General features: G+C 46.2%; 1 pseudogene; it reads left to right on the top strand.

Annotated features, from left to right (window-relative positions):
• Positions 1-44,597: 44,597 nt before the first annotated feature.
• LOC143925467 (large ribosomal subunit protein eL21 pseudogene) lies at positions 44,598-44,960 on the top strand (annotated as a pseudogene).
• The last annotated feature ends 99,219 nt before the right edge of the window (positions 44,961-144,179 follow it).

Here is a 144,179-nt window from a genome sequence, read left to right as displayed (position 1 = left end):
GGGACCCCCCACTTCTTGGTGAAACTTTCCTCCAGAGGATAATGCATAGAAAACCTTTTAGGAGGAGCAAACAGTTTATCGGGATGTCCCCAATCCTCATACAACAATTCACCCATTAAGGGATGGATTGGAAAGGAATAGGCAGTCTGTGGGGCTTTCCTGACTCCCAGGGAAGAAACAGAGGATGTAGCGACTTCAGCAGCAGGCATTCTGAATGTGGTACGCACCAATTCAGTATAATACTGCACCTGTTTCCTGAGCGCCTGGGAGGAGGGGACTCTCTCCTCTGAATCATCCGACTGCTCCTGATCCCTGTCCCAAGACAGGGATCTCTCCTCATTTTCAGAAGAATCATCTGAGAGAGGAATTTCAGCAGAGGGAGGGGATCTACCCCTTTTCCTGCTATCTTTCAGGGAAGCAGAAATAAAATTCATTATTCTCCCTTCAAAACCCTCCAATGTAGCCCTAAGGGAGTCCTCAGTGACATAAACCAGGACTGGGACATTAGGAGAGGCTGCAAAACCTGACAGGGGCACTGACTCATCTTGAGAGGCTGGCTCCAGTCTTGCAGGGGGGGATGGTAACTTAAAGGCACCTTTAGAACCCCTGGACCTAGGCGGTGATTTACCAGTGCCTTTGCTACCTCCCCCTGAGACCCTCTTATGAGGAGACATAGTCCTAAGCTACAAAGCAGAGGTACTAGTACAAGTGCAATCACTGTTGTGCTTAAAGTCTCACAATAAATATATATGCTTAAACTGCACAACCTGATGCTGAGTAGGTGTCTAAGGTTTGCCTGGATCCAATCCCCTGGGATGCTTACTGCCCACAGCTCCTGTGTCTCACTCTTACAGCCCCCTGACGCTCTGGGCTTTTTAAATCTGCCGCCTTGTGCCTGCGCAGTACAGCGCCGTGCACACTGACGTGCACGGCTCACAACCAAACTCCCCCCTCCTCCATTAGGCCGAGAATGCGCCCGGCGTGCGCGCGCGCACGAGGGCCGCGGGATCCAGGGGGGAAAGGAGAACTCCACCGGAGCTGCGTGGGACTCCCAGACTACGTGGGACCCCTGTGTTACCTTGTTGTGGCAGGGACTGCAGTGGAGACGTGAGACAGCTGGAGAACCAGGCTTCACTGAGCGTGTGTACTGAAAGGCATGTAAGTATGCATCAGGCTGCTCTTACTCCCTCTAGTGGTGGAAACCAGGTAAGACATACAACTACTCACAATGAAGAAATCCATCATATAATTACATATATAGGATTAACTTCCCTTACCTGTCCTCGCCGCAGGAATTGCTGAAACAGACAAATTCCAGCCTTCACCCATCACGGCGGGCAGTGTTAGCCAACCTTCAAGTTTATCTGGGGCTCTTTCTCGGAAGAGCCTCCTACCTGGACCATGTAAAAGACTCTGCCAGAAACTTCCGTGCGCTCTGTATAAACAGTACACCAAGTCTGGTTTTCCCAGAGCCCAGTCTTCCAATAGGAGAGGACTTACAGGCCAAACCTCGCTTCTTCGGCTGACGAGGCCGGGTACCATACCATCTTGGGAGTCAAATATCGGCCCGAGGTATGGATCCGGTTTGTTGTAGCCCTTAGGGACCTGCACAGAGCTAAAGTATTACGTGACCAACCACCATAGACATTGGCGAAAAAACTGAGGTGCCTCCCATATGGGAGGGGTTATAGGGGAGGAATTCTCCTTAATTGGGGTTAATCAGTGTCCAATCACCAGAGGTGCCTATATAACCCACTATGTAATGAAGCTCCTGTGTCCCGTGATGTATGATCAAGAAAGGTGTATTAATGTAACGTGCTATGATGGTGCACCTTCTTTTTGTTGTTTTCCAAGCATGTAAATAAGTCCGAACCTACCTAAGCTATCCCACCAGGAAACTATCAAAGGGAACAGCCAATCATAGACGAGGGAAGCATTCCCTGCCCAGCAACCATGCATATGCAAGTGGTATGTATACATGCAGCTGAGGAGAGGAGAATGCCTCCACTGCCTATGTTCGCTTTGAGAGCTTTCCGGTGGGAAAGCACAGGCAGGTCTGGACTTGTATCCAAACATGCCTGAACTCATCGCTACTCCCCAGCAGAGACACAGACAGGAAGACAAACCTGACAGGGGTTATACAGCCCAGGGCAGTCAACTACACACAGTGTAAATCCCGATTGTGTGTAAAGGAATGGGATATCAGCTGTGTGTAGTGTGGGGAAGAGAAGCTGTGTCCTGTGCTGGGATGGGAAAGGAGTGCTGCCAGTGGTGATTCCCTGTCCTCTGCCTCTGTAGCAGTGATCACTGTTCTCCATCCTGCCAGTGGTGATCACTGTTCTCCGCCTCTGTAGCAGTGATCCCTGTCCTCTGAACTGTCAGTGGTGATCTCTGTCCTCTGCCTCTCCAGTGGTGATCCCTGTCCTCTGCCTCTGCAATGGTGATCTCTGTCCTCTGTCTCTTCAGTGCTGAGCCCTGTACTCTGCCTCTTCAGCAGTGATCCCTCTCCTCTGCTACTCCAGCAGTGATCCCTCTCCTCTGCTACTCCAGCAGTGATCCCCATCCTCTGTCTCTCCAGCAGTGATCCCTGTCTTCTGCCCTGCCACTGTCAAAAGGCAGGGATCACTGCTGGAGAGGCAGAGGACAGCGATCACTACGGCAGGGAAGAGGACAGGGATCACTGCTTGAGAGGCAGAGACAGGCTTCACCGGTGGCAGGGCAGAGGACAGGGATCACTGCTACAGAGGCAAAGGACAGGGATCACCACTGGCAGGGCAATCAGCAGCACTCCTTTCCCATCCACGCAGCTGAGATCCCATTCCTTTATACACAATCATGATCTGTACCGTGTGTAGTTAGCTTCTTTATTGCAATTCTGACCTGTGAAATTCCCTGATCACAGTGGCAGTGTAGCTGCAGCAGTTAGCTATACACTATGCAGATCGTAGCTGGTGTAGTGTGGGAAAGAGGAGCTGTGTGCTGTGGTGGAATGGGAAAGGAGCTCAGCAGTCGGGCAGGGTGGGTGTTGGTCAGACTCAGAGGGCTTTGGGAGGGCTTAACTGAAATCTGGAGAAAGGGGGCATGCCCACCCAGCATCCCCCTAGATCCATATATATTACAGCCTCCCTACATTATCCAAAATAAAAGGCTTTGTCTATACATACTCTTTAGGGCCACTGCAAATTTTTGTATGTTCTGTACCATGTGTTTACCATTTATAGTACAAAGCAGCTACAAAGCACATGTAAAAGTGGAAAGACAATAGCATGCTGCATATTCATGTTGTGATGTATTGCCGTGCATTGCCAATCATTTTCAATAAAATGCAAACCCATGTATATAGGCACAACTAATGCACCTTGTGTAGGTACAATATGCATGCAAAAGTGTCAAAGAGCTGTTACAGGACCTCCAGGAATATAAAAATAATTTTTTTAAGCTGTAGTTGAACCGCATTTGAAGATTAAAAAAAAATCCCCTGCAAGTCATTGTCATAATGTGCTACATTAGCTAGCTAGCACATTATGAGAGACTTACTTTAAAATTAAGCCCTCCAGCACCACGCTGTGACTGCTAAGAGGGCTTCCATCTTCCCCCGGTCTAACTTCTGGCTTCTGTCTACATGAGTGGCCGGGGGTGTGATGATGTCATTCCCACGCATGCGTGCGGGAGCCGCCGTTTACGGCACAGCTCTGAAGGTCCGGACCTTCAGAGCGCATGAGCTGGTAACGTTATCAGTTGGATGCACTCTGAACATCTCCTAAACAGTGCAAATTTAGGAGATATTCACAGTACCTACAGTACAGGTAAGACTTATTATAGGCTTACCTGTAAGTGTAAGTGGTAGAACAGAGTTTACTACCACTTTAAATAGAAAAGTATTTCTGTAAGAACAATAATAAGTAACATATCAATATATAGAACCGGTGTAAATGTACAGTTTCCAAGCATTACTTTACTTCTGCTTTTCCTAAACGAGTGCTTGTGTTTTTTAAACCATCCAGTACAGACATACCCCACTTTTAAGTACACAATGCGATTTATTTACTAAAGCTGGAAAGTGCAAAATCAGGCTCCCTTCTGCATAGAAACCAATGAGCTTCTAACCCCAGCTTGTTCAATTAAGCTTTGGTAGTAAAACCTGGAAGCTCATTGGTTTCTATGCAATAGTGAGCCTGATTTTGCACTTTCCAGCTTAAGTAAATAAACCCCATTGTGTACTTAAAAGTGGGGTATGCCTGTATTTCATCCAGCTCCCAACTGTCCCTGATTTTGAGGGACAGTCCCTCATTCAGAACAAAGTCCCTCTGTCCCTCTTCCCTCCTCATTGTCCCTCATTTTGGTCTGCTCTATATAGTTGTATATAAAATGCACTACTTATCTATCAAAAGTGTTTCCCAGTGCTAAACCTTTCATCCAATTTCTAAAACTGCTGCATTTGTGAATTCCAAAATATTTTTTTTTGTACAATTCTCCTTGAAAGGGGGTGTGGCAGGGGTTTGTCCTATGTATACATACTATTGCTAATAGGTGTCCGTTATTCCCATCTCAAAATGTTGGGAGGTATGGTATTCAGCTACAAATCAAACATTCCTGAGACTCAAACATCTGAAACTTAGAACTGGGTGAGGACCCCCCTAACCCCAAAGATCAAAATCTAAAATAATGATACCTTAGATCATAACCACAAGCTTCATAACATTAGGCATATATAGCTATTATTTTGCAACAGTGGCAATTACTTTATTACTTGTAAGTCACTAGAAGGATTCATAGACCTGTTGGTAAATGCTATACGGGGTAACAATTTTGTTAACGTGCTTTACGCTCTTCACGAGATAAGAAATATATTACACCAACACTGTAACCTTTTCCTGACTTCTGCATTCCAGAACACATGGGCTACATTTGGCCAGTATCATGCACAGCTTCAGCTAACTCTCGTGTATCAGGTTAGTTCACTTGTGAACAACACAGTGCTGAGTTTTACAAATGCTATAGTCTTTCTACACAGCAAACTAACATTTCAGCTAGCATATTCTTGGTGTTTTATTGTTTCTACTTTTTAAAATAGCTAAAGCAGTACCTGGTTAGATAATTATCTGTATTTTTAGATATATTTTGTTTTTGCTTTTCAATGGTTTTTAAGATTTTATTGCATGGAGAGAAAATATAAAGCTTCGTGGCCTTATGCCCTGCAGTAAATGGTACAATTTAACATTCGTAAAATAATTTACAAAATGAAACAAGGTAAATTGACAAATAGAAGAAAAAAGGCAACGTTTGAACAAAAGTTTGCTTTTACTGTCCCCAAATTTTCTTGTCTGGCCTTTTTAGGTATTGGGATTATGCACACCAGACACACATACAGTGAGGGAAAACAGTATTTGATCCCTTTCTGATTTTGTACGTTTGTCCACTGACAAAGAAATGATCTGTCTATAATTTTAATGGTAAGTTTATTTTTACAGGGTTGAGACAAATTAACCACAAAAGAAAATCAAGAAAAACGCATTTCAAAAAAGTTATAAATTGATTTGCATTTTAATGAGTGAAATAATTATTTGACCCCTTTGCAAAACATTACTTAGTACTTGGTGGCAAAACCCTTGTTGGTAATCACAGAGGTCAGATATTTCTTGTAGTTGGTCAGGTCACCAGGTTTTCAAACATCTCAGGAGGAGTTTTGTCCCACTCCTCTTTGCAGATCCTCTCCAAGTCATTAAAGTGGTTGTAAACCCTTACAACACACTTTGACCTACAGGTAAGCCTAGATTAAGGCTTACCTGTAGGTCCAATAAATATCTCCTAAACCTACGCGGTTTAGGAGATATTTGCCGAAAGACAGGCACCGCTGTCTACAGCGCATGCGCCGTAGACAGCGGCACGCAGGCGCACTGAGCACGGCACCGTCATCTTCTCGGTGGGGTCTCGCTGCTCCGCCGCTGTCATTCGGCGAAGCCACGATGACGTCACTCCCGCGCATTCGCACGGGAGCCGCCACGCGCGGGCGTGGCGGCTCCCGTGCGAATGCGCGGGAGTGACGTCATCGTGGCTTCGCCGAATGACAGCGGCGGAGCAGCGAGACCCCACCGAGAAGATGGATGCTCCGGACTACAGGGGACAGCGGTGACTTCGCTGGCTCCTGAGTCAGGTAAGTGACACATAATGGACTATTATGCAATGCATAGTAGTCCATTATGCTTTACCTTTGTAGGGAATGAAAGAGGAAGTAAACTCATCAGGGTTTACTTCCTCTTTAAGGTTTTGAGGCTGACATTTGGAAACTCAATGCTTCAGCTCCCTCCCCATATTTTCTATAGGATTAAGGTCTGGAGATGGCTAGGCCACTACAGGACCTTAATGTTATTCTTCTTGGGCAACTGCTTTGTTGCCTTGGCTGTGTGTTTTGGGTCATTATCATTCTGGAATACCCATCCATGACCCATTTTCAATGCCCCGGCTGAGGGAAGGAGGTTCTCACCCAAGATTTGATAGTACATGGCCCCGTCCATCATCGTTTTAATGCAATGAAGTTGTCCTGTCCCCTTAGCAGAAAAACACCCCCTAAGCATAAAGTTTCCACCTCCATGTTTGATGGTGGGGATGGTGTTCTTGGGGTCATAGGCAGCATTCCTCCTCCTCCAAACATGGCGAGTTGAGTTGATGCCAAAGAGCTCGATTTTGGTCTCATGTGACCACAACACTTTTACCCAGTTCTCCTCTGAATCATTCATTAGCAAATTTTAGACGAGCCTTTACATGTGCTTTCTTGAACAGGGGGACCTTACGGGAGGATTTCAGACCTTCACAGTGGCATAGAGGTTAGCTCTTTTTCCTGGCAGCACTAGGGTCCTGGGTTCAGATCCCAACCAGGATGTTACCTGCATGGGTTTTGCATGTTCTCCCTGTACATGTTTGGGTTTTCTCCCAAACTCCAAAGACATAGCCATTGGTTTCTTTCTGAATTGGCCATAGTAAGTATATGTCCAAATGTGAATTAGGGACCTTAGATTGTAAGCACCTTGGAGGCAGGGACTGATTTAAATGCACAACTATATATGTAAAGCACTGTGTAAGCTGTCAGCACTATATAAATATCAAAAATAATAATATTATTTGCTAGGATACTGGCAGCTGCCTGCATCCTAGCAAAAAAGCTGGCCTTCAATGCCATCACTGGTTGCTAGAACACAGATGACCCCAAGGTGCCCTTGGTTGTCGTGGTGCACTATAATAACCATATATGCTGCATTCTGGCAACCATTAATGCTGTGAAAAAAGCATGGGGTTCCCTCTTAAAATTCATAGCAAGGTCTTAACCTCTTAACCTAGATGAGGTCCTGGAATATATTTTAGGGAACCCCCACACAAAAAATTGATGTGGGGTTCCCCCAAAACTCACACCAGACTCATATCCAAGAATGCAGCCTGACTGGGCAGGAATGGGGTGCAGCAAGTGTGCAGTCATTTTCTTATTATACAGGATTTATATCCTCTTTGATAAAGTATTTTATTAACAAAAAAAACCATGTTAATATAATATGAATCTAGTCAATTATGTTGGCCAATAATGTACATCCATTGTCAGTCACTATGAACGACACACAATGATCAAAACAAAATAGGACCACTGCCTGAATGAATGACAGGGGCCAGGGATGCTGGATTACATCATTGACCAAATATGGTCATGCAAACCAGTCCCTCAAAACATACAAAGTACATGTACACGTTCTATGACAGAGAAGTAAAGAAATATGTCTCATGGTCTAAATCCATTGTCCAGCAATTAAGATCCATAGTCGGTCACATTGAATAACGACTAAAACAAAAACAGTATGACTGCCAAGACTATCTTCTCCCAACAGACTCTCACCACAAATGACAGTTTCTGGGCCAGCAGTTAAATGTAAACCAAAGGGTCCAAATATTATAGTAATTACAGTATTTAAACACTTTGATTAGGCAGTTTTGAACAGGACTCACACCAGGCATTTTTTAATTAACCACTTAAGGACCGCCGTATTGCCAATGTACGTCATCACAATGGCACAGGCAGGCACAAGCACGTACATGTACGTGCCTGCCTTCCAGCGGGTGGGGGGTCCGATCGGACCCCCTCCCGCTGGATATGGCGGTCCGGTTCGCTGCAGGAGCGATCCGTGATGAGGGGATGTCCGTTGGTTTCTGGCCACCCCCTCTCGATCGCTCCTGGCCAATGAGAAGCTTCCTCCCACTGTGTATTGTATACACAGGAAGGAGGAAGTGATGTCATTCTCCTCGGGGCAGTCTTTTTGACCGGACTACGAGGAGAAGACAGAAAGTAAGTGCACCAAAACACTACACTAACACATAGGTACACATAGGTACACAAACCGTGTCACTAAGCGATCGTTTTTCTGATCGCTGCATTAGTGTCACTAGTGCCGCTAGGTAGCTAGTTATTTTTTTAGGTTCACCGCCAGGTTTTTATAGCGCTAGGTACCCCGATATACTACCCAATAATGGTTTTAACCCCCTGATTGCCCCTAGTTAACCTTTTCACCCCCTTTTGCCAGTGTCACTAAGCGATCATTTTTCTGATCGCTGCATTAGTGTCGCTAGGTAGCTAGTTATTTTTTTAGGTTCACCGCCAGGTTTTTATAGCGCTAGGTACCCCCATATACTACCCAATAATGGTTTTAACCCCCTGATTGCCCCTAGTTAACCCTTTCACCAGCGATCACAGTATAAGTGTCACTGGTGACGCTGGTTAGCTAGTTAGTTATTTAGGTTCCCCATCAGGTTTTTATATAGCGCCAGGGACCCCCATATACTACCTAATAAAAATTTGAACCCCCTGATTGCCCCTAGTTAACCCTTTCACCAGTGATCACCGTATAAATGTTACGGGTGACTCTGGTTAGTTTGCTTTTTATAGCATCAGGGCACCCACCATTTATTACCCAATAAAGGTTTAACCCCCTGATCACCCGGCGGGTGATATCAATTAGGTTTTAGGGTCAGGGTCTGCGTCGCCCCAGGCAGCGCAAGGTTAGTGCCAGTACCGCTAACACCCACACGCAAAGCATAAACCTCCCGTAGTGCTATAGAATCTGAACAAATCAATATCTGATCTGATCAGATCTATACTAGCGTCCCCAGCAGTTTAGGGTTCCAAAAAAACGCATTGTTAGCGGGATCAGCCCAGATACCTGCTGGCACCTGCGTTTTGCCCCTCTGCCCAGCCCACCCAAGTGCAGTATCGATCGATCACTGTCACTTACAAAACACTAAACACATAACTGCAGCGATCGCAGAGTCAGGCCTGATCCCTGCGATCGCTAACAGTTTTTTTTGGTAGCATTTTATATTTAAATCCGGAAGGCAGTGCTTGGTTTTCAGGGTCCCGTATGTGGCTAGGCTCCCAAAAAGTCCCCCACATGTGGTATCCCCGTACTCGGGAGAAGCAGCAGAATTTATTTTGGGGTGTAATTTGACTTATGCCCATAGCATGTGTGAGCAATATATCATTTAGTGACAACTTTGTGCAAAAAAAAAAATTGTAAAATTCCTGCAACTTGTGGCAAAATATAAAATATTTCATGGACTCAACATGCCTCTCAGTAAATAGCTTGGGGTGTCTACTTTCCAAAATGGGGTCATTTGGGGGGGGGGTTTTGTGCTATTTTGGCATTTTATGGGCTTCGAAACTGTGATAGGTAGTGAGGAGTGAAATCAAAAATTTGCACCCTTAGGCCGCGTACACACGGGCGGATTGTCTGCCCAACTAAGTTCGTCAGACAATCCGACAGACAGTCCGTCCAACATTTGAATGAACGGACTTGACCACACACGATGAACAGACAGTCCGCTGAAAGCTTGCGCGATGACGTGTACAGCACGTATAACGGGACTAGAAAAACGACGTCCAATACACTGCAATGCAACCTTCGGCCGTGTAAATCCTTTCTGAGCATGCGCCATACTTAGTCCGTCCAACTTGCCTACACACGAGCGGACTGTCCGCTGAAACCAAGTTTGGACGGACAAAACCAAGTTTGGACGGACAAAATTACGGAAATTCCGAAAGACTTAGTCCGTCAGACTGTCTGCTGAAAAAGTCCGCTGAAGCCCACACACGAGCGGATTGTCCGCTGAAACACGGTTCAGCGGACTAAGTTGGGCAGACAATCCGCCCATGTGTACGCGGCCTTAGAAATCCTGAAGGCAGTGATTGGATTTCGGGGTGCCGTACGCAGCTAGACTCCCAAAAAGTCCCACATATGTGGTATCCCTGTACTCAGGAGAAGCAGCAGAATATATTTTGCGGTGCAATTCCACATATAACTATGGCATGTGTGAGCAATATATCATTTAGTGACAACTTTTTGTAAACTTTTTTTTTTTTTGTGTCATTATTCAATCACTTGGGATAAAAAAAAAAAAATATTCAATGGGCTCAACATGCCTCTCCACAACTTTCTTGGGGTGTCTACTTTCCAAAATTGGGTCATTTGGGGGGGTTTTGTGTTATTTTGGCATTTTATGGCCTTCGAAACTGTGATAGGTAGTGAGGAGTGAAATCAAAAATTTGCACCCTTAGAAATCCTGAAGGCAGTGATTGGATTTCGGGGTGCCGTACGCAGCTAGACTCCCAAAAAGTCCCACATATGTGGTATCCCCGTACTCAGGAGAAGCAGCAGAATATATTTTGGGGTGCAATTCCACATATAACTATGGCATGTGTGAGCAATATATCATTTAGTGACAACTTTTTGTAAACTTTTTTTTTTTGTGTCATTATTCAATCACTTGGGACAAAAAAAAATATTCAATGGGCTCAACATGCCTCTCCACAACTTTCTTGGGGTGTCTACTTTCCAAAATGGGGTCATTTGGGGGGGTTTTGTGTTATTTTGGCATTTTATGGCCTTCGAAACTGTGATAGGTAGTGAGGAGTGAAATCAAAAATTTGCACCCTTAGAAATCCTGAAGGCAGTGATTGGTTTTCGGGGTGCCGTACGCAACTAGATTCCCAAAAAGTCCCACATATGTGGTATCCCCGTACTCAGGAGAAGCAGCAGAATATATTTTGGGGTGCAATTCCACATATAACTATGGCATGTGTGAGCAATATATCATTTAGTGACAACTTTTTGTAAACTTTTTTTTTTTTTGTGTCATTATTCAATCACTTGGGACAAAAAAAAAAAATATTCAATGGGCTCAACATGCCTCTCCACAACTTCCTTGGGGTGTCTACTTTCCAAAATGGGGTCATTTGGGGGGGGGTTGGCCGCTGCTCTGGAGCTAGGCCGAAGCCGCGGCCTTTCCTAAGGCCGAGGCCATGGAGCGCTCCGGATCGGTGATGATCCATTGCATCCCTACTATGTACTCTCCCAGCGCCCACGGGGGGTTTTGAATCATGTCCCCGCTCTCCTGCCTCTCTTCCGGTGATGGCTGTGGGAGGCGATGTGAGCGGTGGCAGGGGGGCAGTGCTAGCATCGGCGGGGCGGTGCCAGCGGTGGCGGGGGGGCGGTGCTTATCGTATATTCACACCATAAGACGCAGGAACATTTTCCAGTTAGTGGTAACGTAATTTTAGCTGTGCTTTTCGGCTCCTAGCAGGGTGCTTTTAACCCCCTCTAGCAACTGAAGAAGGGGTTAATAGCGCCTGTGTTGTGGCGCTTCCGAAGCACTGCTCATTCATTCCATTAGGTGGGGGGGGGCTTAGGAGCGCTGTATGCAGCACTCCCACACCGCCCCAAAGATGCTGCTTGCCTTTTTCCTGTCCCACAAGCACACCATCCCAGTGTGAAAGCACTCTGGCTTTCACACTGGGGAGGCATGAGAGGCAGTTTTCAGGCACTTTACATGTGCTATTTTTAGCTCTAAAATGAATGAAAACTGCCTCAGTGTGAAAGTAGCCTTAACCAAGTTCACTATATGGACCACATTCACGTATTTATACATGATGATCATATTTCCCCCCTATTTTCAAGAGTGAATAAATTCACTTCAGCTAATCTATTCTCATAGCTGAGTTCTTCCATTTCTCTTATCAGTTTAGTTACCCTTCTCTGCACTTTCTTCAGGTAAACAATATCCTTTTTGTGAACTGAACTGCATTTTACAGATAAGGTCTTACTCATTCATGATTTATGCAGGGGCAAAATTATATCTCTCTCTCTCTCTGCAGCATATACCTGTTTTAATACAAGAGAGGATTTGCTTGCATTTCAAACTGCTGCTTGGCAATGCATGCTATTATTAAGCTTATGATGTACCAGCAATGGCGGCCCATCCATAAGGGGCACAGGTGTGCCGCCCCCCTAATCCATGCGCCCCCGCCCCCTAATCTATATGAAAGACGCATGGATTTCAATGGAGTTTTTATTTAAGCACATGATTAGATCCTGAGGCTCTAATTGGCTTTAAAAAAGAGTGGGCTCAGGGCGCAGATAATGTAGACAAAAACTCACCCAAGCTCTACCGCATGATTATAGAATGATGAGCTGAATAACGGCGCTTGTTGTGTCCCATAAACATCAAAATAGCAAGAAATGCCGGCAACTTGATTGCTTCTTCTTAAATCTTTATTGCCACTGCTAGCAAAAGAGCTGGAAGAAGATAGCGGAGGAGCCAGCAGAAGAGGCCGTAGAGTGTAGAGAAGAGGCCGTAGAGTGCGGAGAAGAACCTGAGAGCGTAAAGGAGTCGGAAGACGGAAGACGGAAGAAGATCCCCGGAGCTGCTTAATAAATTACTTTAAAAACCTGTCTAGTGTGTTTTTTTTATTGACACTTTTTTCCCCAGATGAACGGGTAGGGGCATGATGTACCCCCATACTCATTCACATAGGGTGGGGGGCCGGGATCTGGGAGCTCCCTTATTAAAGGGGGCTCCTGGATTCTGATAAGTGCCCCGCCTGCAGACCCCGACAACCAAAGGTCAGGGTTGTCGGGAAGAGGCCCGTGTCCTCATCAACATGGGGACAAGGTGCTTTGGAGGGGCCCACGGGGCTCACTCGTCCCCACCCCCTTTCCTGACCAGCCAGGCTGCGTGCTCGGATAAGGGTCTGGTATGGATTTTGGGGGACCCCCATGCTGTTTTTCCGGCGTAGGGGGTTCCCCTTAAAATCCATACCAGACCTAAGGGCCTGGTATGCCCCTGGAGGGGAACCCATGCCGGTTTTATTAGAGAGGCGACATTGATGCATCTTTCTCGCGCGTGCTGCAATAGGAAAATGGGACATTTTCCTATTGCAGCCAGCACGAGATGTACAGTGATCTGTCACCGAGAACTAGCGCAATGGGATCATGGTGGAAACACATTCTCGCGGTCAGTTACTGTATCTCTAATTCTCTAAATGACAATGGTCCCAAAAATGTGTCAAAAATGTCCGATGTGTCCGCCATAATGTCGCAGTCATGATAAAAATCGCTGATCGCCATCATTTCTAGTAAAAAAATATATATTAATAAAAATGCCATAAAATTATCCCCTATTTTGTAAACGCTATAACTTCTGCACAAACCAATCAATAAACGCTTATTGCTATTTACCAAAAATATGTAGAAGAATACGTATTGGCCTAAACTGAGGGAAATTTTTTTTTATATATATATTTTTGGAAGATATTTATTATAGCAAAATGTAAAAAGTTATGCGCTTTTTTCGCAATTGTTGCTCTTTTTTTGATTATAGCGCAAAAAAGAAAAACCGCAGAGATGATCAAATACCACCAAAAGAAAGCTCTATTTGTGGGAAAAAAAGGATGTCAATTTTGTTTGGGAGCCATGTCGCACGACCGTGCAATTGTCAGGTAAAGCGACACAGTGCCGAATCACAAAAAGTGCTCTGGTCAGGAAGGGGGTAAATTCTTCAGGGGCTGAAGCGGTTAACCAAGACCTAGGGGACTGTACCATAGTAGGTACTTCTTATGTTCTGGAAGATAGCCTACACAGACCCCTCAACCCTTAAGGGGTTGTACAGATTCAGATCTTTTTTTTTTCTTTTTCACCTACTGTTGGTTTCCATGTTCAGTTTGATGACACTCAGTTCTTTATAGTTTACAGGTTTGGAGTACGCCATACTTATGTCGTGCTCGTCCCTAAGTTAAAACAGTTTGAACTGTGCTGTTTTGTTATGGAAAAATTAACTGTAGTTCATGATAATGAACGTTCTATGTACTCCTCAACTCACCCACTTACCCTCCCCTCTTCCCCTTTTCTTTCCTTGCTTCCTTCCTTGCCCCCTCCCTAATATCCTTTAAAAAATTTGCTGACACTTTAGCCCCTCTCTTCTCTAACACTTTTAATGCTCTACTCAAACAACATTCCTTTGGCATAGACACGTTGACAGCTATCATTTCCATGATACCTTAACCTAACACAGACAACTCCCTCTAGTCCAAGTACAGGCCCATATCCCTGCTCAACTTGGATATTAAAATCCTGGCCAAAATAATGACATTGCCCCTCAATCCGATTATAGGGGGACTAATCCATAAAAACGAAGTGGGCTTTATACTGCGACGACAGGCTAGCAACAACATCCGACACGCAATTTTACTTCAGCCCTTAGCTCAGTTTCGTAAACTACCCGTGCACCTTCTGTCTCTCGATATAAGGAAGACGTTTGGTACAGTATCCTGGCCCTACTTACACTTCCTACTACAACGCCGGGGCTTTGCCCAGAACTTCCTACAATGGATAAACTCCCTATACATCCAGCCGCAAGCTTACGTTAAATATTTTTGCTCAGGGTTTTGCTCAGATTGCTTCCAAATTCAACGAGGAACAAGGCAGGGTTTGCCCCCCTCTTCTCCCTTGCGATTGAACCCCTAGCTGGCCTGCTCAGGGCAAACCCAAATATTAAAGGTTTGGAAGTTGCTTCCATGACCCATAAAGTATGCTTATTTGCTGATGATGCACTATTATTCATAACCTCACCCGCACAACACTCTTAAGCCTCATCCAAATTATAGACAAATTTGCTACAATAACAGGCCTAGAGGTCAATCAAATCAAATCTAGGGCCCTCAACGTATCTCTCTCACAAAAGGAACTCAAACACATACAAGAAAACTTTCTCTTTACCTTGTCCACATCGTCGATACTGTACCTTGGGATAAAACTGACTAGTAACCCAACCCATCTCTTTCAAACAAACTATCTCTCTATGATGACTCATTTGTCCTCCTTGCTGGACACCCGGCAACTGCTGTGCATCTCATGGCTTGAGCGAGTTGCAGCTGTGAAGATGTCACTACTTCCTAAACTTTTATATCTCTATAGAGTCCTCCCGGTCGCAAATCCCCCTTACTTCCATAGAGTCATACAAACCTGAGTGTTTGAATACATATGGGGCCCCACAAAGCCTAGTATATCAATATCTATACTACTTCATAGCAAGCTTAGTGGGGGTCTAGGACTGCCTAATTTCGCTTGCTATTATCACGCAGCACAGCTGGCCCAGATCACTCTTTTACATGCAAAATCTGAAACACCACTGTGGGTCATAACCAACCCCATAACGCAACACTCCCTCAGAATATGGGACAAATTACAAGGCCAATTTAAATTATGTCCCCACACTCTCCATTGCTTTCGTAGGTCATACGCCTTTCTAACCAGCCTTTACCCAACCAGCTTCTTTCCAGACATGGTCCCAAGTTGGACTGAACCATATATATGACCTTGACACTAACACCTCCCTGAAGCCATTCCCTGCCCTAAAAACACAAACACAACTCCCCTCTAAAGAGTGTTTTCGATATCTCCAGATCGCCCATTTTGCCCAAACAATCATAGGCTGATGCTCGTCAATAGACAGCTTATCTGTATTTGAGAGTAGGTTCGGTCCGAGCCAGAACCTGCGAACTGACCGAAAATTTGTGCAAACTTTAGAACTCCATAAAAGTCTATGGGACTCAAACGTTCAAAATCAAAAGTGCTAAATTTAAAGGCTGATATGCAAGTTATTGTCCTAAAAAGGGTTTGGGGACCCGGCTCCTGCCCCAGGGGACATGTATCAATGCAAAAAAAGTTTTAAAAATGGCAGTTTTTTTTGGGAGCACTGATTTTAATGACGCTTAAAGTGAAAAAAAAGGGAAATATTCCTTTAAATATCGTGCCTGGGGGGGTGTCTATAGTATGCCTGTGAAGTGGCATGTGTTTCCCGTGTTTAGAACAGTCCCTGCACAAAATGAAATTTCTAATGGAAAAAAAATCATTTAAAACTGCTTGCGGTTTTAATGTAATGTCTGGTTCCGGCAATATGGATGAAAATCATTGAGAAAAATTACATGGGTAGCCCCCCCCCCCCGTCCATTGCCAGCCCCTTTGGGTCTTGTATGGATATTAAGGGGAACCCCATACCATGGGCATCCGCAGAATTTTTTCCAGGGGTGGGCATCATTTTAAGGCCACTCATGCCCCGCCCCTTTTGACAATCTCATGAAAATCTTTCCACTGGTAATACATATGTGTTATATAACAGATAATTCATCTTCACTTTGTATTGGAAGTTACGCTGGCGGCTGTGTTCCATGCCCATATAGCCTAGAGAATGTACATCTTTTTACATTGCAATACATCTGTTGTGGCCATATTTTTATCTCATACTGTCACTGTATAGGCTGTTTTCATCAAGATAAAAATATGGCAACAACAGATGTATTGCAATGTAAAAAGATGTACATTCTCTAGGCTATATGGGCATGGTACGCAGCCACCTGAGTAACCTTGTGGACGCCCATACTTTCAAAAACCAGCCCTGGAAAAAATTTCATACCAGCCTCACAGCATTATTATACCAGCCCAACAGCATAGCGTCATTATTTTCTTGTTCATGAAAGGGAAAACCACACATTTTAAAGCATATTTGATGAAGAGAGTATTAGATATAGATATGAAATCACATAGGGCTTGCTTATATATATATATATATATATATATATATATATATATATATATATATATATATATATACATATTCAAATTCCAGTTAATAGTGGTAAGTGATCAATCATCAAGGGGGACCCCAGAAACTCAGCACGTGGGGGAGAAAGAAAGAATACTCTAAGGTAAGGGGGGTGGGTTACTAATATAAGGAGGAAACCCTTTATATCAGTGTCACATTATCGTATTCACTCCCCCCTTACATCAGTGACCCCCGACTGGCCTGGCGGTGCTTTCACTGACCTCCTCTCAGGTGCACTGTGCAGGGCTCAGTCAGTTGGCTCCAGCTTGGTGGCTCTGGTTTTATCGTATAGTCTCCTGTCCACAGTCCACACAAGTCTGACTTCTCCCATGACCCCCATTCCAGCGGTGCTCCCACTCTTGACTCCTCTCCAGACTCCCTCAGAGACTGCAGACATGCTACAGGAGATGGTCAGAGACTGGAGACTTGATGCAAGAGCTCAATGTAGCCTCACCAGTGCCCATCAAATGCAGCCTCACCAGTGCCCATCAAATGCAGCCTCACTGTGCCCATCAAATGCAGCCTCACTGTCCCATCAAATGCATCCTCACTGTGTCCATCAAATGCAGCCTTACTGTGTCCATCAAATGCAGCTTTACTGTGCCGTGAATGCAGTCTCACTGTGCCCATCATTGCAACCCTTCCTGTGCCCCATGTCCCAGTCTGCAGTCCCTGTCTGTGGGAAGGTGTGTTGTTGATGCTTGGTACGGTACCTTGCACGCCAGCAGGATATCCATGACAGCCAGCAGCAGGCAGGGTCTGTTCTCGTTTTGGATGGGGATGGTGTTCCTTCCAGAGGATCTGTCTGCTGTGAGATGGAGTGGTCCCTGGCCACCTGCACCTTCAGCCTTCCTCATTTTCCAGCCCCAGTCAGCCTGCCCTCTGGTCCTGGGGAAGTGGAGAGCACAGAGTGGGAGTTGGATAGAAGGGGGTTGGAGAACACATGGGTGGGGTCAAAGAGCGAGGGGGAGTGGAGATCACAGGGGTGGGGTGCAGAGAGCGCTGGAGGGGGACTTGGGAGCACTGGGGGGGCCAATAAGAACAGGGGTAGAGAGCACGGTAGGCTGAGAGCACGGGGGGGGGCTAAGAGTGTGGGGTGGTGAAGAGCACTGGGGGGCAGAAAAACAGGGGTGGAGAGCATGAAGGCTGGAGAATACTGGGGGGTACAAAGAGCAGGGGGGAGTGGAGAGCAATGGGGGGGAACTTGAGAGCACCAGTGGGGGCCAGAAAGAACAGGGGTGGAAAGCACGGGGGACTGGAGAGCACTATGGGGGTGGAGAGCACATGGGTGGGGGCAAAATGCAGGGGGAGTGGAGAGTACAGGGGTGGGGAGTGGAGAGTGCTGGAGGGAGCCAAAAAGAACAAGGGTGGAGAACACGGAGGGTAGGGAGCACTGGGGGGGGGGGGGGGCTGGAGAGCACCAGGGGGGCAGAAAGAACAGGGGTGGGGAGAATGGGGGGCTGGAGAGCACTGGGGTGGGGGCTGGAGAGTGATGGGGAGAGCTGAAGAGCACTGGGGGGGAGAAAGAACAGGGGGGAGATCACTGGGGGGGAGGAGAGCACTGGGGGGAGAAAGAACAGGGTGGAGAGCGCTAGAGGGAGTGGAGAGCACTGGGGGGGAGAACAGGGGGGAGAGCACTGGGGGAGAACAGGGGGGAGGGGACCGGGAGGAGAACGAGGGGGGAGCGCACTGGGGAGGACAACGGGGGAAGAGGACTGGGGGGAGTGGAGAGCACTGTGGGGGGAGAACAGGGGGGAGCACTGGGCGGAGTGGAGAGCACTGGGGGGAACGGGGGGGAGAACACTGGGGTGGGGGAACAGGGGGGAAGAGCACTGGGATGGTGGCTAGAGGAGGATAAGGAGAGCTGGAGAGCAGGGGGGACAGCAAGAACAGGGGAGGAGAGAACTGTGGGGGGGAAGAGAGTGTGGTGGTGGACGAGAGCACTGGGGGGGGGGGGGGCAGGGGAGTGCGGTGGTGGATGAGAGCACTGGGGGGGGCAGGAGAGTGTGGTAGTGGAGGAGAGCACTGGGGGGCAGGAGAGTGTGGTGGTGGAGGAGAGCACGGGGGGGCAGGAGAGTGTGGGGGTGGAGGAGAGCACAGGGGGGGCAGGGGAGTGCGGAGGTGGATGAGAGCACTGGGGGGGCAGTAGAGTGTGGTGGTGGAGGAGAGCACGGGGGGGGGGCAGGAGAGTGTGGTGGTGGCATATGGGGGTAATTTTTACGGAACCTCTGGACCATCAAGTTCATCACATGCGCCAGGCAAGGGATATGCATCAAACCGGAGAGGCCCAGAGTTGCTACGAGATATCAACTATTATCGCACACTAGGGATGAGCTTCGTGTTCGAGTCGAACATACGTTCGACTCGAACACCGGCTGTTCGCCCGTTCTGCGAATACCGAACGTTATGGGCCGCTCGCGCCAAATTCGTGTGGTGCTCACGGCCCACAATGCACTGCACCATCGCAGTGCATTGCTGGCTCATGATTGGCCAAGCATGCACTGTGACCCCGCATGCTTGGCCAATCACAGCGCCGGCAGCGAGAACCATGATTGGCCACAGGCAGGATGCCTGTGGCCAATCATAGCTCAGGCTGTGTAGTACATGCCCCACCCTATATAAGGCCGCCAGTGCGGCGGCCTTGTGTAGTGTGTTGGCGTCTGTAGGAGTTAGTGGGTGTTCTGTGTACCTTCAACACAGTATACACCGTTCGTTATCGGCCGATTTTGCATTCTTGCTCTTCTGTAGTTGTCTGCGTGCCCTGACCGCAGTATACACCATTATATCCACCTATATAGCTAGCTATATTGCTCTTTTTTTAATAGCGTTTGCAGTCAGTTGTAGTTGTGCGTGCTGTCTGCGTGCCCTGAATGCAGTGTACACCAGGAGAGCAGACGTGTGTGGAGGAGCTCTGTAGAGAACTGCGGCTGTTTTTGGACAGCCGGCCTTATGGCGTCGGCTAGCCCAGGCTCGGGGCCCTCTTCCCGGCCTGGGTCTCAGACAACCCCCCCTGGGGTGAGAGACCTCTCCAGGGAGGAGAAGCTATTCCTGCTCACGCAGTCTGAGCTGATGGACTGGACCCGGGCCCAGCCAGGAGAGGGCCCAAGCAAGCTCCAGAAGAGGAGGGAAAGGGTAAAGGCACTGATACAGAAGGCCGCGGCGGCCTATGTGCAGCGTTCAGAGCGGCTGGCCGACCTACAAAATCGCAGGGACCGCTCAGCCAGCAGCAAACGTGGTGAATATAGAGAGACCATAGATGGCCTAAAGCGAGAATGCAGGGACCTCTGGCAGCTGCTGGGCGGTCTCTGCGAGCGAGGGAAAGGTGAGAGAAGTTTTTTGGTGGAAATAAAGAGGGAACTTCTGAAGGCCAGCCAAGAAGGATCCCAGGCGGTGAGGCGAGGAAGTGTCCCCCTGAAGTCCCCCCTGAAGCCCTCACCTGAAGTAGCAGTGCAACAGACTCCGGAGGAGGTAACAACTTCTGGAGAAGACCAGTCCATGGCCTGTCGGGAGAGTATGCCCCCCGGAGCCGTCAGTGCGGAGGGTCCCCGGATCCCTGTGTTAACATCTGCCATGCCTGAGGCTGCAGTCCAGGTGGATCCGGGTAGGGTACCCGATGAGGCACGTGAAGGCTCCGGTGGAGATGCAAGTCGCAGCCAACGAAGCAGGAAGTTGATGGTGGTCCTCACCAGAGAACGGTCGGAAGGGCCAGTGAAGGCCAGTGGTCAGAGGTCCCCGGCGGACAGTACAGCTCGACCCCCCTCCGGGACCCCCCCAGTGACCTCGGCCGCTCCCGCCAGGTCCGTAGAGGCGCGGGGAGAACCGGCCATAATGGCAGCCCCCGCCGCGGCCGCATGGAGAGAGGGGGAGGTGCTGACGGGAACGGACACAAGTGCAGTTTTGGGTGGACAGTGCGGAAAAATGTCCTTTGCTGACACTGGGAGGAGTGGCGGGATGAGAGCGGGTGCGTCACTTCCGGTGCCGGGAAACGCGGCCGGAAGTGACCTAGGTGATCTCATCGACTTCCGGGAACTGGAAGTGACGTCCGCGGCGGCCCCGGAAGTCCCAGGAGGGCCCGAAGCGGAAGTGGGGACACCTGAGGTTCAGTTGGAAGGGCCTTTGGTGTCGCTTGTTGGGGGAGGGGGGCGGTAATGTCGGAAGCCTCCCTGGAGGTGGCAACTCTAGCGTCCTCCGGGGGATCTCTTCTGGCAGGACAGGTGTGCTGGGGTGAGTCCCGATGGGGGAATTGAGGAATGAATGCTCGGCCCTGGAATTTATATGGGAGTTGGAGGGGTCACAGGAGCGGGGACCTGAGGAAATGGAGGTAACTCCCCCTCAGGATCATGTAGCTGTAGGGGATGCTACTCCTTCCCCCGCGGTAAGGAGTAAGATGCCTGTTGGTGGGGATACGGTGGGTAGAGGTGCTGAGCCAGAAAGTCCGGTTCGTCAGGGGTCTGGCCCTTCCCCCACAGGCCCAGTTCCCATCTTGGGCACACAGGAGGAGGCAAACCTCTTAGGTGCCCTGAAGGCTGGAAGCTCGTTTGCACAGGTGGCAGGTTCCTCTGTCCCCCTGGGTTCCCTGTACGGCCAGTTTGGTGCCCAGAATTTCCAGGCCCCCCCTGGGGATCAGCCCCAGGGTGCGCAGGCCTGGACGAGGGGTACGGGGGGCCCTGAGAGGTGCAGACGGAATGTGGTGCAGCTCAGGTGGGATGGGACGTCTGCATGTCCCAGCAGGGGTCAGGTCATCGACTATCTGCTGGGGCTGCGCCTTAAAGTTTCTGACTTATTTGCAGTCATACATCCCACAAACTCGAAGGAGTTTGATGTAAGTTTTGTCTCCTTGGTCTCCATGGAGCTTTTCCTGACACTGTACGAGCTCGTCAGGAAGTCAGATCCATGGAAAAGTTTCCGGGTGATACCTCTTTCGAGGCAGGAGGAGGTAAAAAATGTGACTGTACTGGTCAGGAATGAGTCCCTCCCACCTGAGGACATCGTGACCTGGCTGGCGCGGTACGGGCAGCTCCAGACAGGGCTGAGGAAAAGTTTGGACGAGCGCGGGGTTTGGACAGGTGCGTGGTTGGTCAGGATCCGGCTCAAGCGCCACAATAACACCGTGGCGCATGTACATGGCAGTGCCTTTATAGGTAGAGACTGGATCCTGGTCTTCTACCCTGGACAGCCCCGTCGCTGTTTCAAATGCGTCAGTCCCGCGCACCTCAGAGCGGACTGCACAATGCCCCGCGGTGTGAGGTGCAATGGCTTCGGCCATGCACCTGAGGGTTGCAGGCTTATTGTCTGCAACCTCTGTTGGGAAATGGGACACCACTTTAGTCGGTGCCCCAAGGCGTTCAGGGGGTGCCAGGCTGAAGGGGGTGCCCCAGGCCCGGAGGGTGAGGGGGTCCCTAGACAGAGTGGGGATCTCAGCCCCTCAGGGTCACAGAGGGAGGATTCCCCCCTCCCTCAAAGAGTCAGACCCCCCAGGCGCAGATCAAGGGCAGGAACTGGCATAGTGAAGGAGCCGGCAAGTTCTCCGGCCCCGTCTGATCCTGTGTCAGATGGGGCAACGACAACAAAACTACCTGGGAAGCCGGCCAGGGCGAAAAAGCCCTCGTCCAAAGATCACCCCCCCTGTTTCCCCCCCGTCCTCCTCCCTTTCCCCTGCCCCCCCCTTGTCTCCCCCTCCCAGTTTCCCCTTCTTCTCCTTTACCCCCTTCCCCCTCTATCCCTTCCCCCTCCCCCCCTCCCTTCAGTAATTAAATCTACGGGTAAGCTGCACCCACCCCTGGATCAGGCAGCTCTACTAATGCCCCCTCCAGCCTCTTCGGTGGTTGTGAGTGGTCGGCGAGCTGGTACAGGGGAGGTGGCCCCGATGGACATCTCAGGGGCAGGTAAAGGGGTTAATAAAAAGCTTAAGGAGATCTCCAGTGGGAGGTCCGACGAGGAGAGTGGGAGGGAACCTCCCAAAGTGGGATGGGAGAAAAAAAACAAAAAAAAGAGGAAGAGGAAGAGTTCGGGGAAGGAGGGTGGTGAGGACCCCCAGCCAAGTACTAGTTCATAGGCAGGGAGGGGTTCCTCACTGACCCCATGGAACAGGTTCGGAATCCTTTCCTCCTCGGACTCCGAGGAGGATTGATTCTTTTTAGAAATGTAATATAGAGAGGAATGTAAACTTCAATCACTAAGGATGACGGTACCCGCTCCAATACGCCTTGCGACCATTTATGTCGCAAGTGTGCGTTCTGCGGCGGCTAGATTTTCAGCCTTTGATTTTCTCGGCCGGGTTGAAGCCGACATTTTGTTTTTGCAAGAGACCTGGCTGGCATCTGTGACAGAGATGCACCTAGCAAAGAGGGAGTGGAGACATGGGCCCTCCCTCTGGTCTCTTGCGGCTGAGCCCTGCAGTGGTGTTGCGGTCCTTTTTAAGAATGGTTCGGTGGCTTGTCGACGAGTGATTGAATTAGAAATCGGTAGGTGTTTGATTGTGGACGCAGTCGTGAGGGGGGAATCCCTCCGCCTCATCAATTTTTATGGACCTCAGTCCAGGAGGGGGAGGAAGGACCTTCTTACACTGCTGAAACCATACCTGTTTACATCCCAGCAGGTGGTCTTTGGTGGTGACTTTAACATGGTCACCAGGTCAAAGGACCGGGCAGGCACCTCAGGCCCTCTGGGATATGATAGTATCTTTTTGAATAGAATAGTGAGGGAAGCTGGGTTGGTGGATGTGCACGTTCGCCACTTCCCCAACCTCACTGGTTTCACATATTCCAGAAGTAATTGTAGGAGTAGGTTAGATAGGTTTTTTTTGAAGGGGGACTCGTCCTTTGCAGCTCCTGCGCTGCATACGGCTGAGTTCTCTGATCACTGTATGGTGTCGGTCACTCTGAATGTGGTGGACACCCCTCAGAAAGGGAGGGGCCTGTGGCGACTAAACGGGTCGCTACTTGAGGACCCTGAAGTCAGATTGGCCTATGAGGACTTCTTTCTGGAACAAGCCTCGCTTGAGCTCGACCCCTGGAGGTCGGAGGGCTTCTTCCGGGAAGTCTCAGGCCGTCGGGCAGCATCCCAGTATCAGGCCTAACAGAAGTTTAAGCAGGCAGCTAGATCGCTTGGTTTCTGATGGTGGCCCTCAGGACCAGATCTCGGATCTGAAGCTCCAGATGAAGGAGTGTCAGTATGAGTTTTGTACAGAGGGGCCGAGAGCTTCCCTCTGGTTAATGGTTGGGTGGGTCCTACCTTTCCGGTGGACTCTGGTGTTAGGCAGGGCTGTCCGCTGAGTCCCCTGCTCTATGTCTTTGCAGTCGACCCCTTCGTAAGAAGGCTAGACTGTGGGTAGCTGAGGGGGGTCCTGATAGAGCCCGGCAGTGGCCCGGATAAAGCGGTGAAGGTGGTGGCCTACGCGGACGACGTCTCGGTGGTAGTGGCTAGCCGAGAGGAGGCCCAGTTTGTGGAAACACAGATTGGAGGCTACTCCGGGGCGTCTGGTTCGTTGGTCAACTGGGACAAGAGTGAAGCTCTCTGGTTGGGAAGGGAGGGTGAGCAGTTCGCCCTCCCAGACGTTTTTCCCCCGCCCCGACCAGAGGTTAAAATCTTAGGCATTTATTTTGGCCAGGGTGATTATCCCAAGCTAAATTGGGAGCGCAGGCTGGTAAGTGCCACCCAGAAAGTTAATGCTTGGAAAGGCTGGAAGCTATCATTGAGGGAAAGGGTGAGCCCGGTTAAAACCTATTTGCTTCCCGAGTTCCTCTATGTCAGCTATGCATGTCTGTTGCCAGAATCACTCTATGCGCGGGTCTGCGGTCTGTTTTTCCTGCTTCTGTGGGGAAACAGACTGAACCTGATAAAAAGGGAGGTCACATATCGACGGAGAGGGGAGGGCGGGTTGGACATGATCAACCCCATGGTTTTCTTTACTGTGGTGTTCCTGAAGTTCAATCTGCAATCCATTTTTGTGGACGAACCCTCTCTGTGGGAACGTTCCTGCAAGAATTGGTTCCTGGTGTTCCTGAGTAGGTGGGCGGGGGGCGGTCGCCCGGGTGACCTTCGGAGGTCCCATGGGTACCTCCCCGCCTATGTCCCAACCGCCCTGAAGGTACTAAGGCGGTGGAGGATAATGGCCTTAGAGGTAGGCTCCCTGGGCCGGCGTGAGCTGTACCAGAGGGTCATGGCCTTGGACGTTTTGAGACCACTGGCCTTAAGGGACTGTCCAGACAGGGTTCTCAGGGAGGGACTAGCCCTCCTGAATTCCAAAAGAATTCCTGCCAAGTTCTGGGATCTCGCATGGAGGGCGTTCCATGGACGACTCTATGTGAGATCGAACTTGTACTGGAGCCTAGAGGACAGAGGCTGTCCTCACCCTGAGTGTGGTGGGGTGCTAGAGACCATGGACCACTTTTTGGTCGAGTGCCCCTTCAACTTGGGGGTTCTGGGGGAGGTTGGAGATGCCATCGGCTATCCCCGTCTCCAGGCCCTTGCCTATTCTGAGAGGGTGTACGGTGACTTCAGAGCCCGGAGGGGTTTTGTTTTATCATCACTGTATTTAGTTAGTGTCATATGCCTTTACTACACTTGGCACGCTTGGTGTTTAGTGTCCACTAGGGGCAAGTTCCTGCCCATGCATGAGGTGACGGGTGATATTGTTCGGGAATTGGGTAAGGTGAGGTTTCTTGAGGGGGAAAGAATGGGTAGGGAAAGGTGTGCTAGGTTGTGGAGAGGGTTCTCTTTCCGGCCACCTTGATGATCTCCCCCTTCTTTTCCTTAGGTGGAGGTCTGTCTGTCCTTTCACCCCTTTTTTTAGCTTTTGGGCAACTTAATTTTAAAAACATGGTATGCACCGTCAGTTTCGTTACGTTCCTGCCTATAGGGGATATGTAATAAAATGTACATAGTTAGAATAATGTTGGAAATTGTTTGGATAAGCTTCTGTTTTTCTTATAAGTAGTCCAGATGATCATGGGGCTAGGGGTCGTCCGATATGGGCCCTCTTTTTTCCCCCTTTTTTTTGAGATGGACTTTACCTTCACTAGGAGGGGGCAGTTTGGATAGATTCTGTCTGTCTAAAAACATTTGTACGAGTTGTTTTCTTGTTCTTTTAAGTTCTTGATTATGTAAATCGGTAGCAGTTTTATTTTAATAAAAATCTCCACCTATATAGCTAGCTATATTGCTCTTTTTTAATAGAGCTTGCAGTCAGTTGTAGGAGATTGTGCGTGCTGTCTGCGTGCCCTGACCGCAGTATACACCGTTATATCCACCTATATAGCTAGCTATATTGCTCTTTTTTAATAGAGCTTGCAGTCAGTTGTAGGAGATTGTGCGTGCTGTCTACGTGCCCTGACCGCAGTATACATCGTTATATACACATATATAGCTAGCTATATTGCTCTTTTTTAATAGATCTTGCAGTCAGTTGTAGGAGATTGTGCGTGCTGTCTACGTGCCCAGACCGCAGTATACACCGTTATATCCACCTATATAGCTAGCTATATTGCTCTTTTTTAATAGAGCTTGCAGTCAGTTGTAGGAGATTGTGCGTGCTGTCTGCATGCCCTGACCGCAGTATACACCGTTATATCCACCTATATAGCTAGCTATCTTGCTCTTTTTTAATAGAGCTTGCAGTCAGTTGTAGGAGATTGTGCGTGCTGTCTGCGTGCCCTGACCGAAGTATACACCGTTATATCCACCTATATAGCTAGCTATCTTGCTCTTTTTTAATAGAGCTTGCAGTCAGTTGTAGGAGATTGTGCGTGCTGTCTGCGTGCCCTGACCACAGTATACACCGTTATATCCACCTATATAGCTAGCTATCTTGCTCTTTTTTAATAGAGCTTGCAGTCATTTGTAGGAGATTGTGCATGCTGTCTGCGTGCCCTGACCGCAGTATACACCGTTATATCCACCTATATATAGCTAGCTATATTGCTCTTTTCTAATAGAGCTTGCAGTAAATTGTAGGAGATTGTGCGTGCTGTCTGCGTGCCCTGACCGCAGTATACACAGTTATATCCACCTATATATAGCTAGCTATATTGCTCTTTTCTAATAGAGCTTGCAGTCAGTTGTAGGAGATTGTGCGTGCTGGCTGCATGCTCTCACCTGTCCTGTGATTGTGAGAGCTTCCAGAGAGGTGGAGGAGGAGAGGGAGCTGATGGCGTCAGCCAGCCCAGGTCCGGGGCCCTCTTCCCGGCCTGGAACCGTGGTTCATCCCCCTGGAGCGAAAGACCTCTCCAGGGAGGAAAGACTGTTCCTGCAAACGCATTTTGAGCTGCTGGACTGGACCCGGGCCCAGCCGGGAGAGGACCCCGGGAGGATGCAGAAGCGCCGGACAAGGATCAAAGTCCTTGTACAGAAGGCCACGGTGGCCTATGTACTGAAGTCGGAGAGGCTAGCGGATCTGCGGAATCGCAGAGACCGCTCAGCCAGTAGCAGAAAGGGAGAGTACCGGGAGGCCATTGAAGGCCTGAAACATGAGTGCAGAGACCTGTGGCGGCTGCTGGGCGGTCTCTGCGAACGCGGAGTTGGTGAGAGGGGCTTCCTCTCTGAAGTGAAAAAAGAGCTCCTGAGAGCAAGCCAGGAGGGATCCCAGGCAGCCAGGAGAAAAGGCTCTTACCAGAAAATGGAGGAGAAGCTGCGAACCCCGGTGGAGGAAGTAGTCTCGATGGGTGAGGAAGATCAGCGCCCCGAGGTGGAGACCAGCCGGGTGACGGTGGCCCCTGGAGCCATAGGTGCGGAGGGTCCCCAGATCCCTGTTGTTTCACCTACTCTGCCAGAAGCTGTGAAGCAGGTAGATCCGGGTAGGGCACCCCATGATGCGCAGGGAAGCTCCAGGGGAGAGGCAAGTCAGACGGAACAGCATGGGAGGAAGCTGGTGGTGGTCCTCACTAGAGGCCACCCGGAGGGACCTGTGAAGGCTGGTGGCCGGAGGTTGGTGGACGACGTTGCTTTCCGCCCCCCCCAGTGGCCCCGATCGAGCCCGCAGCATCCGAGACAGTGCGAGGGGTGCCGACCGTAATGGCGGCCCTAGCCGCGGCCGCATGTAGTGAGGGGGAGGTGCCAGCAAGCTCGGAATATGTTCAGAAGGAACATTGTGGACAGACATCCATTGCAGACACTAGAGAAGGTGGGGGCGGGGAGTTGGATGTGTCACTTCCTGTTTCCGGGAGTGTGGCCGGAAGTGACCTCCGTGACCCGGAAGTGCCGCTCGTGGTGGCCCCGGAGGTCACAGAAATGTGTGCTGAGGAAGTGGGGACACCCCGGGCCTTGGCAGCCAAGTCTCCTGCTCCCTTAGGCCAGGTGAGAGCTCTGGGAGTCTCGGGGACTCCTCTGGTGGCTGCTGCCTTGGGTGCCCCAGAATCTTCCGGTGAAGCTTTACCCGGTAAGCAAACAAGTTGGGGGGAGTCCCCTATGGGGGAGCTAGGGGAGAATGCCCGGCCCTAAGCTTTATCAGGGAGCTGGAGGGGTCTTAGCGGCAGGAGCAGGATATGGCTCAGGAGATGGAGGTGGCTTCCTCTCAAGCCTCCGCTGCTGTGGGGGGTGTGACTACGTCTCCATCTATGGAGGTGGTTAGGAGCAAGGTGCCTATTGGGAAGAGGGTAGAGGGTGGGAGTGGGGGGGCGTGTACTGCTCCGTCAGAGCCCATGGGCTCATCTCAGCGGGGGTCTGGCCCTTCCCCCACGGTCCCGAATACCATCTTGGGCACGCAGGAAGAGGCAAACCTCTTAGGTGCCCTGAAAGCTGGGCGCTCATTTGCCCAGGTGGCAGGTTCCTCTGTCCCTCTGGGCCCCTTGTATGGCCAGTTTGGTGCCCAGAACTTCAGGGCCTCCCCTGAGGAGCAGCTCCAGGGGGCGCAGGCTTGGTCAAGGGGTACAGGGGGTCCGGAAAGGCGCAGGTGGAATGTGGTGCAGCTCAGGTGGGAGGGGACGTCCACGTGTCCCAGTAGGGGTCAAGTAATTGACCACCTGCTGGGATTGCGCTTTAAAGTTTCTGACTTGTTCGCGGTCATACATCCCGCGAACAGCAAGGAGTTCGATGTGAGCTTCGTCTCCGTGGTCTCTATGGAGCTTTTCCTGACCCTGTACGAGATCGTCAGGAAGTCAGATCCATGGAATGGTTTCCGTGTAGTGCCTCTTTCGAGGCAAGAGGAGATAAAAAACATGACCGTCTTGGTTAGAAACGAGTCCCTTCCTCCTGAGGACATCGCAACCTGGCTGGCGCGGTATGGGCAGCTCCAGACAGGGTTGAGGAAGAATTTGGACGAGCGCGGGGTCTGGACGGGTGCTTGGTTGGTCAGGATCTGGCTCAAGCGCCACAACAATACCGTGGCGCATGTACCCGGGAGCGCATTCATAGGGAGAGACCGGATCCTGGTCTTCTACCCTGGCCAGCCCCGTCTGTGTTTCAAATGTGGCAGTCCCGCGCACCTTAGTGCGGACTGCACTATGCCTCGCTGCGTGAGGTGTAATGGCTTTGGCCACTCACCTGAGGGTTGCAGACTCATAGTTTGTAACCTCTGTGGGGAAATGGGGCACCCTTTCAGCCGTTGTCCCAAGGCTTTTAGGGGGTGCCAGGCTGAGGGGAGTGCTCCAGGCCCGGAGGGTGGGCGGGTCCCTAGACAAAGTGGGAATCCCAATCCTTCTGGGCCACAGAATGAGGGTGCCCCCCTCCCTCAAAGGTTCAGACCCCCCAGGCGTGAGCAGGGGGCGGGCACTGCATCGGCAGGTATGTCAGTAAGTTCGGCCCTGTGCCCGACGGGGCGACGGTAAGAAAGCCAGCTGAGAAACAGGCTAAACCTAAAAAGCCCTCTGTTAAAAAACATCCTCCCCCCTCCCCCGGTTCCCCCCTCCCCCTTCCCCTCCCCCTCTTGTTTCCCCCCTCCCTGCCTCCCCTTCCCATCCCCTACCACCTTCCCCTTCTCCCCCTTCTTCCCCTCCCCCACCCGTTTCTTCCCCCCCAGATGTACCGTGTCCGCCTCCGGATCCGGCAGCCCTCCTTATGCCTCCTCCCGCCTCTACGGAGATAGTGGGTGGTCGGCGGATCGGCCTGGCGGGGGGGGCCCCAATGGACACCTCTGAGGTGGGTAAGGGGGTGAATAAGCGTCCCAAAGACGTATCTAGTGGGAGGTCAGACGGAGAGAGCGGGAGGGAGCCCCCCAAGTCAGATTGGGTGAAGAAAAAAACTAAAAAGCGGAAGAGGAGGGGCATGGGGAAGGAGGGTGGCGAGGACCCCCAGCCCAGCACCAGTCTGGGGGTGGGTGGGGGTCCCTCGCTCGCCCTCTGGAACCGTTTCGGGGTCTTGTCCTCTGACCCTGAGGAGGATTGACCTAGGTATGTAATATAGAGAGGAACGTAAACTTTAATCACTAAGGATGATGATACCCGCTCCAATACGCCTTGCGACGATTAATGTTGCAAGTGTGCGTTCTGTGGCGGCTAGGTTTTCAGCCTTTGATTTTCTCGGCCGCGTTGAAGCCGACATTTTGTTTTTGCAAGAGACCTGGCTGACATCTGTGGCAGAGATGCATCTAGCAAAGAGGGAGTGGAGACATGGGCCCTCCCTCTGGTCTCTTGCGGCTGAGCCCTGCAGTGGTGTTGCGGCCCTTTTTAAGACCGGTTCGGTGGCTTGTCGACGAGTGATTGAATTAGAAATCGGTAGGTGTTTGATTGTAGATGCAGTCGTGAGAGGGGAATTTCTCCGCCTCATAAATTTCTATGGTCCCCAGTCAAGGAGAGGGAGGAAGGACCTTCTTGCGCTGCTGAAACCATACCTGTTTACATCCCAGCAGTTGGTCTTTGGTGGTGACTTTAACCTAGTCACCAGGTCAAAGGACCGGGCAGGCACCTCAGGCCCTCTGGGATATGATAGTATCTTTTTGAATCGCATAGTGAGGGAGGCCGGGTTGGTGGATGTGCACGTTCACCACTTCCCCAACCTCACTAGTTTCACATACTCCAGAGGTAGTAGTAAGAGTAGACTAGGTTTTTTTTGAAGGGGGACTCGTCCTTTGCGGCTCCTGTGCTGCATGCGGTCGAGTTTTCCGATCACTGTATGGTGTCGGTCACTCTGAATGTGGCGGACACCCCTCAGAAGGGTAGGGGCCTGTGGCGACTAAATGGGTCGCTACTTGAGGACCCTGAAGTCAGGTCGGCCTATGAAGACTTCTTTATGGAACAAGCTTCGCTCCTTGAGAGCGGCTGCTCTCGCCAGGAATGGTGGGAAGTAGTGAAGAAGAGGTCGGAAGGCTTCTTCCGTGAAGTCTCTGGTCGTCGGGCAGCTTCCCGGTACCAGGCCTACCAGAAGTTGCGCAGGCGGCTTGACCGCTTGGTTTCTGATGGTGGCCATCAGGACCAGATTTCAGGTCTGAAGCTTCAGATGAAGGAGTGTCAGTATGACCGTCTCGCCTCCCTGGTTCTTGAGAGGGATTACGGGAAGTTCACCAACCCGGACCCCTACAAGAGCTGTGGTGACGCGGTGAGTGGGAAGGTCATACACGGACTGAGGGATCCCTCTGGTTCTTTGGCGAGGTCCAGGCCGGGAATCCTGGGGATCGTCAGAGCCCATTTTTCGGACCTCCTGAAGAAGAAGCCTTTGGACCTGGGAAAAGCCAAGAAATTTCTTGATGAGACTCCACTTGAGGTGGGGTCTGACCCCCTTGGCTCTTTGACAGAGGAAATCTCTGTGGCCGAAGTTGAACAGGCCATAGACTCTTTGTCTCTAAAGAAGTCGCCGGGACCCGATGGGTTCACGGCGGAGTTCTACAGGACCTTTAAGGGCCTCTTGGCTCCTTGTCTGAGGGAGGTGTTCAGTGAGTGTTTGGCATCTGGCCTGCTTCCTCCCTCGATGAGAAGGTCGGCCTTGATCCTTCTGTCAAAGGGGAAAGATCCGTCCCTGGTGGAGAATTGGCGCCCTATCGCCCTTCTCTCCACGGATAGAAAGATCCTGGCAAAGATACTGTTTGTGCGTATGTCTGCAGTCACGGGCAAGCTACTGTCTGTTTCCCAGCACTGCACGGTTCCTGGCCGCAGCACCTTTAGTGCTGTCCTCAACGTCCGAGAGGCTGTGGAAAGGTGCAGGGCAACGGGTGACGTGCGGTATCTGTTGGCATTAGACCAGGCGAAAGCTTTTGACCGGGTGAACCATGACTATCTCTGGCTTCTCTTGGGGAGATACGGTCTGCCTGATCAATTCATCGATTGGCTCAGAGTTTTGTACAGGGGGGGCTGAAAGCTTCCCTCTTGTCAATGGTTGGGTGGGTCCTACCTTTCCGGTGGACTCTGGTGTTAGGCAGGGCTGCCCGCTGAGTCCCTGGCTCTACGTCTTTGTGGTTGACCCCTTCGTAAGGAGGCTAGACTGCGGACGCCTGAGGGGGGTCCAGGCGGAGCCCTGCAGTGGCACGGATAAGGCGGTAAGGGTGGTGGCCTATGCGGACGACGTCTCGGTAGTAGTGGCTAGCTGAAAGGAGGCCCAGTTTGTGGAAACACAGATTGGAGATTACTCCGAGGCGTCCGGTTCGCTGGTCAACTGGACTAAGGCCGCGTACACACGGGCGGATTGTCTGGCCAACTAAGTTCGTCAGACAATCTGACAGACAGTCCGTCCTACTTTTGAATGAACGGACTTGACCACACGATGAACAGACAGTCCGCTGAAAGCTTGCGCGATGACGTGTACAGCACGTACGACGGGACTAGAAATACGACGTCCAATACACTGCAATGCAACCTTCGGCCGTGTAAATCCTTTCTGAGCATGCGCCATACTTAGTCCGTCCAACTTGCCTACTCACGAGCGGACTGTCCGCTGAAACCAAGTTTGGACGGACTGTATTACGGAAATTCCGAAAGACTTAGTCCGCCAGATTGTCCGCTGAAAAAGTCCGCTGAAGCCCACACACGAGCGGATTGTCCGCTGAAACACGTTTCAGCGGACTAAGTTGGCCAGACAATCCGCCCGTGTGTACGCGGCCTAAGAGTGAAGTTCTCTGGTTGGGGAGGGAGGGTGAGCAGTTTGCCCTCCCGGACGTGTTCCCCACGCCCCGGCCAGAAATTAGAATTCTGGGCATCCTTTTTGGCCAGGGTGACTATCCCAAACTAAATTGGGAGCGCAGGCTGGTGAGTGCCACCCAAAAGGTTAATCCCTGGAAAGGCTGGAAGCTGTCACTGAGGGAAAGGGTGAGTCTGGTCAAAACCTATTTGCTTCCCGAATTCCTCTTTGTCAGCTACGTTTGTCTTCTGCCAAGATCGCTCTATGCGCGGATCTGCGGTCTGTTCTTTCTGCTTTTGTGGGGAAACAGGCTGAATCTGATAAAGAGGGAGGTCACGTACCGACAGAGGAGGCAGGGTGGGTTGGACATGATTAATCCCACGGTTTTCTTTACCATGGTGTTTCTTAAGTTCAACCTACAATCCATTTTTCAGGACGAACCCTCCCTGTGGGAACGCTCATGTAAGAACTGGTTTCTGGTTTTCCTGAGTGGGTGGGAGGGGGGTGGGCGCCCCGGTGATCTACGGAGATCCCATGGGTACCTCCCCACCTATGTTCCAACTGCCCTAAGGGTACTGAGGCAGTGGAGGATAATGGCCCTGGAGGTGGGCTCGTTGGGTCGGCAGGAGCTGTACAAGCGGGTCATGACCTCTGACTTTTTGAGACCACTAGCCTTAAGGGATTGTCCGGACAGGGTTCTCAGGGAGGGATTAGCCCTTCTGAATTCTAAGAGAATTCCGGCCAAGTTCTGGGATCTTGCATGGAGGGCGTTCCATGGACGGCTCTATGTGAGGTCGAACTTAAAGTACCGGAGTCTTGAGGACAGGGGCTGTCCTCGTCCCGAGTGTGGAGGGGCACTGGAGACCATGGACCACTTTTTGGTTGAGTGCCCTTTCAGCTTGGAGGTTCTGGGGGAGGTTGGGGATGCCATTGGCTATCCCCATCTCCGGGTCCTTACCTATTCTGAGAGGGTTACGGCGACTTCAGGGTCCGGAGGGGTCATGAGTTATCGTCACTGTTTTTAGTTAGTACAGTTTGCCTTTATTACACCTGGCATGCGCGGTGCTTATTGTCCACTAGGGGCAAGTTCCTGCCCGTGCATGATGTGGCGGGTGATATCTTTCGGGAATTGGTGAAGGTGAGGTATCTTGAGGGAGAAAGAATGGGCAGGGAAAGGTGTGCCAGATTGTGGAGAGGCTTTTCTTTCCGGCCACCTTGATGATCCTCCCCCTTCTTTTTCCCTAGGTGGTGGGTCTGTCTGTCCTGTCCCTCACGTTTAGTTTTTTGGGCAATCTAATTTTAAAAGCATGGTAGGCACTGATGGTTTCGTTACGTTCCTGTCTATAAAGGGTGTGTAGTGTATATAGATAGGTTGTTATTGTAGATAAACTGTTTTAATCCGAGTGACTTTTCTTTAAAGCTGGTGAAGAAAGCATGTTTTCTTTTCTATTTTATTAAGTCTGTTTAAGTTGGTTTTCCTTTCTTCTTTTCAAGAATGAGTATTTATGTCTTTGTTTTGTAAATACAACTGGCAGCAGTTTTTTTTTAAATAAAAACCTCCACATATATAGCTAGCTATATTGCTCTTTTTTAATAGAGCTTGCAGTCAGTTGTAGGAGATTGTGCGTGCTGTCTGCGTGCCCTGACCGCAGTATACACCGTTATATCCACCTATATAGCTAGCTATATTGCTCTTTTTTAATAGAGCTTGCAGTCAGTTGTAGGAGATTGTGCGTGCTGTCTGGGTGCCCTGACCGCAGTATACACCGTTATATCCACCTATATAGCTCTTCTCTAATTGAGCCATCTGCCATCTGCAGGAGTTAGTGGGTGTTGTGTGCCTCCAGCACAATATACACTACCCAATTGCTGGTTTTCCCATCTCCCTTCAGGCCATTACCATGTCTGGAAGGCCAACAAGGAGTCGCAGACAGGTGCGAGCCGATAAAAGAGGGCAAGCAGGCTCTGTGTCTAGAGACAACAGTGCTGGTTGTGGACGCGGTGCATCGTCATCATCAGCACGTGGCCATGGGACACGCTTGTCCTTCTTTTCGCCAGCTGGACATGTTGAGCCGCAACATGCCGAAGACTTGGTAGAGTGGATGACCAAGCCCTCTTCATCCTCCTCATCATCTCTCACCCAGGCTCATGGTACTAGCAAAGCAGCTGCCAACGCATCATCTTCCCTCCTCTCAATGTCATCATCAGTGACTCCTTCCCTAGACCCACCACGTCCTCCTGAGGAGTCTCCTGAACTCTTTGAGCACAGTGTTGGGTACATGCTCCATGATGATGCCCAGTGTTTTGTAGGCTCTGATGATGATACTCAGCTAGAGGAAGGCAGTAGCGTAGAGAGGGGATGCTCAAGAAGGACAGCAATCTGGCAGTCATGTTCCACAAGCTGCAGCATACTGCCAGGTTTGCTCCAGTGATGAAGAGGGAGGGGATGATGAGGGCACTGATTCCATGTGGGTGCCTGGTAGGAGAGAGGAGGAGGAGGAGGAGGCACATGTCCAACGAGGCAGGATGCCTTCCGGGGGCCAGATTAGGGACAGCACACCGACTGAATCACACCGCAGAGCTCCGCCTGTGCAGGGCGCTGGCTCTGTGCGTTATTCTAAAAGTTCTTTGGTGTGGGCCTTTTTTGAGACGAGTGCATCAGATCGCACCGCTGCTATTTGCAACATATGTCTCAAGCGTATCTCGCGTGGCCAAAACATCAGCCGCGTGGGCACCACATGCTTGACCAGACATATGTTGACCTGCCATGCAGCTCATTGGCAAGCGTACCTCAAAGACCCACACCAAAGAACAAAGCGGACCTCCCCTTGCTCCTCATCAGCTGGGATCTCCAACCCCACTAGACCTTCAGTCCTCTCTGAAACCTGCTCTGAGAGGAATGAAGGTGTAGAATTAGGTGTGTCACAGCCAAGTGCTTCCGGGCACTCTGCTAGCAGTACACCCACGTCCGATTATAGCAGGCAAATGTCCCTGCCCCAGCTGCTGGACCGTCGAAAGAAGTTCACTCCCAGCCATCCACATGCCCAGCGGTTGAATGCTAGCTTGGCTAAATTGCTAGCACTTCAACTGCTGCCTTTTCAGTTGGTAGACTCGACCCCCTTCTGTGAGTTTGTACAATGTGCGGTTCCTCAGTGGCAGGTCCCCAAACGCCACTTTTTTTCATGGAAGTTGATTCCGGCTCTCTACTGGCATGTGGAAGGCAATGTCCTTGCCTCGCTGGACAGGGCGGTAAGCGGTAAGGTGCATATTACCGCTGTCCAGCAGGCATGGACAGGGACGTTACCTGTCTTTCACAGCCCATTGGGTCACTCTTCTGGCAGCTGGGAAGGATGCAGGACAAGGTGCAGTAGTGTTGGAGGTTGTTCCGCCATCACGCCTCCAAAATGCTACTATTGGTTGTGACACACCTCTCTCCTCCACCCCCTCCTCTTCTTCTTCCTCCAATGCCTCTTCCAGTGCTCTGTCCTCAGAACCAGTGGTGCTCCGTAGGCGTTCCAGGGGCTACGCAAGTACACAGGCAAAATGATGCCATGCCGTGCTTGCGCTGGTTTGTTTGGGTGACACCCAAACAAGGAGCCACACTGGGGCAGATATTTTGTCAGCTCTGCAAGGGCAAGCCGAGAGGTGGTTGACACCACGCCAGCTTAAGCCAGGAATGGTGGTTTGCAACAATGGCACCAACCTCCTCTCCGCCCTACGACAGGGACAACTGACCCATGTGCCCTGTGGGGCTCACGTCCTTAACCTGGTGGTGCAGCAGTTCTTGGGCAGGTACCCGGGCTTACAGGATGTCCTGAAGCAGGCCAGGAAAGTCTGTGTGCATTTACGCCAATCATTTAATGCCTGTGCTCGGCTGGCTGAGCTCCAAAAGGAGTTGAACCTGCCCAAGAACCGCCTCATATGTGACATACCCACCAGGTGGAACTCAGCGTTGGCCATGCTGCAGCGGCTGCACACGCAGCAGAGGGCCATCAATGAGTACCTGTGCGACTATGGCACCAGGACAGGGTCAGGGGAGCTTGGTTTTTTTCTCACCACGCCAGTGGGGCATGATCAGGGATGCATGCACTGTCCTGTCACTGTTTGAGGAGACCACAAGGATGGTGAGCAGTGACAGTGCATGCATCAGTGACACTGTACCTCTTGTCCACCTGTTGGAGCATACGCTGCGTGGAATAATGGACAGGGCACTTGAGGCAGAACAGAGGCAGGAAGAGGAGGACTTCCTTGCCTCTCAAGGCCCCCTTTATCCAGACAGTGTTCCTGCTGTGCCACCCATCACACAGGAGGAGGATGATTGTGTCAGCATGGATCTGGAGGCTGGCACTCAGCAGCAGCAGCAGTCTTGTAGGGGGGATTTACAGTCCCAAGAAACCCGTGGACTTGTACGTGGCTGGGAGGAGTAGCTGCGGATCATGTTGTCCTTAGTGACCCAGAGGACTCCGGACCGAATGCCTCAGCTAACCTACGCTGCATGGCCTCCCTGATCCTGCAAAGCTTGCAGAAGGATCCTCGTATTCTTCGGATCAAGGGGAGGGACCATTACTGGCTGGCCACTCTCCTTGATCCACGGTACAAGGGTAAGGTTGCCGACCTTATCTTGCCATCGCAGAGGGAGCAGAGGATGAGACATCTCCGGGAGGCTTTGCAGAAAGGTCTGTGCAACACGTTCCCAGAGACTGGGAGGTTACAAACTCCTGGTCCTGGACAACGTGTTGCTGAGGCATCGGTCAGAAGGAGCGGTGGAGAAGGTGGCCGTCTGACCGATGCGTTCAGACAATTTTTTAGTCCGCAGCCCCAAAGTATGATCGGTTCCAGCAACCATCGCCAGCGTTTGATTTACATGGTGCAGGAATACCTAGGGGCAAGGTCAGACTTGGACACCTTTCCCACCGAAAATCCTCTGGCTTACTAGGTCTTGAGGATGGATCACTGGCTAGAGCTTGCATAGTATGCAATTGAGCTACTGGCCTGTCCTGCATCCAGTGTTCTTTCGGAACACACCTTCAGTGCTGCTGGTGGATTTGTTACCGATCACAGGGTGTGCCTGTCCACCGACTCAGTTGATCGACTGACCTTCATGAAGATGAATCAGTCTTGGATCACCCACAGCTACCAAGCACCTGAAGCTGATGTAACCGAATAATTTTTTTTGAAATATCACATCCCTTCAAGACTGCCTATGCTGATGCTGAGTGACTGTCCTGTTATGTTGATTGTCTATCCTCTTCCTCCTCCGCTGATATGTTGGAAGAACACTTTTGGTTCTGGGTGATGCCACCAGCCCAATTTTTCAGCCCCTGTTTAACAGGGGCGTTTAATTAAAATTTTTGATGCAATCCTTTGCAGCAGGGCTCATTCCTGCACCACAACTAGAGTATATGGGAGAGGTTGCAGTGTCGTGGCACCATCACCAGTGCCTAAGGCCCAATTTTTCTGCCCCTGTTTAACAGGGGCGTTTAATTACAATTTTTGATGCAATGCTTTGCAGCAGGGCTCATTCCTACACCACAACTAGAGTATATGGGAGAGGTTGCAGTGTCGTGGCACCAGCACCAGTGCCTAAGGCCCAATTTTTCTGCCCCTGTTTAACAGGGGTGTTTAATTACAATTTTTGATGCAATGCTTTGCAGCAGGGCTCATTCCTGCAGCACAACTAGAGTATATGGGAGAGGTTGCAGTGTCGTGGCACCAGCACCAATGCCTAAGGCCCAATTTTTCTGCCCCTGTTTAACAGGGGAGTTTAATTACAATTTTTGATGCAATGCTTTGCAGCAGGGCTCATTCCTGCACCACAACTAGAGTATATGGGAGAGGTTGCAGTGTCGTGGCACCAGCACCAGTGCCTAAGGCCGCGTACACACGCGCGGACTGTTCGCCCAACCTTGTCCGCTGAACAGTGTTTGGGCGGACAGTCCGCTCGTGTGTGGGGCTTCAGCGGACAGTTTCAGCGGACAGTTGGCCGAACAAGGTCTTACGGAAATTCCGAAAAACTGTCCGCTGAAACAAGGTTTCAGCGGACTGTTCGCTCGTGTGTAGGCTTGTTCGGCCAACTAAGTCTCGCGCATGCTCAGAAAGGATTTCCACGTCGGAAGGTTGCATTGCAGTGTATAGGACGTCGTATTTTTCGTCCCGTCGTACGTGCCGTTCACGTCATCGCGCACGGTTTCAGCAAACTGTTCGTCCGTCGTGTGTGGCCATGTCCGTCCATGCTAAGTTTGAGCGGACTGTTCGCTCAAACTGTTGGACGGACAAAGTTGGGCCAACAGTCCGCGTGTGTGTACGCGGCCTTAGGCCCAATTTTTCTGCCCCTGTTTAACAGGGGCGTTTAATTACAATTTTTGATGCAATGCTTTGTAGCAGAGCTCATTCCTGCACCACAACTAGAGTATATGGGAGAGGTTGCAGTGTCGTGGCACCAGCACCAGTGCCCAAGGCCCAATTTTTCAGCCCCTGTTTAAAAGGGGCATGTAATTACAATTCTTGATATAATATTTCACAGGAGGGCCCGTTCCTTTGCCCACCCAGAGTAACTGTGAGGACTTATAGTGTTGTGGCACCAGCACCACAACCACCAAAGGTCAATTTTTCTACCACTGTTCAACAATGGCATGCAATTACAATTCTTGATATAATCATTCACAGCAGGGCACTCCAGCGCCCACCAAGAGTCACTTTGAGGGCTTACAATGTTGTGGTAACACCAACACCTTGTTCTGCCATTTCTGCAGAGCATATAGGGCAGGCCCCTACTTTCAAACATTCAACTTACAAACGTCTCCTACTTGCAAACGGAAGGAGACAACAGGAAGTGAGATGAAAAAAGACGGATGGCAAAACAAATTATACAGGGGTGATAACCCTTCCCTATGTTTTCCAAAAATCTTAAAAATAGATTTTTTGACTGGAGCTACACTTTAAAAATGTACCAGTTCAAAATTACACACAGATTCTACTTAACACAACAAATCTACACAGTTCCTGTCTTGTTTGCACCGCCTGTATACTGCTGTTCTGAGTATATAGGGCCTGGGGGCCCCACATCTTTCCTTTCTTTAATATGGTTACGGGGTTCCCCTTAATATCCGTACAAGACCCAAAGGGGCTGGTAATGGGCAGGGGTGGCTACCCATGCCATTTTTCTCAATGATTTTCATCCATATTGCCGGAACCAGGTATTACATTAAAAAGGCAAGCAGTTTGAAATGGCTTTTTTTCGGTTAAATGTAATTTTGTGCAGGGACTGTTCTAAACACGGGAAACACGTGGCACTTCACAGGCATACTATAGACACCCCCCAGGCATGATATTTAAAGGAATATTTCACTTTTTTTTTTTCACTTTAATCGTCATTAAAATCAGTGCTCCTGCCAAAACGGCCATTTTTAAAAACATTTTAGGCATTGACCCATGTCCTCTGGGGCAGGAGCCAAGTCCCCAAGCCCTTTGTAGGACAGTATATTGCATATTAGCCATTAAAATTAGCACTTTTAATTTTGAACGTTCGAGTCCCATAGACTTCAATGGGGTTCTAAAGTTAGTACAAATTTTCGGTCCGTTCGAAAGTTCTTGTGCAAACCGAACCGGGGGGTGTTCGGCTCATCCCTATCGCACACCACCAGGCTGGGCTTGAGGCTCACTGCCACCAACCACTCAACGGTCTGTTGTTCCATGTCCCTCCACAACTCCTGCACGGTGTGGGTTTTTTCCCCCAAACAGGAAAGTTTTAAAACTGCCTGGTGTCGTTTACCCCTGGCTGTGCTGAAGTTGGTGGTGAAGGTGTTACGCTGACCGGATGAGGAGGAGGTAGAGAAGGAGGAAGCAGAATAGGAGGAGTTAGCAACAGGAGGCAAATTGAAGTGCCCTGCAATCCTCGGTGGTGGAAGGACATGCGCCAAACTGCTATCTGCCTCAGGCCCAGCTGCCACTGCATTTACCCAGTGTGCTGTTAGGGAAATATAACGTTCCTGACCGTGTGTACTGGTCCACGTATCCATAGTTAGGTGGACCTTGCCACAGATGGCGTTGCGCAGTGCACACCTGATTTTGTCCCCCACTTGATTGTGCAGGGAAGGGATGGCTCGCCTGGAAAAGTAGTGGTGGCTGGGCACGACGTACTGTGGGACAGCCAATGCCATCAGGCTTTTAAAACTCTGCCTCTCCACCAGACGGAATGACAGCATTTCAAAGGCCAGGAATTTTGAAATACTGGCATTCAGGGCCGGGGATCACGGGTGGGTAGGGGGGTACTTCCTCTTCCACTCCAGTGTTTGGGAGATAGAGAGCTGAACGCTTCCATGGGACATTGTGTAGATGGTTGGTGACCCAGGTGGTAGTGTTGCTGGCAGATCCTCCGTTTGCGGGTTGGCAGGTGCCACTGTCACTACAGAGGTGGATAAAGAGGCAGAGACTGCAGCAGAAGAGGAAGCAGGAGGAGCCAGAGACCTTTCTTGGTTTTTGAGGTGTCTACTCTACTGCAGCTTGTGCTTTGCACTTAGATGCCTGGTAATGCAGGTTGTGCTCAGGTTGAGAACGTTTATGCCTCACATCAGACTCTGATTGCACAGTGTGCAAACCACTCGTGTCTTGTCATCAGCACATTGTCTGAAGGACTGCCATGCTAGGGAACTCCTTGGACCTGGCTTTGGTGTGCTTGGTCCCTTGCTGCATTGGACAATAGCAGGCGTACTGTCTAGGGGATGGACGCTCCGCTTTTGCACCCTGCTCCCTCTTCTGCTGTGCTGGTGGCTCTGTGCGACCACCGCCTCTTCCTCCGAACTACACAGGTCACCTGCATGATGTTGATTCCATGTGGGGTCAAGGACCTCATCGTCCTCCACATCATCTTCTACCCAGTCTTCACCCCTGCCCTCTTTGTCGGGCCGCACAATTGCGAAAGCAGCAGCAGTTGGCACCTGTGTTTCATCATCATCCGAGATGTGCTGCGATGGTCCTCCCATGTACTCATTTTCAAACATAAGTGGTTGGGCATCGGTGCACTCAATCTCTTCCACTTCTGGGGCAGGGCTAGGTGGATGGCCCTGGGAAACCCTGCTAACAGAGTCATCAAAAAGCAGAAGAGACTGCTGCATGATTTGGGCTCAGACTGATTGGCTGATTTGCAAAGGGGTGAGGTGAAAGACTGATGGACATCGGCTGCAGGTGCCAACTCTGATCTTTCAGCAGTAGACTGGGTGGGAAACAATTTGAAGCAACTGGAGGCACTGCCAGCAACCCAATCTACTACCGGCTGTACTTGTCCTGGCCTCAAGATTCGTAGAGCCGCATTAGGCCCGACCAAATACCGCTGCAGGCTCTGTCGCCTACTCGCACCTGAGGAAGGTGTTTTACTTGTGCGTGTAGCTGGCACAGATCGACCACGTCCTCTCCCTGCAACAGGAGCTCCACCAGCAGCACCACGACCGGGGGCCACATCCCTTATTTGACGTTCTCTTCATATTTCTCAAATTTAGGATCTTGTCCTAAATGGGTGTTTTTTGAATAGCAGAATAGAAGAACAGTATCTAAAGGGTGTATTTCACACGTACAGATTTGAAGAAAATGCTATTCAAAAAATAAAAATAAAAATGTTGCCCTAAATTATTTTTTTTGGAATAGCAGAATAGAAGAACAGTATCTAAAGTGTGTATCTCACACATACAGATATGTAGGAAACACTGTAAAATATATTTTTTTGCCCTAAATGGGTGTTTTTAGAATAGCAGAATATAGCAACAGTATCTAAAAGGTGTATCTCACAGTAACATATGTAGTACTGGTGCACTCAGCTTGCATAAAATGCCTGCCAACGCCAACCTAACTAACAGATGGATAAAAGTTATATTTTCTCTGGCACTGGGCTCAGGGCAGTATAAAAATATTGTGCACTGCACCCACACAAGTAAATCAAGGTAGATCATTGAGTAATTTGATTTCTGAAGCAGGACTCCTATCTAATTCTCTCCCTCAAAACAGCAGCAGCCACCTTTCCCTACACTATCTATCTTTTCTCTGGCACTGGGCTCAGGGCAGTGTAAAAAGATTGTACACTGCACCCACACAAGAAAATCAAGGTAGATCGCTGAGTAATTCGATTTCTGAAGCAGGACTCCTATCTAATTCTCTCCCTCAAAGCAGCAGCAGAAACCTTTCCCTACACTATCTAAAGCAGAGTGACGTGGTGTGCTGTGTGCCTCTAGCTTATATAGAAGCTGGGTCACATGCTGCACTGGCCAATCACAGCCATGCCATTAGCAGCCCTGCAGCTATTAAAAAAGTGCCATTACATTACCAAACACCGAACCCGAGCATACAGTAAATTGTTCAGGTTCGGGTCAGCTTCTAGGTTTTATTACCAAAGTTTAACTGAAGAAGCATTGCTTATTATGTACAGCTGCACCAGATTCCGTGTGCACCAGTTTTAGTAAACCCCCCCCCATTGCATCTCTTATTACAAAGACATATGTGTTTTCTGTGCTCCTCAGCTTTATCTAGTGTCCATAATGCAATAATGAAGAAGATGCAAATGGCTATGTATTTTTTTTTAAACCAATGAACTTCAATTTCGACTGTAAATAAATATTGTTAAATGTGAGGTTTTAAACCTTTCTATCATTGACTATGTATGTACATATTTGATACATACAGTATACAGTTCAAGTTCTGTACAAATAAAAAAACTGCTACAGGTTCAAGTAAGGTAGCAAAGATAAAAATAAAAATAAACAAGATTTCAATTCAATTTTCAAGCTTTAAGTGTTATAACAAAAAATAGTTATAGACCCAAGTCTTATATGATCAGGACAATATCTTTATTTCTTTAAAACATATATCTTACCTATTAGGATTAAACAAACCAAGTAAAAGTAAAAATGTAAATAATTTTACAGAGCTGTGCCAATTTTTTTCCTACATCAAGAAAAACAGGACACAATATTATACATATCGGTTTAACTAGCTCAGATTGACAATAACCATTAGCAAAGATATTTTGATGAGTGTTTTGCTGATGCTTCACTATATTTATTGAAAATGTGAAACTTGCAAATATATTGTTCAGTTAGCCAGGTGGTTTCCTCATGAATCTCATAGCTTACAAAGAGTCCAGACAGCAGTTTGAGCCTTATATCCCATAAAGCCTCATTGTTCAAACATGCATAGTTTTGCCACCACACCCTTGACTCTAAGGTCATGCAATTCAATGTCCATATGTTTTTGTTATTAGAGAAGCATTAAATCATTTAAATTAGCAAGTATGCCTTTTATTTAAAGTTATGCTCTGTATTTCAAAGAGCCTTTATTTTGATAGAACATGCTTATCTAGAATTGATAATTCCAACTAGGAACATGAAATGTATTGTATGTACATATCCATTTTTAAGTTGGCATATATTTAGTCGAGACATCTTGTATTGTGTATTGTATTGTGTTGTACAGAATCACATTTCTAAAGTCCAACATCTTGTCAAATATCCCACCATAGTACAATCATTCAACTTATCCTGCTTAGACACTCCCACCATAAGATTCTCAGAATTTCCTTTTCCACTGGACCCACCATCCTGCAGTAGAGGGCAATTGTTAGTGAAAAATTATGAACCCAAGAGGCAAAAAGGCGAGGGACCCATTATATGTTCTCTAGACCCTTCTGCGAGCATGGTCCGGTGCCACTGTCAACCTATATGCACATTTACAAAAAGGGTAATATTGTGGACATCAAAGGTACATGCACAATCCAGAAAGGTATGCCACACAAATGCTACCATGATCTGCAATGTCACATTGGAAATATTGTGAACAAACAAGTCAAAGGTAAGATTCTTGTCAAAAGAATCAATGTCCATGTAGAGCACATTCGCCACTCAAAGAGCAGAGACAGTTTCCTGCAATGTGTTAAAGAAAACAAAAAGAAGAAAAAGGAAGCCAATGAGAAGGGCACCTGGGTGGAGCTAAAATGTCAGCCAGCCCAGCAAAGTGAAGACCACTTTGTCTGAACATTTGCAAAGGAACCTGAGCTCCTTAAACCAATTCCATATGAGTACATGGCATAAAGTACTGCTATTAAAACACCCTTTTCTCAGAAAAAAAAAAATAAGATTCTCAGGATTCCATCACTGTAGACTGAGGTTGCCAAGTAGACTGCTATACCAGCTGCATTTTATTTTAAAAGTCTATCACGCAAAATAACCACGCTGCTCTTTTGCAGATGTACAGGGCTGCCATTCATTCTTAATGGAACCCCCATTAGACATGTGCAAAAGGAAACAATTTGTTTTAGTTTCGTTTCGTTTTAATTCGTTAATTAATTAATTTCGTTTAGTTATATTCATTAAATTAATTTTCGGATTTTGGTTAGTTTTCTATGGAATTCGAAAAATCGGTCGCATACGAAAATATTTCAACCAAATTCAAAATATTTCTACCGGATTCGAAATGATTTCAACATGATTCTAAATTATTTCAACCACATTCGAAACTATTTCAACCGGATTTGAAAATATTTTGTGACCAGACTTTAGGGCCATGTATCTCAGGGTCACTTGGTGCTAGAAATCCCACATTTGGAGACCTTGTAGTGCTAGTTCTATTGTGTTTGCATACCAAGTTTGGTGTTTCTAGCTATAAGTGACCCCGAGATATGTGGCCCCAAATTCAGGTCGCAAAATGTAATTCTCTGCTGCAGAAAAGTGCTTGACATTTTGTGACCCGAATTTGGGGCCACGTATCTCAGGGTCACTTGGTGCTAGAAACCCCGAATTTTGAGATGTTGTAGTGCTAGGTCTACTGTGTTTGCATACCTAATTTGGGGTTTCTAGCTATAAGTGGTGCTGAGATACATGGCCCCAAAGTCGGGTCGCAAAATGTCATTCTCTGCTGCAGAAAAGTACTTGGCATATTGCCCATATCTGTGGTCGCTTGGCGGCAGGTGACGTGGCAAGTGGACAATCCATAACTTGGTCACGTTGCAGTGGAGGAGTAGCTTTATGGGACTGGTTGTACATAAGGGGGAAAGATTGCAGGAGGGAGGAATATGGTAAGTATTGCTGCCTGTTCCATATCCCCTAGACCAGCCATTCTCAACCAGGGTTCAGTGGAACCCTGGGGTTCCTCTAGAGGTTGCTAGGGGTCCCTTGAGCTGTGGCTGATGAACCACCTTTTTGATGATGCCTACAGATTTCAAGATTCAGCATCACTTATGCCATGTACACATGTAGTAGACAACCTGGAGGACTTAGTCTGGCGGACTTTCCGCCGGGCTGTCCGCCGGACTTTCCGAACGAGCTACTTGCCCACACAAGGTACTTTTGCAGCGGACTAATACGGTGTACTAAGTCCGCCGGACTATCAGCCATACTTTTGAAATGAACGGACTTGCCCACACACAAGGAGGAAAGTCCGCTCATTTTGAGCGCGTCTCTGGGTAGCCGGGGCCAGCGAAGGAGGCGTCTCTGGCCCCGTCACCTGGTATGGACTTAAAGGGGATTCCCTATGCCGAAAAATCGGCATGGGGGTCCCCCCTAGGCCCATATCAGACCCTTATTCGAGCACGCTACCTGGCCGGCCAGGAAAGGGGGTGGGGACGAGCGAGCGTCCCCCATCCTGAGACGTACCAGGCCGCGTGCCCTCAACATGGGGGGTGCCTTTGGGAAGGGGGGCCGCGCGCCCCCCCCCACCCCAAAGCACCTTGTCCCCATGGTGATGAGGACAAGGGCCTCTTCCCGACAACCCTGGCCGTTGGTTGTTGGGGTCTGCAGGCGGGGGGCTTATCGGAATCCGTGAGCCCCCTTTAATAAGGGGGCCCCTGGATCCCGGCCCCCCACCTTATGTGAATGAGTATGGGGTACAATGTACCCCTACCCATTCACCTGTAAAAAAAAGTAAAAAAAAAAACACAACACACAAGGGTTAAAATAGTTTATTGCACAGCTCCGGGGGTCTTCTTCCGTCTTCGGGGGTCTTCTCGCCTCCTCTATCTTCTGCTAACTCTTTTACTAGCGGAGGAGCCCGGCTTTCCTCTTCGCCGCTGCCACCCTCTTCTTCCGACTTCGGGGGTCTTGTCCCCCTCTTCGGTTCTTCTTGCCGGGCCACCGCGCCTTCTTCTAGCTCTTTTACAAGCGGTGGCCCGGGCCTTCTGTCGCTGCTGTCTTCTGGCCTTCTGTTCTTCTGTTCTTCTCTTCTGGAGATGTTGCCTCGTCGCTGTCTGCGGTCACAATGACAGGGACGCGGCGTACAGCGACTTATATAGGGACATCCCGGATGATGTCACAGTCCCATCTTCCTATTGGCTACCAGTATAAGGGGCATTGTTCTATTGACCCCTGATGAATTGGATTAAGGGTTCCTCGAGACTTGAAAATTATTTTTGGGGTTCCTCTAGGGTTAAAAGGTTGAGAAAGCCTGCCTTAGACACAAAATGTGCAGTGAACTTTTGCAGTGTGGAGGGGGGGTTGAATAGCTGCCTAATTTTGGAGTTAAAGATTTAATCTTTAAAATGAAAATGTGAAAATGAAAGGATAGTTTAACATACACCTGATGGCATGCAAAAAGTGAAGAAAATTGCTTATCTTATTCACCAGATTGATTACGTTTCTTGTCTTAAAGAGGGCTAGCATCAGGATTGTCTTGGACATGAAATACAGCAACAAATTCCTTTGGAAGGAATTGGAGAATTTCATAAGGTGGTGTCTTGACCTGATACAATTTTACCTTCAGGCTAAAAGAATGTAGGAAATGCCTTACCCGGTAATCTCCAAAGTAGGGATGGCCTTGCGGTTCGCCCGGCGGTCGGTTTGCGGCAAATTTTGCTCGTTCGCGATTCACCAAACCAGCGGACTTCTGTCGCTGTTCACGCGGCAGACATATGCGTTTACATTGTGAAGAACTTTGACCCATGATGACACATCCATCATGGGGTACAGGACAGCCAATTGAGAAATGTCAGCACATGGACAATTGGACATACCCCCTACCTTATAAATAGACCTGATCTGGCGGCCATTTTACATTCTGTCTTTTGTCAGTGTAGGTACAGGACGCTGTGTGGAGCAAGGACAGTCAGTTTAATCACTAGCTATTACTATTAGGTCCACAAAAGTCCTTTTAAGGACTGGTAAAGGTGTACAGTATATAGGGTTGTAATACACTTAGAATATACTTTCTTTCAAATATTCAAAGTATATTCTGGTGCACTGCTGACTAATTCTGCAGCTGTCTTTTGCCAGTGTAGGGAAAGGACACTGTGTGGAGCAGGGACAGTCAGTTTAATCACTAGCTATTACTATTAGGTCCACAAAGGTCCTTTTAAGGACTGGTATAGGTGTACAGTATATAGGGTTGTACACGTATAATATACTTTCTTTCAAATATACAAAGTATATTATGCTGCACTGCTGACTGCTGTGCTGCTGAGTGCTGACCGATTCTGCAGCTGCCTTTTATCAGTGTAGGGAATAAGGGACAGTTTGGTGTTTAGAGCAGGGACAGTCTGCAAATCCCTAGCTACTAGGTCCACAAAGGTCCTTTTAAGGACTGGTATAGGTGTACAGTATATAGGGTTGTACACGTATAATATACTTTCTTTCAAATATAGAAAGCATACAGTGGTGTGAAAAAGTGTTTGCCCCCTTCCTCATTTCCTGTTCCTTTGCATGTTTGTCACACTTAAGTGTTTCGGAACATCAAACCAATTTAAACAATAGTCAAGGAGAACACAAGTAAACACAAAATGCAATTTGTAAATGAAGGTGTTTATTATTAAAGGTGAAAAAAAATCCAAACCATCATGGCCCTGTGTAAAAAAGTGATTGCCCCCTAAACCTAATAACTGGTTGGGCCATCCTTAGCAGCAACAACTGCAACCAAGCGTTTGCGGTAACGTGCAATGAGGCTTTTACAGCGTCCTGGAGGAATTTTGGCCCACTCATCTTTGCAGAATTGTCCTAATTCAGTTACATTAGAGGGTTTTCGAGCATGAACGGCCTTTTTAAGGTCATACCACAACATCTCAATAGGATTCAGGTCAGGACTTTGGCTAGGCCACTCCAAAGTCTTCATTTTGTTTTTCTTCAGCCATTCGGTGGTGGACTTGCTGTAATATAATAATAAAAATAATAATAAAGTAAATTAATTTCTATATCTTTGGACACAACTGTTTTGATGTCATCCTCTGATGTTCTTGAAAATCTCACTCGGGTATCCATCTGTAAAACCTTCAAACTGATGACACCCCTCTCTTAACAGCTCAAATTCCAGACCTTTGAAAGAATACTTGTCTATGCCTAATCAGCTTTTCTCTTGCGAATATTTGCACCAAAGGTATCTCTAAAAATAATTGTGAAAAAGTAAAGTATCCCCACTACATATGACATATGTTCTAACAAGGGATGAGACCATAGTGACATGCATGTACACTGTATTATGTTCGGAGTAAGGATGAGCCGAACACCCCCCTGTTTGGTTTGCACCAGAACCTGCAAACACACCTAAACTTCGTATGAACTTTAGAACCCTATTAAAGTCTATGGGACTCGAACGTTCAAAATCTAAAGTGCTAATTTTAAAGGCTAATATGCAAGTTACTGTCCTAAAAAGTGTTTGGGGACCTGGGTCCTGCCCCAGGGGACATGGATCAATGCAAAAAAAAGTTTTAAAAACGGCCGTTGTTTTCAGGCGCAGTGATTTTAATAATAATTAAAGTGAAACAATAAAAGTGTAATATTCCTTTAAATTTCATACCTGGGGGGTGTCTACAGTATGCCTGTTAAGGGGCGCATGTTTCCTGTGCTTAGAACTGTCCCTGCACAAAGTGTAATTTCTGCAGGAAAAAAAGTATTTTAAAATCACTTGTGGTGTAATACAGAGAACACTCTGTTCTCTGTATTACGGGAGCCGACAATTCATTCATTGATAAAAAAAAAAAAAAAAAAGTGTGGGGTTCCCCTAAATTCAATTACCAGGCCCTTCAGGTCTGGTATGGATATTAAGGGGAACCCTGCGTAAATTTTTTTTTTTTAAATTGACGTGGGGTCAACCTAAATATCCATACCAGACCCTTTATCCGAGCACGCAACCTGGCAGACCGCAGGAAAAGAGGGGGGGATGAGAGAGCGCCCCCCCTCCTGAACCGTACCAGGCAACATGCCCTCAACATTGGGAGGATGCTTTGGGGGTCTGTGACCCCTCAAAGCACCATGTCCCCATGTTGATGGGAACAAGGGCCTCATCCCCACAACCCTGGCCGGTGGTTGAGGGGGTCTGCGAGTGGGGGGCTTATCAGAATCTGGAAGTCCCCTTTAACAAGGGGTCCCCAGATCCCGGCCCCCTCCTGTTTGAAATGGTAAGGTGGTACAAAAGTACCCCTACCATTTCACAAAGAAAGTGTAAAAAATGGTTAAATAAGACAAACACACGTTTGAAAAATTCCTTTATTAAAAAAAATTAAAAAAATTAAAAAAAGATTCCAGCGGTGGTAATCCACTCTTGCTATCCAGCGATGGATGATCATCTCTCCAGGGTCCAGCGGTGGCTGATCTGATCCAGCGTCGGGTGATTTTCAGTCCAGCGCAGTCCATCCATGCATCCATCTTCTGTCTCCACTGAGGAGACACTGTGGGGAGCCCAGCGCTGACGTTTCTTATATTAGGAGGGTGGGGCCACCCGCCACCTGACCCCGCCCCCTCTGACACTAGCGAGGGAAGCCAGGGGTTCCCCAATGACGAACGGGTGACCCCACCCCCCTTTGATGTAACGGAAACCTGCATTACATCAGAGGCGGGCAGGGTCACCCATACGTCATTGGGGAACCCCTGGCTTCCCTCGCTAGCGTCAGAGGGGGCGGGGTCAGGTGACGGGTGGCCCCGCCCTCCTAATATAAGAACCGTCAGCGCTGGGATCCCCGCAGTGCCTCCTCAGTGGAGACAGTAGATGGATGCATGGATGGACTGCGCTGGACTGAAAATCACCCGTCGCTGGATCAGATCAGCCATCGCTAGACCCCAGAGAGATGATCATCCGTCGCTGGATAGCAAGAGTGGATTACCACTGCTGGAATCTTTTTTTTTTTTTTTTTTTTTTTTTTAATAAAGAATTTTTTCAAAAGTGTGTTTGTCTTATTTAACAATTTTTTACACTTTCTTTGTGAAATGGTAGGGGTACTTTTGTACCCCCTTACCATTTCAAACAAGGGTGGCCGGGATCCTGGGGTCCCCTTGTTAAAGGGGGCTTCCAGATTCTGATAAGCCCCCCGCCCGCAGACCCCCACAACCACCGGCCAGGGTTGTGTGGATAAGGCCCTTGTCCCCATCAACATGGGGACATGGTGCTTTGAGGGGTCACGGACCCCCAAAGCATCTTCCCAATGTTGAGGGCATGGGGCCTGGTACAGTTCAGGGGGGGGCGCTCTCTCGTCCCCCCTCTTTTCCTGCGGCCTGCCAGGTTGTGTGCTCGGATAAAGGGTCTGGTATGGATTTTTAGGGGGACCCCACGTCAATTATTTTTTTATTTGACGCGGGGTTCCCCTTAATATCCATACCAATTCAGGTCTGGTATGCATATTTAGGGGGACCCCACGTCAATTTAAAAAAAAAAAAATTGATGAGGGGTTCCCCTTAATATCCATACCAGACCTGAAGGGCCTGGTAATTGAATTTAGGAGAACCCCACGCTTTTTTTTTTTTTTATCAATGAATGAATTGTCAGCTTCTGTAATACAGAGAGCACTCATTGAGTGTTCTCTGTATTACGCCGCAAGTGCTTTTAAAATACTTCTTTTCCTTGAGAAATGACACTTTGTGCAGGGACAGTTCTAAGCACGGGAAACATGCGCTCCTTCACATGCATACTATAGAAACCCCCCAGGTACGAAATTTAAAGGAATATTACACTTTTATCGTTTCACTTTAATCATTATTAAAATCACTGCTCCTGAAAAAACGTCAGTTTTTAAAACTTTTTTTTGCATTGATCCAAGTGGCACATAATTGCGAAGTGGAAGGAACATTATGCATGGTTTTCAATATTTTTTATAAATAAATATGTGAAAAGTGTGGATGGCATTTATATTTAGCCCTCCTGAGTCAATACTTTGTAGAACCACATTTCACTGCAATTACAGTTGCAAGCCTTTTTGGGGATGTCTACCAGCTTTGCACATCTAGAGAGTGCCATTTTTGCCCATTCTTATTTGCAAGCTAGCTCAAGCTCTGTCAGATAGGATAGAGAGCATCTGTGAACAGCAATTTTCAAGTCTTGCCACAGATTCTCAATTGGATTTAGGTCTGGACTTTTTTTTTTGCATTGATCCATGTCCCCTGGGGCAGGACCCAGGTCCCCAAACACTTTTTAGGACAGTAACTTGCATATTAGCCTTTAAAATTAGCACTTTATATTTCTCCCATAGACTTGTACAGGGTGTTCCGGCTTTTCGAATTTGCCGCGAACAGCCCAAATTGTTCACTGTTCGCTAAACAGGTGAACAGGCAATGTTCGAGTCGAACATGAGTTCGACTTGAACTCGAAGCTCATCCCTAGTTTGGAGTGACTCGGAGGTTTATGCAGTAATTGATGTATATGCTTGTATATACAGTGCCTTGAAAAAGTATTCATACCCTTTGAAGTTTTCCACATTTTGTCATGTTTCAATCAAAAATGTAAATTTATTTTATTGGGATTTCATGTGATAGACCAAAACAAAGTGGCACATAATTGCAAAGTGGAAGGAACATTATGCATGGTTTTCAATATTTTTTATAAATAAATATATGAAAAGTGTGGATGGCATTTATATTTAGCCCTCCTGAGTCAATACTTTGTAGAACCACATTTCACTGCAATTACAGATGCAAGCCTTTTTGGGGATGTCTACCAGCTTTGCACATCTAGAGAGTGCCATTTTTGCCCATTCTTATTTGCTAACTAGCTCAAGCTCTGTCAGATAGGATAGGGAGCATCTGTGAACAGCAATTTTCAAGTCTTGCCACATATTCTCAATTGGATTTTGGTCTGGACTTTGACTGGGAAATTCTAATACATGAATATGCTTTTATCTAAAGCATTCCATTGTAGCTCTGGCTGTATGTTTAAGGTTGTTGCCCTGCTGAAAGATGAACCTCCGCCCCAGTCTCAAGTCTTTTACAGACTCTAACAGGTTTTCTTCTATGATTTCCCTGTATTTGGCTCTATGCATCTTCCCATCAGCTCTGACCAGCTTCCCCGTCCCTGCTACAGAAAAGCATCCCCACAACATGATGCTACTACCACAATGTTTCACTCTGAGGATGGTATGTTCAGGGTGATGTGCAGGGTTCATTTTCTGCCACACATGGCGATTTGCTTTTAAGCCATAAAGTTCACTTTTGGTCTTATCTGACCAGAGTACCTTCTTCCACATGTTTTCTGTGTCCCCCACATGCCTTGTCACAAACTGCAAACAGGACTTCTTATGGCTATCTTTCAACAATGGCTTTCTTCTTGCTACTCTTCCATAAAGAGTCAGACGCCAGATTTGTGGAGTGCATGGCTAACAGTTGTCCTGTGGACAGATTCTCCCACCTGAGCTGTGGATCTCTGCAGCTCTTTCAGAGTTACCATGGGCCTCTTGGCTGCTTCTCTGATTAATGCTCTCCTTGCCCAGCCTGTCAGTTTAGGTGAATGGCCATGTCTTGGTAAGTTTGCAGTTATGCCATACTCTTTCCATTTTCGGATGATGGATTTAACAGTGCTCCGTGAGATGTTCAAAGCCCGGGATAATTTTTTATAACCTAATCCTGCTTTTTTACAAATTTTTACTAACTTCTAAAGGCAATTGGTTCCACTAAATTTTAGATAGGGATATCAGAGTAAAGGGGACTGAATACAAATGCATGCCACACTTTTCAGATATTTATTTATAAAATATTTTGAAAACCGTTTATCATTTTCCTTCTATTTCACAATTATGTGCCACTTTGTCTTGGTTTATCACATAAAATCCCAATAAAATACATTTACGTTTTTGGTTGTAACATGACAAAATGTGGAAAATGTAATGTCAAGGGGTATATAATACTTTTTCAAGGCACTGTACACAAAAAAAAGGTCTCTGGAATCTGGTGAGATGACAGGAGAAAATAAATATATTTCACTACATGGAATGGGGTTGATTTTAAAGGTAAATAGACTGTACACTTTACAAGTGCATTTGCTCCGGAGCTTAGTAAATACCGGGAAGCTCTGTTGACCTCCATCATCCAATCATGTACAAGCAAACATGCAGTTGTTTTATCTTCCTTGCATATGATTGGGTATTCTTTGTAAAGTAAAGTTTTACCTTGTCTAAGCTCTGCAGCAACTTACAAAGTGCACAGTCTATTTGCTTTTAGTAAATCCACCCCAATGTTTCTGTGTTTTTCCATATTTAGGTTTCTATGCATTACTGTTGAGAGAGTGTGATCCAAAAAGGCAGAGACTACTCCAAATTGGCTATTATATGTAGCACTGACCCCCGAAGGAGCGGCTGGTTTTGTTGGGCTTACAGTTTACCTTCTGCACCTCTTTCTTGTCTAGGGGTTCCCGAGGTTGATGGCCCAATAACTTCAGAGACCGACACTTGAATCCCTTTTTAGGAATTTTTATTTACATAAAACATTGAACAGAACACAGTCTCTTAGTTGGGAATAAAGGGTATGGGTAGTAAAGCTCAAGTACTTTTGGAAACTGCTGGCACTTGAAAGGTCTCTCTCTAGATACTCCAGGAAATAGCCATTCGCAACTGGATATTTCAACTACCAGATAAATCCCTGTTTGTGGATTTAGCAGCCGACAGGTGTTTTAAGCTTAGCAAAGTCTCTGCCACAGACTTGATTGTAGAACTTTAAGTTAGTACAGAAACTTAAGTGTAATCGAAGGATGAAATTAGGAACTTTTTTACAGTACCAGTATCTTGCAGCCAGTCCGGCGAAACCGTAAGAATGTGGATTTACTTGGTGTCCTTTCAGCTCAGCTTCCAGGCTACCGAGCAGCCAGTCTCGTGCGTGGCCCTTTTCTGAAGAGTCCTCCCCTGGTTGCGTTTTGAGTTGCTGGGCCTCTCCAAACCCAAGAGCGCACCGAACCACCTTGAAATCCTCCTTCCAGTTACTGTGCCTCGGACTAGCCAGTCCCGAGACTCGAAAATGGATGTATCCACACCATGAGGGCCTCTGGGGGCTGGTCAGGGGGACCAGGACCTTGGAGTCAGAACATACTTCTGGACCAGAACCCAGAACCATGTGACCTCAGCACCTTAAGTACCCTCTCCCAGAATACACAGCGAGACAGTGCACCGACTGATTGACTCAGAGAGAGAGATTGGTACCCAATGCGTCCAACCAGACTGCGTTCCAATGCCTGTATGACCAGGCAGAACACAATACAGTCCAGCCAAACTGATGCCAAAATCACAATTTACATAATTTAACCCTAAGACCCAACTATGGTCTTAGAAAGACTAAATTTACAAAACATAGCTTGTGCTCTTCAGGAGTACCGGCGCTACACACTCCCCCAGGTTATTTAGACAATGTCCTCATCGTCTAGCTAAACCTCTTAACACTACAAAAAATTTGAGTACCTGAGCTTTTGGTGTTTTGGAAAAGGAAAGGGAAGGAAATAGCAAACACATGTAAGATTTGTCACATGAAAATTTTACATTAACAATCTACACATATACCAACCAATTCCTGTCTATCTACACCATCCACTCTCCACGGGCTTGACAGACGATCTTGGTGAATCCTGAAAAGAAACACACAACAGCCATACAAAATATACTACACTTCTTAGAAGGCAGAACGCTATCCCAATCTCAATAGAGTTCTCTCCTCTAAACCTAAAACTTATTTTTTCTTAAAACGATTGCTTTCCCTTTTTTTTTTTCTAAAACAATAAAACCAACTTTGTTTTGTGCCGACCCATGCCACCTAGTGGTCAGAGTTACTGTAACTACAAGTCCTTTGCCTGAAAGTAAGTACTGCGACCCATATGATAATCTTGACACGCAGCTCTCTAGTAGCTAACCTGTCTATCTACCCACAGTCCTTGTACTTTCAAAAAGGCACAAAAAAAGAAAAAAACTCTCCTTGTATTCAACAAAAACTCAGTCCAAGTAACGGTTCACCAGTAGAATCGTGGATCGGGCAAGATCAAGTCTTTTCCATTCTCATCCACAGTTTTGCCGGCCATAGGTCCAGTTCTGTAGACACTCCAGACAGAATGCCTTCTTACGAAGTGGCTTTGGAACTTTTAGGTAGTCCCAGACGTCTATTGCACACCACCTCTCACGACCCTCCTCAATAATGTCCATTATCTTCCTGGGCACATACGGAAACTCTAGTCCATACTCTGTTGCCATCCGTCTGTTCAAGAGTCTCTGAGACCTTGCAAGTCTCGGCAGGTTTCGGGCAGTCCCATACCCAGGGGGTATACATGAATTTGGGGATTTGTGCACCTAAGCAGTAGCATTCCTTTTAAGCGTTGGAAAGTTCACGGGTTTTGGCAATATCACATTTACAGTGGCTGGGGTTTCCGCCTGTGGCATTTTGCCCCCTGAAGTAAGGGCTAGCCAGCCCGAAATGTCAGTACAGGTAGCGGCCACATCATCCCCACAGGTCCATAACAGTTCTTGGGACATTGTGTCAAACAACTCATCAACATCCCCAATGTCAGAAAAAGAAGAGTCTGAATCTGTGTCCCGCACTTCTTCCGCTAACACATAACTTTTTACAGTCCCTTTCCCCACAGTTTCCCCAGATTTCTCACTGGTGGATTGTGTTGGCTTTTCCAGGGTGATCGCCTTCTTCCAATGAAATTCAACCGGACTGGGGGGTGGTCCTTTTCTGCGATCACGGGAAGTCTTTGCATACTCCACTTTCTCCAAAGCATAGTAGTAGCAATAGTAGTAGACAAAGCCGTGTCCATAACTTCAGGAGTAGATTCCTTGATCTGGGAGGAAACAATGTCCTTTCCAAGGTACCAGCAACAGTGGATGAAGCCGAAACTGTAGGCCTCACAGCTGGAGCGTAAATGATAGACTCCTCGGTAGCCACGCCCATGGCCCAGTCCATATGGTAGGCTCGAGGCGATTCTGTGGGCTGCTCCACCTTGAAAATGTAATCTCCACATCTCCAACACTGGGCAAATGGCCAGGGACATGGGATCAGTCCCTCACATCCAACGCATAGCATGCCGAGGGCCTCAATGTCCCCAGTGGTGTAGAGGATAAAGCGCACCTGCGGCAGCAGGCGGATCCCCGTGTCAGTCAATACGGCACCAGACATGTGCACACTCGTGGGACCCCTCACCGATGGCATCCTGGGTCCTAAAACGGATGATGTACCCGGAACACGGAACATTTTCCTTCCGAAAACGTTTTCTCTCTCCACACAGCAAACACAACTGGCTTCACTCTCCTCCTATGACACACTCACGTGGTGCCTCATGCAGGAAGACGAAACAGGTGCAGACTCCTCCCACTGGTTCCTCTGGTTACGCAACTTCACAGGCTTTTTCCAGGGCTCCTCCCATGCTTATGCACCAACAGTGAATGTCTTTTGCCTTTCTCAAAATGGCGCAGTCCAAAAAACTTCCACCCTCTATTCCATAAACTCACATGTACAGTTCTCTCCACTGTGAGAGGTAACGATAAATCCCGGACAAGCCCCCACATGTAACACTGACCCCCGAAGGAGCCACTGGTTTTGTTGGGCTTACCGTTTACCTTCTGCACCTCGTTCTTGTCTAGGGGTTCCCAAGGTTGATGGCCCAATAACTGCAGAGACTGACACTTGAATACCTTTTTAGGAATCTTTATTTCCATAAAACGTTGAACAGCATGCAGTCTTAGTTGGGAATAGAGGGTATGGGTAGTAAAGCTCAGGTACCTTTGGAAACTGCTGGCACTAGAAAGGTCTCTCTCTAGATACTCCAGGTAATAGCCATTCACATATGGATACTACAACTACCGGATAAATCCCTGTTTCTGGATTTATCAGCCGACAGGTGATTTAAGCTTAGTAAAGTCTCTGCCACAGACTTGATTGTAGAACTTTAAGTTAGTACAGAAACTTAAGTGTAACCGAAGGATGAAATTAGGAACTTTCTTACAGTACCAGTATCTTGCAGCGATACCGTAAGAATGCAGATTTACTTGGTGTCCTTTCAGCTCAGCTTCCAGGCTCTTACCGAGCAACCAGCCTTGTGCGTGGCCCTCTTCTGAAGAGTCCTCCCCTGGTTGCGTTTTGAGTTGCTGGGCCTCTCCAAACCCGAGACGGCACCGGACCACCTTGAAATCCTCCTTCCAGTTACTGTGCCTCGGACTACCCAGTCCCGAGACTCGAAAATGGATGGATCCACACCCCAGGCCAATAATAACTTTATTTTATATAGCACCTTTAAAGGTAGCCTTTCCAAGTGTTTTACAAAGACAAGAGAAACAAAAAAGACAATAAATACACATGGTAAATCCACTGACTGCCTGCTCTTCAATCACAAGAGCAGTTGACACAACTGGAAACTAGTGTCTCAGCTTCCTCATAAGGCTCCACCCATCCAGCCAAAAAATTCCTTCACCACTGCCTAGGCCAGGGATATGCAATTAGTGGACCTCCAGCTGTTGCAGAACTACAAGCCCCATGAGGCATTGCAAGACTGACAGCCACAAGCATGACACCCAGAGGCAGAAGCATGATGGGACTTGTAGTTTTGCAACAGCTGGAGGTCCGCAAAATTGCATACCCCTGGTCTAGGCCATAGGTCTTAGCTATAGTAAAAGAAGAAGTTAAAACACACAATGTTTGTAAATAATTCAAATATGTTCTGGGGAGCTCATGAAGAGTGCCTATGATATTCTTTAGAATGCCATTGTGCCTCCACTCAACAAATGTCTGAGCAGCCAAATACCACAAGCAGTGGAGCGCTGAGACGGATAAGTCCTTTCTGACACTCCATCCCGAATCCATGCCTACTGCTACATCTGTCTCTAAGAGTGCTGCAGTGGTGGAGGAATGCGGCTGGGTAGGTGGAGCTGAGATACTAGTTTCCAGATGGGTCAGCAACACTTGTGATTGACAGCAGGCTGTCAATGAATCCATAACCAACAGACAGTCTGCTATTGGTTATAGAATCTGTACAGTGCCTGCTATCATAAGGAGAGAGCAGACCTAATAGGAAACGAATGTCTCATTTTCTCCATCAGGCTTTGCCCACTGGCAGCGTCACTGTTTGCTGGGAGGCTGTCAGCTGTGAAGTCATCCTTAACAACCAGCTGCAGGTGGAGAAGGGAGGGAGTAGAGGCTACAAATATGCCGCCTGATGCACAGTGTACAGAGACAGGTACTCTGTATGCCAATTTACAGTTTGTCTTTATTACCTCCAGTTTTAGTCATTCTTTTTGAATTTCTTGCAGTAATAATGTAATTTTTTTAAAGCAGCACTATTAACAACTACCTGAATTGGCCACACATATCACTAAAGCAACTGAAATGGGTGGCATAGGTTATTGAATGTGGCACACAACATTTTACAGGCAATATTGCCAGAAAAGTTTTGCTAGGGCTTTATTGAATTTCCCTGATTGTGTTATTAACCACTTGCCGACCGGCTCACACCGATATACGTTGGCAGAAGGGCACATACAGGCAGATTAACGTATCTGTACATTGCCCTTTAAGAAGCAGTTTGCAGGTGTGCTCGCACGCCCACCGCGACCTCTGTGAGTGCGATCGCTGGTCCCACGGACTCGATTTCCGTGGGGATATCTGCGATCGTCTCACGGAGAGGAGGAATGGGGAAATTCTGACCATTCTGCCTAGTGAAAAGACACTGATCACAGCTCCCTGTAATCGGGAGCAGTGAACATTGTCATGTTACACATAGCCCCTCCCCCCACAGTTAGAATCATTCCCTAGGACACTCTTAACAGCGCCACCTAGTGGTTAACCCCTTCACTGCCATTCCTTTATTAAAAAACAAAAATAAAAAAAAGTCCCCTGGTGTAGATCTATCGTCAATCACGATGCTTGCCACTACTGCCAACCCCCAAAAAAAGAGCTCTTCATCTAACGAAGGCTCCTGTCAAATGACAGCTTAGCTGTCTGATAGTTCTTAAATAACTAAGGGGCGAGGCCACCTCATGATGTCACCCTACCCCCTTGTGAAGTCATGGCTTAAAGAATGCTGGGTCGATGACATCACCCGATGAAATGAACAGGCCCTTGTCGTCATTATTATGGGAACAAGGTACTTTGGAGGGATCCCCTACCCCAAATCACCCCCCCCATCTTGAGGGCATGTGACCTGATATAGTTCAGGAGGGGGGTGCACTCACTTGTCCCCCACTTTCCTGGCCTGCTGGGTTGCATGCTCGGATAAGGTTCTGGTATGGATTTTGGGGGGATCCTATGCCGTTTAAAAAAAAAATTGGCATGGGGTTTCCCTTAAAATCCATACAGGATGCGAAGGGCCTGGTATGAATGGGAGGGAACCCCCATGCTGTTGTTTTTTCAAGTAATTGCCGCCAATTTTTTAGGAAACGGTTAAAAATAAAGTAAAAAATGTCTCAAACTCACGCTGATATGGACACATGCGTGATTTCAGTGCAATTTACATTAGAGTCTATGAGCGATAAATCGCACTGAAGTTGGGAAAAAGTACGGGCTTGTTCACACCAAACGTGCATGAAAACTGAGGGGAAAACCGTGCAGATTTCACTTGCAGAGACATCAGTTTACATGAATTTCACATCAGTTTACAGGTGTGTTTCAGTGAGTTTTTATGCACATTGACATCAATTTTCATGCGTGTCAGTTATGTGACCTGTTCACACTACAATGTTAATGTCACGCCAGTTCGGCGCACAAAAATGCATACACGTTTCAGATTCCTGTGCAGAAAAAATCTGTACATGATACCAGTGTTGTGGTGTTAACAGGGCACATAGAGAGCAAAAAAAAAAAATACATCTCTGCACATGGTGTAAACGAGGCCTAATATATGAACTACTTTTAAAAGCGCACCACTTCAAGTCGCAGCTGTTAAGACAGAGCCATAGAAATACAATAAATGCGACTTTGGGTGTGATTTGGAAAAACACATGTCACAACTAAAATCGCACTGTGTGAACATGGGCTAAACGTCAACCTACATAGATGTATTCGATTTTTGAATTAGGGGAGTGGAATTCACTTCACCTGTGCAATTGACAGGAGGCAGAGGGGATGTTGGAGATTGTGCAGAGCCTCACCACTGTGATAACAATAGTTCATGTGCTTAAAAAAAAAAAGTCACTAAAATGAGATGACTTATCTGGGAATCTTTTTGCGAAAGGAACAAGCTGGATTTACTGTGAATTTTCTTGTAGGAAATATCAAATTCATCCTTATACCTAAATACCATAGGTGTGAACCAATTAAAATAATGTTACTAAGGCTGCTTTCACACTGCAGCGGGAGCGGCGTCGGCGGTAAAGTGCCGCTATTTTTAGCGGCGCTTTACCGTCGTTTTAGCAGCGGTGTGCGGGCGCTAGCGGGGTGGTTTTAACCCCCGCTAGCGGCCGAAAAGGGGTTAAACCCGCCCGCAAAGCGCCGCTGCAGCGGCGCTTTGCCGGCGGTATTGCCGCGGTGTCCCATTGATTTCAATGGGTAGGAGCGGTATAGGAGCGGTGAATACACCGCTCCTTCACCGCTGCAAAGATGCGGCTGGCAGGACTTTTTTCACCGTCCTGCCAGCGCATCGCTCCAGTGTGAAAGCCCTCCGGCTTTCACACTGGAGTTAAAGGGGCCGTTTTTTTTCAGGCGTTACACAGGCGCTATTTTTAGCGCTGTAACGCCTGAATACCGCCCCAGTGTGAAAGCAGCCTTACTGCTATAGGCTGCACTGTCAGTGTATAGATGTGGTCAGGATCATTTTGTTCATGGGGGGCTACTAATCTGCACATTAATCCCCCTCCATTGTCAGGAAAGAAGGTAAATATGTTAAATGCTTATATGAATTAAATGCAACAATATTTTATTTTAAAAACTGTATCCTGCTGTTTAATTACTTGGACTCCGTTGTGCAAGTTCTTGGCTGTGCAAAATTCCAGCCTCGAGTTATTTCCTATTAAAAGGACAAAGGTTTTAAATGACAGCCAAAACACAATGCAGAGAAGATTCATTTACACTACCCAACAATATACAGCAGCAAGGTTATATCTCGTTCTTTGATTTCTCATGCTGTTTTTGTTAATCAAAAGATGACTATCAGCTTTGTTTTATGTTACTCTTCAGGAAGCCATCTAAGCTAATATCCATGTGTTTCCTTAAAGGAAATTACAATGACTTCAATCAAAGATCACTTACTATTAAACATTTTAACACATTATCCTTTGGAAACAATTTTTTACAAATGTTCAGATGTTTTCAGAATGATTTTTTATATCACTGTTGTTGTACACAGAGCTGAACAAAGCATTTGATAATACTAGCATTTAATGCTATAGTTGGGTGATTACTAATCCTTTCTTTAAGGAGGAACTGCAGTCTGCTCACATAATTTGTAATAAAAACATCTTTGCCATTCTGAAGGTTCCTTTCACGCACTTTGCATATTATTTTATATATCCTGTGATTCTGTACTTGCCAAATAGGCTGCAGAAATCTCCCTCCACTGAGTTTGGCTGCATCCATTTTAATTGTGGGCAGCTGAAGCTGCTGCCTGTTTACTTTATGGATTTACACAGACACACACCCACAGCTCTGCAGCTCTTATTGGCCCTCCTTTGACTCATCCCCCCTACCTTCATGGCAAACTCTCACAAGAGAGAAAGAGAGAGAGCTGTACATGATGTTATAAGCCTAGGCTTTTTACCAGACAAGGAAAACAAAGTGGGCTGTATAAGGTATTTACTGGCAGAAAAACAATGTTTTACTATCCAACGTTAAAACAACAAGGGTAGTAGATTTAATAGATAGGAAGATGAAAAAATGACTGACGTTTAAGACCCACCAGCAGTGCAGGTTTTGTGACTAAACACGGCTGATATTACAATCCCAGAATTGCAGATGGATCATTTGTGTGGTGTAGAATATGTATGTGTGAGGACTTGGGGGTGGGAACAGGAAGTAGGAACTGAAACTAGGAAAAGGTTTACATGCTGTTTACTGCTGGCTGGGAATACACAATTCATCTGCCTATTCATCATTTCTTCCATAAAATCTACATGGTGACAGAAGTGAGATCACTGAAACATCATGGCTCAGAATCTACGTGGCATACATCCCCTAATCTTTGATAATGACATTGCTAACAACTGGCTGAAATTCAAAAGAGAATGGGACGTGTATAGCAAAGCAGGACTCTCAGACAAGTCAAAAAAGGTACAAGTGTACACTCTTCCCAGTTTTGCTGGTTCAGATGCACTAGATAAATATGAGCCATTTCATTTCCATGACAATGAGGACAGAGAGGATCCTGATGTCTTAATCAAGAAATTTGATGAGATATGCTTACCACAACATAATGTGATAATAGACAGACATGCATTTAACATGATGAATCAGAAACCTGATGAAGAAATACAATCCTATTCAGCCACACTGAGGCTTCTGGCTAAAAAAAATTATTTTGGTGCACTAAGACCGCTTTCACACCACGCCGCCCATAGTGTCAGCAGTAAAATGCCGCTATTTTTAGCGGCGTTTTACCGCCGGATTTGCGGTAAATTTGCGGCGGATTTGCGGCGCAAGGGTTAAAACCACCGGCAATATGCCGCAATAGCGGTGTTTTGCCAGCGGTATTACAGCGCTGCCCCATTGATTTCAACGGGGAGCAGCGGTGGTGGAGCGGTAAACACACCGCTCCTTCACCGCTCCAAAGAAGCTGCTGGCAGGACTTTCACACTACAGACAATGGTGCAGCTTTTTTAGGGCGGCTTGCAGGCACTATTTCTAATGCTATAGCACCTGCAAAACGCCCCTTGGTGTGAAAGGGGACTTACAGATGAACTGATATGTGACAGGATTGCATGTGGTATCTACAATAACGCAGTTTGTGCTCAGTTCTTCAGAGAGAAAGATTTGACACTGGAATCAGCCATCAGAATATGTATGTTGTTTGAACATTCTGAAAGGGCCACTAAGGAACTAAAAAGAGAGGCAGAAGTGTTCGTGGTGCAACAGAACAAAAGGCAATGAAGAAACTGTGGTAGTGAACATGCTACTAAGCAGAGATGAGACGAACACCCCCCGGTTCGGTTCGCACCAGAACCTGTGAACGGAACGAAAATTTGCACGAACTTTAGAACCCCGTTAAAATCAATGGGACTCGAACATTCAAAATCCTAAGTGCTACTTTTAAAGGCTAATATGCAAGTTATTGTCCTATAAAGGGTTTGGGGACCCGGGTCCTGCCGCAGGGGACATGTATCAATGAAAAAAAAGTTTTCAGGAGCACCGATTTTAATGACGCTTAAAGTGAAAAAAAAAATCCTACCTGGGGGGTGTCTATAGTATGCATGCGAAGTGGTGCATGTTTCCCATATTTAGGAAAGTCCCTGCACAAAATGACATTTCTAACAGAAAAAAACTGCTTGCGGTTTTAATGTAATGTCTGGTCCCGGCAATATGGATGAAAATCATTGAGAAAAATGTCATGGGTAACCCGCCCCCCCCACCCGCCCATTACCAGCCTCTTTGGGTCTTGTATGGATATTAAGTGGAAACCCTGTACTTAAGTTTCCTAGGTTTGTTGTTAAGTAGAATCTGTTTGTAATTTTGAACTGGTACATTTTTAAAGTGTAGCTCCAGTCAAAAAATATATTTTTAAGCTTTTTGGAAAACATAGGGAAGGGTTATCACCCCTGTAACATTTGTTTTGCTGTCTGTGCACCTCTTCAGAAGATTTCACTTCATTCACTTTCTGTCCCAATCACAAATGTTTTTTGAAAATTATGATTTTTTAGTAAAACAAGGATTGGGATAAAGCATCAGTGGAGAGGAGACACGTTTTGCTCATATCAACTCTTACAGGAGATCATTTCCGTTCCTAAGGGTAGATTTCAACTCACTTCCTGTTGTCTCCTTCCATTTGCAAGTGGGAGACGTTTGTAAGTTGGATGTTTGAAAATTGGGGCCTGCCCTATATGCTCTGCAGAAATTTGAGCCTAAGGTGTTGGTGTTGCCACAACACTGTAAGCCCTCAAAGTGACTCTTGGTGGGCGGTGGAACGCCCTGCTGTGAACTATTATATAAAGAATTGTAACTACATGCCATTGTTGAACAGTGGTAGAAAAATTGGGCCTTTAGTGGTAGTGCTGGTGCCATAACACTGTAAGTCCTCACAGTTACTCTTGGTGGGCACTGGAACAGGCCCTGCGGTGAAATATTATATAAAGAATTGTAATTACATGCACCTGTTGAACAGGGGCACAAAAATTGGGCCTTATGCACTGGTGCCACAACACTGCAACACCTCACAGAAACTCTAGTTGGAGAGCAGGAATGAGCCCTGCTGCAAAGTATTGGATCAAAAATTGTAATTACACTCCCCTGTTAAACAGGGGCTGAAAAATTGGGCCTTAGGCACTGGTGCTGGTGCCAAAACATTGCAACCCCTCACAGATACTGTAGTTGGAGGGCAGTAATGAGCCCTGCTGCAAAGTATTCCATCAAAAATTTTAATTACACGCCCCTGAAAAATTGGGCCTTAGGCACTGGTGCTGGTGCCACAACACTGCAACCACTCACAAATATTGTAGTTGAGTGCAGCAACGAACCCTCCTGCAAAGTATTGCATTAAAAATTGTAATTACACGCCCCTGTTAAACAGGGGCTGAAAAATTGGGCCTTAGCCACTGGTGGCAGCGCCCAGAAAGAAAAATATTCTTACAAGCTATCAACATGATCATTGAGGAGGAACAGGATAGTCACTCAGCATCAGCATAGGCAGTCTTGAAGGGATCTGACATTTAAAAAAAAAATGATTTGGTTACATCAGCATCAGGTGCTTGGTAGCTGGTGGTGACCCAAGACTGATTCATTTTTATGAAGGTCAGTCGATCAACTGATTCGGTGGACAGGCGCACCCTGTGATCGGTAACAAAGCCACCAGCAGCACTGAATGTGCGTTCCGAAAGAACGCTGGATGCAGGGCAGGCCAGTAGCTCAATTGCATACTGTGCAAGCTCTGGCCAGTGATCCATCCTTAAGACCCAGTAACCAAGAAGATTTTCAGTGGGAAAGGTATCCAAGTCTGATCTTGCCCCTAGGTATTCCTGCACCATGTAAATTAGACACTGGCGATGGCTGCTGCAACCGATCATACCTTGGGGCTGCGGACTAAAAAACTGTCTGAACCCATTGGTCAGATGGACACCTCAGCAACACGTTGTCCAGGACCAGGGATTTGTAACCTCCCAGTCTCTAGGAACGCATTGCACATACCTTTCTTCAAGGCCTCCCGCAGATGTTTCATCCTCTGCTCCCTCTGTGACGGCAAGATAAGGTCCGCAACCTTACCCTTGTAACGTGGATCAAGGAGGGTAGCCAGCCAGTAATGGACCCTCTCCTTGATCCGATGAATACGAGGATCCTTCCGCAGGCTTTGCAGGATCAGGGAAGTCATGCAGTGTAGGTTAGCTGAGGCATTCAGTCAGGGTCACTAAGGACTAGAGATGGACAAACTTCCGATGGGACGTTTCGCGAACGTGAACTGCGAACGCGGCCAAAAGTTTGCGAACCGCAAAGTTTGCGGCGGGCCCCATTGACTTCAATGGCAGCCGAACCTTAAAAACCTACAGGTCATATTTTCAGCCACAAAATACTTACTAGCTGTGCACACATAGTACACCAGCACTGAGATAGAGAGCACTGAGACCACACCAGCACCGAGATCAAGAGCACTGACACCACACCAGCACCGAGATAGAGAGAGAGCACTGACACCAGCACCGTGATAGACTGCACTGACACCAGCACCGTGATATAGAGCACTGACACCAGCACCGTGATAGAGAGCCCTGACACCAGCACTGTAATATAGAGCACTGACACCAGCACCGTGATAGAGAGCACTGACACCAGCACCGTGATATAGAGCACTGACATCAGCACCGTGATAGAGTGCATTGACACCAGCACCGTGATATAGAGCACTGACACCAGCACCGTGATAGAGTGCACTGACACCAGCACCATGATAGAGTGCACTGACATCAGCACCGTGATACAGAGCAATGACACCAGCACCGTGATATAGAGCACTGACATCAGCACCGAGATATAGAGCACTGACATCAGCACCGAGATATAGATCACTGACACTAGCACCGAGATAGAGAGCACTGAGACCACACCAGCACAGAGATCAAGAGCACTGACACCACACCAGCACCGAGATAGAGAGAGAGCACTGACACCAGCACTGAGATAGAGAGCACTGATACCAGCAACTCCCTGCTGGGCCCCAAAAATATGACACCACTCAACCTCTTCAAACAGGAGGATACGGACATATAGTACAGACTGCTTTTTTGTACAAGGAAGTGAGCCAAATGTAGAAAAAAGGTCTGTGTGCTCTATTAAATAAATCGTTTATAGAGATATACATGGTCTACTGGTCACATGTGTTGAATTCTTCTGAGATCCATGCCTCATTCATTTTTATAAATGTGAGGTAGTCAACACTGTCGTGAGCTAGGCGAGTGCGCTTATCGGTCACGATCCCCCTGCTGCGCTGAACGTCCTTTCGGACAGGACACTGGACGAAGAGCAAGCCAACAGTTCCAATGCAAATTGGGCAAGCTCTGGCCAGAGGTCAAGCCTGCCCACCCAGTAGTCCAGGGGTTCACCACTCCTCAGAGCGTCCACATCGGCCGTTAACCCGATGTAGTCGGACACCTGTTGGTCTAGGCGTTCCCTGACGCTGGATCCGGATGAGACCTGCCGATGGGTCGGCTGAAAGAATGACCTCATATCAGAAGTCACCAGCACCTCTTCAAACCGGCCTCTTCTTGCAGGCGCTGTTGGATTGGTACCCGCAACTCTTTCCCTGGGAGTGGGAATTCCTCCTCTGCCAGCCCACGCAAAAGCAGAATGCAGCATTTCTCAAAGCAAGGCCTGGAAGTGCTCCATTCTGACAGCCCTCTGTGATGGTGGTAACATTTCTGCCATTTTGTGTTTGTACCGGGGGTCTAAGTACGTTGCCACCCAGTACTGGTCCTTGATTCTTATGCTTTTTATACGGGGGTCCCTGTTAAAACACTGGTGCATGAAGGCCCCCATTTGCACTAAACTGGAAGCGGTGTGGTGGCCTGGCTTCTGCTCATCATCCAGGATAATGTCGTTCTCCTCGTTCTCCTCTCCCCATCCACGCACAACAGCAGGGATCCCAGAAAGGTTTAAAGCATGCTCTTCTTGCTCCTTCTCATCTGCCCCTGCACCATCCTCCTCTGACTCCTCTTCAGACTCCTGTTGTTCACTTGTCTCAGATAGAGTAGCCCCCCTGGGAATTCATCTAGCATTGCGACTTCCGCATCTTCCTGCTCCTCCACGGCTTGATCAATGAGATGACGCAATGCATGCTCCATAAAGAAGTTATAAGGTACGATGTCAATGATGGCGCCATGGCTGCGACTGACCAGTTTGGTGATCTCAGCAAATGGCCACAGAAGTCTGCATGCGTCGCGCATGAGCAGCCACTGGCACGGTGAAAAAAAAACAAGCTCCCCAGAACCTGTTCTGCCACAGAGTTCGTACAGGTAGTCGTTAACTGCACGTTTCTGCTGGAGCAGCCTATCAAGCATATAGATGCATGTGTGTAATTTTGCCCTGTTTCAATGCGCTAAGCAGATTGGCACCATTGTCACACACCACTTTACCAACTGTCAAATTGAGCAGTGTTAGCCTCTGATCTGCCTGTGAACGTAAAGCTGAAAGGAGTGCAGGGCCAGTGTGGCTCTTGGCTTCCAGGCACAACAGATGCAGCACAGCATGGCAACGTCTCACCTGGCATGTTGAATAGGTTCTGGGGGCTTGCGTGGCGCAGCGGAAGAGACGCTAGCAGCGAAAAAGGAGGAGTCAGCAGAGGAGGAGAGGGAGGAGGATGGAGTAGGAGGAGGAGAAGAAGAGCCAGACCTGCATGCAATCTGTGGCGGTAAAACCAAATCTACACGGGGGGCCACGGGTTACATGCTAGATGGCTGTCAGAAGGTTCACCCAGTGGGCAGTAAAAGTGATATACCTTCCCTGCCTGTGTTTGCTAGACCACAGTGTCTGTGGTCAGATGTATCTTGGCACCGACACTGTGTGCCAAAGATACATTCACTTGCCGCTGAACATGGCCATATAGCTCTGGGATGCTCTTCTGTGAGAAATACTTCCTTCCTGGGACCTTCCATTGTGGTGTTCCAATGGCCACAATTTTTCGAAAGGCCTCCGAGTCCACCAGTTTATATGGCAGTAGTTGGCGGGCTATCAGTTCTGACAAGCCAGCCTTCAACCGTTGGGCAAGAGGCTTATTCTGCGTCATCATTTTTTTACACTCGAACATTTGGCCCATGGAAGCCTGCCTTTTTGCAGAAAAACATGAGGACAGCATAATGGAAGGTGGAGTGGAGGACAATTGTGAGGAGAGAGGAGAAGGAGAAGTAGAAGACGAGGCTGGACGGTGAGAGCCTGAAGTGTGGCTTTGTGGGTTCCGTTGCTCCCACTGGGCTCGGTGATGGCAGCTCATGTGCCTTCTTAAGGCGGTCGTCCCTAGGTGAGTGTTGGGCTTACCGTGACTTATGCGTTGACTGCAAAGATTGCATATGGCAACACTATTGTCAGCAACGGACACGTTAAAAAAAGCCCACACTGCGGAGCCATGTGCCGGCATCCTGGGAGTGCCAGATGTGACCGGACATGGTTGATGCCTCACTCCTGATACATTAGCAGTCTGCTTTGTGTCTCCTGTGCAATCTAAGTTCTTCCTGCTTCTCCTCCCTATCTGCTGGTCCATATCTCCCTCTGAACTCCCCTTCTCTTCCTCTCTTGTGGGCACCCATGTGACATCACTAGACACGTCATCATCGACGCCATCTTCCCCACCGCTATAATTAGAGATCTCGGAGTAGGCAGCAACAGTGGGGACCAACCTCCTCCTTGGGCTGATCTGGGTACTGTCGTCAGACTGCTGAGTGGTGGTTGTTGCTACCTCCTCTTCCTGATCCAATGCCAAGAGTGACTGCGCATCGGAAATGTCTTGATATGGACCAGAAAATAATTCCTGTGACTCAAGCAGAAGGTATATGGTGGTGGTGGTGTTGATTGTAGTGTCTTTGGGGGTGCACATAGCAGAGAGTGAAGAAGAGGGTGCATATCGAGAGGATGAGGAGGGTAATGAAGAGTAAGGCTGAGTGAGCCACTCAACCAAGTCTGGTGTGTCCTTTGATGTAATCGCACGCACCTTCTGCAGTTTGCCACTTTGGCTCAAGCCTGTTGCTCCTGCCCTACCCCTACCACTCCTGCGGAAGGGCCTGCCTCTTCCTCTGCCCCTCATTTTTTAAATGACCCTGTGACAAAAGTCTCTAGAGAAGTGCAGTATGTATGTGGAAGAAGGTATACAACACTCCGCTTCAATCTGTCGTTTTTGGGGCCACTGGTCTATCACACCAATTATAATACTTTCTTTTTTATTGCGTTTGTCCCTCTTTGTAGTATCGCTGCAGAACCGCTCAGCAGTCACAATGCTGCACAGTGAAAATGCACGATACTATGCTTTCTATATGTGCAAGTATTTTATACGTGTATTACTACACTGATAAAAGACTGCTGCAGAAACGAGCAGTAATCCGCAGCACAGCAGTGCACCACAACCCTATATATTGTACACCTATACCAGTCCAGAAAAGGACCTTTGTGGACCTAGTAGCTAGTGATTTGCAGACTGTCCCTCAGTCCCTACACTGATAAAAGACAGCTGCAGAAATGAGCAGTAATCTGCAGCACAGCAGTGCACCACAACCCTATATATTGTACACCTATTCCAGTCCTTAAAAGGACCTTTGTGGACTTAGTAGCTAGTGATTTGCAGACTGTCCCTCAGTCCCTACACTGATAAAGACAGCTGCAGAAACGAGCAGTAATCTGCAGCACAGTTGTGCACCACAACCCTATATATTGTACACCTATACCAGTCCTTAAAAGGACCTTTGTGGACCTAGTAGCTATTGATTTGCAGACTGTCCCTCAGTCCCTACACTGATAAAAGACAGCTGCAGAAACAAGCAGTAATCTGCAGCACAGAAGTGCACCACAACCCTATATATTGTACACCTATACCAGTCCTTAAAAGGACCTTTGTGAACCTAGTAGCTAGTGATTTGCAGACTGTCCCTCAGTCCCTACACTGATAAAAGACAGCTGCAGAAACGAGCAGTAATCTGCAGCATAGCAGTGCACCACAACCCTATATACTGTACACCTATACCAGTCCTTAAAAAGACCTTTGTGGACCTAGTAGCTAGTGATTTGCAGACTGTCCCTCAGTCCCTACACTTACAAAAGACAGCTGCAGAATCGGGCAGCAGTCAGCAGCAGTGCACCAGCACCCTATATACTGTACACCTATGCCAGTCCTTAAAAGGACCTTTGTGGACCTAGTAGTAATAGCTAGCTAGTGATTAAACTGACTGTCCCTGCTCCAAAAAGCGTCCTGTCCCTACACTGACGAAAGACAGCTGCAATCACCAGCACAGCAGTGCACTGAACCCTATATACTGTACTACACCTTTACCAGTCCTTAAAAGGACTTTTGTGGACCTAATAGCTAGTGATTTGTGTCACTACAGTCTCTCCCTGCTGCACACAGCGTCCTGTCCCTACACTGACAAAAGACAGGTTGCTGCAATCACCAGCACAGCAGTGCTCGGAACCCTATATACTGTACTACACCTACACCAGTCCTTAAAAGGACTTTTGTGGACCTAATAGCTAGTGATTTGTGTCACTACAGTCTCTCCCTGCTGCACAAAGCGTCCTGTCCCTACCCTGACATAAGGCAGAATGTAAAATGGCCGCCAGATCAGGTCTATTTATAAGGTAGGGGGTATGTCCAATTGTCCATGTGCTGAAATGTCTCAATTGGTTGTCCTGTACCCCATGATGGATGTGTCATCATGGGTCAAAGTTCTTTCACACTGTAAACACATATGTCTGCCGGGCGAACAGCGGCAATAGTCCGCCGGTTTGGCGAATCGCGAACACGCAAAATTCACCGTGAACCGACCGCCGGGCAAACATTTCGGCCATCCCTACTAAGGACGGCATAATCCACAGCAACCTCCTCCCAGCCACGTACAAGTACACAGGTTTCTTGGGATTGTAAATGATCCCTAAAAGACTACTTCTGATGCTGAGTGCCAGGCTCCACCTCCATGCTGACACAATCATCCTCCTCCTCGTCCTCTTCCTGTGTGATCGGCGGGCCAGCAGGAACACTGTCTGGAAAAAGGGGGCCTTGAGAGGTTAGGAAGTCCCCCTGTTCCTGCCTCTGTTCTGCCTTAAGTGCCCTGTCCATTATTCCATGTAGCGTGTGCTCCAACAGGTGGACAAGAGGGACAGTGTCACTTATGCATGTACTGTCACTGCTCATCATCCTCGTGGCCTCCTCCAATGGTGACAGAACAGTTCATGCATCCCTGATCATGGCCCACTGGTGTGGGGAAAAAAACCAAGCTCCCCTGACTCTGTCCTGGTACCATAGTCGCACACGTACTCATTGATGGCCCTCTGCTGCGTGTGCAGCTGCTGCAGCATGGCCAACGTTGAGTTCCACCTGGTGGGCATGTGACAGATTAGGTGGTTCTTGGGCAGGTTAAATTCCTTTTGGAGGTCAGCCAGCTAAGCACTGGCATTATATGACCGGTGGAAATGCACACAGACTTTCCTGGACTGCCTCAGGACATCCTGTAAGCCGGGTACCTGCCCAAGAACCTCTGCACCACCAAGTTAAGGACGTGAGCCACACAGGGCACATGGGTCAGTTGATCCTGTCGGAGGGCAGAGAGGAGGTTGGTGCCATTGCCGCAAACCACCATTCCTGGCTTAAGCTGGTATGGCGTCAACCACCTCTCAGCTTGCCCCTGCAGAATTGACAGAATATCTGCCCCAGTGTGGCTCCTGTCCCCCAAGCACACCAGGGCAAGCACGGCATGGCATCTTTTCACCTGCGTGCTTGCATAGCCCCTTGAACGCCTGCTGGTTCCGAGGACAAAGCACAGGAAGAGGCCATGGAGGAAGAAGAAGAGGAGGGGGCGGAGGAGAGAGGTTTGTCAGAATCACCAGTAGTAGCATTTTGGAGGCGTGGTGGCGGAACAACCTCCAACACTACTGCACCTTGTCCTGCATCCTTCCCAGCTGCTAGAAGAGTCACCCAATGCGCCGTGAAAGATAGGTAATGTCCCTGTCCATGCCTCCTAGACCATGAGCCAGCGGTAATATGAACCTTACTGCTGACCGCCCTGTCCATCGAGGCCAAGACATTGCCTTCCACATGCTAGTAGAGAGCCAAAATCGCCTTCCATGAGAAAAAGTGGCGTTTGGGAACCTGCCACTGAGGAACCGCACATTGAACCAACTCACGGAAGGGGGCAGAGTCTGCCAACTGAAAAGACAGCAGTTGAAGTGCTAGCAATTTAGCCAAGCTAGCATTCAACTTCTGGGCATGTGGATGGCTGGGAGTGAACTCCTTTTGACTGCGCAGCAGCTGTGGCAGGAAATTTCCCTGGTAAAATCAGACGTCGGTGTACCGATAGCAGATTCCCTGCAAGTACTTGGCTGTGACACACCAAATTCTACACCTTCCTTCCTCTCAGAGCTGGTTTTAGAGAGGACTGGTATAGTGGGGTTGGAGATCCCAGCTGATGAGGAGCAAGGAGAGGTCCACTTTGTTCTTTGGTGTGGGTCTTTTAGGTACGCTTGCCAACGAACTGCATGGCAGGTCGACATATGTCTAGTCAAGCATGTGGTGCCTAAGCGGCTGATGTTTTGGCCATGCGAGATACACTTGAGACATATGTTGCAAATAGCAGTGGTGCAATCTGATGCACTTGTCTCAAAAAAGGCCCACACCAAAGACATTTTTTTGGAATAACGTGCAGAGGCAGCACCCTGCACATGCGGAGCTCTGCGGTGTGATACAGTTGGTGTGTTGCCCTAAAATTGGCCCCTGGAGGGCATCCTGCCTCGGAAATGTGCCTCCTCCTCCTTCTCTTCCTGCTCCTCCTCCTCTCTCCTATCAGGCACCCACGTGGAGTCAGTGACCTCATCTTCCCCTCCCTCCTCATCACTGGAGCAAACCTGGCAGTATGCTGCAGCTGGGGGAACATGACTGCCAGATTGCTGTCCTTCTTGGGCATCCCTTCTCTCTGGGCTCATTTTACTGCCTTCCTGTAGCTGGGTATCATCATCAGAGCCTTCAAAACACTGGGCATCCTCATGGAGCATGTACCCAACACTGTGCTCAAACAGTTCGGGGGACTCCTGAGGAGGACATTGTAGGGTTAGGGAAGGCGTGACTGATGCCATTGAGCTGAGGGAAGAGGCCACATTGGCAGCTGCTTTGTCAGTACCCTGAGCCTGGATGAGAGAATGAGGAGGATGAGGACGGCTTGGTCATCCACTCTACCAAGTCTTTGGCATGTTGCGGCTCAACACATCCAGCTGCCGAAAATAAGGACAAGCATGTCCCATGGCCATGTGCTGATGAGGATGCACCGTGTCCACGACCAGCACTGTTGCCTCTAGACACAGAGCCTGCTTGCCCTCTTATATTGGCTCATGACTGTCTGCCTCTCCTTGTTGGCCTTCCAGACATACTAATGGCCTGCAAGGAGATGTAGCTGCAAAAAGCTGGGATGTATATACTGATATACTACAGCTAGCAGAATCAACTGCCTGGCTGTAGTATTATTAGTATGAGAACACCAGCAATTGGGGTAGCTTTATGTGCACACTGTGCAGAGGACACGATACACTGACTGTAATTACTGCAGCTGCCTACGTTATAGGATCAGAAGAACACCAGCAATTGGGGTAGCTTTAGGCGCACACTGTGCAGATGACACAATACACTGACTGTAATTATTGCAGCTGCCTGCCTGTGGTATAGGAGCAGCAGAACAGCAGCAATTGGGGTAGCTTTAGGTGTACACTGTGCAGGTGGCACAATGCACCAACTGTAATTGCTGCAGCTGCCTGCCTGTAGTATAGGATCAGAAGAACATCAGTCTTTCATGTTCTATCTTAGCCATTCTTTTTTCACCCTTACATTCTTGTTGCATTCTTTATAAAGTCTGAATGCTGATGATGGTCCCTCAACCATGTATTTTTTTAAAGGCCTTCTCCTTTGCTTTTATATGCATTTTTACATTGAAGTGAAGCCATCCAGGACTTTTGTTCACTCTTTTAAATGTATTACCCAATGGGATGCATTGGCTAATGCCCTTATTTAATATGCTCTTAAAGCAAACCCATCTCTCCTCTGTGTTCTTTGTTCCTAAGATTTTATCCCAATTTATGCCTTCTAGTGAGGTTCGTAGTTTAGGGAAGTTGGCTCTTTTGAAATTCAATGTCTTTGTATTCCCCTTATGTTTCTTATTTGTGTTATTTATACGGAAGCCAATTGACCTGCGGTCGCTGTTCCCTCAATTGCCCCATATTTCCAAATCCATGATCAGGTTTGTATTGTTGGTAATCAGTAGATCCGGTAACATAGTTATTTCTAGTTGGTGCGTCTACCATCTGACCCATAAAATTGTCCTGCAAGACATTTAGGAACTGGCGAGCCTTAGATGAATGCATTGTTCCCTCCACCCAGTCTAATTAAAATGCTAATCCAGATTGTGATAGTAGATCAGTCTCCCCTTCCTCCCTCAGGTTAGGGGGCCTATAGCATACTCCCAGTATTATTTCCCCCTTAACTTTATCCATTTGGAGCTCTACCCATAAGGATTCCACCTCCTCCCTAGCTCCCTTAGTGATGTCATCTCACACATTCACTTGTACATTATTCTTGATATATAGGCATACCCCTTCCCCTTTTTTAACCCTCTCTATCCTTGCGATAAAGAGTATACCCTTGAATGTTTGCCAGCCAATCATGAGAGCTGTTGAACCAGGTCTCTGAAATTCCCAAAAAATCCAAATCCTCCTTGTACAATAGTATCTCTAGTTCACCCACCTTGTCCACCAGGCTCCTGGCATTGGTGAACATGCCATGTAGTTTAGACCAGTCGCATATTATCCTCTTATTGGGTGTTCCGAGATTGCAACTAGGACTTGCTACTAGACTTACCTTGGGTTTATGTGCTTTGGTCAACCTACCACTAATGCCCCCAATACTACCCTCTGGAATATGTTCCGCGCTGACTATCTCTACCTCTGGACCCTCCCTCCCATCGCCTAGTTTAAAAACCCCTCTAACTTTTTTGGCCATCTTCATTCCCAGCTGATCTGCACCCTCCTCATTTAGGTGCAGTCCGTCCTTTCTATAGTACTGGTTATCGACTGAGAAGTGGGCCCAGTCCTCCAGGAACCCAAACCCCTCCTTACTACACCAGATCTTCAGCCACTTGCTTACTTCCCTAATCTCCCTCTGCCTTTCTGGTGTGGCTCAATGTAATTCCTGAGAATACTACCTTGGAGGTCCTCAGTTTAGTTCCTAAGTCCCTAAAATCTTTAGGACACTTCATCTGCCTCTGACTTTGTCATTGGTGCCAATGTGCACTATGACAGCTGGGTCTTCCCCAGCCCCTCCCAGTAATCTGTCCACCAGATCCGTGATGTGCTGAACCCGAGCACCCGGTAGACAACATACTTTTTGGCACTTCAGGTCTTTGTTACAGAATGGCCTCTCTGTCTTTCTAAGAATTGAGTCCCCTACCACCAAAATTTGTCTTTCTTTTCCCTTCACTTCCCCCCACTCTCACTGGAGGAGTTCTTCCCCCGGCATCTAGGAGAGTCCATCAGCTCGAGCAATGCTGGTCCCTGACTGGGATCACCAATGTCACTCAATAAAGTGTACTTATTGGGACTCTCCAGCCCTGGATCGGTCTCCCTGGCACTTCCCCCTCTATCCTTCCTGACTGTCACCCATCTACTTTTTGCTAGTGCCTGCACCTCTTTGTCTTCACCCATCTCTGTGCTGGCCCCTGCCAGCACCTGCCCTGTACGTTCCTGGCTCTCCTTTAGTATGGAGGGACATCTCTGTGCTGACAGTTGCTTCCCCAGATTCAGAACCTGGGCTTCTAGGGAAACAATTCGCTTACATTTTGCACAGAAGTATTCACCCTCGATCGGATGATCAAGGAACGCATACATACCGCAAGATGTACAACAAGTCGCTTCTCCACATCCACCGGGTATCATACCTATTAAATTTAATGAGGATTGGGGATTATACCCTGTCCAAATTACCTAACAACTAGCTTCCTGACACTAATACTCAAGTCAACACATGGGCACTCAACAAGACAATAGGCAGGTACTCGCAGACCACACGCAGAGCTACGTGCACTCACAGAACTACGTGCACTCGCAGACCACTTGCAGACCTATGTGCACTCGCAGACCTACATGCACTCGCAGACCACTCACAGACCTACGTGCAGTCGCAGACCTACGTGCAGCCCTACTAATTCCTAAATCCTTTTTTTCTGCCCTACGTTCCCTCTCCATCCGCTTTATCTGGAACCAGGGACTAGAGTCAAGTACAAACCGCTCACCCACCCGAAGCTACAGGGAGGCACGGGACTCCCTGATTATAATTTATACTACAAAGCTACTCTTATGCCGCATGCCCTAGAATGGTTCCCACTGCCTTTTCAAAAAGCCTCTGTCATGATCGAGCAGGATCCTGTGCCTCACCCCTAACCACCGCTGTCCTCACACTCTGGTATCGGAGGGGGCTATCCTCAGAACCCTCTCCCCTAGCCTCCCTATTTGACAATCTGGCCCTTCCCAAGGACATCGGGGTCCCTACATTGGGTTCATTCCACTGCTTCTCCTGACCCCAGGCCCATACTTTCATCCACCCAGGACTTGGGACCCCGATCATCCCTGAGGATACCTGAGACTGGCTCATTTTCCTACACTTGGCCTCCTTTGCAAAACACCTATTCCTCTCCTCTCAAATACATTGTCTGCTTTCTGAATTTGAACGTTTAAGCTCCCTCCATAATATGCCCAGACATCTACTTTCCTCCCTCTATGGCTTAATCCAAGCACTCACACAGGATGACCTACCCCCTTACTCTAGGATGTGGCCAGCAGACCTGGGAAAAAGCCTTTCCAGAGCAGATTGGCAGACTGCAGGAGAAGAATTTCAAAATCCTTTCCAGATGGTACAGGGACCCCTCTACATTGCACAAAATCTTCCCATCTACCCCAGCCTCCTGCTGGCAATGCGGTGCAGCCTTGGGTACTAACCTTCATGACTGGTGGGAGTGTGAATTTATACGATTCTTCTGGACTCAGATATTTCAGGTGTATAATGATAATGTAATGAGGAATCAGAGATCACCCTCCTCTCCATGTTGCTAGGCTCTGTAGCCTCTCAGAAAATATGTCTCCTCTGTTTCTTCTTGTCTGTGGCACAGCAACTTATCCCGCTTTATTGGAAAATATTCCTTCTCCCACATTGTCATTGTGGGTCTCCACAGTGAACAACATTATGAGAATGCAGGAGATGCTGGCGCTTCACAATAATACCTATAAGCACAAAGTTCTGTGTTCTGTTTGGCTGCGCTCCTCCTAATCTGATACTTTGGATGACATGCTCCCCATCCCCTCAAGCTCAGTTAAACCTTTACCATGAATTTATTAATATGGGATGATGGTCCTCACTAGTCAAGTTACTGTTTTTTTCTACTCCGTGCTCTCCCAGCAGATTCCCTCTCTCACCCCCCCTACTTTCCCATGCCTTTCTATCCCTATCCTTCTTTTTCTTCCTTTTACCTTGTTATTCATTGATATCATTTGCACTCATCTATGTTTAGGATTGTGACAGGAACCAATCCCACACTCCGATTGAGTGCTTCCGTCAGTATACTGCTTCCTAAGTCTGAATATAGATATCAGATATTCCAACCGCTCACAAGCTCAAAACAAGATGACACTTGCTTAGCTGCTCAACATGGACTCCTTTATTAGAATCAAAATGCCAAGTATTTATAATACAGTAGAAGACTAAAACCTAACCTAATTAGCATGAGCTAATTATCTAATCATTGAAATAGACTAGTTGTCTGAGAGATAAGACTTTTCAGGGTAAGATTTTGTCTCCTAGCTCACTGATTGACTATTCAATGTACATTACCATAAACATAAACACAGGGTTAATTAGCACAAACCACAACGTGTGGAATATCCTTACCATCCAGACTAGACTCATTTACACAACAGACAGGTGGCTGGAGTTAATGACATTAGCATTTAACAGTTTGTGTCCCAACAGTGTGATTCAGTCTATTGCTAATATGGCAAATATATATCCAGAGTCTGTGTGTTTTTGGGGGGGGACATGGATCTGAATCCAAGTAACACCACCTCAGGGGTCCCCAGGCATACAGCTCACAAAGAGCACCATTCCCCCAAATGCCAGGGCCCATAATTGCAAGGCAAGAGGCTCACATTCTGTCCCCTCCAACAGCCTCTGTCCCAACTAAGCCTGTCACATTTCTCCCCTTTCGGCAGGAGACTAACACAGGAGGAGACCTCAGACGCGTTGACTCTGAAGTTAGTCAGTGATTCCAGTCCCCCAATGCCGGTATCCACACAGTGCCCCAAACAAATTGGTCCAGAGTATTCCTCACCCAGCCAACCTCTGCCTCTCTCAGAGAACATATCCGCCGCTAGGGAGAGGCCTGGACTGACCCTTCTCCCTGGAGTCTTTTCAGCCGCTGGAGAGAAGACAGGGTGACTGGGCTCCCTCCATCAAGTTGTTGGGGATCTGGGCCGACCGCCCAGCATCCCTGGGGTATACAAGGGGAGACTGAAATTCCATCCATCGATATCAACTCAAGCTGCAGTTGTGTGTAGGGGCCAGTAGCATTCTGTCCTGTTAGCACTTCAGCTGAGGACCCCACATCATCCACTCCAGCTGACTTTTGGGGAGTCAGGCCGACTGCCCCGGCTCCCTGGAACTCTGCAGCAGTTACCAGTGCTGGGCAGAGGTTGGTAGCACTCTGCCTGGTTGCCAGCGCTTCAGCTGAATTGGTGTCATCATTCTTCAGCGCCGTCTGCTGGAACTCCCTTTCACTGGTATTGTCTCCCAAGTGCATGAACCCTTGTTGGGGAGGGAAAATGTCTGCTTCTCTTTCCTTCATCTCTGAAATCCACTGGGAGAGAGGGACCATCACCTTCTCACCTTGGGCCTCCGAAACTGCCACGGGTGTGGAGAAGGAGTCTGCAATACTCTGTCCTGCTTCAAGTACTTGAGCAGGTGATGCGTAATCTATGACATCCTCTGATGAACAGTCCATTAAGTCCAAAAATTCTGTAATCTGTGGCTGGAGAGATGGGCCAACTGCCCCAGCTTCCTGGAACTGCCCTGTTGCTGCAGGTGCTGCGCAGAGTTTGATAGTACTCTGCCCTGTTGCCAGCCTATCTGCTGGGGGCTCCACATCATCCGCTTCGGCTAACTGTTGGGGCAAGAGGCTGGATTCCTCCACTCCCAAACTGTGTAGCTGCCATTAGGGAGGTGAGCTGGCTGCTTCCCTTTCCATTTCCTTAATCTGGCTGCTGGGATGACATGTCTGTGGTACTGTCTCCCAGGTGCACGGATCTTTGCTGGGGAGGAAAGACTGCTTTCTCCACCCTGGCCGATGGTTGAGGAGGGACAACCAACACCTCCTTTCCCTTCTCCCCCTGTATCTGCTGCTGGGAATTGATTGTTACCTTCTCACCCTGAGCCTCCGGAACTGCCACAGGTGTGGGGCAGAGGTCTTGGACCCTCTGTCCGGTGACCAGCGTTTCAGCTGGGGAAGTTCCTTGCAACTCCACAGATACTGCTGTTGGTGCTGGGCACAGCACAGTGAAGTTTGGCACTAATACCAGCTCTTCTGCTGGAGGCTCATCAGGTTCTTCTTCCTCAGCATAAAAGTCTATCAAATCCCCTGTCACTGCAACTGGTGTCTAGGGATAGAGTTTCACCATCTCCTGTCCATGGAACCCTTAAGATTCTATCAGTGCTGAGCAGAGGTTAGCAGAGCTCTGCCCTGTTTTCAGCACTTCAGGTTTGGGGACAACAATCTCCGGAGTTTCCACTGACGATTCTCTGGCATGCTGCCGAACGTGTTCTAGCAGTTTCCTGTATGCCCTTTCCAGATGTTGTTCCTTCCTTAACAAATGGTCCAGATCAGGTTTAAGCTCTGAGACCCCTGCAAGACCAAGCATAGCCTCTCTATATTCTCGCAGGTCCTCAAGGGTAGGTTCCCCTTCATCGCCAAACACAAAACGATCTTTAAGGCTCTCCCACAGCAATCCAGGGCCTCCAAAGTAATATCTCTCCAGAGAGCATTCTGTTGTCTCCCCTAAATATCCCTGCTCTGCGTGCCATTGCAGAGCCCGATAATGATTGTCCAGCTCTATCTCCTGCTGGACCAGTCTGTCCAACTCAGTCACCCATTGCTCCTGGGGCCGCTCTCCCAGGAATGCCATCCGCAATGCCCGTTGGTCACTGGCCCGTTGCTCTTGGGTTGGAAAGCACTTGCCCTGTTTTATACCAGCGAGCTGGACTGCTCCAATCCAGAGCTCCAGAGCATCTAACAGTTTGTGTCCCAACAGTGTGATTCAGTCTATTGCTAATATGGCAAATACATATCCAGAGTCTGTGTGTTTTGGGGGGGGGACATGGATCTGAATCCAAGTAACACAACCTCAGGGGTCCCCAGGCATACAGCTCACAAAGAGCACCGTTCCCCCAAATGCTAGGGCCCATAATCGCAAGGCAAGAGGCTCGCATTCTGTCCCCTCCAACAGCCTCTATCCCGGCTAGGTCTGTCACAATGATGTTATACGGCGTGAGCACTGCTGTAGATGATAGCCACTTGGCCCACTTGCTGCCACTTTACTCTATTTGATATATCAGTCATGTCATTGTTATGCTGTTTATACTACCAACAAAAACATTTTCAACTCTAAACCTCTTTTCTTCTAATTTTAATGAGTGGCCTTGTTAAACTCCCTTCCACAAAAAATTTTATCCCTATTGTGGGGTCACCAGTAGTGATGGACGAACTTCCGACGGGACGTTTCACGAACGTGAAACGCGAACACGACCGATAGTTCGCGAACCGTAACGTTCGCGGCTGGCCCCATTGACTTCAATGGGAGGCGAACTTTACAAACCTACAGGTCAAATATGCAGCCACAAAATAATTACTAGCTGTGCACACATAGTCCCACCACATGGCCAATGACATAACATATGTATGAGGTGAATCTGGGATCCACAACTACAAGCATTCTTTTTTTATATGTGAAATTGTGACAATTCAGGACTGTGGAGCACATGAAGGCAATGGAGGAGAGGGAAGGTCAGGGTAGGCAAAGAAGAGGGTGCAGGAGATGATCACCAGCACCGTGATATAGAGCACTGACACCTGCACCGTGATAAAGTGATCTGACACCAGCACCGTGATAGAGAGCACTGACACCAGCAGCGTGACATACAGCAATGACACCTGCACCATGATAGAGTGATCTGACACCAGCACCGTGATAGAGAGCACTGACATCAGCAGCGTGACATACAGCAATGACACCTGCACCGTGATAGAGTGATCTGACACCAGCACCGTGATAGAGAGCACTGACATCAGCAGCGTGACATACAGCAATGACACCTGCACCGTGATAGAGTGATCTGACACCAGCACCGTGATAGAGAGCACTGACATCAGCAGTGTGACATACAGCAATGACACCTGCACCGTGATAGAGTTATCTGACACCAGCACCGTGATAGAGAGCACTGACATCAGCAGCGTGACATACAGCAATGACACCTGCACCGTGATAGAGTGATCTGACACCAGCACCGTGATAGAGAGCACTGACATCAGCAGCGTGACATAAAGCAATGACACCAGCACCGTGATAGAGTGATCTGACACCAGCACCGTGATAGAGAGCACTGACATCAGCAGCGTGACATAAAGCACTGACACCAGCACCGTGATATACAGCACTGATACCAGCACCGTGATATACAGCACTGACACCTGCACCGTAAGCAGCCCCAGGAGTAAGTCAGCATAGCACAGGGATGGTGGGAGCCCCTCATAATGAGCATAGCACAGGGATGGTTGGAACCCCTCATAATATGCACAGCAGAGGTACAGCCCCAGGAGTAAGTCAGCATAGCACAGGGATGGTGGGAGCCCCTCATAATAAGCAGCCCCAGGAGGAAGTCAGCATAGCACAGGGATGGTGGGAGCCCCTCATAATGAGCATAGCACAGGGATGGTGGGAGCCCCTCATAATAAGCAGCCCCAGGAGGAATTCAAGTATGTGCAAGTATTTTATACGTGTATTACACAACTATATACTGCACACCAAATAGTACACCTATACAAGTCCTTAAGGACCTTTGTGGAACTAGTAGGTTATGATTAGCAGACTGTACCTCACTCAACCCTTTATACTGTAGTACACTAGTCCCTATACTCATAAAGGACTACTGCAGCAGAAGGGCAGAAGTCAGCAGTAGTGCACCTCAACCCTATATATTGTGGACCTATACCAGTCCTTAAGGATTAGCAGACTGTACCTCACTCAACCCTATATACTGTAGTACACTATACCTTACCAGTCCTTATAAGGACCTTTGTGGAACTAGTAGGTAGTGATTAGCAGACTGTACCTCACTCAACCCTATATACTGTAGTACACTATACCTTACCAGTCCTTATAAGGACCTTTGTGGAACTAGTAGGTTGTGATTAGTAGACTGTACCTCAGTCCCTATACTCATAAAGGACTACTGCAGCAGAAGGGCAGAAGTCAGCAGTAGTGCACCTCAACCCTATATATTGTGGACCTATACCAGTCCTTAAGGATTAGCAGACTGTACCTCACGCAACCCTATATACTGTAGTACACTATACCTTACCAGTCCTTATAAGGACCTTTATGGAACTAGTAGGTTCTGATTAGCAGACTGTACCTCAGTCCCTATACTGATAAAGGACTGCTGCAGAATAGGTCAGCAGTCAGCAGTAGTGCACCTCAACCCTATATATTGTGGACCTATACCAGTCCTTAAGGATTAGCAGACTGTACCTCTCTCAACCCTATATACTCTAGTACGCTATACCTTACCAGTCCTTAGAAGGACCTTTGTGGAACTAGTAGGTTGTGATTAGCAGACTGTACCTCAGTCCCTATACTCATAAAGGACTACTGCAGCAGAAGGGCAGCAGTCAAGTATAATATTCTTTCTATATTTGGAAGAAAGAATATTATACGTGTACAACCCTATTACCATACCAGTCCTGAAAAGGACCTTTGTGGACCTAATAGTAACAGCTAATGATTAAACTGACTGTCCCTCACTGTTACACACAGCTTCCTGTCTGTCCCTATTTAAACTGACAAAACACAGGCTGCTGCAACAATAACTTGAATAGCACTGCACTCAAAACTATATCCTGTACTACTACACCATACCAGTCCTGAAAAGGACCTTTGTGGACCTAATAGTAACAGCTAATGATTAAACTGACTGCCCCTGCTGCACACAGCGTCCTGTCCCTATCTGCACTGAGAAAAAACAATCTGCTGCAACAATGACTTGAATAGCAGTGCCTCAAACCTATATCCTGAACTACACCTATACCATACCAGTCCTTAAAAGAACTTTTGTGGACCTAATAGCTAGCGATTTGTGTCACTGCAGTCTCTCCCTGCTCCACACAGCAACCTCTCCCTATAGTGACAGTAGAAAGAATGTAAAATGGCCGCCGGATCGGGTCTATTTATAAGTTAGGGGGAATGTCCAATTGTCCATGTGCTGTAATGTCTCAATTGGCTGTCCTGCACCCCATGATGGATGTGTCATCATAGGTCAAAGTTCTTTTACACAGTAAACATGTAAGTCCGCCGGGCGAACAGCGGCAATAGTCCGCCGATCGGGCGGACCGTGAACAGCCGAAATTTGCCGCGAACCGACCGCCGGGCGAACAGTTCGGCCATCCCTAGTCACCAGTATGGTATTTGTAAATTGAAACCATATCCCCTCTCAAGCATCTCCTCTCCAGTGACAATAAGTTCAGTGTTTGCAGCCTTTCCTCCAGAGTCAGACCCTTTATTAGCTTTGTTGCCCTTCTTTGTACTCGCAACATTTCCATTACATCCTTCCTGAGGACTGGTGCCCAGAACTGAACAGCATACCCTCAGGTCCTTTTCCATCCTAGATTCCCCCAGAGGTTCTCCCCCCAGTGTATAGATTGCATTCATATTTTTGACACCCAAATGCATTATTTTAAATTTTTCCACATTAAACCTCATTTGCCATGTAGTTGCCCAGCCCATTAATTTGTTCAGATCTTTTTACAAGGTTTCCACATCAAGGGGAGAAATTATTGCCCTGCTTACCTTAGTAGCGTCTGCAAATACAGAGATTGAACTGTTTACCCCATCCTCCAGGTCGTTTATGAATAAATGAAATAGAATTGGTCCCAGCACAGAACCTTGGGGGACTCCACTACACACCCTAACTATTTCGAGTACTCCCCATTTATCACCACCCTCTGAACTCGCCCTTGTAACACCGTAAACGGGTGACCCCGCCCCCCTCTGGCAACAGGGGAAAAGCCATAAGGGGTCAAAGGGGGTGGGGTCACCGGGTGGTCCCACCCTCCGCTATGTAAGAAGTTGGAGAAAGATGCGGGACAAGGAGAGCAGAGGAAGAAGAAGAGGAAGAAGAAGATGGAGAAGAAGAAGATGGAGGAAGAAGAAATACACCGAAGGAAGATCAGAAGAAAGAAGCTGGAAGAAGAAGCGGAAAGAAGAAGAAATGAATAAAGGACTTGTCAAAAACCGTCTCTTGTGTTTTTTAACTCTTTTGACTTTTTTTAATTTTGTTTCGGGGGTTCCTTTGTGGGGAAATTCCATGCCATTTTTATCAATGAAATTTTATGTGTATTGTCGGACAGACAATTCATTATTGCTGTCAGTAATTTTAAATAATTTTTTTTCCTTTAGAAATGTAATTTTGCTGTCAGACTGTTCGAAACACGGGAAACATGCACCCCTTTACAGGCATACTATAGACACCTCCAGGTACAAAATTTAAAGGAATATTACACTTTTATTGTTTCACTTTAAAGTGGTTGTAAACCCTTACAAACCACTTTGACCTACAGGTAATCCTAGATTAAGGCTTACCTGTAGGTCCAAGAAATATCTCCTAAACCTACATGGTTTAGGAGATATTTACTAAAAGACAGTCACCGCTGTCTACGGCGCATGTGGCATGCTGCTAATGGCGATATGCCATTAGTGACGGCTCCCGTGCACATGCGCGGTAGAGAAGTCATCGCTGCTCTGTGAGTGGCCTGAGCAGTGATACCCGGAAGTAGATGGACACTCTGTACTACAGGGGACAGCGATGACATCATTGGCTCTTGTGTCAGGTAAGTTACACATAATGGGCCACTATGCAATGCATAGTAGCCCATTATGCTTTACCTTTGCAGGGAGACAAAGAAGAAGTAAACCCATCAGGATTTTTATTAAATCACTGCTCTCGAACAAATGTCAGTTTTTAATACTTTGTTTGCATTGATACATTTCCCCTGGGGCAGGACCCAGGTCCCCAAACACTTTTTATGACAATACCATGCACATTAGCCTTTAAAATGAGCACTTTTGATTATTCATGTTCGTGTCCCATAAACTTTAATGGTGTTTGCGTGTTCAAACTATTTTTTTGCCTGTTTGCATGTTCTGGATGTGAACCAAACAAGGGGGTGTTTGGCTCATCTATGTAAAGAACAGAGCTGGCACTGGAGGAAGCAGAGACAATGCTTCCTGTATAGCGCCGGGTCCTGTCACAAGCAGAGTGATATCAAATGTACTCTGCCTGTCACAGAAGCCGTCACAATACAGGAAGCATCAGCTCTACTCTCTACTGCAGGCGCATCCTTCCTCTAGTGCCGCCTCCTGTTACACAGATGCTTGGGGAAGGTAGATCGGGAATCCGCAATCTTAGACAGCAGCCACCAGTAGTACCAGCCAGCAGTATCTGCCCTGGAGAACAACCATCTGCAACTGCCATCTGTAGCGCCGGCTCCTGAAGAGCACACGCTATGTGTTTTTTTCTATTTAAAATTCCTAAAACCACAGTTGGGTTTTAGGGTCAATTATACCAAATTATGGTTTCAGTACCAGTCTAGCTGGATTGCACTGGGTTCTGCTTGGCCACAGGTGGCGCTGTTACTACTGACAAGTGCGAGAACGCAGTTTAGCTAGGTGCATTGAGTGCCATTCTTTCTCGGAAACAGCCCAGTGGGAGTGTCATCTTGCTCTGCATTCTGGGAGAGAGTACTTAAGGTACTGACCAAACTGTCTGTTTGGTCCTGGTCCTCCTGACCCTTGTACACACGGTCGGACATCCCGATCACCAAATCCGTCGGATAATTTCCGACTGATTTAGTCTGGAACTGGTGTTGCATACACACGGTTGTCGGAATTTCTGGTCGACAAGAACATGGTGCCGTAAATTGCGTACAACGGGACTAGAAAAGGGAAGTTCAGCACCACGTGCAGCACCCTTTGGGCTCCTTTTGCTGATCTTGTGTTTATCTCGTGTTAGCAGAAGTTTGGTTAGAGACGATTCGCGCTTTTCAGATTTGTGCTTCAGAACGTTACTGCTCTTCAGTTTGTGCTTGTGAGTGCGTATCTGCTTATCAGCGCGTGTAGTCAGTTCGCATTTGTTGGTCATTGCGGACTATATCTTTGTATAGTACGCTTTGATTTTCAGTGCTTATTGGCCACTCGTTTCTGGTTTTCAGTTCGTTCTTTCAGGCCTTGCTGTTTATTAGTGCTTTCTGTTAGTCCATTCTGACCAGCCGACCGTTTTGAAGCCATGTTTCGTATACGTACTCGTCGTAGAGTTCATGCTGTGCAGGGGCTTGGTGTTGGGGTTTTTAGCTTTGACACAAACCCAGTCCATGAACAGGGCGAGGAGGAGTTCATGGAGCAAGAATTGGTTGCTCCAGCGTGACCAATTCTCGCACATGCCTTTGCTTCGTGAGATCCAGGAGAATAATCCTGATGATTCCAGGAATTATCTCCAGATGACGGACCCCGTTTTTCACTGTCTGCTGGCTTTGCTGTCCCCGAATATCAGCAGGCAGGATACCTGCATGCGGCAAGCCATCACTCCGGAGCAGAGGCTCATCACCACGTTGTGGTACTTGGCAACAGGGAGAAATCTTCGGGACCTGAAGTTCTCGACAGGCATCTCCCCCCAGGCTCTGGGAATCATTATTCCAGAGACCTGTTCTGCCATCATACAGGTCCTGCAGAAGGACTATATTAAGGTAAGTTTTCTCCTTTAAAATCACATTCTATATATTTAATGTTTGCTAATGTATTATATTTCTTTCCTCATTCCCTAATTACCATGATTGCAATATGCTGTAATTGATATGCTGTGGCCCTATGTCCTCATGCATGCTGGAAGCTTTTAAAGTTCCTTTTTTGTCCTCCATGCTTATTTGCCTTCACTAACTTCACCAGCATGCTCTTCTGGGCCCATACACCTCTAGCCTAGTCACTTAGCAATGTATTTTGTCAGCTCCATAGTATTGCTTTCCCCTAAACACCCCCTAAAATGTGTACAAATGTTATGTGTGTGCTTAAATTCATGCAGAGTGCCAGAGGCTTTTTTTGGTGGGCCAAACTCATTAGGAACCCCCCCTCCTCCCAACTGCTAGGTCAGCTGCAATCCTCTACCTGCTAACTTTGCTAAACCCAATACACACTATAACTTTTGTGGTCAGATTTATGGATGAATTCACCAAAGCATGTAGTGCAAGGGCCTGCCTCAATACTTTCAAATGCTACTGTTTAAAGTTTTTTTTTCTCCTATTATTATCTTGATAGGTAATAGCAGAATGTAAAAAATGTGCTTCCATTTGTTCATTATTTTTAGTTTTTTTGTATTATGACACTTCTTACCTGTCTGGTGGGCTGCCAATAGTGTAAGTAAGGAGGATCTGGCTAAAGTATCACATATTATTTATGCATTCAGCTCTCAATGAAGTGGAGAGGGTTACCTGTCCAAAACATCCCCCTCCCTAATTTTTTGCAATGGTCCATCAGATGGGGGGGGGGGGGGGTGAAGAATCTGATAAGGGGACCTTATAGTTTGGGCTTTAAATACTCATTTCATAAAAAGAGTTTACTGATCTTGGCCAAAAATGTTTGTGTCTAACCTGCTTGCAATGTTGATGTGCAAAATTTATTTTTCTTGTTTGACTCCACAGTCTCCTTCAATGCCACAGGAATGGCAGACTGTGGCCTCCCGTTGGGACTTTCCCAATTGTGGAGGTGCAATTGATGGGAAACATGTCCGCATCGTCCCACCCCCCAACTCGGGGTCCTACTATTATAAATGCAAGGGGTATAATAGTATTGTGATGTTGGCAGTGGTGTCAGCTACCTATGAGTTCCTATAAGTGGACATTGGGAAAAATATCCGGATGTCGGATGGTGGAGTGATCGCGCAGACGGAGTTCTACTGGTGTCTCCAGAATGGCAGTCTGGACTTGCCACCTCCAGAGGAGAATGTGAAAGGACTCCCTTTTGTCTTCGTCGTGGATGAAGGGTTTGCTCTGGGAAACCATCTGATGCAGCCTTTCCTGATGAGGACCCTCACCCCGGACCAGAGGGTCTTTAATTTCCGGCTGGCCAGAGCCAGAAGAGTAGTGGAGAACACTTTTGGGATAATGGCCAGCCGGTTCCGCCTATTTTTGACTCCAATCCACATGGCGGAATATAAACTCAATCATATTGTGCTTTCGTGCTGCATTCTGCACAATTTTTTGACTCACCGAACTATGTGGCCTCAGTTGGGCCTGATGCAGACTTACCATAAAATGCCAACCTGACGGCCCTTGAAGCTGGCCGCAAAGTCAGAACAAGATATATGGAGTACTTTGTGGGTAGGGGGGCCACTGATATGCCAGACATGCCAGACATGTCCGAGAGGCAGTTTTTTAATACATTTTTCTTTCAAACTGCAATAATCTTTGTTTTCATTTACTGCTTGGCTTTGTTTGTTTTTTTTGGGCCAGTGCAAACCCAATTTCTGTGCGAAATGAGGTGACAGTCTCTTCTTCGGATAAGGTTATTATGTTATGGGTCTGCTACACACACACCTTGTTTTTGTTGTTAATGTATGTAGTGCATTACTGGCAAAAATATTGCTCATTTTCAGCACCATGGCAGAAATGTGTGGGGTCATGAAAATGGCGTGATTGGGGAAATTTAAAAAGCACTGTGGGTGTTATTTACTAAAAGCAACTCCACTATGCACTACAAGTGCACTGCAAAAGTCCACCTGAAACTGCACTTGGAGTGCAAAGTGGATTTTCCTTTTGTAAATAACACCCATTGTCACAGAAAACAAAAACTTTACTACAAAAACTGCTTTTGCGCATTGAAAAAGGAAGCCACACATTGTTGATAATTCAAAATTTTACTCAAAGCACATTCACATGTGCATTTATAAAAGTGTTTTACAACAAACCAACATATTTGGTGTATATAAAACATTATTTTTGGTAACATTTGTGTAAACAGGCATGTATCAAAGCATAACATACAGAACACAGGAACAAAGTTCAACTTTGAAAAGCGAAGACAATATCAGACATGAGTATGTACAAGCTGTGTTGATATTGCCTTCATCACATGGGGTGTCACCATTTGGCAGAGGCACACAAATTGTGAATCAAAAAGTGGCCATTTTCTCCTGATCTCATGCCTAATGTCAACACATGCCCCATCATGGGGTATCAATGTATGTGTTTTGGGGGTGCAACCCCTTCATCACGTACATTGATCCCCCATGATGAGAGATAGCACATGTTGACACACTGTGTGCATCTTCCAAATTTGGCTTTTGTAAAAATATAAAAGTGTTTTGGAAAAATTAAAATGGATGCTAGCTAGTTTTGGGTGTTTCAGATTCTCCCTAAAACATCAATGATGTTCTTCATTTTTTGTTGAACATCATTGATGTTTTTCTTGATATTATCGAAATTGCGATTGCACCCCATTATCTCCCCGATGAGTATTTGGCCACTTTCACTGGTAAAATACAATTCTTCTTCCACAACATCCACATCACCTAATAATAAACCAAAAAAAAAACACAGTGTATTATAAATATGCAGGCATACATCGATTACCTTACCTTAAGCCGTGGTCTCAGACACTCACCTGTTGTGGTGCCAATTTTGCCAAACTCTACAATGTCTCCTTCCTCCTCTGCTTCTGGTGTTGGTATTTCCCCTTCTTTGGGGGGTGGGGGGTCCCTGGTGTCCTCAGACGTCCCGAGTCTTCTCTCCCCTATGAGAATGTAAAAAAGGAATACTTAGCACACATATATTTGAGGGCAGAAATAGGAATATGAAACATTGCTTGGAAGTGTCATACAGTTGTGTTTTTTGGCAGAGTTCAAAGCTGAAAACATTATTTTTGACACTTTCTAAAGCTGGAATACTTACCTGTTGTGTGAACAAATGTAGTCAAGTCCAACTTGCCAAAACATCGTCTTTGGAGTGGGCTAAGGAACGATGTTTATTATGAATGATTGAACCCATGAACACGAAAGTGGCCATTTTAAACTGTACAACATTAAATCAAAGCACATGGAGCAGTATGCAAGCAATAATAATATGAACACACGACAACTACTTACTTTTTTGAAGAACTCGCTTGATCCTTCTGTACTGATTGTGCTCCCTCAGTTTCAGGTCTGACCAGTCTTTTCTTAGTTGATCCATGGATCGTCGTACCCCAAAATTGTTTTGAAGACTCTTCACAACTTTAGTCATGATCTTGGCCTTTCTGATATTTGGGTTTGGGTAAGGTCCATACTTCCCATCATAGTCATTCCTCTTCAATATGTCCACCATCTCCAACATCTGTTCAAAAGACATATTTGAGGCCTTAAATCTCCTCCTCCGGGATCGGGACGTTTCTGGCTTCGGGCTTTCCTCGTCCTCCTCCTCGTTAGTGGAATTCTTATCATGCCCCTGCTGTGTCTCCGCCATGTACTCTCCCCACTGCGCTGAAAGAGAAGGGGTGGGGAATAGACTAGAAGGAACATCAGGTGTGGGCGGAGTTTCACACATGCGCACTGTATATAAAACGCAACACACGCGCGTCGTACGGAAGGAGCTGAAGCACCGATTGTTAGAACAAAGGTACAATTTGAACTTGGCACATCACTAGCCTATACTGCTTCTAGATTGAGGCTTATATTGGGACAAGATTAGGAGAGTTTAACCTGACAATATTAAGGTTTGTATTGTGTCTTGCAGAGAAGATGGATCCCTTCAAGTAACCATAATCATTGATATGCTCAGGGAGCTGCCCTGCCTGTGGCAGATGAACAACCCCCTTTCTAAGGACCTAAGAAAGAGGAAGGCAGTGCTGGAGAACCTGCTTGGTTTGGTGAAGATCATGCTCCCCACGGCAGACATGACCTATGTGATGGCCCAAATTGGTGCCCTGAGGAGTACATATCTGAGGGAGTGCAGGAATTTCCAGGATTCCCTGAGATCAGGAGATCCAGATGACATTTATGTCCCCAGGATATTGTACTATGAGAGGCTGCGTTTTCTGGCAGACCAGAGGGAACCCAGGCCAGCACTTTACAGTCTTCCTTCAAGGCTTCCTTCACCTCCCAGCTGAGGCTTCCAATGTCCATCCTGGGCCTTCCAGGCAGCAACATGTGGAGGGGCCCAGCTTGAGACAGGTATAGCATTGTTCAACATATTTATTGTCGTACATTTAATGATGTTAACTAGAACCAAAAAACTAAAACTATGTCCCATTTTCATACACAAGAAGACCTCAGCTGGGAGGAGGCTGTGGCACGTGACAGCCAGGAGGAGCTAGTGGCAAGTGGCAGCCGGGAGGTTGACCATCGCTCTCCACCTCATCCACCTCCTGCCACAACTACAAGAGCAGAGCCACAGCCTGGAAGGAAGCCTGGAGGGAAGTGCTTAAGGAAGACCAGAGAGTGATGGCCTGGGTTCAGTCTGGTCTGACAGAAGATGCAGCCTCTTGTATGACCACAGCCTGGGGACATAGATGTCATCTGCTCTTCTTGGACTTCTGGACCAGACTGTTCTCCCTTTAGATATGTACTCCTCAGGCCACCAATTTTGCATTTAAAAAATAATTGATGTCTGCCCTGGGGGCCAATGGCTTTGCCAAATTGACCAGTTTCTCCAGCATTGCCTTCCTGTTTATTTGTTTATGACACCTAAATAAAGGGGTTTTTTGGTTCAAGAAATACCTGCCTATGTGTTTTACTTCAAAAAGAACAGTTTATTTGTGAGTAGGCAGGTACGTTTCAAAAATACAAAGTCAAATTAATAACAAGGGGCACCAACACCAAACAACCTCCTAGAGATTAAAAAAGAAAACAATAAAATAAAAAGATAATAATGGTGTTGTGGTAAGTTGACAAAACACACCAAAAAAATTACATAGATGAGCAAAATGTCATAAAAGGAGATCTTGAATAAAAAACCAACCACAAAATTTACAGAAAAAAAATCAAAAATGATTGCAGAGATCTGTCGAATTAAAATATTGTATTCATGAAATCAGGAAAAAGAATAAAGAAATATACGTTTTGGAGAAGTGTGTGTGAATATGAGCAGCAAAACAACTTCATTCTTGTAGCATTATAAAGAAAAAGATAATGCGCTGCATTAAACAATTTTTAACATTGCAGTGTGACGAATGAGCTATATCGATTATGAACGGTAGTTTTACCTGACCGAGCGCTTCCGTCTCAGAATTTATTCTGAGCATGCGTGGCACTTTTTCCGTCGGACTAGGCTACATGCGATTGGAATTGATGTGCATCGGATCATGTTGTCGGAAAATTTTATATCCAGCTCTCAAACTTTGTTGGTCGGACATTCCGACGGAAAAAGTCAGATGGAGCCCACACATGGTCGGATTATCCGACAACACGGTCCGATCGGACATTTTCCACCGTGTGTACAAGGGCAAACACTCTATCGGCTGCTAGGCCTAGTGAGAGGAGGTCTATCCGGTAGCTGTGAGAATCCAGTTGTGAGCAGTAATTCTCTGGATTTCTATAGTAAGAGACTTCTTATCTTTTGCAGTTCAAAGAGTATCTGAACTTCCTATGTAACCCCCCTACCCTTCATTGAGAGACTGTTCTGTGTACTTGTCAAATAAATATACTAAAAGTGGATCCAGTGTCAGTTTCTGCAGTTCTTTGGGCCATCTACCTCTGGAAACCCCTAGACGTACACGAGGTCAAGAAGGTAATGGTAAGCCCATTTAAACCAGCCACTCCTTCGGGGGTCAGTGCTACACACCCATAGCCCCCTGGAGGACAGCCGCCAGCCATAGGTACTGCAGGGCAAAGAGGGTGGAGTCAAGGGGCGGCAAAATGAGGTTTCACCTAGAGTGTCAAAAATCCTTGCACCAGCCCTGTGTACCATACTATCTCAGACATTTTACTTTTACTAAGATCTCTACAAAAAACATCATATTTTTTTATCAGATTTACATTCTACAAGCGTAAGCCAGTTAGATTTTATAATAAAGCAAGTAAATAAAGCTAAAACTGACTGTAGATTTCTTAAACAATGCCAGGGCGCTACTATCAATGTTATCTAACAATCACTGCAGCTGTTCCTTTTTTTTTTGTTCAGTTCAGTCACGTTTTTTTTTGTAAAAAAAAAGGATCAAAAATGGATATGGATGTCAATTTTTACATCCGTTTTTTTACAAAAAAAAAAAGGTGACTGAACTGAACTTCAAATACTATATATAGCTGGTTGCTAAGGAGGGGGCTGGAAAGCAGACCACCGCATCCTTAACAACCGATAGATCATCAGCTGACAGCTGAATATAAAAAATTTTTTACCGGTAGAAAAAAAAACACGTGGGGTCTACCTCTCAGGTCCATACCAGACCCTTATCCAAGCATGCAGCATGGCAGATCAGGAAAGTGAGGAGATGAGCGGGTGCCCCCCTCCAGAACCATACCAGGCCTCATGCCCTCAACATGGGGGGTGGGTGCTGTGGGGCGGGGGGGATCTGCCCCCATCCCAAAGCACCTTGCCCCCCTGTCAATGGACAAGGGCCTCTTCCCTACAACCCTGGCTGGTGGTTGTCAGGGTCTGTGGGCAAGGAGCCTATCAGAAGATAAGCCCCCCATGTGAATGGGTATTGGGTACATACTACCCCTACCCATTCATCAAAAAGGCAGTGCCCGCCGCCGTCTTCTCCTGCTGTCACTCCCGGTGCCTTCTCTCCTGCTGCTATCTTCCCCTCCTCCTGCCATCTTCTCATCCTGCCACCGTCTTCCCCAGTCCCTTCTCTCCTGCCTCCATCTTCTTCCTCGCCACCAGTTACCCGCTAACAAAATTATAAAGCCGCTGTTCTTCTGTTACTATCTTCCTCCTTTGTGTTGTCGTCCGCTGTCTGGCATCTGTTATATAGCCATGGGGCATGGCCATCATATGACATCACCTGTAGAGCCCGCTCCCTGTGATGTTACAAGGGCAGGCTCTCAGGGTTATGTCATCGGATAGCATCACCCTATAGCTGTATAACAGATGCCAGACAGCCAACGACAACACAACGGAGGAAGACCGCAACAGAAGAACAGTGGCTTTTTTATTTTTTTGCAGGTTACTGGTGGCGAGGCATCGAGGGAGATGGCGACAGAAAGAGAAGACAGCGACAGGAGGAGAAGCCCTTGGCAGGAGAGAAGGCACTGGGAGAGATGGCAGGAGAAGATTGCGTCAGGGAGAGGCGGTGGCGGGAAGAGACGGCGGCGTAGGGGACAGCAATGCGAGAAGACAGAGCTATTAATAAAGGAATTGTCAAAATTTGGCTCTTGTTTTTTGTTTTTTTTTTACATTTCACTGCCTTTTTGATGAATAAGTAGGAGTAGTGTGTAACCGATACCCATTAACATGGGAGGAGGGAGCCCGGGATCCAGGACCCCAGATTCCAATAAGTCTCCCGCCTGTAGACCCAGACAACCACCGGCCAGGCGGCCAGGGTTGTCGGGAAGAGGCCATTGTCCCCATAAACATGGGGGCAATGTGTTTTGGGGTGGGGGGTGAGCTCCCCTGTCCCAAAGCACCCACTCCCCATGCTGAGGGCATGCAGGCTGCTATGGTTCTGGGGGGTACATCCCCTCCCTTTCCTGACCTGCTGGGCTGCATGCTCAGATAAGGGTCTGGATTGAATGTAAGTGGATCATCCATTTTTGTCCATTCTGCTATTTTTATGGATGAAAAAATAAGGTTTTCTTCTGTCATAAAAAACTTAGCTTAACGGAGATGTCAGAGGATGTCAGCGGATGATCATCCGCTAACGTCTGCTATCCAATAGAGATACATGTATGTCTGTTTTTCATCTTTCAACAGAAAACCTGATATATGGAACAGCCGTGTGAAAGGGGTCTTAGTCTGTGTTTCTGCAATCCAACTTTCCTCTCTGCTTGCTACATTACCAATAAGATTCCATCTTCTTAGGCAGTTCTGAATATGATTGGTGGTTGTAAGATGGCGTTCTTTATGTCAGAGACATGCAGAAAGCAGAGCGCCTGAAATGAGTGTTTGGGAATAATTATCCCACATCATAAATTAAAAAACAAAAAGGAAATATAAGATTACAAACTGTATTTAGGCAGCTTGTACAATGCATTAATACTTGGATACAAAACGGATTCCCTGACCTGGTAGGTTGTGCTGTTTGTATGCATATACAGGTTGCATCTTTTATTGTGCATATACAGTGCCTTGCGAAAGTATTCGGCCCCCTTGAACTTTTCAACCTTTTGCCACATTTCAGGCTTCAAACATAAAGATATAAAATTTAAATTTTTTGTGAAGAATCACCAACAAGTGGGACACAATTGTGAAGTGGAACGAAATCTATTGGATATTTTAAACTTTTTTAGCAAATAAAAAACTGAAAAGTGGTGCGTGCAAAATTATTCGGCCCCTTTACTTTCAGTGCAGCAAACTCACTCCAGAAGTTCAGCGAGCATCTCTGAATGATCCAATGTTGTCCTAAATGACTGATGGTGATAAATAGAATCCACCTGTGTGTAATCAAGTCTCTGTATAAATGCACCTGCACTGTGATATCGGTGAAAAATGTAGTGCAAGCGCTCAACCTGTATACACTTCTTATAATACTACAAAGTGATATAAATTCAAATGTATATATAAATAACCCAAAAGCAAAAGTAAATACAGTATTATACAGGTAAAAAATATAAACATATATATAGTGACTTATACATGTGTATATATAACCAAAAAATGGTGATTATTAGGATATTGAATCCCAAAAGGGAAACAGTGACTGTGGATAACTGTAAACAAATCACAGTGACGAAATCTATAAATAGGTATATAGTCCAAAGCAATCGTGCAAAGTGCCAATATCAGCCAGGGTTCTGTAATGTTGTGACTGAAGAGAACAATGTTTCACCATGTGACGATCCCACCACCGTATAAAGTGCAGGCTTACCGGATCTATATGACCCTAACAGGCATACGCCTCAGGGGTCAATCACAGCTTGCGATCCCAAAAAGGACTCAAGAATTGGATGTATCAGTCAAATCATGTACGATCCCACCAGATCCCAGCAGATGGCTAGATGTGGTCAATATTCCTCATGTGCATGTACAAATCCAACAACGACTCATAGGTAGGCATAAAGGATGAGAAGACGGAGCCAACATAGCATAATAACGTTTTTTTAAAAAAACTTTAATTAAAAAATAAAAATAAAAACTCACATTTCAAGAAGAACAATCAAGCGTGTCAGAGAGATAAAAATGGCAGTAGCGGAGTCCTCCCGACGCGTTTCGACCCACCGGTCATCATCTAGCTACCCCAGATGATGACCGGTGGGTCGAAACGCGTCGGGAGGACTCCGCTACTGCCATTTTTATCTCTCTGACACGCTTGATTGTTCTTCTTGAAATGTGAGTTTTTATTTTTATTTTTTAATTAAAGTTTTTTTAAAAAAACGTTATTATGCTATGTTGGCTCCGTCTTCTCATCCTTTATGCCTACCTATGAGTCGTTGTTGGATTTGTACATGCACATGAGGAATATTGACCACATCTAGCCATCTGCTGGGATCTGGTGGGATCGTACATGATTTGACTGATACATCCAATTCTTGAGTCCTTTTTGGGATCGCAAGCTGTGATTGACCCCTGAGGCGTATGCCTGTTAGGGTCATATAGATCCGGTAAGCCTGCACTTTATACGGTGGTGGGATCGTCACATGGTGAAACATTGTTCTCTTCAGTCACAACATTACAGAACCCTGGCTGATATTGGCACTTTGCACGATTGCTTTGGACTATATACCTATTTATAGATTTCGTCACTGTGATTTGTTTACAGTTATCCACAGTCACTGTTTCCCTTTTGGGATTCAATATCCTAATAATCACCATTTTTTGGTTATATATACACATGTATAAGTCACTATATATATGTTTATATTTTTTACCTGTATAATACTGTATTTACTTTTGCTTTTGGGTTATTTATATATACATTTGAATTTATATCACTTTGTAGTATTATAAGAAGTGTATACAGGTTGAGCGCTTGCACTACATTTTTCACCGATTTCTCAGCTAAAAAAATCCCTAGTTTTAGCGTGCTGGCTGCTAACCATACACACTTCTTGTCATTTTTTCTATTTTTCCTTTTGCGCAATATTGTTGGTGTATACCTGCACTGTGATAGTCTCAGGGTTCTGTTGAAAGCGCAGAGAGCATCATGAAGACCAAGGAACACACCAGGCAGGTCCGTAATACTGTTGTGGAGAAGTTTAAAGCCGGATTTGGATACAAAAAGATTTCCCAAGCTTTAAACATCCCAAGGAGCACTGTGCAAGCGATCATTTTGAAATGGAAGGAGTATCAGACCACTGCAAATCTACCAAGACCTGGCCGTCCCTCTAAACTTTCAACTCAGACAAGGAGAAGACTGATCAGAGATGCAGCCAAGAGGCCCATGATCACTCTGGATGAACTGCAGAGAACTACAGCTGAGGTGGGAGAGTCTGTCCATAGGACAACAATCAGTCGTACACTGCACAAATCTGGCCTTTATGGAAGAGTGGCAAGAAGAAAGCCATTTCTCAAAGATATCCATAAAAAGTCTTGTCTAAAGTTTGCCACAAGCCACCTGGGATACACACCAAACATGTGGAAGAAGGTGCTCTGGTCAGATGAAACCAAAATCAAACTTTTTGCCCACAATGCAAAACGATATGTTTGGCGTAAAAGCAACACAGCTCATCACCCTCAACACACCATCCCCACTGTCAAACATGGTGGTGGCAGCATCATGGTTTGGGCCTGCTTTTCTTCAGCAGGGACAGGGAAGATGGCTAAAATTGAGGGGAAGACGGATGCAGCCAAATACAGGACCATTCTGGATGAAAACCTGTTGGAGTCTGCAAAAGACCTGAAACTGGGACGGAGATTTATCTTCCAACAAGACAATGATCCCAAACATACAGCAAAATCTACAAAGGAATGGTTCACAAATAAACGTATCCAGGTGTTAGAATGGCCAAGTCAAAGTCCAGACCTGAATCCAATCGAGAATCTGTGGAAAGAGCTGAAAACTGCTGTTCACAAACGCTCTCCATCCAACCTCACTGAGCTCGAGCTGTTTTGCAAGGAAGAATGGGCAAGAATTTCAGTCTCTCGATGTGCAAAACTGATAGAGACATACCCCAAGCGACTTGCAGCTGTAATCGCAGCAAAAGGTGGCTCTACAAAGTATTAACGCAAGGGGGCCGAATAATTTTGCACGCCCCACTTTTCATTTTTTTATTAGTTAAAAAAGTTTCAAAAATCCAATAGATTTCGTTCCACTTCACAATTGTGTACCACTTGTTGGTGATTCTTCACAAAAAAATAAAAATGTTATATCTTTATGTTTGAAGCCTGAAATGTGGCAAAAGGTTGAAAAGTTCAAGGGGGCCGAATACTTTCGCAAGGCACTGTATCTACCACCTTCTTTTTACAGAATACTTGAGAGATCGTATGAACTGTAGTTACTTTGTTTGCTCCAGATCGCTCTGTTGATCCCCGCTGAGCCAACAGATGACAGATCTGCCTCGGCTCACTGTGCAGAGACATGCCTGTCATAAATCCGCTTTCCTCTATGGGGAATTGGACGAAAATGGACCTCCTGTCCGTTTTCATCCAATCCGCCAGATGGATGGAAAATAGGGTTTCAATCCATCTGGATTCAGCGGATAGGAATGGATCAGATGTCAGCGGACATGTCACCGCTGATATCCATGGCTCCATAGACCTGCATAGAGCGTCCATTCAGGTCTGCCTAAAAAACTGACAGGTGGACCTGTACGGTCCACATATGTGAAAGGGGCCTAGGCTCTGTTCAAACCTAGGGGTTTTGAGGCTCAAAAAAGCTCAAAAAAGTACAGGCGCTTCTTTTTTGGCCGATTACAGGCATTTTCTGCTTTTTACATTGGTGACCTTTTGACCTGTACAAAATTGCAGCAAGAACGCTGCAAAATCTCAGCAAGAATTGCAGCAAAAATCGTGTGACTTTCTGCCTGTAAACAAACAGCCTAGGTGTGAACTAAGCCTTGGATTTCTTACTGCCAGTGCTGAAGGTACTTTTTTTCCTTTTAGTGCTCTGAAATTGTATATAGTTTATATGAATATTTCCCTGACATCCAAGAAGTAGTTATAAATTAACAAGTTTATTAGGGAATAGAAATGTGCTTGGCAATAGAATAGGAAATTGACTGGATAAATGTTATTTATAGATCTAGGGGTTCAGAAGGGGTTCTCTCTCCTGAGTGACTTTAGCTCCCTGAGCTTCCCTTTGCCCCTCCACATTATAATTGCCCCTCCACATTGACTAATGCGGTATACACACGTAGCAGACTATCCGGCGGACTTAGTCTGGTGGACTTTCCGCTGGACTGTCCGCCAGACTTTCTGAACGAGCTACCTGCCCACACACACCGCCATACTTTTGAAATGAACGGACTCCCCCACACACGCGGAGTAAAGTCCGCTCATTTGAGCGCGTCTCCAGGTAGCCGGCGAAGGAGACATCGCTGGCCCCGTCACCTGGTATGGACTTAAAGGGGAATCGGCGTGGGGGTCCCCCCAGGTCCATATCAGACCCTTATCCGAGCACGCTACCCGGCCGGCCAGGAAAGGGGGTGGGAACGAGCGAGCGCCCCCCCTCCTGAGCCGTACCAGGCCGCTTGCCCTCAACATGGGGGGTGCCTTGGGGAAGGGGGGCCGCGCGGCCCCCCCACCCCAAAGCACCTTGTCCCCATGTTGATGAGGATAAGGGCCTCTTCCCGACAACCCTGGCCGTTGGTTGTCGGGGTCTGCGAGAGGGGGGGCTTATTGGAATCCTTGAGCCCCCTTTAATAAGGGGGCCCCTGGATCCCGGCCCCCCACCCTATGTGAATGAGTATGGGGTACAATGTACCCCTACCCATTCACCTGTGAAAAAAGTAAAAAAAAAAAACACAACACACAAGGGTTAAAATAGTTTATTGCACAGCTCCGGGGGTCTTCTTCCGTCTTCGGGGGTCTTCTTGCCGGACTCCTCCGCTATCTTCTGCTCTTTTGCTAGCTCTTTCCCTAGCGGAGGAGCCCGGCTTTCTTCTTCGCTTCCGCCCTCTTCTTCCAACTTCGGGGGTCTTGTCCCCCTCTTCAGGGGTCTTGTCCCCCTCTTCGGTTCTTCTTGCCGGGCCACCGCGCCTTCTTCTAGCTCTTTTACAAGCGGTGGCCCGGTCTTCTGTCGCTGCTGTCGCCGTCGCCGTCGCCGTCTTCTGTTCTTTTGTTCTTCTCTTCTGGAGATGTTGCCTCGTTGCTGTCTCCGGTCACAATGACAGGCACGCGGCGTGCAGTGATTTATATAGGGACATCACCGGATGATCTCCCCGCCCATTATGATGTCACAGTCCCAGCATCCTCTTATTAAAGGGGGCTCACGGATTCCGATAAGCCCCCCGCCCGCAGACCCCGACAACCAATGGCCAGGGTTGTCAGGAAGAGGCCCTTGTCCTCATCAACATGGGGACAAGGTGCTTTGGGGTGGGGGGGCCACTTGGTCCCCCCTTCCCCAAGGCACCCCCCATGTTGAGGGCACTGGTACGATTTAGGAGGGGGCGCTCGCTTGCTCGTCCCCATCCCCTTTCCTGGCCGGCCGGGAAGCATGCTCGGATAAGGGTCTGATATAGAACTAGGGGGGACGCCCACGCCGATTTTTCGCCAGACTAAGTCCGCCGGATAGTCGGCTACGTGTGTACATGGCATTAGTGTTATTTTACAGATAATAGTCAGATATTATACAGTCACTACACAGTTTGTATGCAGCTTTATGGCTGGAGCTAATATGCCTGGAGCTAATGATGGCAGTCCAGCAGAGGTGGTAGAAGTTAATAATGGTGGCAAGCCAGCAGAGGTAGTAGTAGTTGGAAATGATATAAGTCCAGGCAGGTGGCAGACTAGGAGAGGAGACTGGTAATGGTACCTGCTGGTCAGAAGAGGTAGCATGAGTTGGCAGTGGTGACAAGCCAGCTGAGTTGGCAGGAAATGGTAATGGTGGCAGAACAGAGGAGGTGGTTAGGGTTGATTATGGTTGCAGTCTAGGAGAGGTGGCAGAATCTGATAATGGTGGAAGCCCAGCAAAAGTGGTAGATGCTAGTAATGGTGATAGGCAAGTAGAGGTGGCAGGAGTTGGTAATCATGGTTGCAAGAGGACAGTAGAGGTGGCAGATGCATCTAAGGCCGGCGCTCTACCAAAAAACCTCCTTGACGCCCATCCTTGATCTTGGGCACATTCGGGACAGATCAGCACCGCTATCGGGTGCTCCAGACAACCCTCCACGCAGTTTCCCGGCCTGCGGCCGGCTTCAGCAGCAGACGCCCTCCCTGACAACACCTGCAGCTGCTTCCCCAGCCAGGGAGGACGGGACACAGGCTGTCAGACGGACACCAGAGAAGGCCTGCTGGGCTCAGTTTCTCCAGGACTCATGACCAATGTAGTTCAGAGGTACCCAACCTGCCTCATACTGCTATACCACTTGTACTCCAACATCCCCATTTCTTACCCTTCTAAAATGATGAGACCACACCTTAATTTTGGAGTATAAATGGCCATAGCAACCTATTTATTATTCACACCATATAAATAACTCCAATATCAAATATATACGAAAATATCACCTCCGTAACAACTTGTTTAACTCCAGTCTGTTGGTCTTTGACAGCACCCCCGAACTCCAACACATATTCCACCAATACACTGCGGGACCTTTTTCCACACGATAGCTCGGAGACAACCCCCTTCCCGCAGTGCAACCATTACAGTATTCCAGCTAACCTTTCGCTGGAATACACCGGAGGGGCACATACTACCGATGAGCCCCCCACCCCTTTCCATCATATATGTTTACTGCCACCATAAAAGACCAACAAAACACCGCCACAGCCTGCAAGGATGACACCTTACCCTTAAGGGCTCCCCCACACCCTCGGGGCCCGCTGGATCCCATCTTGCAGGCCCAGAGCCCAGAAAACAATCCCCACTACCTAGAGGTGTATTCCAACACCCTCAATTACAGGCCCACATTAGTTTCCACCTCTACTTGCCTGATCACCAGGCCCCCTATTCTGAGCCACAACCTCCCCACCACCTGAGTGTTAGATAACCGTACGAAGTCTTAAAACATCTGACTTAACGTCTGAGATCAGCTCCCTGATTATTCGAACCCAAAAGCATTACCCCTTGCATGCATAACCCAAATGACTGGCGGTTTATCCCGCCGTGCCTAACGTTCCACTACCCATATCACCTTGCTCCATCTCAACCACTATACCCCTAGCCAGTAAACACATGCCTCCCTCCTCTAACTACCCAACTGTCTGTCAACCGATCTCGCATCTGCTCTCCTGGCCCCCCAGCAATAACAAAGAAAATCCAGACAAGACGTATAAGTCCTCCATCTGGACGAAAAAACCGCCAAACAAAGGCAGCACCAACTTTAAAGTAAACCAATGTACCCCATACCACAAACAACACAGCTTGTATGTACAGCCTACTCCCCCATTCTTTTTTTTTTTTTTTATTATTATTTATTCTACCACCACAGGAAGGCATAGGCAAGTGCGTAATCTCTTTACTTCCCACCTACCATTCCTCCTTACCACCGCCTCATCCAACCCACATCTGGCAGCTTCTACAGCCGCCCCGATGCGGAAGGCGTGTGAAGCATATTCTGCACCATCAACCCTTGCGTCCCAGTGGCATTTTCAGAACACCCAGCCGAACTGGAACCTCGACCAATACTTCCCAGCGTTGTGCCACATGAACTTCCCCCCATGCCATTTTTTTTTTTTTTAATACCCTGAAGCCTGGTAACACAAACAGCAGCACCTCCACCTCTCTAACCCTTTGATCATTTTTTTTTTATTATTTAATTGTCCAACCCAAACTACTTTTTCCAATCCACCCTGCCCAGCAGGTTAGACAAAAGCCAAAAACCCACCAGTTTCCGCTCAATGGCAGATACCAACCCCCATTTATCAAGTTCCTGGAACCACAGTACCAGCAACAACCTTACCCCCCACATAGCCATGTTTGACCTCAGACTCCTGCACCAAACAACCCACCTTTCCTTTCATAACTTCACGGAAGCTGCCCATGTGGACTCACTGGCTGACTGCCCTGTTACCTCCCGTGGTGACTCCAATGCCATCTCCCATATCCAGCCCGAGTAGGGAACTCCTCCCCCTCTGTGGCAGGCTAACTCTCTGAACCTATCCCACTGAAAATAGATGCAAGGAGTAATCCCCCAGTGTTTCCGATGCCTGCAAGATGAATAGAATATATAGAAAATGTGCAACACAAAATGGCGTAGCCGCCGTATGACCAGTTGTGACAACGCGGACATGTGGTTGACCACGTAACCACATCCACCAAATCACAATTCAACTCCGTGTCAGGTTCCTGCATGACCCTTACCCCAGCTCCATAGCCAGAACCACTGGAAAAATTCCAATAGCACACGTTTACGAATGAACACCCCACTTCCACCCAACAAAATTGAGGCCAAATTTCCTCACTCTATTGCCCCTGAAAGAAAATTTTCCCCCAAACCTGTTTACCCCGCCGTGTTCGTGACCTCTTTTCCCATCGACCTGGCATCCACCTATCATCCATTGTATGCGGCCAAGAACTCGTACCAAACCTTCTAACACTATGTTCTGCATTCAACTGTTTAAATTAGCCAGGGCCTGACACCCCCACTGTAGCAGACGGCAGCCGTCGGCCAAAACCCACTCATCAGAATAAAACCGGCAGGTGAAATTGAACTTACTCAGCGACTAATGCAAAGTCCTCAACTGTACCTCACGCCGTCCCTGGGCCTCCCACACCCCCTTCTATAGTACCTCCAACTTGGTCACTGGCTGACGACCCTCCGTAACCCCTGAAACAATCACAATGCCAAAACAAAATAGTACAATATCCCTCATCAGCCCCCTGTGTTTGGCAGCCAATGGCACTAATGAACCTACCTGCAATGTGCTGCAATGTATAAAGTATAATCACACACACACCGGAGGAAGGCGGCCCAACACACAAACGTCCAAGCCATGTATGATTGCCAGCATCTATCCAGCAGCCAAAGCTCTCCGAATAAACTGCAAGCAAGTGAAACACGGATTCCTAGTTTGCCATAGGTGCCTCTTTACTGTCACACCTTATAGCTGTGTACCTGAAGTATCGGACACAGTGAACTGCATCGGATTCTGACAGAACTCTTTTTTTATTTTATTTTTTTTGACCGATAAGTGGGGAAACGAGGCAAAACTTGTTTGGTTCCTTCTCAGGCACCATCCCCGCTGTAGACACCATTAAAAAAACCCAGAGGCAAGAAGCCTCGCCATTTCCTTATCCGGGTATCTACTTATGAAAGGCTGCAACCTTTTCACCCCCTTCCAAATGTCATCCCTTGTGTGACTAGGCTCGCCTGTACATTGTCCTCACATGAAGCCATGATACAATGGATGGGTGCCCCCACCCCTTTAACACTCGTGTTTAACGTCAAAAGCCACCGAACTGACAGGAGCTCACATTGCACTGCCAACCCACCCCCCTTTCTTTTCGGCCGACCGTCCAGAGGGTGGTATACCCCCCCGAAGGAACTGCTTCGGGGGCCTCTACTACTACAGAAACCGCATCCAGAGGCCACTATCCTTTGATTCCCACTAAGAGACGGCCATAACGACCTGCGCGGTCTAAACTGCTCATCATCCCGTAGCCATCCCCCTTTTTAACATGTGCACCCACCAATGGCCTACATATAACAGAACAATGCCGAACCAGGTTCGGGTTCTTCCCTCCATGACAATCGCATAATGGCGACCGCCTTCCCCAAAAGCAATCGGTACCTCCTCTTACCTCCATCCTTTTTCCCTTAATCTTCCTGCATGACCCTATACACTTAAAATTAAAATTCCCCTTTTTTATTTTATTTTATTTTTTAAAGGGGGCCATAACGAGAAGATCTCCACACACTTGCCTTTTCAAATCGTATCCCGGACCTCCTATTTAATTGTGTTCCCAGGGGACCCTCAAAGCACCTGTACATCTCACATTTTTTTTTTTTTGCGTCTGCAATCCTTACCATCTCCATCCTACCATTACCTGACAACCTCACCACTGCACCACTGTCCCCAAACTGGCAGGCGTACTGCCGCCACTTGTGGGCCAGCATCCAACACCTCTGTTCCCGGGGGAGCAACTGCCACCGACATTGCACCCCCCTTTCCAACTCCCCAACAAATCCTGCAATGCAACTTAAACGAAAAACATTTAGACATTATTTGACTTACCGGGCTGACTAGAACCCCAACAGACACCTCGATTGCCTTCATCGCTGGCTCGTATCTCTGCGGCTCCTCCTCCTCGCACACTGACAGCTCGCCTACCGACCTGTCGTCCTAGACCAGGACCAGTGGTGTCATCAGCCCCACAGGCAAAGAGGTCCTGGGGGCCGTGGAGTCCCTCTGTTGTAGTGCCTGTCGCACCCCCGAAGCTCCGCCTCTTGCCACGGTTCCACACATGCCCTTACATACTGTGACCTGGAAGGTTAACCTCGACCTTCCACCGTCATATTGTGCCATCTTGCGCCGCCCGTATAGGCCATGCCCACCCGAAAAGCTCCGCCCCTTTAAAAAATTTTTTGTATAAGCAGCCCGATGGCCATACTAATAAGTTTCCCTCGCTGAGCCTTCCTCCCCGCGCAGCGATGCAGGCAGAGGAGGTAGTAGTCCTGCGGGGGAAGCGGCACCATAACGGCCCGTGGCCCCACCCACCGAGCTGGGCTGGCGGCGGGGAGACCGCCCAGACCCTGCTCAGGCAGACGGCTGGCTATTCTTTGCTGGGGACCAGATTGTTCCCCCCAGAGGGCTCCTCGCCTGGCGCATGGCCCCAGATGAGGGCCCTGGTGAAAACAGAGTGCCAGAGGCCGTAAACTCTGCATGCACAGCAACCCTCACCTTCCAACCTCGATCCGCTAACCTGGTCATCCATAAAGACCCTCATCCTAGTGACATCTCAGCCATGTTGGAGGAGCAGAGCAAAAAACTGCCTCCTCCTTTCTTTCTCCACAACTTTCTGTTCCCCAGCCTAGCCCCGCCTCCTCCTTATATATTACCACTTGAACTTTACTCACTATCCCCTCCTCTCTTATCTCTTCATATTAACCCATGCATTGTCTCCCCTAAACACACGGTCATGCCCGGCCCTGCACTACTTTTTCTTTTCTGTCTTTTCTGTTCTGGGCCTCACTGGTGAGTGGTGGCCATATTGCTACACCTTAGGCCCCAATAGGTGCCCTCCCACCCCTCCTGCTCCAGTTTAATTCACCACGATCACTTAAAATAGCCAGCTCACTGGGGGGGGGGGTGACTCAGGTCTGCATTAAACGAGACTTTCATGCTATTAACTCCCCCTGGAACGCCCAGGGCCTCATCTTCATAGCACACATCTGGCGGCCATCTTGCTACACCCAGCAACAGTGAGGCTGTGGCTGCTTTATCCCCTACAGGCCTAACTTACAATTTGCTGAATTGTTTTTTACACTCACTTCGCAGAACTATTGCACAAGACCCAAACGCTTGCTGATCTAGCAGCACACTCTCTGGTAAACCAGAATGAAGCATTTAAAGGGTCACACCTCCCCCCCCCCCCCCCATAGCCACAAGTGCAATTTGAACGCCACCAGCTCCTGTGCTCTTGCTTACTGTCAGGGCTGGCTTAGCCCTTCCTCCTCTGGGCTGGCCGCTCAGCTGTCGGCTAATTGTCAGCTCTCTTCTCTCCTCCTAAGTTACCAGCTGTTTCCGATGATGCTCATCTGGCCTGCCTATTTAAAGTCTTCCAGCTTATTTTTCCATTGCCTTCACATTTGGTCACATTTGGTCACATCACTAGGAACCATCTCCTGCTGTTGTTTCAAGACTGGCTTGCTAACATCCCTCCTGGCTTCCATCCTGCTTGCACTTGCTCTCCTTGGATCCCTGATGTCTGGACTGGCTGATTACCCAATCTGGTTTATGAACTTTGGACTGGCTCACTACCCGATCTGGCTACTGGGCTTGCTTGACTACACTTTTTCCTATTTACCTTTTTATTGTTTATTAATAAACAAGTGTGATTTGATTGTACTTCTGTCTCTGTCTGTTTCATGGTTCCTGACGCTTACACAGTGCACAACGCTGGACATGGCAGACAGGTAAGACTAGGGCCCCGGTCTCCCGCCATCTCTCCGAGACCCCCGCTAACTATTTTTTAAGCTTCAGCAGACACCCCATGAGCAAAATTGGGGATCAAAGATGCAACTACTCCACAACCATTAAACCTCAAAACTCTTCTGCGATGGAACGCTTTTTAAGCAGACCACCATCCCTACTCCAGGCTATCACCCATAACATCGGACAGGAGGTAGGAAAAGTAGCCAAAGAATTGAGAGGGGAGACTGACCAACTGGGGGAATGCACTGACTCCCTAGAATATAAATTTGATGAGATGGTACAGTATGTACAGGTGCTGGAGGAAGACAATGCCACCATAAAAAAACACTTCCTGCTGAGCTACAGGCTCAGCAGGAAGACCTGGAAAACAGAGAATGCAGGCAAAACCTAAGATTCAGAGGCATTCCTGAAGCTGTGGAAGATAAGGATCTCCGTGCATAACTCATAAGCCTTTTTAATGTGGTTGCCCCTAATATCCCTGACATAGACTGGCGTCTGGACAGAGTTCACAGGTCACTTGCCCCGAAACCCCCAGCAGGGGCCAACCCAAGAGATGTAATTGTTCGATTTCATTACTATGACAGTAAGGAAGCTCTAACCCTAGCCACTCACAATCAATCCAGAATTGAATTCAAGGGATCCAAGATCCAAATATTCAGCGAACTCTCACCCATTACTTTAACGAGAAGGAGGAATCTTCACCCAGTGAGACAGAAGCCATCCAAGTTGAACTTCACATCCCAGAAACTCCATGTCTCAAGATTTCCGACCTGAATATTCTCTTTAACGACTGCTCTGAGTACACTATTTTACTTGACCCTCAGTTGCTGTTTTTTGTGTGGTCAACAACCCTCTAATGGGTTCACGCACCCCCTCGCCCGGAGGGTGGGCGGCCGAATATACCACAGGTGCCCTGCTTTGAACAGTTTTTGTTAACATGTTTGTTTGTTTTTTTAAAAATTACGGGTAATTTTTTGCTTCGGAGAGTGATGGGGAACCTCCTGGTCCTTGTGTTTGGAGATCTCCATGTCTCTGCTCCTGACCCATGGCTTAGACCTGGGCTTCCTGGTGGCGCCCGGCCATCCAGGTTTCTACTTGATGGACGTTAAATTTCTGCTTCTCATTTTAAATTCTGTTTTTCTTTTTTCCCATTATTTTTTCTTTTTTGTATGACCTCAGGTTTTTGTTTTCTTCAACCTGAGGCTGCTAATTTTTATAAAGTTATTACCGTTCAGTCACTTTGCTACCACTGTTGCATATATCTTTCTGATATTTAACATGTACTTTTTTTTACAGGACATCCCTCCCCTATTGTATACCGTGTAAAGTTTGTAATTCTTTTTCTTCTGATTAAGTTGTTATGGCACTGAAATTTCTGACCTATAATGTTAAAGGTTTAAACTCCATTCAAAAAAGATGGCTAGCTTTGAAGGAGTTTAAAGCTTCCAAAGTAGACATAATCCTAGCTCAAGAGACCCACTTCTGTCCTGGGGGGTCGCTCAAGTTGGCTAGCAAGCACTTCCCGACATCTTTTATAGCTTCTGATCTGTCGGGAAAGGCAGGCATAACTATTTTGATGAATCGACTTTGCCCTCTATGAGTTAAATCCTCCCACTTAGATCCCCAGGGAAGATTTATCATTCTAGAATGTTCTTTTCTCACTCAGTCCTTCACAATTGTTAATGTTTATTCTCCCAACTCAGATCAGATCAGCTTCTTGTCCTCTATGTTTGACACCGTAGACAAACTCTACCAACCCTTTATGGTGATTGGAGATTGGAGGAGACTTTAACGTGACCATGTCCACCGATAAGGATAGACGGACATTATTTCCATTAGCCTCACCCCCCAGGGCCAATGGCCTATCTAAGTAATTCCGTAGATTAATAAGACCAAAAATCTTTTAGACATTTGGAGGAGTAAACATCCTACCCACAAACAATATACGTTCTATTCACACCTCCACAAACTTTATTCTAGGCTAGATCATTTTTTTTACTCCAAACCCCTTCTGACATCAATAGTTTCTTCTGAAATCAACCCCACTCCTCCATCCAGCTTGATGTCCACCTCTCTTCTGCCTCTCCTAAAACATGTCAGTGGAGACAAAATTAAACATTTCTCTGCTCCCCTGAACCTAAAGAACTCTTATCTAATGGCCTGATGGAATATTTTCAACTTAACAAGGGCACAGTCATGGGGTCCTCCACCCTGTGGGAAGCACATAAAGCCGTTTTCCGAGGACAATGTAAAGCTATAGGTTCCCGTCTTAAAAAAGACGCTACATTTCAATACTCATCTATCATAACTAAACTACGCTCAGCAGAGAAACTGCTATTGGCCTCCGCCACGGTGGTTGGACTCCGGACTGTAGTTTCATTATGAAACCAACTTAGATCCCTAACTATGAGCAAAATAGACAAGTCCCTTCTCTGGTCCAAGCAGAAATTTTACGAATATTCAAACAAACCCCATAAACTGCTAGTAAACAAATTGAAACCTCGTCCCTTTTAATCTTCTCCTGATTTCCTTAGACACCTTGATAGTATTCCCACATATTGCCCCCTTACTATGGCCAAACTTTTTGGAGAATTCTATTGACAATTATATAACTGCCTACAGACAGATCCAAACTATTGCTTCACACAAGAGAAATTTGATCTTTTCTCTAAGCACCTACAGCTACCCAAACTTTCACCTGAACACTTTATAGACTTGGACTCAGACATCACACCTGAAGATTTGGAAGAGGTGGTTACACAGCTCCCTACCCAGAAAGCCCCTGGCCCGGATGGATTTCCCTACTCTTATTACAAGACGTTCTTATCAATCCTAAGCCCTCATATGATCTCTATATGCTTCACTATTCAAAGGGACGATACCACATCCACAATTTCTCCATGCCCACATTTCGGTGATACTGAAACCTGGCAAAGACCCCTCCCTACCCGGCAACTATAGACCCATTGCATTATTAAATTCTGACTACAAGATTTTCACAAAAGTACTGGCTAACAGACTAGCTCACATAATCCCTAAACTCATACATAAAGACCAGGTTGGCTTTGTACAAGATAGACATACAGGAGACAATACAAGACGTACAATAGACATATTAAACAAGACATCCCGCTCGGCCCTAACCTTAAGTCTTGATGCGCAAAAGGCCTTTCGACCGGCTTAGTTGGCCATATATGTTCGCTACCCTCTCCAATTATGGATTTTAAGGCCCCTTCATAACAGCCCTAAATGCCATTTATTCTTGTCCTTCTTCCCAAGTTCAGCTAGCTTCTTATCTGTTGTCACCTTTCTCGTTAAGTAATGGAACCAGACAGGGATGTCCCCTATCCCCCCCCCCTTTTTATTCTTTGTCTGGAACCCCTGGCGGCAGCTATCCATATGCACCCTGATATTGGGGGAGTTCTACTACGCCAAAAAGAATATGAGCTGTCCCTATTTGCGGATGACGTCCTTCTAACCCTGACAAGGCCTCATATCTCTCTTTCTAATCTTACAGCCTTGTTGAAAGACTTCCTGCTCTATATCTGAATATAAAATCAACACAAGTAAAACAGAAGCTCTACCTTTACATATCCAGCCTTCAGACCTCACAACCTCAAACAAAACTATTCTTTTCATTGGTGTACGGACTCTCTCAAGTATTTGGGTGTAAACATAACCTCCTCATATTCGACCCTGTATCAAGCTACTTACCCCCCAACTTTCGGAACATCGATAGACTTCTGAAGCAAAGGGATGCTTACCCTATCTCTCTTTTAGGCCACATCAATGTCCTAAAGATGTCTGTAATGCCAAGACTCCTCTATCTGTTTGAAACACTCCCGATTCCCATTCCCATGTCACAACTAAAGGCCATGCAAAGAACATTTATTTTCTTTATCTGGCACTACAAGACACATAGGGTCGCAAGCTTGGTAATGCTAGCCCCCAAGTTACGAGGTAGATTAGGGACCCCAGACCTTATTAAATATTACTTTGCTACATATCTTAAAACAATTGTCACTTGGTCATCCAGAATGGAACTTACTATCTGGGCAGAGATTGAGATGAGTATCACTAGACCAGTACACATTTGTGCCATGATTTGGACAGATTTAAGCTCTTCCATGTGTCAACTCAGAAGCATATGCCTAGGCCCAATGTTATTCTCCCTTGACATATAAAAGAAATGCTCACAACGTTTTTCCCTTGCTTCTCCATGCCCTCCGCTGTTAAATGTACTGTTCAACCCCGATATTCCTGACAGTTTATCATACGAAAGAGTGCTTCCATGGTAGCAGGCAGGTATATTCCAGCTTCGAAAAATATTGTACACCCCCTTACCAGAACGCTTCTATCATTTGCAGAATTGCAAAAGAAATACCAGATCCCTAAACAGCTATTCTATTCATATATTCAAATCAGACACTATTTTGCCTCTAAATCCCCCACTTTAGGCCTTGATAAGCCTACCCCGTTTGAACTCTTATGTGGTCAGGGACCATACCAGACCCACCTGATTACCGACAACTATAGATTCCTACACAACACTAACCCTATTACCGACACATCCCATTCTTATTTGCAGAAATGGTCCCAGGTGATAAACTGCTCTATCCCACTTCCTCACTGGCAGAAGATTTGGGAAGCTATTTCCAGGTCATCGCAATGTGTAGAACAAAAAGAGACGGCTTATAAGATATTACTTTTCTGGTATAAATCCACTGAAATTATACACAAATACGACCCTAAGACTCCTAGGGTATGTTGGAGATGGCAGGGATACATAGGCTCCCAATTTCACATTTTTGGGAATGCCCCTTGATATGCCCATTCTGATTGGCTATTCAGACCTTTATACAAGATCTGTTCAATATCTCCTTTCCATTAGACCCTATGCACTTTTTATTAAGCCTACCTATCCCTGGACTCTCCAAGCACACCCAAAAATTGGCTACCTTTATTCTTCTAGCTGCAAAAAGGGCTATTCCCTTACGGTGGCTCTCTTCTGCCCCACCTTCTCTTTCTCAAGTCCTACAAGCGCTGGAACAAATATGTCAAATGCAACGTCTCACTGCAATAATACATGATACCCTCCCACAATTTTCTAAAATCTGGGATCTATGGGATCATTCAGACCTTAACCCTGGTACGAGTTCCATTCCATCCACTGAAATATCACATACCTGAAGCTATTTATTTATCTGCCTGATAACCCTTAACTTGTTATTATTGCTTTGATTCCTTGACCTCTTTTTAAATACTCCCCTTATTTTGCCTATGTTTTCGTCGTGAAATATAGCTTGTGATTCAGGTTTCTGCTGTTTTGGTAGCGCTGATACTGTTTTGAACAATTTTTCATTTTTCTTATACTCTCTTCCCAAACACACTATGTATTGTATACAAAACCTAAATGTTTATATGCATATTTTTGTTTATGTATCAATGTTCTCTTTTCAATAAAAATTACTATTAAAAAAAAAGAGGTGGCAGACAATGGTGATTGTAGCAGCAGCAAGCAACTAGAGGTGGAAGGAGCTGGTAATAGTGGGGCCATTTAGGAGAGGTGGCTGGAGTTGGTACCAGTGGCATTAGCAGGCCAGGAGATGCAGTAAAAGATTGTAATGGTGGCAGTCCAGGAGAAATAGTGGGATCTGCTAATTGTTGCAGACCAGCAGAGGTGGTAGAAGCTAGTAATGGTGACAGTCCTGCATAGGTGGCAAGAGTTAGTAATCGTAGTCCAGAGGAGGTGGCAAGAGCTAGTAATAGTAGTCCAGGAGAGGTGCCATGAGTTGGTAATAGTGGCAGTGCCATGAACTGGTAATGGTGGCAAGCAAGCAAAGGTGTCAGGAGCTGTATTGGTGGTACGCCAATAACTGTGGCAAGAGCTGGTAATGGTACCAAGAGTAGATAATAAAGAACCCATATGAACAACTAGTACATATGAGAATAAAGTGTGCTGGGATGACAACCGATCTGATAAAAACCTCATATCAGGTTTTTATTTCCTAGAGGGGCAGCAGTGTAGACTAAAGTATTTACTCTGGTTTATCCAGTGCTGGTTGTGTGGCACTTTTAAATGTGAGTTTGCTTGCTGTCATCTTTATTGCATTGAAATAAAATTAGATATGGTACGCACTGAAGGCTCTTATTTTTGCTCTGTGGTTCTGAGCATGTAAATACAGAGGGAGTATTCCACCAGGTGTTGTGGACAGGAAGGAGTGGAGTCATTTGTCACATGGTCTGACCCGCGTTTGTCACAGTGACAGCATACTTTCAAACATTCTGAGGTGAGAATGAGGGACACCAATTAGCAATAGTATGTAGGCATAGGACACACCCCCTGCCATGTCCCCGTAAAAAAGAGAATTATATGAAAAAATGATTGGTTAAACCCATAAGTGCTCTTTTTTACCACTACTATTCCTTTATATTGGCTTTCACAGCAGTTTAGAAATTGGATGAAATATTTAGTACTGTAAAACACAACTGTATACAGTGGTGTGAAAAAGTGTTTGCCCCCTTCCTCATTTCCTGTTCCTTTGCATGTTTGTCACACTTAAGTGTTTCGGAAAATCAAACCAATTTAAACAATAGTCAAGGACAACACAAGTAAACACAAAATGCAATTTGTAAATGAAGGTGTTTATTATTAAAGGTGAAAAAAAATCCAAACCATCATGGCCCTGTGTGAAAAAGTGATTGCCCCCCTTGTTAAAACATACTATAACTGTGGTTGTCCACACCTGAGTTCAATTTCTCTAGCCACACCCAGGCCTGATTATTGCCACACCTGTTCACAATCAAGGCATCACTTAAATAGGAGCTGCTTGACACAGTAAGGTCCACCAGAAGATCCTTAAAAGCTACACATCATGCCGAGACCCAAAGAAATTCAGGAACAATTGAGAAAGAAAGGAATTGAGATCTATCAGTCTGGAAAGGGTTATAAAGCCATTTCCAAAGCTTTGGGAATCCAGCAAACCACAGTGAGAGCCATTATCCACAAATGGCGAAGACATGGAACAGTGGTGAACCTTCCCAGGAGTGGCCGGCCGCCCAAAATTACCCCAAGAGCGCAGCGACGACTCATCCAAGAGGTCACAAAAGACCCCACAACAACGTCCAAGGAACTGCAGGCCTCACTTGCCTCAGTTAAGGTCAGCGTTCATGCCTCCACCATCAGGAAAAGACTGGGCAAAAATGGCCTGCATGGCAGAGTTCCAAGGAGAAAACCACTGCTGAGCAAAAAGAACATCAAACCTCGTCTCAATTTCTCCACAACACATCTTGATGATCCCCAAGACTTTTGGGACAACATTCTGTGGACCGATGAGACAAAAGTGGAACTCTTTGGAAGGTGTGTGTCCAAGTATATCTGGCATAGAAGGAACACTGCATTTCATAAAAAGAACATTATACCAACAGTAAAATATGGTGGTGGTAGTGTGATGGTCTGGGGCTGTTTTGCTGCTTCAGGACCTGGAAGACTTGCCGTGATAAAAGGAACTATGAATTCTGCTGTCTACCAAGAGATCCTGAAGGAGAATGTCCGACCATCTGTTCGTGTACTCAAGCTGAAACGAACTTGGGTTCTGCAGCAGGACAATGATCCTAAACACACCAGCAAGTCCACCACCGAATGGCTGAAGAAAAACAAAATGAAGACTTTGGAGTGGCCTAGCCAAAGTCCTGACCTGAATCCTATTGAGATGTTGTGGTATGACCTTAAAAAGGCAGTTCATGCTCGAAAACCCTCTAATGTAACTGAATTAGGACAATTCTGCAAAGATGAGTGGGCCAAAATTCCTCCAGGACGCTGTAAAAGCCTCATTGCACGTTATCGCAAACGCTTGGTTGCAGTTGTTGCTGCTAAGGGTGGCCCAACCAGTTATTAGGTTTAGGGGGCAATCACTTTTTCACACAGGGCCATGATGGTTTGGATTTTTTTTCACCTTTAATAATAAACACCTTAATTTACAAATTGCATTTTGTGTTTACTTGTGTTGTCCTTGACTATTGTTTAAATTGGTTTGATGTTCCGAAACACGTAAGTGTGACAAACATGCAAAGGAACAGGAAATGAGGAAGGGGGCAAACACTTTTTCACACCACTGTAGATTAGACAAGAAAGGAGGGGGAGAGGGACTTTGTTCCAAATGAGGGACAGCCCACCAGAATCAGGTACATTTGGGAGCTATGGTGACAGACCAACAGCAGTAGCAGAAGCTGGTCAGTGGCCCACACTAGATATCCAAAAGTCTATGTGGTCCTCATTTTGAAGAGTGTCCTCATAAGGTCTGGACTTCAAGTAGTCAGTAAAATCATATGACATAGACCCTGCCTGTGACTGCTGCCTGCAGCCGGGGTTGTCCATTGTGGTGTGAAAATTACTGAAGCAGTTCGATGAGAGGGTTACCTCAAATAATTGGAAATGTGAACACGAGGTTCTTCCACAGGGGTTGAAAAGCCTCTTACCAGAGATATATGACCCCTTACAACCTGAGGTCATAAGCACATTCTGAATTTGTCATGAAACTAAACTTGGTTAGCTTGGTATGGATCACAGATACTGAATATGTCATGCAGATGAACTTGGCCAGCTCTGTACAGATCAAAGCCCAGACCTCAAAGATGTCCACAATATGTATAGGAAGCAGGAGTAATGAAGAAATAAAGCAGACAAGATAGTGTAATACTATAAAACCAGCTTAATTTATTCAGTAAAAGAATGCACTCACATAGCAGGGAATGTAACAGCATAAAGCACAGTCCACACGTTGCTCAAGCTCCACCCAACATGTTTTGTTACAAAGGACATCTTCAGAAGTTGGGAGTAAGCTGCTGAATGCTATACACAGTTTTAAAGGCCAAAGAGAACAAACAAGGAACAAAATTACCCTCACTTATGATTTATATATAATTTTATAAACATTATTGTTCAATTATGAGCTCTGTGCAATGATTTTTAGCTTGCATAAATCTTTGTTTAGTGGGCTAACCTGGACCACAAAAAAATATTTTTTTGTATTAAATTTAAAGTAGAACTATAGGCAAAATGTATTTTTTCATTTTGGATAGAGTAAGGGAGAGTTATAACCCCTGTCAATTTTGTTTTGCCATCTGTTTCTCATTGTGGAGATTTACCTTCGCTTTCTGTCCCGTAGCGCAAAACAGGAAGAGAGAGGAAAATCCATACAAATTGAGGGGATTCGTGGGGGACCCCTAGGACACTAGAACTAGTGTTCCCATTGTAAGATTTCCCCTCTATTATTTTTCTTGGGACAACCCAAAATTTGGGATTTTCTTTCACTTTCAATGATAATGGTAAATAGGACAAACGGAGAGTGTTAATCTCTCTAACGGGGGCCCAGGCAGCAATAAAAATTGGCAAGTGTTCTAATCCCTCTTCACTCTCCAAAAACAAAAACATTTTTTGCCTTTAGTTATACTTTAAAACCATTTGCTATCCACAATACATATACTGTATATACGTTGCGACTTGAAAGTGATTTACCTGGGTTATGACTGAAACTATCAGCCATAACCCCCGGGAAAAATGTTTTCAGTGATTGTCTTTTTCATGAAAGTGATCTGGGTGGCTAATTAGCCGCTGGATCGCTGTCAGAAGTAGCAGGAGGGGTCACTCCCCCTAAGCTCGCCGGTGTTTCTCAAGCTTAACGCTTTTACAAAGGAGCCTGGGAAACTATCCGACGATTCGGGCAGCTGACCATAGAGGTGAACAGAGACCAGATGGTCTCTGATCACCTCTATGATTTTGGAGAACATGACATCATGTCTTCTCTAGGGCAGAAGTAAACCATTTTTTTTCTTTAAAGAAAAAAGATCAAAACATTTTTTTTTTGATCTTTGGCTTTTAAAGGTAGAGGAAAAATTTGAGGTCACTCCCTAGATCTCTCTATAAAGAGGACCTATCATCCCTTATTACTATTACAAGGGATGTCTACATTCCCTGTAATAGAAATAAAAATGATAAAAAAAATTGAAGAGACAGTGCATGCTCCAAAGCACACACTAATATGGGCAGCAAAGGGTGGAAACTGTGGGGGTGGTGGATAGTAACTCCCCTGAAATGACCGATGCTCCTCAGGATAAGGACTGAAAGGGAAGTACTGAGCTGGGGGCTCTGGTAAATCACAATTCAAGTGTAAAAAAGTTCTCCACTAGGAAAAAAACAATATCAAATGCAGTGATGCAGCACAGCACCAATTCTTTTGTTTCAGTGAACTGGAGGTGCAAGAAAGGCCACTTATCATGTTCTCCAACAGGAACCATATTGATAGCAACAAGAAACCTTTATCATTCTTTCCCAAAGCCTCCAGATCCAGTAAATATCAGAAATAAACCCACCAAAAGTTTTACTTATTGGTACAGTATATGACTCATTGGTACAGTATGTTAAGGCGGCACAGTGGTGTAGTGGTTAGCACTCTCACCTAGCAGTAAAAAGGGTCACTGGTTCGAATCCCAACCATGACACTACCTGCTTGGAGTTTGCATGATCATCCTGTGCCTGCATGGGTTTCCTCCAGGTACTCCAGTTTCCTCCCACACTCCAAAGACATGCAGGTAGGTTAATTGGCTTCTGTCCAAAACTGGCCCTAGTATATTAATGGGGACCATGGATTGTGGGCTCCTTGAGAGTAGGGACCGATGTGAGCATCCAATGTACAGGGATAGGGACAAGTGTAGACACTCAGGTTGAACTGGATAGACTGGTGTCTTTATTCAACCTTACTAACTATGTAACTATGACATTATCTAAAGCAATTTTTTCCTGACAGAAGGTACTGAAAACAAGCGAAGGGCACAAGGTTCATATATTCTGTTCTCATTTTAAATTAGCCAGTTTATTGCCTAAAGTACACAACATTAGTCAGAAAGTTATGGGGCTATCATTAGTGATTAAGCCTGCTGCACTTTTGTTAAATGTATGCTACCTTTCTAATAAAAAAGTAAACATTGTAGATGATACAGTTTCCACAAAGCATGCTGCTAAAGCATGCATTCCAGCGTAGCTCAATAATACACCAGCCTTTCTGTTAAACAATGGTTTGGCAGGATTATGTTAATGAAAGATCTTGCAGTTTCTTGCCAGAATGACTTGGAATCATTCAGAAACACCTGGTTTTATTAGGTGAACTAAGTTTAAATTTTAGAATACAGTACATGTTACACCCCTATTTTCCTATTTATGTGTAACATGTATCATCTCCCAGTTCTTGCCCCATCCCCTTGACCCTTTGCACATTTATTTTTTCATAAAAGGTAAGCTTATTCTTTAAAATCATCTTGGAGTGCTTGTGCCTTGCAAATAGGGATCCATAAAGGAAAAATGATTTACTGTACCTCTTCATAATTATTTTCCAACCATATCCATAGATTAGATTTTATGTTTCAATATCACTGGAGCTGTAGAGTTCTAAAATCACAAAGCAGGCATCTTTCTTCATATCTCTTTTTTCACTTAGATCTGAAGTTAATTGTTATTATTTCTTTCTTGAGGAATCAAAATAATGATTAAAAAATCCTCATCTGCATCCAGTAAATTAGAAATTCTAAAAATCAACATAACAGCCAGACAACCAGTATTTCCAGAAGGAAATGTTAACAGTGGCAGCAGACATATAATTAGTATGTTGAAATTTTTGGGTTTTTCTAGGTACTTAAAAAAAATGAAATCATTTTCAATTTAATTAGAATAAATATATTTTGTAACAGTTCTGCTAATCTCTATGAATACATTTTAGATTGATTCTCATCACAAATTGCTATGAGTAGGTGTGATAAGTGGAAAAACAACACTTGTCTGTTAACAGACGCCAGTCAGTTATTTTATATAGCTGAAATAGATGCAGTGTTGTAGCAGATAAATTTAGGAACATCAATATTTAATTACATCCAAATTGAACCTGACCTGTCACAGTCGATGAGATTTTAATCTGAATGTACTGAACTTCTCTATCCCAGAGGGCAAACTGTGTACTCTGGTCACATGCAATTTGTCTTTGATAATTTGTCAAGAGTAATTAGCTCTGGTAGCCTATTATACAGCATTTATTATTTTTTTAATACATTACTCAATTCTTTCAATAACTAAGGTAATTCTAGTGCCAAGAGCAATCCAAAGGGAATTTAGATCAATTATGTCTTTTAATTAATATATGTAAATATAAGGTGATGTTAAAGTTTCTTATGCATATTATTTATCATGTGATCAAATGAGTTCATAAAGCATTGACCAAATATTCACCTCAGATGAATGAATAAAGGTGCTTATTTTTTTAAATATGTGTAAAATGTTTTTCACATTTGCTTTATAAGAATGCCTTCATGTGTATACAATAGTTGCTACTTTGCCCTACTTTTTTTATTTTTTTTTCCATTTGCTCGTGAGGTCTTTAGTGCTACTGATGTACAGAATATAACCAAAGATCTGATTTCCTGCTTGTATGAATGGCCATTTCAGCAAATTACTGCAGTAGAATTTAATTTTTGGTGCACTGCCTCTAAATCTAACTAAGCAAAACATGGGCCTGAAAGAAATGTCTGAGAGCAAGAAAAATCATTCTAAAAATAATTAGTACACCTGAAGTGCAAGTTCACTTACCTCTTCACTTACCTCACTCACCTAGCAATTACAATTCCTTACTGATCTGCTGAAGTACTGTATATGCCCAAGTTTGGTGCATAGACTGGATTCTATGACACGTCCAAATCATCCAATAAGGTTCATTACAGTGGCGTCACTGGGGGGGGGCAGCCAGGTGCCACCCGCTAGAGGGGTGACACCACCCCACGGGTGATGAAAGCCTGCTACCTTTGGCTGTTTTTTTTTTCTTCAGGCGGATTACACCTCCAGTGCTGTGGCCGTGCCTGGCATATGTTCTCCCACTTCTCCTCTGTGTCTCTCACTCCTGGCCAAGCCTGCTCTGCTCTCCACCTGGGAGGGTGTTCAGTATTCCTGAGCCACTCAAGCTGGTGCGGTAATGAGTGGGGATTGTCAGCTTGCGATTGGGGGGGGGGTTTGTCTATTGGAGGACAGGGGGGTTGTCCTGAAGGGGGTCTGTACTATTGGAGGGGGTCTGTACTGAAGGGGGAATGTCTATGCTGAGGGAGGGGGGTCTATACTGAGGGGGAGGTCTATACTGAGGGAAGGGGGGTCTGTACTGAGGAGAAGGTCTATACTGAGGGAAGGGGGTCTGTACGGAGGGGGAGGTCTATGCTGAGGGAGAAGGGTCTGTTCTGATGGAGAGGGGTCTGTACTGAGGGGAGGGGTCTATACTGAGGGAGGAGGGTCTGTACTGAGGGGAGAGGTCTATACTGAGGGGGGTCTGTACTGATGGATGAGGTCTATAGTGAGGGGTCTGTACTAATGGAGGGGGGTCTGTACTGGGGGGAGGTCAATACTGAGGGAAGGGGGGTATGTACTGAGGGGGAGGTCTATACTGAGGGAAGGGGGGGTCTGTACTGAGGGGGAGGTCTATGCTGAGGGAAGGGGGCCTGTTCTGATGGAGAGGGGTCTGTACTGAGGGGAGGGGTCTATACTGAGGGAGGGGGGTCTGTACTGAGGAGAGGAGTCTATACTGAGGGGGGTCTGTACTGATGGAGGAGGTCTATAGTGAGGGGGTCTGTACTGATGGGGGAGGGTCTGTACTGAGGGGAGGTCAATACTGAGGGAAGGGGGGTCTGTACTGAGGGGGAGGTCTATGCAGAGGGGGTCTGTACTAATGGAGGTGGGTCTGTTCTGTGGGGGGTGGCCTATACTGATGGAGGGGGTTTATACTTAATGGAGGGTCTGAACTGACAGAGGGGGGTCCTTACTTAGTGGAGGGGGGGTCTGTACTGAGGGGCGACTATAGTTGGTGGAGGGGGTGACACCATGTTTTATCGCACCGGGTGACAACAACCCTAGTAACGCCACTGGTAAGTATGCACATAGTAAGACTTGAGATGTATGTTTAGCCAAAATAGTTTTCTTCGTTTTGGATCAAGTGGGAAAGGATTATGCCGTGTACACACGACCGGACTTTCCAGCGGATAGGTCCAACGGAATCATTCCATCGGATAGTTCGATCATGTGTGGGATAGTTTGATCGTTTTTCTTTTAAAAATTCTGACAGACCTAGAAATAGAATGTTTCAAATCTGTCCAACGGACTCAATTCCTAACGGGAAAACCGTTCGTCCACATGCTGGTCCGACGGACCAAATACGACGCAAGGGCAGCTATTGGCTACTGGCTATTGAACTTCCTTTTCTAGTCCCATCGTGCGTCATCACATTCAAAATGAACAGACTTTAAGTCCGTTCGTGTGTGCAAGTCAGTTCCCTCGGTAAGTCTGTCGTAACTCAGTTGAAAGGGAAGACCGTCACCTTTTCTGCTGGATAGTCCGGTTGTGTGTACGCGGCATTAGAAGCCCTATCAGTCATTATTGTTGACTGGGTCTCTGCTAGAGATTTCTCCTTGCTTCCTTACAAGCTTACAATGTTTTACTAGACAGAAATTGAGGGGAGCTCTTTAAGAGCAATACAAAAAGAAATGATCTTGATATACACGTTTGTGAAAGAAAAAACAATATACAGTACAGGCGCCTTCCAGAGGAAACTCATGAAAAGACCTACAGTACATGGTACTTTACAAACCATCTTTAATAACATCTTGAGTGATTGGTCTGCTTAACATATAAAATTAGAGTTCAGAAAGCTATTCGCCATTGAGGTCCTGTCATGTACATGTGTGGCTTTGAACTTGGACACTTCCGCTTCTTTGCTGCAGCTCTGTTCACTCGGCGACCGGGGAATCTGAGTCTCTTCAGCACTTAGTGCTTCTGCATCCTGGGATTCTCTAGCTCCACCTGCCTTTCCAGCTACATTCAATCAGCAATCATCTCAGCTTGTAAATTGCGTGACTTCCTGTGCACTGTGCCTGTTTGTTGGATTCATTCCCGTGGTGCATGCTCACTTGCTGGAATTCTGGATTTTTGTACTTTGCCTTATTCCTGGACCACTCTTTTGCCTGACGATTCTGCATTCCTCTACCAGCCTGTGTATCACCCCTGCCTGTCTTTGACCACACTTTTGGATTCTGATTTTGTACCTTGCTGACCCAGCCTGCCTAACTACGCTTATGCCTCAACCCTCAGCCAAAGTTCCACTTTGGACTAAACGTTACAACAGGTACCTTACAGGTCCTTTCTTTTTTCTCTTATCATAAAAAATCATGCAAAAAGCTCATCATGTCAGGAATTTGAAGGTTCTCCAATCAAAATCGTCCTGTACCTCTCCTGTAGACCTTTCAACAACATTTCCTATTGTAGTCACTTCTTATTACCCTCTGCAACAACATCACCCCTTATCCCTGGGGGTTTCTTTTCAGACAAACAGCTGGGAAAGATAGAAAAGTCTTCACTTTTCCCTTGCTTCCCATTCTGTAAGGTTCTAGACATTCCAAGAACAACCAAAATAGATTATTGTAATGTATTCTTTCATTTCCGAACATGGCAGTCATGGTCATTTGATTTTTTTTTCAGTGCAAATACTATACTAATTTAATTTAAATCGTTCATTCTGTTATCTTACAATAACATTTTTTGTGCTTATTTTGAGATATTTTTACATGAACTGTCATAATCAGCTCTTGCATTAATGAGCATTTAACCCATGCACTATGGGAGGCCCAATTGCAAGGGTGAATTTTTTTCTTCCTGGAGTTAAAGGGATGGGAGGGGATTTAAACCTTTATTATGAAAAAAAGTCAGAAGACACTTGTGTCAGCCAGGTACATAAATTGGTGGTTTTATGTATATATGTGAATGTTTTTACAGTGCCTTGAAATTTTGCACATTTTGACATGTTACAACCAAAAAAGTAAATGTATTTTATTGGGATTTTATGTGATAGACCAACACAAAGTGGCATATAATTGTGAAGTGGAAAGAAAATGATAAATGGTTTTCAACATTTTTTTAAATAGATAAATATCTGAAAAGTGTGACATACATTTGTATTCAGCCCCCTTTACTCTGATACCCCTAATTACAATCTAGTGGAACCAATTGTCTTCATAAGTCACCTAATTAGTAAATAGAATCCACCTGCGTGTAATTTAATCTCAGTATAAATATAGCTGTTTTGTGAAGCCCTCAATGGTTTCTTAGAGAACCTTAGTAAACAAACAGCTTCATGGAGGCCAAAGAAACACACCAGAGAGGTCAGGGGTAACGTTGTGGAGAAGTTTAAAGAAAGGTTAGGTTAAATATTAATATCTCAAATTTTGAACATCTCACGAAGCACTGTTCAATCCATCATCCGAAAATGGAAAGAGTATGGGTACAACTGCAAACCTACCAAGAAATGGCCATCCACCTAAACTGACATAGGCCAGGCAAGGAAAGCATTAATCAGAGAAGCAGCCAAAAGGCCCATGGTAATTCTGGAGGAACAGCAGAGATCAACAGCTCAGGTGGGAGAATCTGTCCACAGGACAACTATTAGTCGTGCACTCCACAAATCTGGCCTTTATGGAAGAGTGGCAAGAAGAAAGCCATTGGAGAAAGAAAGCCATAAGAAGTCCCATTTGCAGTTTGCGAGAAGCCATGTGGGGAACACTGCAACTATGTTGAAGAAGGTGCTCTGGTCAGATGAGACCAAAATTTTACTTTTTGGCCTAAAAGCAAAACGCTATGTATGACGGAAAGCTAACACTGCACATCAGCCTGAACACACCATCCCCACCGTGAAACATGGTGGTGGCAGTATCATGTTGAGATGTTTAGATGTTTTAGATGTTTTTCTTCAGCAGGGGCAGGGAAGCTGGTCAGAGTTGATGGGAAGATGGATGGAGCCAAATACAGGGCAGAGATTTTACTAAATTCTCTGAATAACTAAACGAAATTCGTCCAAATTTCAGAATATCAAATTTAAATTTGACTCTAATTTTACATCAAATTCCATTCGAATTTGAACTGTAAACATAGACTGTGTAAGTTATTAGTGAACAATTTCAAAATAATACTGTTTTTGTTAAGCCAAAGGTGATTTAAAGAGTCATAATCATTTGATGAAGATTTTTCTTTTGTTCTTTCACTTTGCAAGTGTGAAATTGAGAGAAAGAATCCAGTAAAATATAAATATTTAAAATAATTTGTAATTGACATTTTTTCTCAGCTGGCCAAAACTTCTGCACAGTGTTATACATAGTAAAATGTTGAACGTAAAATATTACTTTTATTAATTAGAACACTTTGCATATTTTGAATAAACGTATTATTAATACAAACAAAATCAATGTGTATAAATAACAATCAGATGTTTGGTTACTGGGCAAAAAAAAAAACTTAAATTTTCGATCTGACCGATTCGAAATTTATCGCTTTGAACATTTTTTATTGAGAAAAAAATGGCAAATTCAAATTCCAAATATGAAGTCTGAATCTGAATCCCGAATATGAATTGAAGCAATCAACTGAATTTAAGAAAAGTAAATAACTAGATTAACAAATCTAAACAAAACTATTTTTTTTTCGTCATGCACATGTCTACTAGTCAAACCAAACTTCATGCTGTGAAGCTTCTCTAGCAATATTTGCTGAACCCATAGCTTTTACAAAGTACTTCTGGTGGCAGAGGAAGAACAAATATTCTTAAACCACAGTTAAAATATACCTCAAGGCAAAACTTTTTTTTTAGTTTTGGATAGGGTGGAGAAGGATTAGAAAATGTTTCAGTTTTATTGCTGTGTTTGCCCCCATTATGAAGATTCACCCTCTCTATTTGTTCTGTTTACCATTATCTTTGAAATTGAAAGTAAAAGAAAATCCTAAATTTGGGGATGTCCCTAGAAAAGTGGAAATCTTCCAATGGGGACACTAGTTCTGGTGACTTCGGGGTCTCCAAGGAATTCCTTTAATTTACTGGGATTTCTTCTCAATTCTTGTTTGGGTATGGGACAGGAAGTGAAGGGAAATATTCCTAATGAAGTACAGATGGTGCAGGGAAGGGAAATCTTCCCAATGGGGCACAGATGGTAAACAAAAAAAACTGACAGGGGATATAACCTTCTTTGGCTCTATCCAAACTGAAAAAAAAGTTTTTCCTATAGCTATTCAGATAACTGCATACACCACAAAGTTCTAGCGTAAGCTTAATTTATTCAAACTTTGTCAGCTGCTTGATAGCTTAAACAGGAGACATTTCCCTTTCTCCACACTACAAAAGACATCCTATATCCCTTACAGCATTCTGATCCATGGTAGAAGAACAAAAAACATAGACCATTTAGGCAGAAGGCCTGAGGAGGGTGAGCACCTCAGGAGTCCATCGTCAGGATACAAGACCATGTAGAGGGGACAGGACAGCCTGCAAGATCTGACTTACAGGCTATAACGGAATGTCCCCTACACTCCGCTTGAGTGTTTCCGTCAGTATACCGCTTCCTAAGTCCTGGAACATGAGTCCAATGGATCTGGCTATAGGAACCCTCAAGAACTAGACAACGCCAGTCTTGGAGTACATTAGGAATAGTCTTTTATTTGAGATCTCACACAAATATATACAGCAGGATGACTAAAATCTAACCTAATTAGCATGAGCTAATTATCTAATCATTGACCAAGACTAGTTGACTGAGAGATAAAACTTTTCAGGGTAGGACTTTATGTCTCCTCGCTCACTGGCTGACTATTCAATACACATTACCATAAACATCAACACAGGATTAATTAGCACAAACAACAATGTGTGGAATACTCTTACAAGCCAGACTAGACTCATTTACACAACAGACAGGTGGCTGGAGTTCATGACATTAGCATCTAACAGTTTGTGTCCCAACAGTGTTATTCAGTCTATTGCTAATATGGCATATACATATCCAGAGTCTGTGTGTTTTGGGGGGGGACATGGATCTCAATCCAAGTAACACCACCTCAGGGGTCCCCAGGCATACAGCTCACAAAAAGCATCGTTCCCCCAAATGCCAGGGCCCATAATCGCAAGGTTTGCATTCAGTCCCCTCCAAAAAACCCTGTTCCAGCTAGGTCTGTCACATTTCTCCCCTTTCGGCAGGAGACTAACACAGGAGGAGACCACAGATGGGTTGACTCCGAAGTTAGTGAGGGGCTCCACTCCTCTAATGCTGGTATCCACACAGTACCCCAAACAAATTGTTCCAAACAGAGCATTTCTCACCCAGTCAACCTCTGCCTCTCTCAGAGAACATATCGGCTGCTGGGGAGAGGCCTGGACTGGGTCTTCTCCCTGGAGTCTTTTCAGCCGCTGGAGAGAAGACAGGGTGACTGGGCTCACTCCATCAGGCTGTTGGGGATCTAGGCCGACCGCCCAGCATCCCTGGGGTATGAGACTGAAGTCTCATCCACCGATATCAGCTCAAGCAGTTGTGAAGTGCAGATTGCATTCTCTCCTTGGGTCCTGATCTGCTGCTCAGGAGTGACCACCACCTCCTCACCCTGGGCCTCCAGAACTGCCACAAGTGTGGGGCAGAGGGCCATTCCCCCAAATGCCAGGACCCATAATTGCAAGGCAAGAGGCTTGCATTCAGTCCCCTCCATAAACCTTGGTCCTGTCTAGGTCTGTCACACAGGCCTCATTCCAATCCCCGTAGCCTATGTAGGGTAGGAAACATCCAAACTGGTAACTGTCTTATAGGCATCAATTAGGGTAGTTTTCTCGAAACAGAGTAGGGGTAGGGGCCAGACTCTGAGCCGAGAGCCTTGTAATACAGAGATAGGAACCAAGACCTCTATGTAAAGGTAAGGTGGTGAGGCAGTTCAATAATAATGATCCTCAGGTGGGGTCTTTAGATGGTGCAGATCTTTGGGTAGTGAAGAAAGCTTTCTGTGATCTCTGGTGAGCTGGGGTCCAGATCTTCCCAGGGGTAGAAAGTGGTCTGGGAGCCAAAGCATGTGCTTGTAGGTCCTCTTCAGGTATAGGCGGAAGGCCCAGGTTCCGCTTTCCTGGTGGTCTCATGGAGAACTGTGTCCCATCTTTGGATACCGAGAGACGGAATGAGAATCTCCATCGGTATGGTGGCCTGGTGGTTTTGTAGATGTGCAGTAACAGGGTGTAGTTTGCGCCTTTTAGCCAGGGTGATGGGTGATATGTCGCTAAAGATTTGAATTTTAGCACCTTTAAAACCAACCCTCGTTCTGTTGCGGGTGGCTATGGTGAGAGCTTCTTTGCTTTCATAAAAATGGAAGCGTACAATTATGTTTCTGGGGTTGGCACCCTGAGGAGGTTTAGGGGACAGAGATCTATGGGCTCTATCAAGGCGCCAGTCAATATCAGGGATGTGGGGTGCTAGGGTAACAAATAACGCAAGGCGATAGGGCTGAAGTTCTTTATCTGTAATGGATTCAGGGAACCCATGGATCCGCAGGTTCTGTCAGCGTTCCCTATTCTCCAAATCTTCCTGTTGCGTTTTTAGTTGAGATACTGCATTTTTGAGGTTAGCATTTTCTTCCTCTAAAACATGGATATATTGCATCGTATTGTCAAATTTGGTTTCCAGCGTGTCTGTGCATTCTCCTAATTGTGCAATTTCCCCCTCTGAGTTCATTTCCAATCTTTCCAACCTCTTTGGCGATCTTTTGGGTTAAACTCTGGAGCAGAGCTTGCAGCTTCAAATCCAGAACCTCCACTGTCACCATTGTTACTGTAGCGGGTTGATCGGATGGTTGTGGTTTGTGTGGGGGCTGTTTGGCAAACAAAGAAGGATCGACAAGCTAGAGGGTGTCCGCTAATCAACTGGAATACCTTAGGCTGGGGATTGCGGCCTACACAGGAAATGATTCATAAGTTGGTAAGGCTTGAGCGCGGCCTGCAACGTGTGCCTCTGGTAGATGTGTCTCTGATCACCGATCTTACCCATAAAATGCCTGCTGGGTAGCTGTATGGTTCCAGGGTCGAGTGAGAGGGCTCCAAGAGCTGTGGATGCTGTCGTTGCGGAGTGGGAGCTACAGATTAGGGAACAAAGGCAGGAGCTCTGGTCCTATGCACGCGCCATCTTATGAGCCATGCATGCGCCCCTCTCTGTCCTGGTTTTCTGATAGTAGCATCTACGAACTCATAATTCCAATGTATAAAGATGTATTGTACTGTGATAGACCCAACCAGGACAGGGGCTTTTAGAGAGGACTAGGGGCAAAGCAGATCATTCTATAATGATGGACAACTACTTAATGGACGCTGAGCGCATGGTTTGGATTACTTCTCTGAATAAGGACAATAAGGGTTCCCTTCTGGAGTGGATAGAAAGAGGTAATATTAATATTGTAAAGGATAATAGTCAAGGAGAATATTGTGGCCCTTCTGCAGACTGGGTTGGAGAGGCTCCTTAACTTGGGACAGAAATATTTATCAACAATATTTCTTAAAAAATCTATGAAGATAAATGAATTCCACCTTTTTGGACTGCTGTAATGTTGTAGGAGTTTGTCTCATAGACTGTTGCCGGATAGTATGAGGTGGGGTGGGGTGGGGTTTGTTATGTGTTTATTGTTAAGTAGGTCTTTCCCATTGTTATATTGTTTATGTTTGTCTGATCATCTCTTGGAGATGAGATTAACCTGATGACCACTTTAACTTGTTACCAAATTATTGTGGGATGTTATATGTTTGTAGATTAGCTGTGGTCTCAAGTTTTGAGAATGACACAAATATAAATTTTTACAAAGTCTGCTGCCTCAGTTTTTATGATGGCAATTTGCATACACTTCTGAATGTTATAAAGAGTGATCAGACAAATTGAAAATTATTGCAAAGTCCCTCTTTGCCATGAAAATAAATTTAAACTCATTAAAAAACATTTCCACTGCATTTGTGAAGAAGGCTTCAGGGTGCCCAAGCAAGTCCAGCAAGCGCCAGGGCCTTCTCCTACAGTTGATTCAGCTGTGGGATTGGTGGCACCACCAGTGCAGCGCTTGCTCAGGAATGGCAGCAGGCAGTGTGAGTGCATCTGCACACACAGTGGGGCAAAGACTTTTGGAGGATGGCCTAGTGTGAGGGGCACTTCTCTTCAGGAAAAAAACATCAGGGACATACTTATATTCTGCAAAAAGTACAGGGATTGGATTGCTGAGGACTGGGGTAAAGTCATTTTCTCTGATGAATCACCTTTCCGATTGTTTGGGGCATCCGGAAAAAACATTGTCCAGAGAAGAAAGGGTGGGTGCTACCATCAGTCCTGTGTCATGCTAAAAGTAAAGCATCCTAACACCATTTATGTGTGGGGTAGCTTCTCAGCGAAGGAAGTGGGCTCACTCACAATTTTGCCTAAAAACACAGCCATGAATAAAGAATGATACAAAAACATCCTCAGAGAGCAACTTCTCCCAACCATCCAAGAAGAGTTTGGTGATGAACAATGCCTTTTCCAGCATGATGGAGGGCCTTACCATAATGCAAAAGTGATAACTAAGTGGCCTGGGGAGCAAAACATCGAAATTTTGGGTCCATTACCAGGAAGCTCCCCAGACCTTAATCCCATTGAGAACTTGTGGTCAATCCTCAAGAGACAGGTGAGCAAAAAAAATACATAAATTCTGACAAACTCCAAGCATTGATTATATCATTCAGGATGTGGCCCAGAAGTTGATTGACAGCATGCTAGGGGGAATTGCAGTGGTCTTGAAAAAGAAGAGTCAACACTGCAAATATTGACTCTTTGCATAAACTTAATGTAATCATTAATAAAAGCCTTTGATACTTGTGAAAATCTTGTAATTATACTTCAGTATACCATAGTAACATTGGATAAAAATATCTAAAAACACTGAAGCAGCAGGCTTTGTGAAAATTAATATTTGTGCCATTCTCAACATTTTTGGCCATGGCTGTACTGTTTAATTAACTTACTGCTTAATTAGTTTACTGTTTAATTAGGATCATTGTTAGCTGTTGGTTTGGTGTTTGAAGTTTGTATTGTCATGCTAATATCCTCAAAAATATCCTCAAAGGGGGAATATCCTCTTGTGGGGTATAAAGTATGTGTCTGAGTTTCAATAAGCAGTCATTCCTTTGGAGTCTACCTCAAAACCTTGTATGTGTGTGATGATTGGGGGACAGGGCTGGTATTATCTCTTGGTCTTCTGGAACGGTTTGGGGGCAGGAGGCAGTGTTTGGCAGGAGCACCTATTCGGGGTGCCAAGTGGTTCCATCACACATGTGTGCCTCCAGTTGGGGTGGTGGGGAGGAGGAGGTGGTCTATTGCTCAGAGATGTACCTTGGCCACACCCTGTGGTAGATGAGGTACGTAGATGATGTGCTGCTGTTGTGGAACCATTGAAACCTTATAAATGTTCCTATTGGAACTTAAAGCGGAAGTAAACTCATTCATAAAACAGTTTCATTTCCAGCACGTGCCGAAAATGTAACACTCCCATTGGTTGTGCTCTCAACCAAACTGTCAAACCATCCAATGGCTGGTGTCATAACTGATCACATGTGAAGCATCATAGCAGTTGTAGATTAAACAGAGGCAAAGATTGCAGCTTCCTTGACTGAAAACGAAAGGGGGGGGGTTTACTTACACTTTAGTGCGAACAACAGAAACACCCTCCTCACCTTTAATTATGACTATCATCAAATTGCCTTTTTCGATCTCCTGATAAGGCTTTATGAGGGCAAACTCATCTCAAAAAAATATTGAAAACATAAAAACAAAAAAAAAGAAACTGCTGCCAATAATTTATTGGAAGCCACTAGCCACCATCCCAAATCTTTGATTAGAGGCATCCCGGACAATTCCTCCGCATATGGCAGATGGCTTGGACTATACAGCCGAGGCCATCCAAATCTAAGGGAGATTCAGGGAACGCAAGTATCCACACAGAACACTGAGACATTCCATAAGACAAGAGTCCCAAAAAACAAAGGAGAAATAATGAACTCATAAAAATATTTCAGATGCTAGAATTATCACACTTTTTGGCTTCCAATGGGAGGAGGTCAGGGCCATATTTAACCACTTCAGCCCCGGGAAAATTTGCCTGCTTAATGACCAGGCCATTTTTTGCGATACGGCACTGCATCATTTTAACTGACAATTGCGCGATCGTGCAACCCTGTACCCAAACAAAATTGACATTCTATTTTTCTCCACAAATAGAGCTTTCTTTTGGTGGTATTTAGTCACCCCTGTGTTTTTTATTTTTGCGCTATAAACAAAAAAAGAGCATCAATTTTGAAAAAAAACTATATTTTGTACATTTTGCTATAATAAATATCCCCAATTTTTTTTTAAAAAGCAAATGTTTTCCTCAGTTTAGGCCGATGTCCACATATTTTTGGTAAAAATAAAAAATATAAATAAAAATAAATGTATATTGATTGGTTTGCGCAAAAGTTATAGCATCTACCAACTATGGGAAAGATTTCTGGCATTTTGTATGCCATTTTTATTACAATTTTTTTTTACTAGTAATGGCAGTGATCTGCAATTTTTATTGGACCTGCGACATTATGGTGGACAGATCGGACACTTTTGACACCGTTTTGGGAATATTGACATTTATACAGCAATTAGTGCTATAAAAATGCACTGATTACTGTATTAATGTCAATGGCAGGGAAGGGGTTAACAATAGGGGGCGATCAAGGGGTTATCTGTGTTCCCTCGTGTGTGTTCTAACTGTTGGAGGATGGAACTGACTAGATGACAGACAATTCCTAGCTAGTAGGAACACACGATCTGTGTCTCCTCTCCTCACAGAACAGAGATTTGTGTGTTTACACACACAGGTTCCTGTTCTGGCTCTTGTGCTCGCGATCACGCATGGCCGGCAGTCATCGCGACTGCCAGCCATGCGCATCTGTTCCCCCGCAGTGAAGTGCCTGCTATCCTTGCTTAAAGTGCCGTTGTACAGTTACAACGGCTTACAACGGCTCACGCATTATAATGAAGGCGGTTAATAAGCGGTTAATAAGCATTGGCACATACTCACATGCTCACTTCAGTTGGTGGACATAGTTGGCCCTAGATAATCCATGGTAGCCAAAAGGGCAAGGAACCTGGAGGATGAGCTGGTCAAATCGGAGTTTATGAAATCTACACCACACAATTGGCTCAAGGATCTGCCAGAGCTAAAGGGCATGTTTCCGTGTGGCAGGTGTCACATTTTGTAAGTTTGTGGACAAGACAGATTTTTTTCACTAATGCGAACCAGAAAAAAACATATCAGATAAAACAGTTCATCCAATGTAATGTGACCCACGTGTTGTATATCCGAGAGTGCCCATGCCACAAGCAAAACAAAGCGCCTATTAAAGGTGTGCATTGGTGAGCATCTGTCTAGTATTCAGCCACGGAGATTATGAGACTATACCGGATTTACAGGTTCCACAAAGGAAAATTTACTTAACCTTAAGGGGTTTTTAGCCATAAAATTGTCAAGTAGGAGGGGGGCTTTAATACTGTCCTTCTCCAAAAAGAAAAGGGATGGATATTCTCACTAGGGACCTGAAAGAAATGCTAAAATAAATATTATCCGAGGGTGGTTACGAATTCCCTCTATTTATTGCATAAACTTGTCTATTTTATAGCTAGCTAGTTAGCTAGTCTATTAAAACTCTAATAATGTTACTGTTGATAAGCATAATGATATAAGGTTAGCTATGAAAACATACTGCTCAGTAAATCAACGTCTTATTTATTTCCCAAGAAAATAGGAAAAAGTTAACAAGAAAACACTAAAGGAAAATATTATAGAGCATATAACAAAAGAATATCAAATATACACATCACAAGGTTGCCCTCTAGATATTGTCTCGTCAGCTGGGCTCAAAATGGTAACAGAGAGCCATGAGGCTCAGAAAACCATCAGGCATGGGCCAATAGTGAAAAAGAGTGATTTACCTTCTGTGTGCGCTTTTACCCTGCATTCAGACCCCCTCGTAACCACACCCAACGAGCCTCCTGTCTAATAAGATATTACCAAGAGTCAGTCCTTTCAATATATTATATTTTTGTCCATCCTGCTGTATTGGCCTCTAGGGGCAGTATTCGTCCATGGATCATCGCTATGTGACCTGGGTATTCTTCATTGACTGTTGGTCCTTTGAGCAGGACATTCATCAATCATCTCTCTTTGAAGCTTGCTTGCAGAGTGCTAATCAAGGATTTCCATCACCCCAGTTGGTCAGGAACGAAGCTTTTGTTCTACAGAGCTTTGATGTGCAACTTGTTCCATTCCAGTCCCTGGTATCAACCAGAAAGAGAAACTCCAGAAATATGATATTAAACCATGTTGCCTTCCAACAGGATTCTTACCCCCCAATGGGTTGAATACAGAATTAAATCTACAGGTATTCTTTACCCCTTTAAAATATGATGTAAATATTAAAGGGGCAATCAAGTTGCTGGCTGGCTGTGTAGCCTTATATTGGAATCCCTACAGGATATGATTGAACTAAGAATTTGTTGGCCCCCATTTTGTCCTATCTGGTTTTAAAGGTGGCTTAACCCCCCTGACGGTCTTCCCGAGTCTGGCTCGGGGTGGAATTTTTATACCAAAAGCGGTAACCCCGAGCCAGACTCGGGACCGCATCGCTGGATCCAGGAGGAGGTTTGCTTACCTTCTCCCTCGGATCCAGCGATGTCCCCCTGCTGTGTGAGCGAGCCGTCCTCCTCTCGATCTATCACATCGCCGATCTCCGTTCCCTGCGAGCGTTGCGACGCACGGGGACGGAGATCGGCGCCAAATTCAAAAAGTGAAACACACAGTATACATACAGTATAATGTAATCTTACAGATTACATTGCTGTATGTAAATATTTCACATCCCCTTTGTCCCTAGTGGTCTGCCCAGTGTCCTGCATGCAGTTTTATATTATAAAAACTGTTCTTTCTGCCTGGAAACTGGAGATTGTCCATAGCAATCAAAACTGTCCCTTTACATCAAAAATTATTTTAGACCAGCCAGAAAACAGCGATAATAAATTGGAATCACTTGCAGAATTGAGGGATAGCGATTTGTGCGCAGATCCGTCATCAAATATTGAAAAGTAATGACAGTGACAATTCTGCAACTGAGCACATTTCAGTGTTTTCGATTTAATTACATTATTGAATAATTTTTATTATTGTTATATTATTATTTGGTACAATTATTTATAATTATTTATTATATTATAATTTATGATTACATTTTTCAAACTTTATCATACCCGGGATGTCTGCTAGACTCTGGTTTGGACAGATTTAAGAGAGTTATTCCTAAGCCCTTGTACACACGGTCGGAGAATCTGTCGGAATGAGTCTTATCGGACCGTGTCGTCAGATAATCCGACTGTGTCTGGTATGCATCGGACTGATTCCGTCCAAATCTCCGTCCGACCCAATTTTCCAACATGTTGGAAATATTTCCCGACCAACTGGGCCGGACGGACCTAATCCGATCATGTGTAGAACATTTTCATCGGACCAAGTGCCACGCATTCTCAGATCAAATTCCTACATCAAAGCTATTGTCTACTAGCCTGAATGTAGTCCCATCGTAACAAAATTACGTCATCACGTTCTGAAAGATCGGATTTTTCGCCAACTTGGCCCGACCGTGTGTATGCAACAGTTTCGGACACAATCCGTCGGACTAAATCCGACGGGCAAAATCCGACGGATTTGGTTGGCAAAATCTCCGACCGTGTATACGTGGGCTAAGAATTACAGGACTACAATATAAAACACCAAATTTTCATGCAAAATAATGGTACCGCTTTTAGCACCTAAAATCCGAAATAATCGTACCGCCAGGGAGGTTAAGTGGCTATGTGGCTATGTACCTACCACAGTATGATGTTTGTAACCTTTTGAGCAATTGAGCCTGTATCTGTATAGATTCCTAATAAGAATGACTTACACTAAAAGGACCACAAGATGGTGATAAAGTATGACTAAACACCCATGCATCAGCCTGGACCCTGTTATGGGTAAAAATTATGGCGATTAGGTCTGATGTGATATACACCCCTTTGGGTTCACTCTGGAGCCTTTAAAAAGATTGGAAATGGAGTGTGATGCTAGCCTGAAGAAGCAAATGTGACGTGTGGGCAAAACGTGTCAGTGCTACTGCCTCTGCATCCTGACAAGCCCATGATCCTGACAATGCCATGGCTCTGCTAACATCCAGTTGCCCAGCTCTACCCCACTGACTGGAAGGAAGTGATCAGGAACCAGCGAGCCTCACATGGTAGCTCACATACAGACACCACATCTCAGTGGGAGCCTGGTGGAGTGATGGAGAGGACAGCACAGCATCACACAGCAGCCTAGCACAGGATTATGGAGAACCTGGCATACTGCACCCGCCGATACCATACAGCAGAAAGAACCGTGAGTCTCCCCTGAAGGGGTGAAGATGTATAGTGGGAGGGCACTCATACACTGAAATTCATTGGGAATGTCGACCTGCACCTGTGGGGGGGTCAAGTGAGGCTTTGCGGTTATAAACTGAACACCTAACTATGCGGATGATTGCCTTAACATATATTGAAAGTCAGTTATGCCTGCCTACACTTTAGAAGCATGCCTTTATCTGGATGAGCTATCCCTTAATACTTGCTGTGAGCTGATGTATACTTGGTAAAGGCCAACCTAACTTTCCTGTTGTTTGTTTTACTTTTGAGGCTCAGCTGGAATATCCCTTTGCTATGCTGATCGCTTGCAGCTGATGGGTCATGAGCATCGGAAACTGCTGGAATTACCTAATCAGAGACACTCACTCACTCATAGATGCAGAATCATCTGCCATGATCTAAGTGGAAGACTATTGATATAATCATATGGTTTCTGACTAGTGTGTTCATTTAAAAGTTACCTTTGCCAAGGGTAAATGGAGATCACCTGTAAGGTGTGTATGAATAGCTGACATCCCAGGGGTTTCCTAGGAATCACTAACCCTTCTGCTTTCTTGCTTTGGTGCTTAGCCTTCTTGCTATGCGAGTGGATGTGTGTGTGTGAGCATGGTTGCAGTCCCGGGTGCGTGTTTTTAATGACAACGCTGTCTATTTTACCCACCACTGTGGTGCAATTTACCTGTTGTGTGTGCCCTAATTTTCATAATTTTTATTTTGTGCAAATAACGTTGTCTAAAGGAGAAAACCTCAGGTTGCCCCATTCCTTTGTGAAGCTACTAGCGGGCCCTTTTCTCCGTTTTGTCTGGTACATTGATCTGTTCAGTAACGAGGGCCCCATCTAGTTTTTTAGGTGAGTCGGAGCTCTTTGTCTGATTGGTCCAGAAAGATATTAGACCAGGATCCTGCCCCATGTGTTTTTTTGCCACATGTACCTACTTACCTTTTTGCACCGTGCATAACCAGCACTTACATAACAATATGATGTATCCTTTAAGTTTGAAAAACACAATAAAAAAATTAACGTCCAACTGTCCTTATAAACTCTTTTATCCCCCCAAGCTCCTCCATCACCTGTGGACTAGTCAAGCTCCACATGGCTTTATCTTCTCTGTTCTTCTACTTCAGGTGCATTTATATGTCCCTAATCTAAAAAAATTATAGTTTCATAGTTAGTAAGGTTGAATAAAGACACTAGTCCATCCAGTTCAACCTGAGTGAGTGTCTACCCCTATCCCTGTATATTGCACACTCACATTGGTCCCTACCCTCAAGGAGCCCACAATCTAAGGTGCCCATTCGTATACTAGGGCCAATTTTGGACAGAAGGCAATTAACCTACCTGCATGTCTTTGGAGGAAACTGGAGTACCCAGAGGAAACCCACGCAGGCACAGGGAGAACATGCAAACTCCAGGCAGGTAGTGTTGTGGTGTGGTTGGGATTTGAACCAGTGACCCTTTTTACTGCTAGGTGAGAGTGCTAACCACTACACCACTGTGCCGCCCAAAGATACTATTGTAAGTAATTTGTATCTATTTGATCAATAAATAAATACCAGTTAATTCTGTTAGAATAGCAGAACAATTCTTTGCTTGGGCTACAAAACACCTCTACCATCCTGTGGAGACGAGAGGTGGAGCTTTTTGGTATTTCAGCAAAGGGCAACTGTACAGGGCTTACACTAATAGACTGTGCACTTTGGAAGTGCAGTTGCGCTCTGCAGGTAGGTGTAGTTGTACTAATTTCCCCAGAGCTTAGTGAATAGGGTGAAGCCCTGCTGATTTCCATCAACCAATCATGTGCAAGCAAAAAATGTTTTTCCCCCTCCTAATTTGGTGTTCTTTGCAAACATATGCTTCACCACATTCACTAGGCCCTGAGTAAAATGAATGTAATTGCACTTACAAAGTGCAGAGTCTATTTGCCTTTAGTAAATCCACCCCTAATCCTTGCCGTTTCAGTCCAGCAAAGGACTGAAATTGTATTGTCTGTTGTCTAAAACAGGAAATTAGGAGCTGAATGTATTTTTGCCAGGATTAACTGGTATTTATAAATATTGTCTGTGTTTTTAAAGGTATACAATCTGGAAAAATGTAAATAAATTGCAGAGATGTACTGAATATGATTTTTTTTTAAATTTGCCTTGATATACACTTTAGGGTGCATTCGCACCTGCGAATGCACCCCACCTGTGATCAGCTGCGATAACCCCAGTTGTGACATAATCGAGCCGCCTCTCTGCCTTAGCCAGTCATAGAAAGATTTGCATTAATTTATAGAACACAAAGTTTCATGTGAATGGCTGAGTGGTGTTCAGCCCAACTCTATTTTAATCTAGGCGTGACATGGAAAGTTCCGATCCCACAATTGGAACACAGCACTGTATACTGTATGTAGCTGAGATTAAATACAGTTTATACAGAAAACACACCTGTTAGTGCAGCAAATAGATTGTTTGGGCCATCTTGGCCAAAACAAACTACTTAAAGGGGTTGTAAAGGTTTTTTATTTTCTAAATAGGTTCCTTTAAGCTAGTACATTGTTGGTTCACTTACCTTTTGCTTCGATTTCCCTTCTAAATGTTTTTTTTCTTTGTTTTCTTTGTCTGAATTCCTCACTTTCTGTTGCTCCTCAGTAAGCTGGTCAATAAGCTGTTCTGGATGACTAAACACCGCTCGGATGATGGTGTGAAGTTTACTGAGGAGAAACAGGTGGGAAATTCAGACAAAGAAAAAAAACATTTAGAAGGGAAATTGAAGGAAAGGGTAAGTGAACCAACACTGCACTAGCTTAAAGGAACCTATTTAGAAAATAAAAACAAAGCTTTACAACCCCTTTAAGGGGACAATAAAGGTGGAGATCAGCTTTAACTGTTTTCTTCTGATCAGTAGTACATTGATTTCAATGTGTTTTAAACAAGACAATTGCCTACTAGATATTAAAATCACTCAACAAAATAAGATTACATTTGCACATGCAGTTTAGCCTCAAGACTTGTATCTGCAGCAGCTGGAAACCACAGGCTGCTAGATTCACTAACACTCCCTGGAATTTTTAGCATTATCATGGCATTATTAGCGTATCACGGAGGTCTATGCTCTGCTCTGTGAACTTGCAGGAAACAGGGTGTAGCTCCACATGATGACAGAGTTGGCTGAACAATGAAGTTCAAGATAAGATAAGGTTTAAAGGAAAAGTTGATGGAAAATACCAAAATGTATTGAATGCCCCTATGACAGTTGGCACCAGCTTAAAAGATGCTTCACATTAAATGTAAGTAATGTCCTGTGTGCTGATTTGTAAAACAACTTTTTTTTACCTAAACTTAGACTTTTAAGAGGATCTGCCATGTCCATTGTGCTCTTACATAGGGGTTGCAGAGAGGAGAGAAGCACAACTGCAGTTTCTGTGTGAAGTGAAGGGATGAAACACCTAAATTTGCAGGGTGTTCTCACGGATGAACACCCTGCAATGCACCGAGCGCAGCACAGTGCATTCTGTGCCTTGATTGGGCAAAGCTTTTCTATATTCCGATCTATGAGATGGTTAATATTTTTTCTGATATCTAGGACTACTACCAGTGACATATTCCGTCTATTTATTTATTTTTGCCTTTACTACCGCATATTACTCTATATCATTATATGATTTATATTTGTGATTTATACACATTTTTTGTGCAGGATCATTATGTACTTTAGTGTAAGTTGGTTGTTAAGGAGTGGGGCCAGGAAGCCAGCCACGCGGTCCTTAAGGCTGGGTTCACACTATTGTGAATTGGATGCGGTCCAATCTGCATAGCATTAGATTGTGACTAGCTCTCTATGGAGCCGGTTCACACATCTCCAGCGGCTCAGGTGCAAATTGCACAGGAGACCTGTTTGTCTTTTGGTTCGTTTCAGGTCCGAATTCAGCCCAAAATTTGGGCTGAAATCGGACCTGATATGGTGAATGGAGATGCACTGGACTCCTGCTGTGAGCCGCTGCATTCTATAGTGTGAACCCAGCCTAACAATTGATAAGTCATCAGCTGTCAGCTGAATCCCTGCTGACAGCTGAAAAAAAAAAAGTGCCAGTAAAAAATTAAAATACATGCCAAAATTAGGAAAAAAAATGGCGTAGCCCCCCCCCCCAAGATCCATACCAGACCCTTATCTGAGCATGCAGCCTGGCAGGTCAGGAAGGGGGATGAGCGAGCCCCCCCTTGAACCATACCAGGCCACATGCCCTCAATATGGAGGGTGTGGGTGCTTCGGGGCAACTTTGACGCAAATTTGGATGGGTGCAATTAGGATACGACTTTGGCTTTGATCAGTAGTAATGGACAACTGTTGCACACAAGTTGCATTGTATAACATTCAGGTATGACTTTGGCAAGGTTCACACTGGTATGACACGATGGTCGTATGACTGTGGATTCGACTTTGCCCTGAGACATCGGTCCTACTTCCATCTGACTTCAATGAACAGAATTCGACTTTGATCCGTTAATAACAGGCCCTTTGAGTCTGTTATGAATCTTAAAGGGGGAAACCCTATGGCATAAAAAAAAACGGCACGGCTCCCCAAAATCCATACCAGACCCTTATTTGAGCATGCAGCCTGGCAGGTTGGGAAAAGGGGGGGTGACCACCCCCCTTCTGGACCATACCAGGCCACATGCCCTCAACATGGGGGGTGGGTGTTTTTGGGCAAGGGGCTCTGTCAACTCGCCCCAAAGCACCTTGTCCTCATGTTGATGGGGACAAGGGCATCTTCCTGACAACCCTGGGCTGTGGTTGTCATTTTATGCAGACAGGGAGCTTATCGGAATCCAGAAGCCCCCTTTAATAAGGGGGTCACCAGATCCCCGCCCCCACCCCTATGTGAATGGGTATCGGGTACATCGTACCCCTACCCATGCACCAAAAATTTCAAAAAGTAATAAACACAGGAAACAGTTTTTGACATGTTCTTTATTAAAAAATAAAATATAAAAAAATGTAAATCCATCATCAATCACAATGGTGGCCGGATCCGAAAAAAATAAAAAAATAAAAACGCTCTCACCTGGGAGGCCTCCTGCCATATTTCTTATATAGGCAAGGGGCAGGGTCACCCAGCTGAGTCAACCGGTGGCAGCTCCACTGACATCACGTGACCTCGCAGACCCCGACAACCAGAGCACAGGGCTGTCGGGAAGAGGCCCTTGTCCCCATCAACATAGGGACAATGTGCTCTGCCCCCCCGGGCCCAAAGCACCCACCCCCATGTTGAGGGCTGTGTCGTGTGGATCATCCCAGAGGAAAGAGGGAGAGAGACACTGAGTCACCAGAATACAGTTTACACTCTTCTATAGACTGAAGATATCCCAGGCAAATGAGAGTGAACAGACATGTAACTGGAGGGACCACTGCCACTGTGTCGCTGGACCTGGTGAGAGGGAGTTGTGGCTATGACCTGTTGCCACTAGTAACTGAGCCCTTAAGAACATACTACATAACTGTCTTATTATGAAAAAATGCCTCAGTGTGAAAGGGGTTTAAAGCTTGCAAATAACATTCTTTACCTTTGCCCTGAAAAGAGGTAAGATTGCTTGATGGCCTGAATTGTTTTTGCTGAGCTTGATGGAGCGATGGGGGATTTAGAGCACCTTGCAGTTTCAGGTTATGCCTGGTCATTTACATAAAGTATGTTTGGAGTTCCTTGTGCAGGATTTGCTGGAGAAATCGGTTGGAGTGGAACCACGACACATCTATTGTATCCAGGACCTTGCAGCACCAAGGTACTATGAGGTACTGTGATGTTTCTTTTTTGCATAGCAATTTTTGCACAGGAGTTATTGAGAAGTGTAAGGAATTAGAAAAAGCTAACCATGAGTCTATAAGGCCTTTCATAGTGGAACCCTTGTATGCTATGGAGGAGAAACCATTGGATGTTTACCCTCTCCATGGACATGGTAGTGGCCTTTTTGAAGAGATACTGGTATTCAGTAGGGATGAGCTAACCACCCCCCGATTCGGTTCGCACCAGAACCTGCGAATGGACCGAAAATATGCGTGAACTTTAGAACCCCATTAAAGTCTATGGGACTCGAATGTTCATAATCAAAAGTGCTCATTTTAAAGGCTAATATGCAAATTATTGTCCTAAAAAGGTTTTGGGGACCTGGCTCCTGTCCCAGGGGACATGTATCAATGAAAAAAAAAGTTTTAAAACTGCCTTTTTTTTCGGGAGCACTGATTTTAATGATGCTTAAAGTGAAAAAAAAGGAAATATTCCTTTAAATATCATGCATGGGGGGTGTCTATAGTATGCCTGGATGAAAATCATTGAGGAAAAATGCCATGAGTAGCCACCCTTCCCATTACCAGTCCCTTTGGGTCTTGTAAGGATATTAAGGGGAACCCCGTCCCCAAATTAAAAAAAGGAAAGGCGTGGGGCTTCCAGGCCCTATATACTCAGAACAGCAGTATACAGGCAGCACAAACAAGACAGGGACTGTGTAGATTTGTTGTTAAGTAGAATCTGTTTGTAATTTTGAACTGGTACATTTTTAAAGTGTAGCTCCAGTAAAAAATCTATTTTCTTTTCTTACATCGGGGAAACAGAGCCATAGTAATAACTATGTGGATTATACCGGCGTATCAGGTGCTGGACACTGGCACGCCCCTTAAGGCGTGAACTTCCCCCATATA

This window comes from Lithobates pipiens, unplaced genomic scaffold (assembly GCF_037356315.1).
Source record: "Lithobates pipiens isolate NorthernLeopardFrog02 unplaced genomic scaffold, aLitPip1_a1.2 Scaffold_22, whole genome shotgun sequence".
Classification (NCBI taxonomy): domain Eukaryota; kingdom Metazoa; phylum Chordata; class Amphibia; order Anura; family Ranidae; genus Lithobates; species Lithobates pipiens.
Note: the sequence above shows the minus strand (reverse complement) of the source record. Positions and strands in the feature narration are given on the sequence as shown.